The following is a 109996-nucleotide window of genomic DNA, read 5'->3' on the forward strand; positions in this document are numbered from 1 at the left end:
CCTTTGTTCAGGGGCTGATTGTCTAGACAAAGAAAAATATATATATATATATATATATATATATATATTAGATGGCTAAAACACAGTGATAAATTAAACAGTAATAAATATTACATACTGAAAGAGATAAATAAACCGTAAATACCTGTTTGCTGTGTTCTTATTCCTTATTAGAGTGGCCTTTGGTTTAATGTTCTGCCGTGTTGGGGTCTGTAGGAATGGGCTACACGGAGCTTTTTAAAAAAAAAAAAAAAAATGAATGAAAACACAGTACTAAATCAATTAATGCTGTAGTGTATAATATATTTATAAGTTTTTACCTTGTGGTTTAATAGTTTCGTCAACTAACACAGCCACGTTATCCCAGCTCTTTGCACGATCACCTAATGATGCAAACTACATTATAACAACAAAAAAAAAAAAAAACGTTTTTAAGTCACAAATGTCTGAATGAATTAAATACCTTACAATAAGCTTTTTTTTTTTTTAATATACTCACCAAATGCAGCCATTGCTGTAGAACCGAATCCTCTTTCTTCAGAGGACTTTGTTGAGAAAACGAGGGAAAGTTTTAGCTAGCCACGTAGCTACAAAATGCAGGTAAAAAAGTGAGCAGACCCCGTCTTGAAACAAGGGGTTTTAAACACCACAAACCAAACCCCTTTATGACGATTTAACACTCACAACAAAAGACCCCACATTTACAAGCTAGCTACTGGTCTAACACAACTTTTTTTTTTTTTTTTTTTTTTAACACTAGCGTCATGTGGTACAACCCACCAGCATTACGAACACACGATCAAAGTTTTAGCTAATTCATGAATGACTGAATGAATTAAATAGCTTTGAACATTCTTAAACACAAGCTTTACTTACCACTTGTAGGTAGCGATGAAAAAAAGAATTAAAAAAGAATTAAAAAGAAACTCCAGAGGGCTTTTTGATGTGGAAAAAAACGTGGAAACAAGCTAGTTACCAGACTAGCTAAAAAAACATCTAAAAAAAGAGCTAAATAGCAGTAAACAAAAGGCTAAAGAGGGCACTGCTGAGAAACGATCCCTAGTTGTTTTTCACCAAAACATAAGACAAACGCCAGATGGCCTTTTGTTGCGGAAAAACGCAACGTGGTAAAAAGGGTACTACAGGTACTATGAAATCTGTGAGAATACGCCTCCGCTCAAGTGCACCAGACCCCTGTAGTGGTGAAGCGGCCGCCCACACTACATACGTCACCACGTTCGCGAAATGCACTCCCATATTCGACCACTAGATGGCTATCGCGGGTGTTCCGACATTCGACCGCTGCGTCATCACATCCGCTAGAGGCGCACGCAGCATCGACGGCGGGATGCGCTCCCATATTCGGCCGCTAGATGGCACTCGCGGTGTGACGACGTTCGACCGCGACGTCATCACGTTCGCGGTATGCGAACCGACGATTAGATGCAATACCACATTCGGCCACTAGATGGCGACCGCGAGTACCAACGGGCACCCGCGACGTTACATGCACGCTCATATGACCAGATTACATGGCGGGTTTGCGCGTGCGTGTGATGACGTCACACATGCACGCGCAAAGACGCCATCCTATTACTACTATTCATTATTCCTTACCTTGATTAGCAGTAAGCATACGACACGTTTGCATACATTTCTATGATGTCCAGTTTGTTTGGTTATGATATTCCTCCAAGATAAAAAAGCCCCCCAGACAGTGACTGCTAATGCTAGAAAAATATATTAATCCCATACCACATTCCATGAGTATTGACAACCTATGCTGGACCCTCCATTGGGAGTGAACAGCTAACCTACCTTTTAGATGTAGTCAAAGGCCTGGCAGTATAGTTCCAACACATATAGGCTATTGTTCATATGCCAAGTAAAATAAATACTTACCAGAATTCAATTTAAGGTTTGCTTCTTGATACCTTTGATAAAAGGTTACTTACCTGCAGTAACCATGACGGGATTAGACTACTTACAAATGGTCCAGCAACTGTGTCCAAAGACAAAATATGTTAATATCATCAATTACAATCAACAAACAATGTACATTGATGGACAGAAAAGCATAGGATGGGCGTAACAGCTACCATAAAATGCACAATAAAGTACTGCGATAACTCCTGACTAAAGTGCGAGAAACTTGGTCTGACCAACATGTCATAGCATTATATAATATGTAATACAAACAATTGTTATCCTTGCGTGTTAAGGGAAAAGAAATACGGGAGAATCGAATTGATTTTAACCCAGCAGCAGCAGCAGCAGCAGCAGCAGCAGCAGCAGCAGCAGCGCAGCGCAAATCTTTGCATAATGCTAATGCTAGCTACCTTGCAGATTCAGGTGTCCTAACATTAGCCTAGTTACAATTCTTGCAAGTTTACAGCTTCACATCTTCTTAAGTCGTCAAAATGCAACTAATAATGTAATTAAACATTTGTCTGAGACATTAAATCATGCTCACTGACAGATGCTTACCTTCCACAAAATTGCTGCGGCGTGGCTACAGGACCTCCCCATGCCGGCTATACAGGTGCACCGGGTTGTCTCCACGGCTCCATCGGTCCTGGTTAACACCCATGCACTGTGGCTTGGTGTGCCTGCCTGACTGGGGTTAACTGCAGCTTTCAAAAAAACATATTCCTCAACCCCGCAACGCAAAACACAACTGATCTTTCCACTATGTAGATATTGATACGCCTTCGTGCTCTTGTAATTCTTCATGGCCGCCCCATCGACAGCAATAAATAATAAAAAATATCCCCATATGACACCTGAGGCCACAGATGTCATCTACCCACTCGGTGGAGTTCATTAGGCTGGTTACACACTGGATGTGTCGTGCGAGCGTGTCAGCTGTGTGGCGTGTCCGTTTATATTTCAGCTCCCATGTTAACAGGTTAGAGCTTACACACTGCCTGCTCGAGCCGCGCCAAAAACGCGTGCCTGCTAGAAATAGAACCGATGCCTATTTTTCACGCAACACGCAAGCGTGGTGGGAGCGTTTCCAGGCAAAATAGAATAGGAAAAGATGTTTATATGTCGTTTAGACACAAATACATATTAATAAATGTTGATGTTTGAAAGTCTCTAGGTTTTGATATAAATGCAGGTATAAATGTAATAAAAAAAAAAATCGATTTTCTAATATTGCACCTATCAATACAACGAAATATTATGTAGCCTATTTTGCCGTCAATACTGCCGACGTTGTCTTTGCTGTAATCAAATCAATATATATTTGTTTAACCCTTTAGGCACCGGGTTTTATTTGTAAAAATACTAGATCTTGACACCTAAATTTCAGAAGGCTCTGGCTTGCAAGTGGTTTGAGGTAGAGACAAAGTGTAAATGAGAAATACTGAGAATGACCTAAAGTTTATCTAGGGAGTAAATTTGTCCATCTAATTTGCATATTATGACGTCATAGGGTGGCGGCCATATTGGATTATGTAATTTCGATGAAATACCTGATATTTTGAAAGAGAGTTGAATTTATTTCATCAGATTTACCCCGTCCATCCATTTGTTATGTTGTTTACATATCAAATGAACAGGGAGTAAATTGTAGGCCAACAGTCGTAAACTAGAACCATTACTACACCACAAAAGTCATGTAAACAGTAAGCGCTTTTTGTGATTTTATTTTTGTTTAATTTTTTTTACCCACCATTGGAGGACACTTTCTTTTCTTTTTTTTCTTCTTTTCTTCATTATTATTATTATTATTATTATTATTATTATTATTATTATTATACAGTACAGACACAATATGAATAATATTGAGACCCCGCCCCCACCACAAATCGACAGGAAAACTGTATATGGTAAAACCAACACTTCTAAATTGTAACTACTGTGCTATATAGTAGCACACTACTGAGGACTTATGTGTGCCTATTAGGGCTTTGACTCCAAACTTCGATATTCGAATATAATTTGAATATAAAAAAAAAAAGATATTCGAACGAATATTAGGCAGCCCTTAATATTCGAACCTGTTGGGCATTCTTTTTTTGTAAATGTGTTTGCTTGTAAACGTTGTTTTCAATTCAGATTCCGGCGCTATCTCCTTCACGAGGCCTCCCCTATGCCCGTCAAAATAGAGCGACAGATTTGCTGACACAGTTCGTTTGCGAAGATATGAGGCCCATTAACGTGATCTATGGGAGCGGGTTTCAAGCTTTCGTCCACGAGCTAGAGCCAAGATTCAAAATCCCATGCTACAGGACCATGAATGGTAAAATAACGAAGCTGTACAACACAACCAAAGGTGGCATAAGGGAAATGGTGCGTGGAGAGAAACTCGCACTGACCACTGATGGATGGAGTTCTTTGGCTACTGAGTCCTATGTTACGGTCACAGCCCATTTCATCGACGAGGACTGGGAGATGAGAAATGTTATTAATTGTGTTTGTCCCTCAGGTGAAAGACGTGCTGAAGCCGTTCAAAGTAGCCACCCAGGCGCTGTCAACAGAAAACTACCCAACAGCATCAGCAGTCCTCCCCCTGCAGTATGTGCTTCTGACACAACTGAAGCCCTCCACCGATGACCCGGCAGGACTGAAAGTAATGAAAACAATGATGTCAACTGATCTCAAGGTGCGATATGGCCCCGACAAAGATGCATTCTTGCTACTGAACACAGCCAGCTACCTCGACCCGCGTTTTCACCAGCTGGTTCATTTGGACCAAGAGTCGCGGCAGGCCGTGAGAGATAAGGTTCAGAGGGAGCTTGCAGAGCTCAGCGAGGAGACCAGCGAAGAAGAAGGCCAAGATAAGAACGCCACGACTACGGAGCTACAGCAGCGCAAGGAAAAGAATGCTCTTAGCGCGATGGGGGACCTCTTTGGGGATGTGTACTGACAAAACTTGACAGGAGGTAATAATGATGATATTATCAATAATAAATAATACAAAAACGTTTAAATTATCGAGTGCATTTCATAACAAATCAAACTTGCTATATAGCCCTACACTGGAAATATAAAAAGTGCATTATAAAACTTAGCCTTTCGAGTGCATTCGTTTGTTCTGAATGTTGTATGTTAAAATATACAAAAAATAAAAAATTGATCATAAAAAAAACATAGCCTAAACAACACATTAACAAAAACTAATTTATTTTAACAGTCAGACCGAATGAAGATGTGTTCCAAAGAGAGATGATGGCCAACGACAGTGAGCCCCCACCCGCGTCTCACAGCAACCCGCTGTCCTGGTGGAAGGAGAGAAGCCCCAAGTACCCCCATCTCGCCCAGCTGGAACGCGGCTACCTGGCAATATGCGGGACATCCGTGAGGGCGGAACGAGTGTTTTCCACTGCAGGGAACATAGTCGCAAAGCAACGCTCTTCTCTAGAGCCAGAAAATGTGAATCACCTTGTCTTTTTGGCGAACAACCTAAAAAAGTCTGCAGCCAGATAAACTGCAGCCAGCCAGATAGCCCATAATGGCGAGTTCTAATTTAGCCTAGGCTACATGTTTTGATTGTTGGGGATATAGCCCTGCATCTGGAAGTGTTCTAATCTACATGATTGATGGGGATTGGGGAGGGGAATGCATCCAGATGTTAGGTTGCTGTGGCTGCTGCTAGACAGCTCTCTGTCTCTGCTCTCCCCCTCCCCTCTCTGTCCTTAATTGCAGGAGTGAAGTCTGGTGTGCGGGAGTCAGGGTTCCAGCTGCAGCCCATCTACACCAATCGCCTCTGCTACAAATACCTGGTCAATCTTCCACTCCTCGTCAGATCATAGTCTAGACCACATGTTAGTCTTGCTGTTGATAACGCCTGCTAGTTGCTCTTTGTGTTTTTGGCCTGTTCTTATTGTTCTTTTTGTGCTACAGTATATCGGAACCTGACTCCTGCCTCCACTTCACTCCTGCCCCCCACCACTCCTGCTTGCCATACTGGACCTCTCAATGGACTTGACACCACCACTTGGACCACACGGTATTATTCCTGCTCAGAACCCTGGACCTGTACACCTCTGTGGACCTGGACTTGTTATCCCCTTTTTGTAAAATCTGGAACCTTGAACTTGGAATAAATCTGTTAACCCTTCTCCGGCTCTGAGTTGTGTCTGCAATTGGGTTCTATTCTGTCAAAAACATAACACCAGAGTGTTCGATTTACATGTCAAAGTGCCTTGTTCTTGGTAATTGCTGTCAGATCGCGAAACAATGTGTCATTAATGGCTGGCTGTTAGAATATGTGAGCGAAACAATCTGTTAATGGGCCATAATGGCTGGTAGGATGTGCTTGTTTTGAATAGGTCTACCAAATAAGGCCTACCTTATTTATTTTGTCTTTTTAGTACTTAACCTGACGGTCTTATTTTTATTTTTGATAACAGTGGATAAAACCTGTCGAAAGCATACTGTTGTTGTGTTTAAACCACGGTCTGACTTATAATAAAAAAAAAATTGTCGTGACAGTGTGTTTTTCTTCTGAAAACATAATTGAATGCCCATTGACATACATACACTGCCCTCTGGTGGACAGAACATATACAATGTAAGTTTGATCCCAATATAGGTCTTACTGAAGGCATTTAATGGTCAAAATATTTTTTATAAATATTTGAATATTAATAAACAAACAAACTTCGAATATGATTTTTGGGCCAAAGACCTAGTGCCTATCTATCCATGAAGTAAAATCACATTAAAATTACATGAAGTAAAATCCCAACCATGAAGTAAATTGTAAGCCAACAGTGGTAAATTAGAACTATTACTACACCACAAAACTCATGTAAACAGTAGGCGTTTTTTGTGATTTCTTTTTTACCCACCACCACCATATTGGCCTAATGCGTGCCTATCTATCCATATCCAGATAACTATTTGTCAGAGTGTGGAACCTCTCATTACATGGCACAGCACACAGGCCTACCCCACACTAATTGCACCTATATTGTGTCTGATGACGACCTTTAGGACGGGTACGATCGGAGCAAACTATACAGTCTGGATGATCGGCAGTATCACGGAGCCAGTGGCGTTCTGTAAGCCTCTGTGGCATTTCTCCCCCCATCTGCCGAACGCCTTCCCCGTATTTTGTTTTCTCTCTTGGAGAAGCCCTCAAGCAAAGAAGTGATAATGTCCTGCACAAAGGCCTTCAGTGGCTTGTGTGGACCGGCAGTCATGCTGCAGTAAATGATATGGGCATTGACCATACTTATGCTTAGAATGGCATTCACTATTCGATTATACCATTTCTTTGACCGATGTGGAAAGAGGTAGGTTTTCATCCTCTGATCAGCAGTGTCTACTCCCCCCATGAATGAGTTGTACCTATCCACACACACAGGTCTGTTTATATCCCTAAACCCACTCTCCGTATGTTTGGACCTGATCCGTTTCCGGACACACAAGTTCCCATGAAGAGTGGACAACAAATGGAAACGCTTTACATCATGCCACGCACACGCCAACATTTTGCCGTGCCTCATGAACACTGGGTCATCTCCTCTGGCCAAGGGCAACTCGGTCTTTTTCAGGGTCTTTGGTATACCTCACCTTTGGCTACTGACTGTCCCACACAAACCAGTTTCATAATTTGCCAACTCATTTGCTACAGCTGGTGACGTATAGTAGCTATCCATATACAACTCATGCCCTTTCCCCATGTGCTGGGTCATCAGCTGCTGAACTAGAACATGGGTGGCACCTAAATCAGTGACCTCATCACCATGCTGTCCAGTGTACAAAGACCACTGCAGAACGTATCCTGACTTGGCTTCACTCAAAACAAATGCCTTATAACCATATTTGTACGGTTTGTTCGGATTATACATTTTTAATGTGGACTTTCCCTTGAAAGCTATGGTCATTTTCATCCAGTGACAGTTGTTTGCGTGGGCCATAGACAGCTGAGAAGCGTGGAATGATCAGGTCACTTATTGGGCGCACCTTGAACATCTATCATAACCTGGCTGGCCCCTCTCAACGTACTCATCATTGTTGGCAAAGTGGAAGAATGACAGGATGATTTTGAATCTGTTCCTAGACATCACTTTTCCAAATCCCGGAGTAAAAGTTGGCCAAAATTCTGCCCAATAATCCTCAATCTCTGATTTATGTACCAGGCCCATGCTCAAATGGAGTGACAGGAAGGCTTTCATTTCAGGGACAGTGACATCATACCATTCATGAAACCGTGAACTTGAACTAAATACTGATGAGCATACCGATTTGTCTCCATTGTAATGACTCCAGAAATCATCAGTCAGAAAGAGGGACAAAAAATCTATAGACCTTGAATCACTGCTAAGCTCTCTGTCACCACAATATCCAATTTGCTCATCAAAAGGCTTTATGACTCATCATCACTACTTTCAGCCCTATTCCGACCACCTCTGCTGCCTCTACGACACCCACCAGCCCTTCTACGAACACTTTGCCCACGTCTCTCCCTGCTTTCCCCACTAGTGTTGGGAGAAGAGTTGGACTTGTGTGCGTTTTGTGTTTTGTGAACACTGCTGCGTCGCATGGCTGCACCACTGCCGCGCATGGACGCACCGTGACCGGCGCTGTAGAAAGTGTGAACACTAACACCACAGCTACTAACACCACTGGTCCTAGCACTATTCTCACCACCCCCGCTACTTCTACTAGCACGCTCACTAATTGACAGATCGACATCTCCCAAAGGTGGATTTTCCCCTTCAGAATCAGGATCAGCGAATAGGAGACCCATCACTTCACTAAGTGTAAACATTTTCCTTGCCATTTTCTCACAATAAGTCCTAAATCCAGCAATACCGCTTCAGCATAAAGCTTCGTGGCACACTATCTCCGATTTCTCACCCAACAACTGCTCAGTAAGGAAAGTAGCTATTGGCTGAAAAGTCGCCTAATTTGCATAATTATTTTGTGTGAGAGTGAAGGAACATTTACATTTACACCCCGCTCTATAAACCAGGGCGGGAACGGCGGCGGTGTGTGATACGTGCTTTCACGTGTCTCCAAACACCACAAAAGTCTCCAATAACACCAGAAAAAGTCGCTTTTTACAAAAAAAGTCAAGTTTGGATAATCCCTCCATCCAACCTTTTTATGTTGATTTTCATCTCTTCCTACATTAGCCTCTTCATGCTAATTTGCCGGGTTTTTCAACGTAGCCATCTAGCCGTAGCTAGCCGACCGGAAGTTTAAAAAATGGGGGGGCTGAATAAGGTGAATACACCCACCTGCATTGGCAACCTGACCGCAGCTGCTGCTAACAAAGTTAGCTTAGCTACATAAATCAAGGTAAGCTTAACAGCTAAGTGTAAAAGTAACTGTAGTAGCTCATTGCATACATGTTCACAGTTATATTACATATACAGTAAGAGTAAGTATATCTATGTATCTGATGTTACCATGTAAACTGTCTAACATTAGCCAGAAAAACAAGGATCGCCACTGCCGTTAATTAACGTTATCTAACTATTAGAAACTGTAGCGCTGTAGAATCGTAGAAATATTAACGTTATAGTCTTGCTAACTGCTGGCACATTTTCCCTTGACATGCTGTTCAATAGTCAGCAGATGGAAATTAGCTTATCTAACTAAGTTAATGTTACACTACTGAACACAGTTATTAATGTGTATTATTCTCCCAGTTAAATGAAGTACAATTCAACGTTATGCTATTGTGCGTTAATATTAACTATATGCGGGCCTCAAATATGTAGGAGTCATTTTTCTCTTTCAGAAAGTTATTTTGAGTGCTGGCATCTCCACCTACACGATGCCCCAGAATAGTTACTTTTCTAATGTAATTTAATGTTAAACGTTAACATTTTAGTAAACTTTTTCTGTTAATTTTGCATTTCATAACCTGCACTATGATACATTTCTCACTATTACAATTAGTTTTTCCACCCTGGATCATTAGGGACAGCTGCGTGAAACCAAGAGAGCGACAGAGACCATGGAGAACAACGTTGGCCTGAATAGAGTCTACATCCGTTGGTTAAGCAGGGTAGTCTGAGATAGAGAGCCTTTTTCATTCTTCAACCAGTCCTTATGAGGAAGAGCAGCCAGAGATGTCCTCCTACTCCTTAACATAGATACGCTTCTTAACAGTTTATTCCCCCAAGCTGTGAGCCTGCTACATATAAAATGTCTCATAATGTAGTAAATTTGAAAAACAAAACAAAACTTGTAGTTAATTTAAAATGCACTAGCTGCTGTTTATTAGTGCAGGTTTATTGTAAATGTATTATAAAAGAAAAGTATGATGAATATTTAAAAATGGCATTTTAAACAACTTATTCAACTACCAAAACGATGATTAAATGATTAAATCTAATGTACATGACACTGACATTTTTGAAGTCTCAAAACAAAACACATACAAGGACATGCTCAGACAATTACTAATTCTAACTAATACGTTTAAGTAAAAGTTGTTTAATGCTTTGTGCGCTCAGCGCAACCTGGGCGCTGCGAAACCGCCAGGTTTTGTCACACTGATTGTATCGGCTCAAAGAATGGATGTCTTCTCTCCTGTAGCCAATCATTGCAATGCGGTCCGTGTTGTTGCCAAATTCTGGAGATGCGCGGCTCAGCCAGTTGCCCAGGTCATATCGCAGTCCGCACAGTGCCGACCGTGCTGTATGCAAGACGCATTAAACAGCCATAATACATACTTCTAAAGTGGTAATACCAGTACACACACAATACATGTAACCTCTGAATACTGAAGAATAATAAATGTGCGCACTGTGTATTCTCTAACAGATCCACTTTCGCTTTCCTGAACCTGCTCCATAGCATCTGAACGATAGTGGGATTCAATTTCCACTCATTGTGAGAGGGCCCCCCCCCCCCTTGACATTAGGTCTGCCACCCGGTTCAAAACCCCGGGGATGTAAACTGCTCTGAGGGACAAAAGGTGTCTGTGGGCCCATAACAGGAGGCTTCTGACTATCTCTAACAGCCGAGCCGAGCACACGCCGTGGCTGTCTGTAGGCGGGGCCCAAATAGCCCATCAGGGGCTATGGGGCCGTCCAGGAGCTCATGTCTGACATCCGTGGGTAGCTGCGACATGTGTAGCCAGATGTTGCGCTGGGCCGCAGTCTGCCACGGCATTATCCTAGACAACGCCACCGTGGATGCCGTCGTCTGGGTGAGGACGGCGGTCATAGCCGTAGCTAGCTCCGGGGGAGCATGGTGGCCATGGTGGAAACAGCAGAAGCTAGCAAGGCAATGTTATTTTGTGCTGCGAGGCCCTGGGCTGCACACTGGTGCGAGCGGTCAGTGACCTGAGCACAGACTTGGTCCCGGGGGGACGGAGGTGTGGGCTTTCAGTGGCCGAAAAAGGTGGCCTTCGGGAGCAAGATGGACGCCAGGCTCTGTTCCAGAGGAGGGACCGAAGGGAAGCTTGATTCTGTGTCACCGTGAACCCCGGTAAAAGGTGCGTAGCGGGAAACTGGAGCCTTCAGCTTCTCGGGCTGGGAAAACACCTCCTCCACAAATGGGCGAAGCTCGGAGGAGCTCGTTTGGACGGCGGCTCCTGGACATACACATCCTCACTCAAGAGGCCGCGAGCAGGGGCTGGAAGTTCAGCCGGCATTGCTATGACTCTAAGGTCCGCTGCCTTCTTGATGATGTCTGGCAGATACAAGAAGAGAGCCTTACTCCGGATTTCCACTGAATGCAGAACGTCTGCGGACCGGCTCCGATACGTGCTCCGCCATCCGTCAATACCCACTAGGTCCGGATTTGTTGCAGCACGGCTGTGGCCATGACTGACAGCTGTAGTCACGAGGACCCACAAGTTCTCGCGAATTCACATAGAATAGAACCACAAACCAAGTTTGTTTCCATCCAGAGGAGTAGATGGGAAACGACTCTGTGCTGTGTTTTCAAGGTGTGGTGCAGGGAAATATGATCCGCTGTGAGGAGGTCTTTTTTATTTAGAAAATTAACCGGATGTTTATTTTGTTTCTGTGCTCCCATTTCGGAGCAGATCCGCAGCCGCTAAGCAGCCAGTGGAAATTGGGGGTTAGCGGTGGAGACCGGAGCTGCTTGTGGCAGAGGGGAAGACCGCCGAGGCGATGACCCTGACCGTTCCGGAGACGGGGAGAGCCTTAGTGGCAGGGAGTCAGTCAGTGTACTCGTGCCCGGCGAAGATGTCCAGATCCAGGGTGTCGCCAGGGTCCTGTCGGTCCACCCAGCTGCCATCCCCCTCACCGTCGACCTGGAGAGCCAGAAAAGCGTCCGCCAGAACGGGCAGGAGGCCTGAGGGGTGAGCACCACCCTGGCGTGAACGGCACCGAGGCAGGACTCGCTACTGGGGTGGAGATCCAACAGCAGGATGTAGCCAGTAGTAATCTGGCAGCTGGTACAGAGGCGAACACTGCTTTCGGACATTGATTTCATCCTCAGCCGCAAGGTGGAGCGCATTTGCCTTTGATTCAAAAAGGTAACCAAGGTATGGTTCGGGACTGATGTATCCATCTATTGGCCCTTTGAGTACAACCCTTTTCAGCCTTTTGCCAGTGGATTCAGCACCCTGCTGCTCACAGACTTGATCAGGCAAGTAGCTTAAGAGGATCTACCTGCTCTCCCTCAGAAGCCTTGTTGGCCAACTGTACCTCACCCAGCACTGACTTAAAAAAAGTCAGATACAATACATTTTGAGGACCACTGTACCTCAGCCATGTAGCAATGTTCACTGGACTTGGTGACTGCAAAATGCAGCCTAAGCTCTTCCCACTGGTCTAAAATGCGTGAAACCGCAGGTTCAGTGGAGAGCTAACACGTTTGCTGGCATCAGGGGGAGGGCTGCTGTCTTGACGGCGCTTAAAAAACTGGCGGATATCCATTTTTAAAATCCATTCATTACATGAGACGCGATGTAGTGTAGGCTAGTGACTGACGAATCTTTGATGCAGTCTGCTGCTTCCTGCTGGCTACGCAAGAGATTGGTCAACACTGACAGTCCCATAATGCAGCGCAATATGGATAGACTTCATCTTAGGTTTAACAACCTATGAAACTAATAATGAACAATAAGAAACTAAAACGACATAAGCTTAATTTAGAATGGATTAGGAACGATAGGCTATTTAGAGGTAGATAAATGCCATTTAGAGGTGGTTAAACGCTATTTCCGAATTTCGGGAGATGCGTAAACGGTGTTTACGTGCGTTTAGCCTCAACTACATCCCTGGGTGTGAGAGCCTGAGCTCGTAGTTCATATGAGGAATAGGGGGGAGAGAGAGAGACATGGTTGAAATCACCTGTGATAATGATGAAGGCACCAGGGTGTTTTGTTTGTAGACGTGCCATTACAGAGTGGATGACGTCACATCCTGCTTCTGCGTTCCCCGATGGCGAATTGTAAACATTTATGGCTATAACATTTGTAAATTCCCTTGGCAGATAGTATGGGCGAAGCCCAATGGCAATAAGCTCTACGTTCGGGCTGCATTCACGCTCTTTTACAGTAATATGACCAGGGTTGCACCACCTTGTGTTCACCAATAAATCTCTTTTTCTTCATCCTCCGTTTAACACCCGCCCTACAGCCTCGCTGCCTTCTCCGCCTTAGCTCATCCAGTATTGTTGGCTTTTCTCTGGCCAGAAGAATCGGTCGCCTCAGGGCAATCGGCTGGTCGCGCGTGTACACAATGTCGGCAATGTTATCAGCATGGCTTCCAGTAATCAGTAGTGACACGAAACAAAACATTAAAAGGATTCCAACCACTGAAGAAGCATCTTGTAAAAGATACAGTGTACGTATGGAAAAAACACAATAAAAATTAGTACCTAGAGCTGTTCTGACAGGCAGCCACAGGCACAGCGCCTGAACTTGATTTAAAAAGAGAAGAGAGAGATGGATAAGTGACAGGCTGTGGTGGTTGGAGTCCGGCTGGCTGTGAGTTCCTGTTTTTCTTTTCCTCATGTTTTGCTGTCAGTTTGTGTTGCCTCTGTTTCTCTCTGTGTTCCCCCCTCCCTTCCTGTCTGTGCCAGCCAGCTGATTGCGCACACCTGCTCGCCTCCTCACTACCGCTCTTCCCACCATACACACCTGCGGGCCATCAACTCCAATCAAGCCCAGTATATAAACCCCGGATTGACTCACCACCTTCGCTTGATCGTTGCTCCTGCCTACTTGGTGACACGCGTCTCAAGCTTCTGCAAATTCCCCTGAGTGTTCTTCTGCTTGTCTCTTTGTAATCCGTTTTCTGTCTTTTTTGTTTCAGCCATTGCCTTCCTCGTCACTCTGCCTCCAGTCAGCTGGCTCCTCCATCCAGTTCCCCCTCACGGTTTCCTGCACCAGCCTGCCTCAGCCCTCGCCTCTCCGCGCTCCAGTACTTCCCTGTCGAGTTCTCAGACCCGGTCTCCCCGTGCCTCTGTTCCCGGTTCCAGCCCCCGTGCCTGTGCTCCCCTCTCTGGCATCCACCTCCCCACTTCCCCATTCACTTTCCCACTTTTCCTAATAAAGTGATTTGTGCTGAGTTCTGCATTTGGGTCCGTTCTGTCCTAACCGTAACACAGGCATTAAAAATCCTTCAGCGCTGCATCGGGATTGGCCTTTAGTTGTGACCTGAGTGTAACCACCTCTCACCCAGACCCTGTTTACATGGTTATTTTTACAAACTGAGACATTTCCCTTCGTTTGTGCCCTTCGTTTACACGCAAACGGAGAATTTGCCTGTGAAACCGAGTCTTTCTAAAAACTCCAGCCAGAGTGGAGATTTTGGAAATCTTCGTTTGCAGGTTTGCATGTAAACTGAGACAGACGGAGGTTTAAGCAGCCGAGAGAGAGAAAGAGGAAGTGATTGGTTGCTGTTGTTGCTATTTTTGGGATTCTGATTGGCTAACGTGGGCTTGAGCTTCTCGTTACACTGCCACCTACAGGTTTGATTTGCTCTTGACTGCATTGACGGCATATATACACGGGTACGTGTAAACGAACACTTTTCTGAAAACTGACAGCTGTGCACAATGTTATTTTTGAAAACGGTGAGATTGAAATGTCCGTTTATGGAAATAGCAGGCCACGTGTAAACGTAGCACCAGTGTGTTCTGTTTGGCTCGAACTCCTGCAATCCTGCAAAGGATAAGGGCGTTGTATATCCTAACAGTGATATAGAGACAACACTGGCACTGAAAGGCCCCACATCAATTCTTGCTTTCAATTCTACAGGCTTTGAGCTCAAACATGCTTTCTGCATAAATCTTTAGCAGGATCATTCCCGACTGTGTTGAATATCCAGGTTTTCCATCTGAAGTTATATGTTGTGACTGGTCCCAAAAGACGAGGACACATTGGTCAGAAGTAGTCCTCTGAGTAAAGTCAAACAGCCACCAATTAAACCAGAGACATCTGTCAGGCCTTCATTTGGCTCTATGATATCTCTGCCCCTCAGCTTCAATGAGAGCTGAATAGAGTCAGGAGCCAAGTGGACATAAGGCACATCACACTATTACTGTAGCAAAAAAGAAAAAAATTTAAACATATAAAAGAACCCATACCTACATTAAGAAAAGGTTTTATTTAAAACAAAATGTAGAAGGAAAATAGTAGTAGTAGTAGTAGTAATAGTATGTAGAAGAACAAATGTTAAAGTTGCTCTTCCTAAAAGTCTATACACTTAGCTACATAGAAATATGTCTCAACAAATATTGAGTAAAAAAAAAAAACTATGCATATCCTGTTTGCCAGAGGATTAACCATATTGATTTGGGACACTTGAGTTGTACTCAAGCATCACATTTCTGACACTGCAACATGCTGATTGGAATTCATAAGCCTGTTCATAATGTCCAGCACTTCAATAGCCAATGGAAAATAATGTCAAAATGAAATAGCACAACATGGTGTCAACATAAAACACAGCACTTTCAAGCCGTTCACTTTGCGGTGAAAACAAAATACTTTCACCCGGGACCACAATCTTTTTCCTAAACGTAGAGTAAATAGTCATTAGGTGCATAACCTTAACTGTCAGCACCGCACCTTTTCTGGCTAAACTCCACTACCATGGCCCCTGAAAGCACCGTCATATAGCGGTGCCTGTAGCCGGCTCACAGTCACCTATTGGCGACTATACAACTGCTGCTGGTAGCCGGCATCCTGGAGCTCTGTAGCGGCTAAATACTATAATACTCACAATACAGAGCTTCTTAGTTTAAAATACTTCTATTTTAGGTATATAATCAATATATGGTCTAGATCAGGGATGTCAAACTCAATTTCACTAAGGGCCACACTGGAAACAAGAAGAATCATATCAAGGGCCAAACATGTAGAGTTTATTGACATACTTTATTTAATAGAAAAAGTCCAACATCTTTTACTGTATTATTGCATGCCCCACATAGTCTTTTCACTTACAGCTTGGTCGACATAAATTCCCAAAAAAGTAACTTAGCCATCGAAGAAAAAGCAACGAAAAAGGTTGAAAAAAGCAGAGAAAAAAACCTTCAGAAAACATGCCAAAAACCAACATAAAAAGTAGCAAAAAGCTTGAAAAAAAAGCGCCAAACGCATCGGCAAAAGTGACAAAAACCTTCAGAAAAAGCGACAAAATGTTGAAAAAGCGACAAAAACTAGGCGGGCAAAAATTTATTATGAACCTTAATTGATATGCGGGGCTGGATCAAAACCTGCAAGGGGCCGGATTTGGCCCGCGGGCCTTGAGTTTGACACATGTGGTCTAGATTATTGGTGAAGTATGACCACTTGGAGTGGAGGATACATTTTGTCCCAACTGGGGATAAAAATAATTCAGCAGATGCAGGGACATGTAGACCAGAAAGGGGGAAACCCCCCCTGGCAAATCGCACGCTGAATATACTTTATGCATAAAAGAAATAACCTACAAGTTGTCTGTCCTGTTTGGTGCTGTCCCTTTAAGCAGTCAGTATGGCTGTGATTGGGCTGATGAGTGCGTGTGTTTGAGTGTGTGATTCTCCAGTGGGGCTCTAGAGCAGCAGGTACAGTAGCTCCCAGACTGAGAAGCATGCAGTGTGGGCTCACACATTCAACTGCACACACTCTGAGCAGACAGAGACGGCATGAGTACAGTGTCTGAGTCTTTGGTTGGCAGCAGCAGGTCTCTGTCTGCAGCCAAGAGACACAAAAGTATCAGGAAGAACTCCAGAAGGATTTATTCAGCCTACCAGGAGCAGGGGTGAGTCTGCTCACTCTTTTTTTATTTTCTTTCTCCATGTGATCTATCTTCCTTTTATCAGGAGTTTTTTGGAAGCCTTTCTGCTATTTTCTTTCTCTCTGTCTCTGTCTGCCTCATTCGTTATGGCTGTCATCTCTCTGAGCTTTAAATGACATCCTGTAGGTTATACAATTAGTCCTTTACTTAATCTAATCATCAGCCAATACTACACACAGTTTCCTTTGTGCATACATTGACTGCTATCCAGGGACATTCTCACCTGTTGGTCATCTTTGTGAATTTAGTCTCAGCTCATTAATCCAAAGTGGTTATCAAAGATTTTGACTGTGCGTATAAACAGTGACAAATTCAGTTTTGAATTTTGCTACAAAGATGTACATATAAAGAAATTAACCGTATCTGCCTGAATACAGTTTAAAATGGAGCGTAATCCATGCATCACTCTACCTTTTCACTGTAATGCCAATCAATCATTTTGTTTAATTCCGACAATTGTAAACAAATGTAATTATTTCCCGATTCAATTCCGATTTGATTTGATTCAATATCGATTTGATTAGGGAGATTTCAAAGATTCTAAGAGAACTAATGCTGTAAATTGTACAAGGAACCCTCTAACCTGCTGCATTATTAAAAATATTAAAGTTATGTTACAAATTGACCTCGTATCAGTTACATAGAGACAGAAAAAGTGCTTTCTTTAGTTGGTTGTGTGATACAGAGACGGTATACCTAAAGCCACACATCTGTCAAAATGGCAGATTTTCCCCAGCCAATATTTCGCCGAACTTTGGAGCATTATTTAGCATGACATGGATTCTTTAGGTCATCTAGCTTCATATGATACCAATTTCTTCACTGAAAACGGAGCTTCTTGAAAGATCGATCTTGGGATTTAATCAATCGTTATTGGATTATTGAAATGTAGATAAAAAAAATTTTTAAACCCAGCCTTAATAACTTGGTGATAATGGAGCTCATATGTTATCAAAGTTAATCCAGTGATCATTGAACATTGTTTAGAAATGCTCACAACCAGCTGTGAATTGTTCTTTACCCTAATGGAAAAACCCAGTTTCTTTATTTGTAATGGTGATGTGTTTGATTTATGGCATGCTACAGAGGTTACTAACTGCCAGATGTACTAACGCTTTTGCGCCCACTTCAGGCGTATTTGTTTCGCAACGTGCGTGTAAAAGCATGGTGGTGAGGTATGTACAAACAGGCAGCACTGAGGTCGCGGGAGCTGAAAATGGAAAATTGCGCTTTTCCGTGTCATGTGTATGCATTCACGGGAGGGGCAAGGGGAAAGTGGGGGTTTCCCATAAAAAGATGAGAGGGGAAGCGTAAAATGCGCCTAATTATGTATTCCGGGGTATGTAAAAAAAACGCCTGTGAAAGCACGGCTCTATTTTGCGGTGAAAATTCTCCACCTATTTAAAAGCAGGTGTAAACCAGCCACAAGCGGGTTTCCTCGCGTATGCCTCCTGGTGAAATGGCAGCAGTAATCCAAGCAAGACAAAGACATGGGCCAAGGAGACGAGCTGAAAAGATTTTTGTCACAAGGATCACACTTTTTCAGTTGAGTGAACACAAAATCATTAAGCGTTACAGATTAAGCAGCCATGCAATATTACTGGAAGTTACTGGAAGAAATCAAAGATGACATTGAATCTCCAACTCAGCGTTCACATTCCATTGCAGCAATTTTTAAACTCCTCGCTACATTATAAATATTGGCATCAGGATGATTTCAAACAGTCATAGAATCAGCAGTGGGAATATCGCAGTCTGCACTCATGCCGTATCATAGCACAAATACTTAACGCTTTCCTACAGCGCAATTTACGGTATAGTGGGCGGAGAAAGGCGCTGATTACCCGATGAACTGCAGGTTTGGTAAATACAATGTAAGCTGATGTATCACAGCGTGCGCTTTCTGCGGGTTGGCCATGGCGCTGATAACGCTACATTCGCAAATGTACGTACATCTGGCCCAGAGTATCTCATTTATTTGAAGGATGCATGGAACTCTCTTATCATTTACGCTTCAGGAATATAATTGTCTCCTTTTTATTTATACTTTTAAATACGACATCAGATTAACTCTACTCAAGTCACTAAAACCGCTGTCCTCTTCTGTATTTAAAATCTACCCAGCATTTATTACAAATACATCACAGAATACAGAGACAAAGAGGTTATTTGTATTCTGCGTTATGATATGGTAATGTAGGGGTGCAATTAAAGTATGATTTACTATGTATTGTAATGTCGATGAATCAGTAATATAGTACACAACAAGACAAACAGCAATCATCTTCTCATAATTACAAGTTACATAACAGAGAAAATTAGACACCTGAATTTATAACACCTGTTTACAGTTCAGTAGACTGGGAAAACACTATACAAAAAAAAATAGCATTAACTTATCCTAACAATATACATCTGTGCAGGATATGTGCTTGTTTATTCTGATCCCAAAGTTAATCAGATGCATAAGTACCTCACACTGGTATGGCCACTTCTTTTTTTACATATGCATGCAGAATATTGACACGCATAAGTGAGTGAAAAGCTTGCGCTGTAGAGCACTGTAAATTATTCAGTTAGTTGAGTTTTTTTTTCTCACTAGAATTCATTCATCACCCGCATATACCTGATAAGCTTGTGATTTCCCTCTATGTGCCACAGCGAGTTGGGACCTGCAACACTGTAGGTTCTCCTTTGCAATCGGTGAGACAATGCTCTGTATGAAGCTCCAACGGAATTCACTCGAATCAAACTCTCTTACACTCCTTATCTGCACACAAACACCCGTAGCAGCTAATCTGGCCCAAACAGAATTAACTCCCATCTCTTCATGTTCTCCAACCATCTGCCGAACCACTTCATCAAGTTCTGCATCAGAAAGACTTGCATACCTCATTAAATAGTACAAGTTAAACTGCCTAGGAGAAAGAACTCAATTTCAGTTTGTCTTTTGCGTTCACTGAATGTGATTTTACAAAAACAAAACTTCACACTGATACAAATAAGAGCAAGAATAATAGCAGTTTCAGTAATAAACTAAACCTTGAAACAAGACCACACTAAATATTCATGTTTCATTTTTAATTTTAAATGCAAAAAATATGGCCATTGGTTTTCATGCTCAAAATGACCCAACTGTGTCAGATAAATGTCTTTATGCATAATATTGCATAATTTGACTTTTGCTTATTCCAGTTTATTTTGACCTGCTTATACCCAATGCCATCTTTAAATGAGCGGTGTCTATCAATTCCACTAAATGTATAGTTATATAGAAAAAAATCATGTCAGGGCTTGACAGTGTACTGTAAAATGTACCGCCTGTTCTCATCCACATTACAGGCCAGGCGCAGCTCATCTCAAACCTAGTGTTTCAGGTGGAAGCACTGCAACAATGGGCAGTATGAGAAACATGTTTTTTGAACATCAAAGCATGTAAACCTATTCTAGGAGACCCCAAGAAACCCTATACCAGGTGTGTCAAAGAGAATCACACCGAGGGCCAGACGTAGAGAGTTTATTGACGTGCTTGTTTCATCGAAAATGTCAAATATCTTTGACTGTATTACTTCACCTCACTATTTTGACATCGCTGTAGTGCTGTAGTCATTTTTGTATGTTTTTTTCTATGTCTTATGGCTTTCTCAGACGTTTTTGTCACCTTTTTATTTAAATTGTCGCCTTTTTTCACATTTTTGTCACCTTTTCGGACTTTTTTTTAATACTTTTTTTTGCATTTTTGTCTACATAAAGCCCTACATAAGTCAGCAAAAATGTTCCTTAGCCATCATAGACTGTAGCAAATCAAGCAAATCTTTTTACAATGCATTGAGGAGGGGAACAGTGTTGTGATTGGCTGCAGCCTAACCCTGTGTTGTATTCGTCTTTTAACTTGAACTTTGATGACTTTACCTTGAATGAGCCCAACATTAGAAAAAGTTAAATATTGCCTTTATAGAGCTCAACATTGACCGCCCACTTTTTTAATGGCTCTGGTTCCGGAAGTATTTTTCCACATTTAATTGTTTCATTGACGTTTAAAAAATTGCCTATATAAAGAGTTTTAAGCCTGGAACCAAGCCAACCAGCTATAAGATGATTCGTGAAAATAAAACATTTGATTCGGCGCAAAAAAAAAAACATTTTGTAAATGGCAAAAAAAAGGCAAAAGGTATAAAACTGTGTGTAGAGAAACTATCCCAGACTTGAATGGTAGAAACCAAACTCGATCTAGCGTTCGCGTTTTCGCGCGTACGGTAAACCTTTCCATATGCTTATGATTGTGGGTGGTGTAGTTTTTCTCCATAAGATCCTGAATAAAACATGTTTTTCTTAATACAAGTTTGATTTCATACGGACTTCTAGCTTTTACAGAAACTTTCGTTACACAACATCGTAGCTTGTGGTCAGTCTGCCTCGGATGGTTTAGACATTATGGCTGATAATCAAAATCGTTGTAGAAATGCATGTTAAGTTTCGTCTGTACTAGATAACCCTACTTTGCAAACCGGAAGAACTACCAACCCAAGACCCCATTTCTACAATACTTGATAATTTAACAAAAATAAACCAACATCTTTACTTTTTCTTAATGTAGATCATTTAGATACAGTGGAATTAATACTTTGGCTGTACTACATATTGTGTATAGTCAGTAGATAAATATTTTTAAAACTCTAGATATTTGCAAACCGGAAAAACTATGTGGTGATGATTTGTACCAAGGCCCATAGCGCGTTGTTTAAAAAATATAATAGTGTTTTTCATAGAAAGGGAAGTTGTAAATACTGAATTAATAGTAATTTATGGAGTTTAATATAATGGTAAATACATTTGTGTAATTAGATTTTAAATACCTAATTGTTAAATGGGTGAAAATGAATATTAACCATATATTGCACATATGCGACAGTACCTCGTAAGCTATTTTCACCTATTTAGCGATTAGATTTTCAAAATCTGATAACACCAGTGTGTTCACCATCCCAAAAAACCCCAGTGTGTATCCAGAATTCTACACTGCCAACCTTTACTTACGAAAAAATATACCATGGTATTTTTCAAACTACAACTCCCATTATTAACTCCCAGCCACAGAACATGTTACAATGCTAGTATACTTTATAAGAACTCGTTCAGGGTGGGTGAGTGGACTCGTTTGGCTCCTGGTTTTGATAGGCGTCATTCAATTTCAGATTGCCGCCGGCCGAGCAATCTGAATCATATAGGCCTACGGTAGCCTACATAATACAAATACATGAAACAGTATTTTTATGATTATCTTTATTGTATAAACTTTCAGACCCAATGTATGACCAAAGCAAAAATATTACGTAGCATACATTGTTTTGTTTTCTTTTGGATTTAGGATGATATGCTGTTTCCCATGCCCAGAACATTGCCTGAACTTTCTACCTGACCCCTGCAAAAGGATGGATGAGATTGACCTGTGTGTCTACATAGGGCTGCTAATCTTAGCACACACACACACACACAGGTCCTGAGGCAAGGCTGAATCTAGTCTTTGGGATGCAGAGATCCACAAGTACTATCTCTTGATACAAAAATATTCTTAACCGCATATGCAGCCCCTTAAAAAAATAATATTTATAATAAATCTCCACTTCAGTAAAGAAAAGCATTATGACAGAGCTTGTATAAAAACAACTGGTGTCTTCACTGAATAAATGTAGTCGTATTGCACTGTGAAGAGGAAAAATTCAGCTTTCACACACTTTGTGATCAATGACAGGTTGTTTCTTCATCCTAAATAGATTTGGCATTCATAACTCAATTACAGTAAGCTGCTTTATTTTAGGGGTTTACTGAAGGCGGGGAATTTTTCGACCCGGAGGACAAGGGTTGAATACACAAAAGGGAAGATAACACCAGGGTTAACAAGCAATTAAGCTGCCTGTAACAGACTTCTACCTGTTGCACTTCAGTCAAGCCGGGTTTTTTTTATTGTGTGTGGCTTAATGTGATGAAATACACTCACCTTACAAATTATTAGGAACACCTGTAAGATTTCACGGTAATGCAATTATCTAATCAACCAATCACATGACAGCTGCTTCAATGCATTTAGGGGTGTGGTCCAGGTCTAGACAATCTCCTGAACTCCAAACTGAATAGGCTCGTTCGAGATGAAGTCCGCTCTCAAGTCGGACAGTTTCCAGCCGTTTCCAGCAGCCTTCAGGCTTAACAGGAAGTGACAGAAACACTGGTGGTCCGATTCCGATTTAATAAAATTTTATCAGACCCATATATCAGCTTACGTACACAGTCTCCAGTTGTTTTTATTGTGACAGATTAGCTGTCAAGATTGTCTACATGTGATCTGTTGCTGATTTTAATTAACAACAGACTTACATGATTTGTAATCTCAACCGATTAAGTCTCTCTGACTTCTAAACGTAACTATCAGCCACACAACATGTGTTCTGTACAGAATCAGCTTTTAAATCAGACAAATCGCAGTTAAAATCCCTCCGATTCAAAATCAATAAAAAGTTTATATAAAACGTCATCATGTTGAGTCGATTCTGAACCAATCAGCTGTTCGATCAGATGAGAGGCCGACGTTTCCCAGCATGCACTGGGTCCACCTGCGTCCGCCTGGCTCTTGCAGTTGGTGAAAAGCAACTGCGCTACCTGCGTCTCAGAACTGCGGCCGCCTTGGTCTTGTGAGATTATCGTTGCCCACGTGTGCATGACGTCAGAGCAAGTCGGGATCAAGTCGGACACAAATCTAACCGGCATGCATTGGGCGCCGATTGCCGGTGATCGATTCTACGCAGATCTGGCTCATCTCGAACGAGCCTAATGTCAAAATGGGAAAGAAAGGTGATCTAAGCAACTTTAAGCATGCCATGGTTGTTGGTGCCAGATGGGCTGGTTTGAGTATTTCCCAATATGCTCAGTTACTGTGATTTTCACGCACAACCATTTCTAGGGTTTACAAAGAATGGTCTGAAAAGAAAAACATCCAGTATGCTGCAGTCCTGGGGGGCGAAAATGCCTTGTTGATGCTAGAGGTAAGAGGAGAATGGGCCGAGTGATTCAAGCTGATAGAAGATCAACTTTGACTCAAATAACCACTCGTTACAACCGAGGTACGCAGCAAAGCATTTTTGAAGTCACAACACGCACAACCTTGATGGGCTACACCAGCAGAAGACCCCACCGGGTACCACTCATCTCCACTAAAAATAGGAAAAAGGGGCTACAATTTGCACGAGCACACTACAATTGGACAGTTGAAGAATGGAAAAATGTTGCCTGGTCTGATGAGTCTCGATTTCTTTTGAGACCTTCAGATGGTAGTCAGAATTTGGGGTAAACAGAATGAGAACATGGATCCGTCATGCCTTGTTACCACTGGGCAGGCTGCTGGTGGTGGGGGTGTAATGGTGTGGGGGATCCCTTTCACCTTCAGAACTGCCTTAATTTTTTGTGTCATTGATTCAACAAGGTGCTGGAAGCATTCTTTAGAAATGTTGGCCCATATTGATAGGATAGGGTCAAACACAGTATTAGTATGGTGTTCCTAATAATCCTTTAGGTGAGTGTATAATGGAGGTATCTTGAGGCCCTGGAGTATTATCTAAAAGGCCGCACTAAGGAAGCACTCCTACCCAGTACATTTATTTTTGCTGCATTGGTATTTAAACTGAACTACTTCTTCTTCTTCTTCATTGGAGATTTCTTCCTACAATGTAAAGGAACATCGATGGGTTGTGCTTTTGAGCCGGAATATACTAATTTATATGTTTTTGTTTTAACAGTTATGTTTTTAACACTAATAGAAACACGTTCCTTCTTAAATTCCTCAAACGGCTTACATATAATATATTTAGCATTTTCCAAGTGACTAGCAATCATACTGTACAAGGGGCAAGTAAGGCTTCTATTGGAATTCCTCACAGTACATTCAGTACTTAAAAACCACAGGAAGTGGATGTGTTGTTACTGCCAGTGATTGGAATGTGATTGATTGGTTATTTCTGCCTGCCTATCCAATGTTCAGAGGTATGTTCCGATAAAGGTCTGTCAGATTGAAAGTGATAGATTTAAGTGTGAGAATATCTCTTTTGTCTATCAGAGCCTCTTAGAGACCTAGAATCAGGTTTTGGCATGCCAGTCGTTTTTTTTTTTTTAAATGTGTGTTGTAAACTGGCTTCTGACTTATTGCCAGTGTGCCCAGGTAAAATGACTTGCACACTCTAATCCTCTCACCCTCAACATTCAGGTAGTATTTAAATGAGACTGTGCGTTTTCTTTGTGATTCGCAGCATGTTTGCCTTTCTTTCATCGCACACATTCTGTTGTCATTGCAATGTAATCATGTTTCCTCTTTTGTGTCAATTTGTAGTAGTCCAAGAACCATTGTTCCCTTTCAGTAGTGGTTAAATTCTGTACACATTTAAATTTACAACAGAGGGCACAATTTGTCTGTGATCTTACTTTTTTGGCTGGAACTTTTGTATTGCTTGCATTAGTGTATTCTTTGCCTTTTTGATGTAGCGTCTTGTGGATATTTTCTTTCCATATAGATGGTTTTGATGATCTTTTTCTGGTCTTTTTCTTTGGTTCTGAGCTGGTAAGTGTGCCCCCCAGCTCCTCTCCTGCCATGCCCGACTCCTCTGCAGCCCCTACTCCACCTTACAGTAACTAGCTCAGCATCTGGCTCAACATCACCAGCCTGTGGGAAAATTACTGATATTATACCATTGCTGTAATCATGTAGCACAATAGAAAACAAATGAGAATGAAGTATAACATTAAAATGCTTTTAGGCCCATGTATTCCTCCATTCAGATTTTTTATTTAGTCCAATCAGTTTTAGATTAGATTAGATTCAACTTTATTGTCGTTGCACAAGTAAGGACAACCAGTACAAAAAAATGCAGTTTAAAATTTAACCAGTAGTGCAATCATTAAAAAGTGCTGTATTTTTTCTTCACGCACGCACACATAAATGAGAATCAAGTATAAAATTTAAAACTTTTTTAGGCCCATGTATTCCTCCATTATCAGTTTTCCATCCCGTCCCACCCTCTTTTTCTTTTTTCCTCTCCGCCTGGTATTTTCCTCTCTACAAACACATTACAACACCATTACAAATACAGTCACAACCAAAAAAAGCCTTGCCAAACATCAGTTCAAAATAGATTTTTATGCTAAGACTAGTGCTAGCTAATGATAGCTAGCATTAGCTAACATGACCTAATTCTAAAAGTTGTCCTCACCAAAATCCAAAAGCTAGAATGCAACTACAAATGGAAATTCAGTTATATCCAATAATTTCCTTGCCAAACATCATCCAACTTGATTTGTATCATATTCTAAGACTAGTTACTGCTAGCTAACGTTAGCTATTTTTACAAGTTGTGTTCAGCAGAATCAGGAACTACTGTACAATATGTGCAAGAAAGAAGAAAAAATGCTACACTCAATTGTGCCTCCCTTGCAATGCAACAGAAAAATATTTTGGCATGAGGCAACCATCCCCCTAGTAGACGGTAATCAACTTTTACAACAACAACATAACTATTACGTATAATATACACTCACCTTAAAGATTATTAGGAACACCTGTAAGATTTCTCGTTAATGAAATTATCTAATCAACCAATCACATGACAGCTGCTTCAATGCATTTAGGCGTGTCGTCCAGGTCTAGACAATCTCCTGAACTCCAAACTGAATGTCAGAATGGGAAAGAAAGGTGATCTAAGCAACGTTGAGCGTGGCATGGTTGTTGTTGCCAGACGTGCTGGTTTGAGTATTTCCCAATCTGCTCATTTACTGGGGTTTTCACGCACAACCATTTCTAGGGTTTACAAAGAATGGTCTGAAAAAGGAAAAACATCCAGTATGCGGCAGTCCTGGGGGCGAAAATGCCTTGTTGATGCTAGAGGTCAGAGGAGAATGGGCCGAGTGATTCCAGCTGATAGAAGATCAACTTTTACTCAAATAACCACTCGTTACAACCAAGGTATGCAGCAAGGTATTTGTGAAGCCACAACAAAAACAACCTTGAGGCGGATGGGCTACACCAGCAGAAGACCCCACCGGGTACCACTCATCTCCACTAAAAATAGGAAAATGAGGCTACAATTTGCACAAGCTCACCAAAACTGGACAGTTGAAGATTGTAAAAATGTTGCCTGGACTGATGAGTCTTGATTTCTGTTGAAACATTCAGACGGTATAGTCAGAATTTGGCGTAAACAGAATGATAACATGGATCAGTCATGCCTTGTTACCACTGGGCAGGCTGGTGGTGGTGGTGTAATGGTGTGGGGGATGTTTTCTTGGCACACTTTAGGCCCCTTAGTACCAATTGGGCATCGTTTAAATGCCACAGCCTACCTGAGCATTGTTTCTGACCATGACCATCCCTTTATGACCACCATGTACCCATCCTCTGATGGCTACTTCCAGCAGGATAATGCACCATGTCACAAAGCTTGAATCATTTCAAATTGTTTTCTTGAACATGACAATGAGTTCACTGTACTAAAATGGCCCCCACAGTCAACAGATCTCAACCCAATAGAACATATTTGGGATGTGGTGGAACGGGAGCTTCGTGCCCTGGATGTGCATCCCTCAAATCTCCATCAACTGCAAGATTCTATCCTATCAATATAGGCCAACATTTCTAAAGAATGCTTCCAGCACCTTGTTGAATCAATGCCAGGAAGAATTAAGGCAGTTCTTAAGGCGAAAGGGGGTCAATCACTGTCATAGTAGGGTGTTCCTAATAATCCTTAGGTGAGTGTATGTGTGACAGGTTATTGTTGGTTTGTAAAGTTTGATGGATGGTGTTGAAGTTTAAAGTGGTGTGGTGCCGGTTCGGGCCTGGTGGATCTGACTCCAAAAGATCACCTCTCAGATTGCACCTTTAAGTTTGAGTTTGTTGAATGGTAGACCAGAAATAACATTCAGGTCAATTATCTTTAGTGACAATATTGCAAGTTATTACAGCATATGCATATGGATCAGATTTCCTTCGAGACTAATCTCTCTCACCCTACTGAACAGACGGTCTCCTCCGGGAATCTGATGTCCGCTAACTCAAAACCTCACGTTTTATGCATCTTCTCGTCTTCTTGCCCATCCCCGTTGGTGCCGTTATCTTCTGGGTGTTGTCCAGGCCTCCTAGTTCCTTATGCCATCATCAAAGCAAGGTCGCCCAAAATACCTTTGCTCTCCCGTTCCCAGGCCAGAGAAGACAGAATTGCCATTTTAATGATTATATTCTGTTTATCAAATGTAGATACTGCTAAAGAATGTTTTATGACTGTCCAAGTGCAGTCTTAATTTTCTGCAGACCCAGGAACGGTGAGAGCCAAGGCCACCCTATGACCTGAATCTTACCGCTCAGTTATTGCAAAATATATTTTACAAGGTTCCTTTATTCTCTGCTCCTCGTCGTCCGAGAGTCTTTTAAACAGCCTAATTGCTTAAGGTCAGTTGGTCCTTTTGCAGATACTCAGGAAGAACAACTCCCTTTTAATATTTATCAAACTAGAAAATATTTCTCACGGAAAAGAGGAACAGAGAAGAAAGGTCAGCGATAAATTTGAGGCCTCTATACAAAATATAATCCTTCAGTGTTAAAGCTAGAACGTCCCCAAAAAGGCAGCAGTGGAGCAAAAGGTGGTAATGTTATCTTGATGAAAATAATTTATAAATTAATAATACATTTATTGAATTTAAATGAATAAAAAAAAATGTAAGCTACACAAAAAAGAAGAAATGACAAGAAAAGAAAATGGAGGAAATGAGAGGATCATTTGCATGTTAAATAGTGGTAGGCGACCCCCCCAGGCTTACAGAAATGGTTTAACCCTACTGCTCAGCAGCCAATGGGAACTTAGGACACTCACCCATTCAAACTGGAGAAGTAGCCAAATGGCTCAAAATCACGTGAAATTAATGCGTAAACTATGCGTTGCTTACGCGTTGTCAACGTGTTGTTAACGTGTTGTCTATGTGTGAAAAATCAACATGTTTACGTGTTGTTTACGTGTTGTTTACATGTTGAGAAATCACGTGTATTTGAACTGTTTGGCTTTCCATCAGCGCACACACGGCGTAGGATTGTGTGAATCACAGGCGAGACGACAGGTTTTTCCTTCGAGATTGTTGTTGTTTCTTCAGTTTTTGGAGCTAGCACAGTGTTGTGAAACGTCAATCTACTGTCAGGTGACAGGAAACAAATAAAAACAGAAACAGTCTTTAAGTAATTTCCTGTATATCTGTAGTTTTAATTTAAAAGAAATAAAGACACTTTATGATCCATTTCTGTGTAAAAAGGCTGCACACACCTTGCATAAAATATATAAATGGACAGACTGATCTCAGGAATTGGCGTATGTATGACACGCCAATTTGTATTCCGTTTTTGCGTGTTATCAAGACGCATAATCGCATTTTTGCGTGTATATCAATGCAAACCGGCCGCTATTGACCTACATTGCAAGTCAATTTCCGCCGTAGCGAGTAGTATAAAGAAACGGGGGATTGAGTATAGGAGGTAGGTTGGGGTGGCGGATGGGCAAAACACAGGACTTTCACCCGGGAAGCCTTACCCAACGTTTCTTTCCTAAACCCAACCATTTATTGTTTTCCTAAGCGTGTTTTTGTCGTTATTTTCCATGTTTTTGTCACTGTTTTGTTACTAAAAGCCTTTCCCTGTGTTCTTTTCCTAAACCCAACCATTTTTTTTTTTTTTAACAGGCGTGTGACGTTGTTCTTGCGATAGTACGTTGCGTTCTCGCGATAACACGCAACGTGGCGAGGCCACGTGGTGGGTATGTTTACATCAGCTGTATACAGCATAGGCATACATGTGGATAGCTGAAAATGCGTACAATAACACGCCATTTGGCTTTATGAAAGTGGCGTGTATATTTACGCAAAGTGATGATGCCATGTTGAAATGGAAGACGGTCCTATTTTTACGCTTGTAGAGCGGATCACTGCAGCGCATACGCACCACCACGCACTGCTCTATGCCTGGTGTAGCCAGTTTCATTGATTATACTGTAGTGGAAGCGTATTTTTGGAACATCCATTCCGCATTCAGTACAGGCCAAAAGTTTGGACACATCTTCTCATTCAATGAGTTTCCTTTATTTTCATGACCATTTACATTGTAGATTCTCACTGAATGCATCAAAACTACAAATGAACACTTGGAATTATGTACTTAACAAAAAAGTGTCTTACATGTCTTATATTCTAGTTCCTTCAAAGTAGCCACCCTTTGTTCTGATTACTGCTTTGCACACTCTTGGCATTCTCTTGATGAGCTTCAAGAGGTAGTCACCTGAAATGGTTTTCCAACAGTCTTGAAGGAGTTCCCAGACATGCTTAGCACTTGTTGGCCCCATTTGCCTTTACTCTGCGGTCCAGCTCACCCCAAACCATCTTGATTGGGTTCAGGTCCGGTGACTGTGGAGGCCAGGTCATCTGGCGCAGCACTCCATCACTCTCCTTCTTGGTCAAATAGCCTTTACACAGCCTGGAGGTGTGTTTGGGGTCATTGTGCTGTTGAAAAATAAATGATGGTCCAACTAAACGCAAACCGGGTGGGATGGCATGTCGCTGCAGGATGCTGTGGTAGCCATGCTGGTTCAGTATGCCTTCAATTTTGAATAAATCCTCAACAGTGTCACCAGCAAAGCATCCCCACACCATCACACCTCCTCATACATGCTTCACGGTGGGAACCAGGCATGTAGAATCCATCCGTTCACCTTTTCTGCGTCGCACAAAGACACAGCGGTTGGAACCAAAGATCTCAAATTTGGACTCATCAGACCAAAGCACAGATTTCCACTGGTCTAATGTCCATTCCTTGTGTTTCTTGGCCCAAACAAATCTCTTCCGCTTGTTGCCTCTCCTTAGCAGTAGTTTTCTAGCAGCTATTTGACCATGAAGGCCTGATTAGCGCAGTCTCCTCTTAACAGTTGTTCTAGAGATGTGTCTGCTGCTAGAACTCTGTGTGGCATTCATCTGGTCTCTAATCTGAGCTGCTGTTAACTTGCGATTTCTGAGGCTGGTGACTCGGATGAACTTATCCTCAGCAGCAGAGGTGACTCTTGGCCTTCCTTTCCTGGGGCGGTCCTCATGTGAGCCAGTTTCGTTGTAGCGCTTGATGGTTTTTGCAACAGCACTTGGGGACACATTCAAAGTTTTCGCAATTTTCCGGACTGACTGACCATTTGTTAAAGTAATGATGGCCACTCATTTCTCTTTACTTAGCTGATTGGTTCTTGCCATAATATGAATTCTAACAGTTGTCCAATAGGGCTGTCGGCTGTGTATCAACCTGACATCTGCACAACACAACTGATGGTCCCAACCCCATTAATAAGGGAAAAAAAATCCACTAATTAACCCTGACAAGGCACACCTGTGAAGTGAAAACCATTTCAGGTGACTACCTCATGAAGCTCATTGAGAGAACACCAAGGGTTTGCAGCGCTATCAAAAAAGCAAAGGGTGGCTACTTTGAGGAATCTAAAATATAATACATTTTTTCAGTTATTTCACTCTATTTTGTTAACTACATAATTCCATATGTGTTCATTCATAGTTTTGATGCCTTCAGTGAGAATCTACAATGTAAATAGTCATGAAAATAAAGAAAACGCATTGAATGAGAAGGTGTGTCCAAACTTTTGGCCTGTACTGTACGTTATGTGTGTGTGGCGAAATGAGAGCTGACAAAACCAAACACCGACAATGCCACCCTGGGAATTTTGAACTGAAAGAAACTTAACACAAGATATCAGTTCAAAATAATAAAACACACTCAAAACAATAGCAATAATACTAATTATCATAATTAGGACAAAACAATGGAACAAAACAAAAGAAACTCAAAAGTTACTAATGGAAAAATAAACTCAATAGTAGAAAAGAAAACCAACAAACGTAACTTTTAGCTAAACTGAAAACAAAACAAAAAGAGAAATAAACAACTTAATCCACTCTATTCCTGTAGGGGGCTAACCCTTCCGCTACATTCATACACTTAAAACTGGGGCCCACACACCAGTGGCCGGACAGTAGTTGCTCAGTGGCAATGCAGCAAGCCTCCACAGCTGCGGCAGCAAATGTTTGGATCGTGCACCGCAAAGGCAGACCGCAGTTCAAATAGTAGAGTCTGTGTTCAGTTGTGCGTAGGCAAAACAGACAGCTGGTGATTGAGTTGCTCGGCGGCTAACAAGAGTCTCCGGCAGCTTCAGTCCAATCCCTAGTGTTTACACAAAACAGAAATTAACACCAAATAAACCTAAAAGGTAACTCCTACCTCATTTAGCCCACATACCGTTCAAGCAGAGTTTGAGTCGATCCGGAGGGAAGACGCTCCAAGACTGCAACGTGCACAGACAGCTATCAGTGCTACTTGCTTTGCATTACTGGGTTACCTCGGCGATGGGGGGAGGGGGAAGGGGGGATGAACCTGCCAGCCGAAGATCTACAGTTTGTAAACTGGGAGCGTTTTCTCCTTGGTTCGGTTTCGTCTTGGGCAGGAGCAAGAAAGTAAACACAGGAAGAAGGTCCTGTGTTCTGGATTAGTGCATATTTCTTGCATCTCCGTGGTCGAACCATTTTAATTCATTTCAGACATTGTTTCTACAGCACGTCTGCTCCGCTCACCAAGACTTCGCTCTGCTGTGCCCGTGTCTGTCTCCAACTTTAGCGCCGGCTGGTTTGACCACGGAAATGCGAGTGACAGCGAGCTTGACCGCAGTCTATTTCTGTGAGAGAAACATTGCAATCTGTTACAGTTTGCTGCCCTGCCGCATCGCAGATTGCAAAGCACACCTGACTACAGGAGCTGTTTAGCTCGGACAGGCAGACATCTGACCTCAAACATCACAGGCTATAACATCATCTCAGTAGGACACAACCAAGGTTATAATTGTTAACGAAAACGAACGAAATAACGAAAACTAGGTGGTAAAAAACATTGTCGTTAACTGAAATAAAAATAAAAACGAGGCATTTCAAAAAAACGATAACTAACTAAAACTGTCATGTAAAATAAATTGAGTAAATGTCCTTAGTTTTCATCTTTGTCAATGTCTTTTATAAAGCAAATACATCTTTCACACACATTACATCTTTCAGAGTTGACATTTCAGACCGTAGACCTGTTTATACAGTCTATGCCATAGACATATATAGTTTCCGACTGGGAACCCAGAAATTCCGACATTCCATGTCAAATTGAACTTGAATTCATGGCGGTACCAAAAGTCGGGAGAAAGCAGCAGAGTTGTATTTGATAAAAGTCAGATAAAAGCAAGTGCCTTGCAGTGGAAGGTGATAAAATATGTGGACAATTTATTAAAGGGAAAAATCCCACAAATTTGAAAGTACATTTGAAAAGCGCGCACAAGGAGGCTAACCTAGCTTACCTTAACAAGGTAAAGGAGAACAAAAAGTCCCCTTTCCCCGAAACAGAAGCTAACCCAGGGCCAGTACAGGGCATGGATGTGTGGGTACAGGGCCAGGCAGCATGACGGAGACAACCTTAGGACAGAGAACACTACAGGCGGGCTTTCACCCGCAACCCGATAGCTGCTGGTAAGTCAATACGCAGGAACACCAAAAGCGGGAGGAAGCGTGGTTAATATGTGTATTGATACCGAGATGTCTACACAACTGTGTGAGTCGATTGACTTCAAAAGGTTCGCCACTTTACTCGAACCAAAGTTCAAAACACCTGTTCATGTATGTCTTCTTAAGTCTATTGGATATTTAGGTTTTTTCCTGGCACACGTCACTTACACATTTTGCACTTACTGCGGCATCTTGTGTAGACTGTTTACATATTTGTGCTCATCATATGTACATTTTATGTACTGGTGTTATTTTTGAATACATTGTGAATACCAATTTATAAAATTGTGATGTTTTTGTTGAATTATTATTACACAATACTTTTTCTGACCTTTTTGAATCTTGCCCCTGACAAATAACCCATATTAATAAAAAAGACTAAAACTAACTTTATTCAAAAAACAAAAACTAAACGTCAAAAAAAGTCAAAACGAAATAAAAAAAAAAACTAATGAAAAATGCAAAACCAAAATAACCTTGGGCAAAACTCAGTAATGATGGTAGCTTGATCATGTTTTATTTGGTTTAATTTTGGTGAAATGAAAGTGAAACATAAAGGTCAGCCCTCCACGGCCAAAACATTTTCATACAGACCCTAACATGACGTACTTGATTGTTTTTCCTCTTCTTTACGATGTGGACAGACCAAGCCCTTTTTTTACTGTGCCGCTGTGTCTCCTCCTGCAGCTCCTCAGATGATGAAGATAAACAGGATGAGCGGGTGGACAGCAACGACCCAGAGGAGATGTTCCAGAACATTCAGTACCAGAAGGAGATCATTGCCAACATTCGGACCAGACCCTGGCCAATGAGACGCAAGCTCAAAGTCCTAAAGTACCCCAAAGTGTGATTGTTCCCCCTGTATTTGTGGAGTGATTGTTTACTCTTTCCCTTCTCTTCTGCTCTTAAACACACACACACACACACACACACACACACACACACACACACACACACACACACTCACTCACTCACTCACTCACTCACCACCTCTCTCTCTCTCTCTCTCTCTCTCTCTCTCTCTCTCTCTCTCTCTCTCTAAGGATATTTTTACTAATGAAAGGGCTCTGGAAATAAATGTCATTGAATTTAATGTGAGTGTGCCTCTGCAGCTTACCCACCAAAACTGAAAAAAGGTATACATGATGAATGTATCCTGCTGTGTAACTGTAGACAACAAAGACTATGCTATTTGAACACATGAATTTGAGTCATACAAACTGCTACTGATTTACCTAAATCTCTTTCTTATTATTTTACCTCTTGTGCTAAATGAGCATCGCTTACAGCAACCCTGTCTCCTGAAATCTATGCTTTACTACTAAAAAATTAAAAAATTAAAAAAAGTATTGTCACTAAACGTCACTTTTGACTTTTTAAATAAATATCTTTGCCCAACATTTAATACAGGGTTTCCGCATGGTCTTAAAAAGTCTAGATTTTCCAAAAGTATTGTGTTTTAGGTCTTAAATAATTTCAAACAGGTCTAATTTTTCCTACGTCCATATACTTCTAATGCTCTACCTCTAATGCTCATTGAAATACTTTATTTATATTTTTTCTTCGGTGTTGTAGTTCTTTCTTTCAATATAGTCCAAATATAATTAGCTGTATATGTACAAATTTGTATTACTCCGTGTTGCTTTTATTCAATTTGAATACATTTATTTACTTTGCAAGTACTTTTGTGACTGTATTTCTGTTATGTTTTTGACAGAATAGAACCCAATTGCAGACACAACTCAGAGCCGGAGAAGGGTTAACAGATTTATTCCAAGTTCAAGGTTCCAGGTTTTACAAAAAGGGGATGACAAGTCCAGGTCCACAGAGGTGTACAGGTCCAGGGTTCTGAGCAGGAATAATACCGTGTGGTCCAAGTGGTGGTGTTGAGTCCGTTGAGAGGTCCAGTATGGCAAGCAGGATTGGTGGGGGGCAGGAGTGAAGTGGAGGCAGGAGTCAGGTTCCGATATACTGTAGCACAAAAAGAACAATAAGAACAGGCCAAAAACACAAAGAGCAACTAGCAGGCGTTATCAACAGCAAGTCTAACAGCGGCCGTAGCCGACAACAGTGAGTCATTTTAAGCCAAGAGAGGAGGGGCTGTAAATTGAGACGAGAGGACTGTGAGTTGCAGTGCGTTTAGCGATTGTTGCCGTAATTCTAAGCCAATAAAGTGTGTTCAGTCGGGTGGAGAGGACGGCAAGGTAGTGTTATTTTTAGTGGTTCCTACCGTAATTCTAAGCCGAAAAAGTGTGTCTGTCAGTTGGGTACAGAGCTCTGCGTGAGCACATGCTTCTATGACTGTCACTATAGCCAGCATTTAACGTTAGCTACTCCGCTGTGCTGTGAAGTAATATCTGGCTATGTGAGGGAAGCGTCTTTGTTGTGGATGCTCCTTCAGCGCGCTTTAGAGGAGGGTCTGGCAAAGCGAGACTATGGATGTCTCAGCCTGGCAACCTCCGTGGACTGGGGAGGAGGTGGCGGGAGACGACTCGCCAGTATTTTGAATTTGTATCGCAGTAACTATTTTAAACACTAGCTGTCAGTATTACATATTACCCCTTTAATAAGAGCCTTATAAGGCCTTGTAAGATGTGTATTAACAAAATTATATGATCATATGTCTATCTAGCCTAAGTGTTAAAGGAACACGCCGACTTATTGGGAATTTAGCTTATTCACCGTAACCCCCAGAGTAAGACAATTCGATACATACCCTTCTCATCTCCATGCGTGCTGTAACGCTGTCTGACGGTTCCAGCATTAGCTTAGCCCAGCACAGATCCTGCAGGTAACTGGTTCCAACTAGCCTACTGCTCCGAATTGTGACAAAAGTGACAAAATAACACCAACATGTTCCTATTTACATGTTGTGATTTGTATAGTCACAGCATGTACAAAAAAACAACGTAACATGAGACACAGCCATCTTCTAACAGTAAACAAACTGGGAACTATATTCTCAGACAGGCTTGCTGCGAGCATATCACTATATTCTTCCGCCTGAGAATATAGTTCCCGGTTAGTTTACAGTTAGAAGACGGCTGTGTCTCATGTTACGTTGTTTTTTGTACACGCTGTGACTCTATAAATCACAACATGCAAATAGGAACATGTTGGCGTTATTTTGTCACTTATTCGGAGCAGTAGGATTGCTGGAACCATTACCTGCCTGGTCTGTGCTGGCCTGATGCCGCTGGAGCCGTCAGACAGCATTACAGCACGCACGGAGATGAGAAGGGTATGAATCGACTTGTCTAACTCTGGGGGTTACGGTGAATAAGCTAAATTCCCAATAAGTCGGCGTGTTCCTTTAATAATACCATCATTAACTATGCTTTTTGCAGCTCCCTCTTCTGGACTGAGCACTACATGTGCGACCACAAAGAGAATAATCTATAAAACATCAATTTACAACTAATTGTAAAACGGTATCTTAAAATAATGAGGTAAATTATATATTGTAAAAGATATTCTGAAACCGTTATAAACAGTAAAACATCACATCAACACAAATAGAGCTAAACTTAATTGTAACTTAAAATCTCTGGTGGCTGCAAAAAGCATAGTTTACTATTAAAAGGTGCATAATAAATTACTTACATTGTTCTTGCTTTAGATCAGATTGCTTCAAGAAACATAATTATCTGTAAATAAGCAAAGCATTCTAATGAACGGGTTCGTAGGATATCGTATGAACTTACGATGACAGCTGGCCAGGCACGTGGCGACCAGTAAGTTTAGCAACCTTTACAGTTACATTTAGCCAAGAAAAGGTGACTGTGAGCCGTGTACCGGTCACCATTAGGTTACAGTTTAGACAACAAAAGGTGACTGTCCTGTGAAGACGACAGTGACATTACACCAAAACGACTAGTTAAGATTAGAAAAAAGTTTTTGGTTTGGATTAAAACATAGGTCCCCTTAAATAGTACTCCCAGGACACGAACACCTGTTTCCTGGGTGAAAGTCTTGTTTTTGCCTGGACAAGAACTCCGCTCCCAGACTTGAAAGTGCTGTGTTTTTATATTACCACATAATGTTAATAACCTTCTTATAAGGGCCCTTATTACGTATCAAGTAAAACTTATTGCAAGGACCTTAATATGAAGCATTACCTTGCAAGAAAGCAAATTCAACATGCTGTCAGTGAATGTTTTGCAGATACATTCATTAATTGTTTTTAAATCTAAAAATAAGTAAAATGTTGCAGATTAATAGTACAGGAATGTCATTTTGAGGAGACAGGGTTGGTTATGGAGTCCTGCAGCTGCATACAAACTCTGTTTACAACTCAGAGGTCCATTGGAGAATTGGTTGTGTACATATTCAGTTCTTTCTATTTAGCTACTTACTGTAGATTAGGCAGAAGACGTAAAAATATACATACATGGTTATTATTATGAGACATTTGTATGAGATGGGTTTTGTAAATGTACAGCAGGATTTGAACTGAACTAAATTTTCATAATTATTTTTTAAAATATACTTTGCAGTACATGACCATTTGCTACTGTTAGCCTCTGTGGAAAATGGTTCAAAATAAGTGGAATTAGTGTCCAAATGCTACACGAACCTTGTGAATGTCCACCTTTCTAAAGAAGCTGATCCTTGTTGTGTTCAGACCAAAACTGTGAAGGCTGTGTTCTAACATTTGACATTGTCATTAGAGCTGTAGATGGAGAACAGGCTGAGCCAGTGAAAACTAGAGTAGATAGAGCTTCTAAGATGTGCTGAGTATGTGCCATGGATAACAGGTTTTATATGGGCAGTTTGTTATTACCGCAGAGGTTTTATTACCATCATCAGGGATGGGATGCAAGTCTGCGTTTTTACACCCTCTTTAATCTCAGGCTGAATGTCTGCGATTACTCCCGCTGCAATAACACTCTTTTTTCACATCATAAATTTAGATTATTTTTTTTTTAACCTAGATTTTCCGACAAATTTTACTTTGAGTTACTTTGAATTTTGACTCTACCATCATCCCTCACCCTAACAAAATGGAATATAATAAAAATATTAAATCACAAAATGAAACCATATGTATTCCACAATTGTGAAACTACAGTTGCTTTCCATTGGAGTGTGTAAAGTGCATGTTGCGTTTCCTCATTGATTAAGACATGGCTCATAGCCCTCTGATGAATAGTCCCCATGCAGGGCTGTGACAGGATGAGCAGGTTTCACGATCTTATGGACTGTAAAGCTACAGAATCACTTTAGACAGTTTATTTTAATGGCACCAGTCTGTTGTGAATGGTTTAAGAATGACCTGGGTTTTAGTACGGTTTGCACTGTGATTAAAAAATGTTAAGGCCATATATTTGGCGTAAGGTATTAAAGAGTACTCACTTTAGAAAACACAAATCAGTAACCGATTTGCTTTAAACCACAGAACAAATATTGGAAAATAGCCTCATAGGAATATTACTACTGGAATAAATGTATCCAGTCCTCTACATCCTCACAACCCAGTCTCATGGCAGTTCGTGAAATGGTCACGTTATTTAATCTATTGATTCGTGTTCATGGGGATGTTTTTCTCATTTTTTTTGTGGTGGCCAGCACGAAAATGGGGGGGTCCCGCATGTGGCGTTTTGTTTCCCTGTGTGGCGTTTTGTTTCTCTGTGTGGCGTGCTGTTTCCCCGTTAACCGTCCCGTTATTGTCGCGCGTTCCCTGCGGCTGTCTCCCGGCGTGTGAGGCATCCTTTCCCCGTTGTTTTTTTCCTAAACCCAACCTCCGCCATCCCGTTATTGTCGCGCGTCCCCCGCGGCTGTGTCCCGGCGTGTGAGGCGGCTGTGTCCCAGCGTGTGAGGCGTCCTCCCCCGCGTCCGTATCCCGCCATGTGAGGCGTCCTCCCCCGCGGCCGTGTCCCACCGTGTGACGTTTGCTTTCCCAGTTAATCTCCGTATAGAGCATTTCGTGCCTGCCACCACGAAAAACGAGATTAACGTGTTGTTGTACACGAATCAATAGATTAAAAATAACGTGTTCTAATTTCACGAACTGCCGTGAGACCGTGTTGCTCCTCAACTGCAACAGCTACCGTCTATCTACAAGAGGAGGACAATGTAACATGTAACTGAATGTACATCAGTTACACCTGTACCATTTAAATACATAAACAGAGTGCATTTAAGTTCCGCCCCCACCGGATGGGAAAACAACTTTCTGCTCTCCATTGACTTTTATTGCGTCAAGTTCCCTACTCATCATTTCCGTCTGCTAGCAAACGAGAAAATGCCTAAAAGTTGCTGTGAAGTGTGATGCACTAACAACATTTTTCATAAGCTGTCAAACCAAAAGATACATACATACAGACGTTAGGAATCAGCAAAAGGGATTTGGTAAGACAATGGGATCCTGACACAAAGCTAACAAAGTTAAGCCCAACGTTATGTTTGCAGCAAGCATTTTGTTACCAAGTTAAATATCCAGATGTCAGGTTTAGGCTAGTCTCAGTCTCCACAGCGCTGTGGAGGAAGGAAAGTGTTGCTCTTCAAAATAGTCTAAGGAAGGAACTTGTTTTGGTGGAACATTTGCACCCCGCAAAAGAAAGAATTAAATTAACTATTTCCACAATACAATAACGTGAGCTATTTAGATTAGCTAGATACATGGTCAAACCTCATTAGCTCTTACCAGTGTATCACCGTGTGTACTTCGTCTGCAGCAATCCCACCAATCGGTCCCAAAACGTCTCAGTTAGAGAGTAAATGGTGTAAACATATTCTTTGTAAATCTTTACAATAATTCCCTGAAAGAACCAAGCAGGCCTGCCTTGCTGCATGACCAAATTTTCCTTAAAACTTCTCATTTTTAGCCTGTAACGTTGCTCAGAGGTTCCAATTAATTTTGCTCGATGGGAACAGAGTTTAAAGACAACTCAAAGAAAGCGGAAAGGGACATCCAGTGGAACTTCCTGCGGTTTAACTATCCCGTAAATGAACCGTCTAACCGAGATTAGTTCTGCTACTCGAGATAAAACTCTGTGTCCACTGTGTGGATGGAGATAATTTTTGTCCCAAAACGCCGCTTACAAATGAAAACGTAGTAGTGTGGATGTAACGTAAGTGTATTCATTGAGCCTCCATCTGTGTGTCTTTGTGTCGCAGGCAGGCCAGAGAGATTGTTCTGCGGTATGAGGGCCGACTCACCAGAACCAGAGGTTACCAGACCGCAGGAGCTGATGTATGTACACACCAACCATTCACTGTCATTTACACTTCAACATGTAGTAACACTGATCTGATCCCAGTTTAGAATGCAACTTTGTGAAAATGAAAAACAGTTTGTAGTCATCTATTAGAATTTTCACTTATGTAAAATGTTGCCCATGTTAACCTTTTTAGGTGCTTCATATATGTAGAAACTAAAGAACCAAAGTGATTTTAATCATTAATGATAAATTAAGAATATTAGCAAATCACAGGATGTCTCCAAAATAGCTCTTTCATTCCTTCTGGTTTAGAACATTTCTTGTACCCTCAGGTTTTTTTTGTAGATCCATTGAGCAAGGTAGATGGGACCCATCAAGGGCAAGACACAACATAATATGAACCGATCTTTGTTTCAAGCAGCCACAGAGACAGATCATGGAATGAGACGCTCCCATAGGTCTCATAAGGTGTTCAAGCAGCAATTCCGAACAAATGTTTATGTTTATAGCGGCGGTGCCTTGTAGTAATTTTGACAGGAGCAACGCCGAAAGTAATGTGACAAAGTATAAGAGCGACAAGTTCCTCATAAGGAGGCCAGTTGGGATTTTGGAAGGTTTAAACTACACACCTAACTTTTACACAGGAAGTGAAGTAACCTCTGATATTAACCCAAACCACTTTTTCTTTCTCTACTTTACAGAATATCATGTAGTACGTAGTAGTTTTGGTGCCTAAATGTAACAAAGTAGAAAAAGTGGCAAAAACATCCCCAAAAAATGCGCCAAAAATGCGTACAAATTTACAAAAAAGTTGAAAATAGCATAGACAAAGATGACAAAAACTTCAAAAAAAGCAACAAAAACTAGGTGGGACAAAATGTATTGGGAACCTAAATTGATATGCAGGCCTTATCAAAGTCTGCGAGGGGCCGGATTTGGCCCGCGGGCCATGACTTTGTAGGAACAAACGACCAATATCCTCGTACAGTTTGGAGGACTGGTTGCGTGCAATACAAGGACATATGAATTTATTTACGACGTTGCAAAGGTGGATCAGAAGAGAACCGATTTTGGTCCACAACACGCACAAAATACAAATGGTCGTAACTATGGTGCTGCAAATATGTCATATTAACAACAAAGATGGCTGTGCTGTGGCTGACTCGACATCCTCTTTCCTCCAGTTAGTATCTGCAGCTTCAGTGAAATATGTGCTGGACACTTTACAGCCACAACTCCACTTATTCTGTCTGACTGAATGCTGAGAGGAGCTTCTTTGTGTTATTTCACTGCACTGCAGTAACTTGACCGTGAGAGCCAGAATGATAAAACATGTTGGATTTCTTTTGTGCAGGCTGCTGAGTTCTGATTTTTAAAAAAAAAGCTGTTCTCCTCCTGTGAGCAGAACATGCTGTATATAGCTATATGTACTCCATCTATCATCATCACGCACTCGTATAGAGAGAGGAAGACCGACAAGCAGAGAGAAAGAGCTGTGCAGCTGTAGCACAGCAGCATGAGTGAATTTATGGCCTGTTGTTATAGCTCAGTTTAATTAAAATGTTCAGGCTGCTCAGGCCCCATTAGAATAAATTGACTTTTAGTGGGCAGTCTGATGACGAGTTATTAATTCTGCATTTTGGCTCCCAGTTAATTGAAAATCAGAATTATTGGTCCAGCTGACATGCTCTTGATTAATAATCATCATCTTCTCAGTTCTGATTTTATTTGTTATCACATCATAAGACGTGAAGAGCTTCACAGAGTCACATTGTTTCAGCTCTTATGTGGTCTACATAGACATGTGCTACAACATGACATTCTGCATAATGCAAACTACATGGGACACATTTTCAGCAATGTAATATAACATAAACTTTGTAATCTATTTAAATTTTCTAGGTTTTTAATCATCGTTTGTCCATAAAGTGGAAACTGCATTTAATGAAAAGCACTCTGTAAATGAAATGTAAAATAATAATAATTATAAACCGTTTTCTGCCATCCAAACTAATCAGATATTAACAGCAGTCTGCTTTTCATTTGTGCACCTTACCAGTACGAATGGAACCATACACTGTAATGACAATGATTCCAGCAACACTGGAAGGATATGACATTACAGATTTCTATTGTTATAAAAAAGAGGTGACGTTTATCTGGAACCATTGCTTGATGGTCAAATATATTCCCTGTCAACATTCCCATTGTGTGAGCTGTGTGTCAGTGAGACGTTACAGAAGTTTCTCAGTCCGGTTTCTCCTCCTGCAGCTGCTGAAGAAACTTTCACGCGTGCTTTACAACATTGTGGTTCTGTTCATTCCCTGGGAAGTGAGGATCAAGAAAATTGAAAGTGAGTTGTCTGTTTCAAGTAATTCTATCACTGGATAATGTCCAAAATGCCCAAAAAGAAATGCAAAACATAATTTCTTGTGTTTAACATTAGAGGTGTGACGAGATCTCGTCCCACGAGATTCCGCGAGATTACAACGTGATGATATTTGTCTTCGAGGTTAAAAGTTGGGGCACGATATCAGTAGGCCTACAAAAGTGCAGAATTACGTCGGTACTACCGAGGACAAGTTCATCGGTGCCAAATTGAGAGCGCGTAAGCGCAAGCTTCTCTGTCCTCTCTGCATCTTTCACAGAAAGCGGGGCTCAGCTCCGACACACACACACACACACACACACACACACACACACACACACACACACACACACACACACATAGTGCGTCTCACTATCTTTGTGGGGACCCATCATTGACATAATGCATTCCCTAGCCCCTTACCCTAACCTTAACCATCACAACTAAATGCCTAACCTTAACCCTTACCCTCACCCTAACCATAACCTAATTCTATCCCTAATCCTACAACCAAGTCTTAACCCTCGAACAGCCCTTTAATGTTGTGGGCTCCAGCATTTTGGCCCCACAAAGCTGTCCGGACCCCACAAGTGTACTGGACTCCCGGATTTTGGACCCCACGAATGTAGTTAAACGAGAACACACACACACACACACACACACACACACACACAGACAGACAGACAGAGCGAAAGTTACTTTGCCTCTACAGTTTCTTAAAGTCACAGTGAATCACAGCAATGCCGGTAAAGTGGCAAAACTTCACGCAGACACGATTTGCTGCAATAAAATATAATAGCAAGATTGCGGTGCAGATAATGTTTACTTCCGAGACAGACAAGTGTTCTCTCTTGCCCTGGTGACTGACTGACAGGTTGAGGTTGTACAGGCAAGCCAAGGGAACTTTATTTCTATAGCACCTTTTAGCAACAAGGCAATTTAAAGTGCTTTACCTAAAACAATAAAGAACAGTTAAAAACGGTCAAGAAAATGAAACAATAAAAGTTACAGTGCAGTGTAAGAAATGAATAATATTTTGATTAATAGGTTGTAGGGACGGGTTTGTGAGGAGAGAGGGATGCCGCAGTTATTGGGTCTGAAGAGGTTAGTTATACAGGTGAGAAGCCATTTGAGTTTGTGGAAAAACCTTTTACAGTGCTCATTTTTCATTTTGTGACTTTCGATTGAATAAAAGACTATTTTTCCAGTCATATTTCTTCAATTAAGTTTTCTTTCAAATAGTGTTAAAATCTTGTCCCGTTCTTGTGAACCCAATCTCGTCTTGTTTCGTTTCGTCTCTTCTCGTCTCGTCTCGTCTCGTCTCCTGAGCTGAGTGTCTCATCATACCCCTATTTAATATCTGTAAAGTACTGTCATATCCAGGGATGTAGTGGCAGTTGACTAAATTTAATTTGACTTACCTTGACCCAATCAGACAGTTATCCATCAGTAATGTCATACTATATGGTCTAAGTCATATGAGGCCGGCCTGACTTTTTCAGGGCTTTTTTGAAAATATAATTGATAGTTGGTATTACTGGTTGTGTACCACTACATCACTTCTTGTGTGTGAAGTCTATGCAACATGTGAGCCAGTCTCACCCAGATGTTTCTTCTTTCTTGTCGAGGTCACTTTGGGTCGGGCGTGGCCTCCTACTTCATCTTCCTGCGCTGGTTGTTCGGGATCAACATCGTCCTCACCATCATGACTGGAGCCTTCATTGTCCTACCAGAGGTCAGCAAGTCTCTGGCACTGTATACTACCGAGGTTGATGCACAGACTGTAAGTGAAGCCAAAACATCTGCATCGCCCCCTAGTGGCAGGCTGCAGTATAGGTCATAAACCCCACCCCCTCCATGTTAGTGGATGGGACATTTGCCAAAATAAGTACACAACAAATAAATTTCTCCCAAAGATGGTTTCTGTCATTTTGGGTAGTTCTGATCATGCAGATGTTTCTTCAAGTGTTGATTTTGTTTCTTTTAAAGTTTGGTTTTTATTAGTTATTTGATACTATAAAAACGGGGCGACACATCATAATTGACAGCTGTGAGTGACTCGCGATTGGTTTGATGGGTGTATGGGCGGGACTTTAATATAACGGCTCCACCGCCTGATCCCTACTCAGCGGACTCTGGCTCCAAAATTGCAAGATGGCGGCGCCTTGTATCCGGGAGATTTTTGGCTTCACTTTTGTACAGCGGGAGGAGGTGGAGATGTGTCATCCAGCTTTATAAATGTCTATGATACTATACAAGTAATCATAATACTGCATATCATATGTGAGTCATACTGTAGGCTTAACAGTGATTTATGATTTGGTGCTAACATTTCCCTTTTGAAAAAGCCAGGCCCTCCCAAGAATTGTTAGCTTTTCTTTGGATCCTCTCCTTGACCTTAACACACTCCACCCAACAATCATTTGACATTGTTGAGTTGGTACAACTCTATTCGCAATTAATAATGCAAATCAGAATAAGAAGCAAAGCACAAGTCACAACAAATTTTTAAAATGGTATATCCTCATTTAAACTTTAATGTGTAAATGGAAATGTTTCACTTTAGGCACCAATTCATACATAGACATGGAATTAGCAAAGCCCATATTCAATACTATTATTCTGGCTATACGCAGTTTTATTTATTATTTTTGAATAAAGATTTGCTAATAAATGCTTATTACAGCCACTAAATGAATGAACCGGGCCAAGGTAGCAGCACTGCTGATAGATACTGTGGAAGAAAAAGTTCCCTCTGGTCCAATTCAGTGGCTGGTTCAGATGAGTTTTATTCACTGCACAGTGGAGAAAGAAACTCACAAGCAGCTGTAGGATTCTCTCTGACCAGAATGAGTTTTCTAGTCAGGGTTTTATACAAAGTTACAGAAAGCAACAGAATATCAAAAGCTGAGAAGGCATTCACTCACAAAACTGCCTAGTAGATTTACATAGACCCAATACTGTCTGCTCAAACTATTGAAAAGCGGTCCTTGTGTGTGAACACACTGGAGCCGGTTTGGACGGTCCTTTATTTTAATAAAGTGTGATCTCTGCTGGAGTTTGGTTCAGGCCCTAAAAGAAAAGGTCTCACCAACAGTAGTCTCGCTTTGCCAGACCCTCCTCCAAAGCGCACTGAAGGAAGGTCTGGCTAGTCCACACAGCATTCAGGGATGGGAGGAAAACGTGCTCTGGTTTATTGGCATTTCTTTAAACCAATCAGAATCGTCATGGGCGGTGCTAAACTCTGCACAGAGGCTAAATAGTCGTGTGAGAGAAAACTCAGATTGGACAGATAGTCTAGCTTGTTGTCCGGATTTACCCTGCAGGGATCTGAGGAGCAGTTCACCATAGTCCTCATAAATCCACCGAATTTAAAATTCCAACACAAAGAAAGCGGAAGGAAACGGAAAATACATGCATCCGGCGGAATATCCTGCAGCACCGGAGCAATCCCGGAAGTGGAACGTCAAGGATATAGACTACACTAACAGTGAGCCAAGTACAATGCTTTGTTTTAACGCTAAGCTATACCAAAAGGCAGACAGACTTCATTAACACAGGGAGACACTAAAAGTTTTGTTGTTCAGAGAAAATAATAAGAACTTAATCAGTGAGCAGGATAGAGAATATTAAGATAAAATAAGACTAAAACTGTTAGGTAATTCCTTTTCTTCTACAATACCCCACCCCCCAATTCTAAATATTAACAATAAATATGAATTATATTGGATAATGCTCTCTGACTTTACCTGGTTAGTGAGCTGTGGCATCGCATGGCCACGGGCCCGTTTCAGGAAGGTCTAACCCTGATCTCTGAGTTGATTTACCCTGAGATGGGAAACTCTGAGTTTTCAGTTCCAGAACAGCTGTTTGGAGTTGGTTCAATCAACTCGGAGTAGTTTCACTCAGAGTTAAGCGCGTGCACCACCACAATAAAAAGGCAGCATAAATGGAGCCATGATACTACGATTCACCATGGCAACAACCACAAACAAACTGGTCGGTGGAAATACTCATGCGCACATACCAGCGAGTTTGAATATATATTTTGTTTAAAAAAGCAACACGGCTGCTGCTGCGAAATAGCGAGAATTGGTGTGCCTGCTCCGGACCAGGTTAGGTTCACAGGCTCAGTTACCGTAGTAATTGACTCTGAGGTTAAGTTACGTCTCTTTCAGAAAAAGAAAACTCAGAGTTTCTCTCATCTCAGGGTTAACAAACTCAAAGTTCTCGCTAAACCCACCCCTGAAACGGACCCGTATGTTGATGATTCCTTCAGACAGCCTTAGCAAAGAGTGCAGTGTTAACTATGTAAACACGCGTTAAATTCATGTCTGTTAGTGTGATATGTGGAAGAAAAAGAAATAATGTAGAAATCTGGGGTAAGAGAAAAGATTAAAAGGCCCTCTGCTTCTCTCCCAAAAAAAGTCTTTAAACACTCCATTAAAAAGCTGTCACTTTCTTTATATATATTGCTGTGGACGAAGTACACATGAGCACAAATGTTCCACCAAAACAAGTTCCTTCCCGAGAGTGTTTAGCAGAGCCACCGTCGCTGCGTCCAGAGCTTAGTGCCGCCCAAGATTATTGTGATTGGTTTAAAGAAATGCAAACAACCCAGAGCGTTTTTCTCTCTCCTCATCCCAGAATGTATCAGTCAACTAACCAGACCTTACTCCACAGCGCTGTGGAGAGAGGTCTGGCAATGCGAGACTATTCAAATGCTAACTTAAAGAACAAACACTCCAGTTCGATCACAACAGATTTATTTTAAATGTAGAGTTTTATGGCCTATTTCTTTGAGGGTAATATACAAAACACTTGCACTATTATTCATGTTGTATTGATTCTTTGTTGACTTCTCCATCTCTGTAAATGATGTATTGTTGAATGTAATGTTTTGTTCAGTACAGATCAGAGAATCCTTAATGGTAGAGTTGGTAAACTATGATTCTCCAGCAGCTTCAGCTCAACCAGTTAAAGTACAAACTGTAGACACAAAGCAAAAGACGGAGGGAAACAAAATGCTGCTGGATTTATGTTTATCACTGACATGCAGACACGAGCAATTTCCCCAGACATTACTCATCCTATCATTCCCAATGCCTGAGCTTATTCCCTGGTTTATTTCTCCTTGTTGGGATTTACCTACCACTGTATCCTCTCACACATCCCTCCTTTATCTAACCTCTGCTTAGTGAGTAATATCATTCAACAGCAAACCTAGATGTTCTGTCAGATTCGATGTCTGTGCTTGTTTTGTGCTGTAAATTATGTGACCAAGTATGGAATGGAGGGTCGTCTCAGTTATTACTCACTTTTTATATCCCTAAGTGTGCCTCATTTTTAGTGTTACAATAGAAAAAAAACATGAAGTGCCATTTTAAAATGTTTAATCAGTGTGCCATATTAGCATTAAGCCTGACATCATCTGCCCAGCCCGCTCAGGCAGTGTTATTTCCCAAGTGCCACAATCTGTGAAGAAGACAAGAGTATTAGCCAATCAGAGGCAGAGTAGGGCGGGTCTTCGTGGATTGCGGATGGGGAAAAAGTTGGTCTATATCCACGACGTTCCACTTCCGGGATTGTTGAGGTGCCGCAGGAAATTCCGCCGGATGTCTTTCTTTTAGGCCGGATGTCCGTCATCTTCCTCTTTCTTTGTGTTGGTATTCTAAACTCCAGTGGATTTCTGAGGACTATGGTTAACTGCTCCTCAGATCTCTGCAGGGTAAATTCAGACAGCTAGCTAGACTTCTGTTGCACGACTAAAACAACTTTTGAACATACACATGTTCCACCAAAACAACTTCCTTCCTGAGGCTATTTTGCAGCGGCACCGTGGCTCCGTCCGGCACTTAGCGCCACCCAAGGCGATTGTGATTAGTTAAAAAATAAATGACAATAAACCATGTTTTTTAAGCATGTTTTTCTCCCATGCCGAAATGCTGTGTGGACCAGCCTGGCCTTCCTCCGCAGGGCTGTGGAGGAAGGTCTGGCAATGCGAGCCTAGGAAAAAGTCAATCAAACTACAGTAATAACAGGCTGTGCTCCTGCCAATGGCTGTGAAAGAGATCATTTGGCATGCTGATGAGAGGACACTTCTACATTTCTTACACACTTATTGCTATGTGTGCCATTGGTTAAGCTAACGCATGCCAATGGTGGCACACGTGCCTAAGGTTGCTGAGCCCTGTACTATAGATATGCTCGTATGCTCCTTATTTTGTTGTGGGACCCAGGGCATGCAAGTCAAAGGCAATATTTCTATATCACTTAGTTCTTTCCAGGATTATGATTAGGGTTGGACATCGTTTGTATATTAACGATTCTGATTCCAATTCCGATTCTTCTTTTCAATTCCGGTTCTTATCGATTCTCGATTCCGATTATTTGAGTGGTGGAGTTGAAACGGGTCACATGCTTATTTCACAAATAAGAGGAAAGTTTTATTTTGATTCAAAGGTGGGTTGCAGTTTGACGGGGCTTTTTCAATGTAAAATAAAGCCACACTAGAGCACCGCTTACTGTGCTCCATGGCTGCAACACAACAAGCGCCTAGCCGCTACGGAAACCATAACTTGCGCATGTTAAATTTGGAACCCATGATCAGATTTAAAACCAAATCCTCCAAATTCCAAGTAGGAATCGGTTCTCGATGCCCCACCCTAATTATGATGTATCTTTATGAGGCATAAACTATTAAACATTGTTTTATTTATTTCTTACATTGTGACATTGAGGGCCTGGTCACACCAGCATTTATAGCATTTACACTAAATACAATTCATCTGCATGGAATTACTGTCATTAGTGGATTCTTTCATGGCAACTAAGTAAATCTTACCTTGCACGGCAGCAGGATTATCTCGATATCACAAGATCACGCGATAATCCAACAAATCAGTCAGTCAGGCTTCAAGTAACACGTTTGTGTCTGAACAACCAGTGGTTTGGACCAATCAGCATCCTTTGAGGAGCTACTGGCCTCCAATGGTGTGATTTACGTGTGTGTGTGCTGGGTGACTGTTGATTCAACACAAAATGGCAGCTCCTAAAGAGTTTAGCATCAATGCTGCAATAGTGCAACAGTGACTGCCCGCTTTTTGAACGGCTCTGGTTCTGGAAGTGATTTTCCCCATTCAACATCTCCATTGACGTTTACGAAAATGCTTTTATATAAAGAGTTTTAAGCCTGGAACTAAGCCAACCAGCTACGAGATGAATCGTAGTCTCGCATTGCCAGACCTTCCTCCACAGCGCTACGGAGGAAGGTCTGGCTAGTCCACACAGAATTCCGGGATGGGAGAAAAACGTGCTCTGGTTTATGGGCATTTCTTTAAACCAATCACAATCGTCATGGGCGGTGCTAAGCGCCAGGCACAATGACGGTGCCGCTGCAAAATAGCCTCAGGAAGGAATTTGTTTTGGTGGAACATGTGTGCGTTGAAAAGTTGTTTTAGTTGTGCAACAGAAAACTCAGATTGGACAGATAGTCTAGCTAGCTGTCTGGATTTACCCTGCAGAGATCTGAGGAGCAGTTAACCATAGTCCTCATAAATCCAGAATGCCAACGCAAACAAAGCGGAAGGTGACGGACATCCGGGCAAAAATAAGGGACATCCAGCAGAATTTCCGGCGGCACCTGAACAATCCCGGAAGTGGAACCTCGTCGATATAGACTAGATGAACCATCACCATAAAACATTTGATTTGGCGCAAAAAAAAACATTTTAAAAATGGCAACAAAAGACAAAAGTACAAGACTGTGTGTACTCTCTCTGTGTTTCTTACTTGTATATACAGTATATTAAAGGTCTTTGATGTAATATCATAATGGGTTTGTTTGTGCTATAGCTGCTGGCTGGAGCTCCGTTTGGAACGACGAGGAGTAAAACTATCCCCAAGGAGCATCTGGCTTCAGCCCAGGACCTGGACACCATCTGGTCTCTTGGGGTGAGCCTCTCTTTCCTTTTACTGTTCTGTCAATAACACATTACTAACAGATACAATGGATCGTTATTCAAACATTACTTTACTGCCTCGCTGACCTCTGCTGTCTCGACTCCAAGGCCAGCCCCGCCTTCCACCAAGTATACTGGGCTTGTAAAGGCCTTTTATCATTATTAAATATCTGCATACATGCAGCTTGTATGTTGGGTCCCGCCCGCACGGCGAACATTAGATTGATTGTCAATAGATTGACCATTGATTTTGTGTCTTCTCCCCTCCCACAGGGAAACTAGTTATTTTACTGTGTAGTGTTAATAAATATGCATATCTGTCGGTAATAAGTAGCAAAATTACGTTCTAGTGCATAATTACATTCAAGTGCAATAATTAGTTATTCTAGTGTAATATAAGGGCAAAGTAACATTGTATTAATTTCACTTATTTTAGAACGTGTTGTTGGCTGTAGGTTTGTTTTGCTCAGGTTGTTTTAAATTAAATTATTTCCTTTCGTTTCCCTGTCTTTTAATGCAATCTCTAACCGATTTCATGTTAAAGTCCCTGTGATTGGATCCCTCAGGTCGCCGTAGGAGAAAGGGGCGGGGCACAACTATTACCAACCTCAAAAAATCTTACTCTGGATTCCAGTGGAGTTTTGTCCTGTAATACTGTTTGTCAAGGGGCCCATTTATAGATATTAGGGCTGTCAATCGATTCAAATATTTGATGATTGTCCATGGTTAACTCATGATTAATCGCAAATTATTTGCAAATGTTTTCATCTGTTCTAAATGTACTTTAAAGGGGATATTTTTCAAGTTTTTAATGCTCTTATCAACATGGGAGCGGACAGATATGCTATTTTTGTTATTATTGCAATGATCCAAATAAATGTCCAATGCTGTCTAAAATTTTCTCCAGAATAACCTTAGAGGTACTGTATGTCAATTTGGTCAACTCAAGCCAATCAAGCAACAACAGATGGACACGTATGCGCCCATGATATATTATCCAGATTGACCTGCGCGGGGGAGGAGGGTTCTCTGCATCAGCCATATGCTTGACCAGGAAATTGGTATTTGAAACTGGACATACTCCGGTGGTAACGCAGTTCACATCAACAGTATATGCAGATAACTTTAGTCTTGTGGAGAGAACCATCTGGAAGGGCTTTGAAAATGAGCATGCCATTCAAAAGACCCTTTTCTTTATCCATTTCTGCTCAAGGAGCTTTGTTTCTCTCCTCTTCATAGTTCTTTCTCTGTCCCTCTGTCACTCTATTAACTCTGGTTAATAGAGGAATGTGCAATGTAGTATGCAAAAATATCACAGTGTACACAATGCAAAGAAAGAATGCAAGGCACTTAGTATTGCACAGTGAAGTTGAGATATGAAAAGGCACAATAAGCGGGGAAACAGAGGCAGCACGTCCCGTCCACGAATGTCAAGGGTCACACCCAGGTGCGTATTAAGGGTCAGACATGATCATTTGAACATTCATTCTTGTACTAGTGTGGAGGGTTTATCAAAGAAAGTCAAAAAAGATCTCCACACTTTAATACATTTCTTTTCAGAGCCCCGTAGCGTACATCAGATTTTTTTCAAGCTTCAGATTAGACAACACATCCCTTATCCAGTGGGAGACTGAGGGTGGGGCAGCATCCTTCCACTTCATAAGTATCAGGCGGCGTGCAAGAAGGGTCATAAAGGCAACTACTGAATGGAGCTTTGTTTCAGCTAGCCGTCCACAACATTACTGCTGCATCGCTTACTTAAAAAAAAAATTGTGGCTTTAATTTTAACAGCCCTAATAGATATACTACATATTTGGTTGTAATTCATTTTTACATATTATTACATGATCTAATCAAAAGCCCCTTTCAGATATGCACCTTGTTACTTAAAAGTGCTGTTACTCTAGACCAGGGGTCGGCAACCTTAGGCACGCGTGCCACCATGGGCACGCGGGACCTTAACCAATGGCACGCTGGCAAGATGTGTGCAAGAGAGTTATTGATGTGTTGAAATCATGGTTGAAATGCTGAAGCACTCTCTCATCCGCATGCCAAATTCCAACGTTCACAGTTGCCGACCTCATAGGTGCCGATACCGTGGGTGCTCCGGAGCTTGAGCACCCACGAAAAATACTGAGCACCCACGTGTGCCAGACTGCCAGTTCATTTTTATATTAATTTAATATTAAACATTGCAGGTGGTGCTAAGTGGAGCGTCTGTCATAGTGTGATTGGTCATGTCGGTGGCATTGATTTATAATTTCCCACGAAGCTGATTAAACTTCTCATCACCAATCCTATCTGTGAGAAGTGGCGCTGTCCTGAGTTGAAAGCTAGCTTACTTTACGGCGTGTGTGTTCGTGTCGGCCGCTGTCCATTTCCTAAGGTTCTGAAAGGCAAACATTGTTGACTACTTTTTTTTTTTTAAACTGTGTGCGCGTGTGAGCACCCACGGAGGAAAACATGAATCGGCACCTGTGCGCGACCTGTTATTTACGGTAGTTTGATTGACTCATGTCTCTGACTGGGAACAATACAAAGAGGATTACCAACGGCCGCTGGGGCAGATGAACTAACGCTAGTCTCGTTACTGTAAGGAGGCTACAATTAAACCTTCGTGAGTTAAAAGTCAATACTTATCAATGCACTCACCTGTGTAGACCGGCATCAACATGTAGAAAGCGATATTTCAATCTGCTCTGTCTGCTCAGTCCACTCTTGTCCACCGCACTGTTTTACGCAAACACAGCTACTCTAGTCTGCAAATAGCTAATTTTTACAAAACGAGCTAAAAGAAAAGCTGTCGGTTTGTAGTCTATTTTTCTTAGTTTGCAGGGAATCTTGACATTTGGACAAATTCTTATAAACTTAAGCTGTCTGAAGAAACCATCCTCTCCGCTGGAGCGGTAAATATGCATGCATTATTAGACCAAAACAAATACATGTGGCTACTTAATATGCACGTGAATGACGCAATCGTTATGTTCTTCATTCTCGATAATGATGCTGGTTGTGTTATTATTTTGCCACAGCATCGTTTCATTGAAAATGAGGCATACAGGACCTGCTTATCAGTCCATTCGTCATTAAAGCTGGGCTTTTCCACAACTTTTCGCTTCAGGCTCTTTGACAGTGATATTTTTGTCAGCCCATTTTCCACCAATCAGGACTGCATACTAAAACCATGTTTCCATAATAATAATATACAATAATAATAATAATAATTACAAGGTCCTGATTATTACAGATTCCCTGGATATTACATTTTGATGTGATGTCATGAAAAAAATTAATATTAACATGGCACACTAATAAACAAGAAATTTGGAAAAGGGCACTTCATATCAAAAAGGTTGCCGACCCCTGCTCTAGATGTAGTTGATTTCCTTGTCATCATGTGCTGGACCTTCTTGTGTGTGTTGTGAACATGTGGGTGTGTGTCTGTGTTGTGTGTGTGTGTTTGATCTCCACAGGGCTACCTGCAGTACTCTGTCTTATTCTATGGCTACTATGGCAGGCTGAGGAAGATCGGCAGCGCAGGGTACCGGTTGCCCCTCGCCTACTTCCTGGTTGGGATGGCTGTGTTTGCCTACAGTTTCATCATTCTGTTAAGAAAGTAATCATTTCGCTCTTTACAACTCATATTGATGTGATGAGGATTTTATGATGTAATAATATGATGTAATGCCTGAGGATGACTTTATGATGACTGTTTTAGATAACGATTTGATCCTGTAGTGTGTCAAGTCACAAAATATGTGTTGCTCATTGAAATGGCCTGCCCACAGCATTTAAAACCGCACACTTAAAGAGTGAAATTGATTCATTTCAAAGGATGGCCGTACGGCTGGGCACTATATCAATATTATATTGTTATTGTGATATGAGGGTAGATATCGTAATATGGCATAAGTGTTGTCTTTTCCTGGTTTTAAAGGCTGGATTACCGTAAAGTGATGTCATTTTCGGAATTTACCAGACTGTTCTAGCTGTTCTATTATTTGGTTTTACACACTTTGTCATAATATCCACATTATTGATGATTATTCTCACAAATCACATGTTAATGTTAATATTTTGCGAAAGCACCAAATGTCAACCCTACAATATCGTTGCAACATCGACATTGAGGTTTTTGGTCAATGGTATGCTGATATTTGATTTTCTCCATATCACCCAGCCCTAGGTTGCTGCAATCAGCAAATCTGCTCCCAGCGGTGAAGTAAATCATCACAAATCTTTTGCTCAGAGTTCACCTTTTGGAAACTTTGACATGCAAATTAGTGCTGTTGACCAACAGCAAGCCATTTTTGACAGTGCTGACTTTTTTAGGTGACGGAGAGTTGGAGGGTCAGAAACAGAGGAGGCTGTTTTGGCTTATCACTTTTATATAACCCTGCTCTGCCAGTGTATAAACTGGTCCACGAAAGAGGCAGGAGTTAATGGTACAAATATGTGTCTTAAACAAACTACTTATTGTTTAGGGAGATCGAGTTGCTTGTAGAGCTATTGACTGTCTAGCGCTAGCATGTTGATTGCCAGCTACCATATATATACTGTATATATATATATATATATATATATATATATATATATATATACTGTATATGTAGATTCCGCCCCTGGCTTGTGAGATGGTGTGACCTGACTCAGCAGTTTAAAGCCATTATAATGTCTCCTAGAGGCAGCAATGTTCATTACACCACACAATGCAAATACAGTGAACAGGACTGCACATATCTAGGATTGATAAATTCTTAATTTTTTAAAGTCACTGAGGTATGATCACGTTTGTGTCTGCCAAAGGGCAGGTTAAGATGTGACAAAATCATTCATACTCTACTGAACAGAAATGTCCACAGATTCCATGGATGGATGGTTTGTCGAGAATCTCACTCTGAACCAAAGTGTTGGACTGACCAGCTGACTAGCATCACTCTCTTCAAAATATTGCTTTGATAATATATTGTATGGTATTATAATATGCTCTGAATAATAATGCTCCTGCAGAATGGCAAAGAACTCTCGTCTGAGCCTGGCCAGTGCCTCGGATGAGAACTTCACATTCTGCTGGAGAGTTTTCTGTGCCTGGGATTACCTGATAGGAAACCCGGAGGCTGCAGAGAGCAAAGGAGCCGCCATCGTCAACAACATCAGGGTCAGAGACACCCACACACACACACACACACACACACACACACACTGCACACCCACTGGACTGTCCATATCCAGTTACATTACCATATAGCTTTATTCACCGTCCAAGCAAGGGCATCCATTTTCCCCTCTTGTATTTATGTATCTCTTACACTTTTCATGCACAGAACTCTATAAACCAAACATTAGCTAAGTTTCCATCCACTTGTCAATCGAAATATCTGAAGTTTGGTAAAAAAAAAAACTCTGGTGAAAGTGTGTTTCCATCCAACGGCTTTAAAGCGAATAGAAACGTGTGCGTAATGACTGAATCGCACAACATTCAAGCAAACATTTGCGAAGTTTTGCTAGCAAAAATGGATCGCGCCATCTACCAACAAATGATCAATATTGCACAAGTTGTAATAGTGCTTATGTGCCAGCTGATAGCGACATATCAAGCTATAATAAGAAATTAACGACGCTATCAACACATTGCTATGATGATACAGATGCAGATGCACGTAAATGCCCGAAGACAACGGAGGCGGCCTGTGGTGTGGGAACGACAGCGCTCCCAACTGTTCTGGGAGATCGTGGTTCAGAAACACTTCACAGAAACCCTTTGCAAGTTCCTGATAAATTATGGCATTTCTTAGATTTTTGCTAAATTAAATTGAAAAAGTCTCTCGTCTCCTCGTTCGTCCACTTACATCTGTCTTTGTTGACACCCACCATGTTTTGTTGCTTCTTCTTTGTTTTGTGGCGTGTTGCAACTATAAAATGACCTAAAACTTAACTGCAATTCATTATTTATTCGGCAAATAACGTTCCATCAGCATTTATCGCATAAGCTGTATATCGATCAAGATAAAATCTGATGAGACCGAATGTATTTCCTTTGAGTCGATATTCATGAAATTCAATCGAATTTTACTGTTTCCATAAGGCATTTTTCATTCGATATCACTTAATTCGGATAAAAATGTGCGGATGGAAACATAGCTATTGTCACTGACTGTGTTTTACTCTGAAACTAACAACAGCAGTGCTAATGAATGCTAATAACAGCATTGGTCGTCACAACATAATACCAAATGTATTTCTGCACAGGAAGCCATTGTTGAGGAGCAGGAAAAGAAGAAGGATACCAGTCTGTAGGTGTCAGTTATTTGTTTCTTGTTTTCTCTGCATGTTCTTCTTCTTCTTCCTCCTCTGGGCTTTTCCCCCTTTTAATCGTGTTCAAACCCAGCTGGTTTGTTTGGTTCTGTTCATCTTCTCTGTTTCGGCGTAGCTCTCAATCGCTAGGCACGTAGCTAACGGTTGTCTGACACGTCATGACTTAGTGTTCATGGGAAATGTAGGATTAGTACCACAAGCAGTGTTGTCAGATAAAGATTACGTTTCCAAGGCAAAGACACACAAAATTGCCCAAATTTCTTGGCAGAAAACTGACTTGTTGCATTGTTCCTGCAGCCGGACGATGCAAACAGACGCTTTGCTTCATTCATCACCGGCTAAATTGGCTAGTAACTTAAAAAAGTTACTAGTTGCTACTAATTTTTAAAGCTCTGCATGTTAATGTATGTAAAGATGTTGAGGAATTACTGTGAAATTCCAGATGTTTGAAGATGAAGTGTGTGCTCTTTCACTGATCAATGTATTTCTGTGCCTTTGTGTTTGTTTAGGGCGGTTCTGATCAGTCTGCGTATCTTAGCCAACATCCTGGTGCTGCTGTCCCTGGCCGGCAGCATCTACATCATCTACTTTGTGGTGGACCGCTCTCAGAAACTGGAGCAGGAGAAGCCCGAGCTGACGCTGTGGGAGAAGAACGAGGTAGCAGAGCAGACATCCTCATCCTCCTCATCCTCATCATCATTAGTTTGATTAGATTATTCAACATACGATACAGTTCCAGGGAATCAATGAAAGTGGAGAGGCAGAGGACAGTGTCTATCTGCGTACTGTATAATCTAGTTTTTAGTTAAAATTTGTTTTTTGGAAAAAAAGAGAACCCAAGTTCTGTGTCACTGGCTTTTAATGTCCTCCCTCTGTGCAGGTGAGTGTGGTGGTTTCTCTCATCACCATGATTGCTCCGTCTGCCTTTGAGCTGGTGGCTCAGCTGGAGATGTACCACCCACGGACCTCGCTGCGCTTCCAGCTGGCCAGGTACTCCATCACTAAACAACTTCTGCCTAATGCAGCACTAGTCTTTATCTACGACGTTCTACTTTCGGAACCTCTTCCGCCGGATGTCCCTCTTATTGGCCGGATGTCCGTCACCTTCCGCTTCCTTTGTGTTGGCGTTCTAAACTCCGGTTGATTAATGAGGACTATGGTTAACTGCTCCTCAGATCTCTGCAGGGTAAATCCAGAAAGCTAGCTAGACTATCTGTCCAATCTGAGTTTTCTGTTGCACGACTAAAACAACCTTTGAACATACACGTTCCACCAAAACAAGTTCCTTCCCGAGGCTATTTTGCAGCGGCACCGTGGCTCCGTCTGGTGCTTAGCGCCACCCAAGACGATTGTGATTGGTTTAAAGAAATGCCAACAAACCAGAGCACGTTTTTCTCCCACCCCGGAATGCTGTGTGGTCTAGCCAGACCCTCCTCCACAGCGCTGTGGAGGAAGTTCTGGCAAGGAGAAAGTAATGCAGCACTAACTACCAGGGGTGGGAAAAAAAATCTTTGACGTATGTATCAGGATTTCTTTTGGCGCCAATTTTAAAAATCGATTATTTTCCCCAGAATCAATTTTTTTTTTTACTAAAGTCACCTAAATATGTTCTGTTTCTACAGTACCGCCGATGGCGACTACATCATATCCATTTCCAGCAAAACAGAGCGAAAGCAGAAAATGCATAAGATCCATGTTATGTTCTTCTTTAAGAAATGAAATAAATGTCAGACTGACAGACTGACTGACTGACATGTGATGTGCATTCTTTTTAGAAAACAATTAGTTTTTAGAAATGTCTCATGACATATACTGTACTTTTTTTTTAAATTTAATTTTATACTTTTTATTGATCCACACTGGGGGAATTACACTTATCAATATTGTCTCTAGAAGTGTATTATTCAACTTTTGTTTTTTGTAAAGAAGGGGAATAAAATCGCAACACTTCTTGAAATCGCAATAAATGAAAATCGCAATGCAAATCCAATCAGCACCCATGTATCGTGAAAGAATTAAAGAATCAGCCCTACTATTTAAAGTACAAACTATAGTATGTAATGCATCCAAGCTCTTACTGCACACTGACATTGGGCATGTGTTTATGTGTCTACAGAGTGCTTGTTTTATACCTGGGGAATCTCTACAGCCTCATTATTGCCCTCTTCGATAAGGTCAACAGTATGAGCTCTGCTGTGAGTATAAAACTACAAAAGAAATGCATCTGTTTTTTGTTTACAGCCTGGGTCTTAGTTTTTTCATAGCAGTGGCCATCTTTCCTTTAAGTTCTGATAACATCAGCTTCATTCCTGAGATCTGGAGATGAGGCTACCTCATAAAAACCGAGTCAGGTACAGCAGAGCTGCAACATGAGTGATCACAGGTTGTAACAATCCCAGTCTAAAGAGTTAGTTCACCTAGATAAAAACCAACAAACACTTTCTTACTTACCTGGAGTGAGCATTTTAGTTTCATGTACCAAGGTTTGGAGATTTCCACCTTTGAATTTTGTGTCAGTGCCAGAAAAATGTTTGCTCTCAAAAAAGTACCTTTTAAAAACATCCCATGGCAAAATGTCTTTTCAAATAGAAAAAAAGGCATACCGTAGAGTGAACCGCTTATTATTGCAAATTAGAAACCCAACAGGGTAATACAGGACCTCGACACGAAAGAATCGAGTATTCAACAAGGCCGTGTAATAATCTAAAGATTAAAAACCCCAGCTACTTATTCATCAGTGATAGTTATAACAATCTTTATGAGCAGAAAAACATTGTTACACTGTCTGGTCTTGTGTAAATTATATTTTATTACATTTTATTATTCATTATTAAGAGAAATATGCCCATTTACCTTTTTTACTGAGAGTTAAATGAGAAGATCATTGCAATCAATCTCATGTATGTGTGTTTAGTACAGAGCTTAGCAAAACTTGTTTTTGCTAAGCTTACACAATTTTATGTTTAACATGTACACAACGTTCCACTTCTGGGATTGTTCCAGTGCCGCCGGAAATTCCACCAGATGTCCCGAATTTTCAGCCGGATGTCCGTCACCTTCCTCTTTCTTTGTGTTGGCGTTTACACACTTTGGTTAACTGCTCCTCAGATCTCTGCAGGGTAAATCCAGACAGCTAGTTAGACTATCAGTCCAATCTGAGTTTTCTGTTGCACGACTAAAACAACTTTTGAACGTACACATGTTCCACCAAAACAAGGTCCTTCCCGAGGCTTTTTTGCAGAGACGCTGTTGCTCCGTCAGGCGCTTATCAACGCCCAAGATGATTGTGATTGGTTTGAAGAAATGCCAATAAACCAGAGCACGTTTTTCTCCCATCCCGGAATGCTGTGTGGACTAGCCAGCGCTGTGGAGGAAGGTCTGGCAAAGCGAGGCTATGTTTAACATGAACACATATTTGAAAAATGACATCTTTATATATTAGGGGTAGTTACATGCTGGAGCTATTTATTTATTTAAGATGGGGGTGTAGTTTCTGTCTGCTTTATTCAGATTCAGAGTCCATAGTGGACTTTGATGCTGGAACTATTTCTTTACAAGTAGCAGAGTATCCCTCCGCCCAGTGTCTGTGCCCGGCTGCTGCACACCATGCAATAATTCCAGCACTTTACTCCCCTTAAACCACAAACAGTTGTTTATACTTTTCTGTTTGTGTATGCGTTAAATGAGATTGGAGTGAGCCAGCCTGCTAGCTGTCTCAAGCTCTGCATTTAAAACACAGGCATAAGATTGATATGTGTTTCTTCTCATCTCACTCTTGTAAATGAAGCCATTTCCCATTATGTTGAACTATTCCTTTCGCACCATTAAGTAGCGATTACATAATAAGTTGCCCATAAAAAAATGTGTAGCAGGGGATGGATTCTACTGTATCTGTCCCCCAGGTCCCAGTGAGTCCAGGTAACTGGTCTGACTCCAGCTCCTTTCTGGCCACCATATCTCAGCCGGAGGTAGACAGCTTCTCCACGCTGGTTTCTGACATCTCTGTCTCCGAGCATCGCAACAGCACCATAGCGACCATTGCCACGGTGCTGGACGTTAGGAACAGCAGTGTGAGCAGCTCAGGGAGCGTCTTCAACCAGACAACTCTGTTTGAGAAGAACACCCGCTCTCAGCAGGACCCCTGCTGGGAGACCTACGTTGGACAGGTTCCCCTTTCTGATTGCTATACACTATGCTTATTCACATGGTTTCTTTGTCTTTCTTTAATAGGTCCAGTGAAAACGTTTAAAGGTCCCATATCATGCTCATTTTCAGTTTCATATTTGTATTTTGGGTTTCTACAAGAACATGTTTACATGTTTTAATGTTAAAAAAAGACCAGACTGCAGTTGCTTGATATCGCCTTCCACACTGCCCCGACTGCGCTGACCGCAAAAAGCATGATATGCGTTTAAGACTGGCCCCACTGACCTGTGGCCCTTTGCTGCATGTCTTGCCCCACTCTCTCCCTCCTTTTCTGTCTGCAACCATCCTATCCAAAATGCCCCAAAAAAGAATCTTTAAAAAAAGACTGCCGTTATATATATATATATATATATATATATATATATATATATATATATATATATATATATATATATATGACATCTTTATGCACAATTTAAGCAACTGACAGATTACATTTCACTGAAATTGTATTTTATGATGAAGATAGATTGATAGATCGAAGGCTGTCTCTGCCTTCTGTTGATGTACACTCCATTAAGCATTATCACTTTCTGTGTCATTCTCTTGTAAAATTCGTGACAAATTCGTCCTGTTGCAATGTCCCGGACGTGCTGAAACACCCAGTCAGAGCCGGTTTTGGCCAGGTTTGAGTGGTGACTCATGTAATAAAGTGCATATGTCTGTATATTTACATGCTGTATGTGGATGGTGTGTCTCCAGGAGATGCTGAAGCTGTCCATCATTGACATGATCTTCACGGTGGCCAGCATCCTGCTCATTGACTTCATCAGAGGGTTGGTGGTTCGCTACCTGAGTGACTGCTGCTGCTGGGATTTAGAGAGCAAGTTTGTAAGTTGTATACAAGTTGATTTTTTTTGTGTTGCAGGAAGTTACTGTTTCACAGCAAAGAAATAGTCCAGCACATAACTCCAGTAAAACAGCGAATGGTATTCTAACAGACTGTTTTAATTCTTCAGATTAATGTTAAATGTTAATTTTAAATGTTAAGAGTATCACTGTTCAGATACAGATTAGAGATGTTGAGTTAGACACTGAAATTTCCGCCTGTCAGTGAAGTAAACGTGAGTTTAGATGCTGTGAACCGTATACATGTCATTTTCCTATGAGAGTGAGCTGCGAGAGATCGTACACCTGTAGTTGGCTGAGAGCTAAGGGGGGCGTGGCTGTTGTTATGTCCGGCAGGAAGGGAAGGGGGTGGAAAAGTGAGAGCTAGGAGTTGGTGGCTAGGAAGGTCAGGTAACGTCAGTTGGTTTACCTGTTCTTTGTTTTTGGCATTGGCTACGGCCCACAGTAGCCTGTATTCAGGTCAATAATAAAACCGACAGTAAATTGTCTATAGGTCTCACCGGCTGCTTATTGAGGGACGCTACAGTATGGATTAAGCAAAAAGGATATAACATAGTAAATACTGAGTTTTAAAGGTGGTGGTAGGTAGGTATTTCTCTATTTAAAAGGGACAACGCACATTAATCAACATGAGCACAGAGTCCAACATGTAAGTCTGCCAGATTTAGCCATGCAGGCTATTTTTCATCTGCAGTTCCTAGCAGGTTGATGGCTTGTAACATTAGATAAGCCACAACAATACAACATGTAAGCATAAAACAAGAACACATAAGCATAGGCAAGTAAAATGACACAACCACTATTCCAGATCATGACAGCTGTCAGGTTGATGGCATGAGAAAAACATAGTAGCAAACACAGTAGACACAGGTAAAAGTGCATAGACACACATCAAGACACATCAACAACACAGAAGCACCAAGCACATAAGCACACACAGAGACACTGCTATAGCGACAAAGACATTATTCCGGATTATGGCAGCATATTTGATTAGTCAATAACCAGTGTTTTATGGATTTGGAGGATTTGATGGATGTGATGTTCCTTAGTTCTGTGGGTATGATGATGATGATGTATGGGCTGCTCGAAAGGAAAAAGGTGACTTTCCAAAACTACTTATTCTACATCTTTGGACAGAGCCATGCCAGCTGTTTCTGAGCTAATATTGAATGGACAGATAAGAGAGATGTATTGATCTTCTCGCTCTCTCCACCAGAAAGTGAATAAGCATTTTTTTCCCCAAAATATCGAACTATTCCTCTAAAGGTACCCTGTGTACCTTTCTTGTAAACAAATTAAGTTTCTGTTTATCTACAGTGTTACTCAGTAAAACACATTGTGTGTCTCCTTGAGAGCCAACAAATGTGCTGAATGCATTTTCTTATGCCTAAGTCATTTACAACAACTCGGACCCACTCATAAAATCATTGCTCCAAAGTAGAGCTGCGAAGATTAACTGATTAGTTAATTAATAATTAATCAACTATTAAATAAAAAAATATTGTGATAATCGAATAATCGGTTTGAGTCATTTGTATGGGAAAAAAAGTCAAACTTTTCTGATATCAGCTAGTTTCTTCTCTCTCTCTGTGACAGTAAACTGAATATCTTTGAGTTGTCGACAAAACAGGACATTTGAGGACATCATCTTGGGACTTTGGGAAACACTGGTCCACATTTTTCACCATTTTCTAACATTTTAGAGACCAAACAACTAATCCATTCATCCAGAAAATAATCTACAGATTAATGGACAATGGAAATAATCGTTAGTAACAGGTCTAGGCCACATTAATGCTTTTTCTGTCTTTCCACAGCCTGAATATGGAGAATTCAAAATAGCAGAGAATGTTTTGCATCTGATTTATAACCAAGGGATGATCTGGTAAGTCCAAAAATGTGTCTAAAATAGTTGACAGAAAATGAAATATGGAGAATATCTTTCTATTTTCTCTGTGTCACCTTGGCCTTCCCACTGTGTGTGTAATAGAAGCTCTAACTCGGAGTTAATAGTGTGGCCGGTGCTGACCAGTCTCTATGACCCTGTTTAAAGGAATGTGGCCCTCTGTAAACTCTCCATTACGCCTCTGTGGCTGCTCCACTGTATTTCCTCAAGTCATTTCAGAAATGTCGCCTTGCTGCAATGAACATAATGAAGTGAAACCACGAGCCACTGGATGGAATGGCTTTTCAATGGGGCGTGACCCCAGTGGCTGTGTGTGTGTGTGTGTGTGTGTGTGTGTGTGTGTGTGTGCGTGCCTGCGTGTGGAAATGACTTTTCTCTCTCTTTCCTCCAGGATGGGAGCGTTTTTCTCTCCCTGTCTCCCTGCCTTCAACGTGTTAAAGCTGATTGGTCTGATGTATCTGAGGAGCTGGGCTGTCCTCACCTGCAATGTCCCCCATCAGCAGGTCTTCCGAGCCTCCAGGTCTGACACACACACACATGCACGCACACATGCACAGAGGGCAGTCCAGCATACAGCTGAGAGTAAATGTGAGCCATTTCATGCAGTCGTGCTGGAGGAGAGAGTGACTGATACTGACAGGTTGCTAATAGTAAAGAAGGATGCGTGTGAACATTTCTGTTGGTGATAATATAAATTTTGTTTTAGCATCATTTTAGTAGTCTAGCGTTCCTGGCTTTAAACAAGAAATGGGGCAACTACAATAGGAGATTTGATAATGTATGATCAAATCACACACACTGGAGCACCACCCCTCAACATGACCGTATATTACTGCGTAAAACGAGGAATTTTGTCTGGGTGAAAACAGACAGCAGTGGCTCTTTATTCCTGGGGATTGTTTTGTGATTGTGAGTGACTGAGAACTGCCTTTGAAGAAAATGGAAGCGTAATTCAGAAAATGTTCATCATGCACAGTGAAAAACGTGGACTTCTGTCCAAGGACGTGGTTAGGTTAGCCAACTTAGCATAAAGATTGGAATCAGGGAAAAACAGCTAACCTGGCTCAGTTAAAAGCATTCTTTGAGAATTGTGTGTGGGTTCAGCCCTACCAGTGATCCCTTTCACATTAAACATTTGATTTATTGTGGATCCATTATTAAGTGTATGTATGTAGATGTATATAACACCTCTGGGGCACGGGTCAGTGTTGACAGTTAATGTATCCTAAACAAAAGGATAAGTGAGACAATGAAAACGTGCTGCCATTCAATGTAGCTGCTCTCATCAGAATGAGCGATAATGGGCAGCTTCCCAGAAGTCCACAGTTGATGCAGCATGTAAGGTCTCACACTGTCCTCTACTGACAACAGTTGGGACAGTACATGTACCCAAAAAGGTGAAATGCTGCTGCACATTATAATTACTTTGACATAAACTTAACAAAACAAAAATGTGATCATACATTTGTGTATGTCACATATATATGTATATGGATGGTACATACAGTATGATATAGCAAATTGTATATAGATAGTTAGATGGGAGCATATGATACTAGCAAGGGTCAGGAAGGGAAGTTATATTAACTTACTACTAAGCTGTGGAGTAGGGGTAGGATGAAATAAGTACTTGTTCCTACTCGTTTTCAGGCATGTCTATGCTGGTAATACAGTATGTTTCTTTTCAATTATTTTTATTAATAATAATAATAATAATAATAATAATAATAATAATACATTGTATTTATGGGTGCCTTTCTGGACACTCAAGGTTACAAGACAATAAAATACTAATTACAGTAATAAAAGTAAAACCAAACAGAACATTACTAAGCACAGATGAGTGTTTCCACAAAAATGAGTTTCCAAGCGGGTTTTACTTATTTGTGAACTAATTTGTACATTTTTGGTGTTTTTGTTTTATTTTATTTTGATATAGCTGAAATAAATTTCTTCATTCATTAATTCATTCATTTGTTCATTTATTTATTGTTGAAATCAAAATATGAATCAGTGCAATCTTTGTGTTTTAATAAGACTTTGACCATGGGTTTTGGCACCATTGCAATAATGTCATGCCATGACATAAAATCTCAGATTTTTATATGATCTAAATAAAATCAAAAGGTTTTCTGATCCTAGGTCAGTGATACAATGCCAGTGTACTGTTTAGTCCCCTTCCTTGCTTTAGCTGCTGTACTCATGTCAGGAGATGTTGTGATCACTCTCACTGGCTGTTAAAGGAACTCCTGGTGGAGCCATTTCTATTCTCAGTCAAAGTGTGGATGGTGTGCGGTCAGTGTTGTGTGGTAAAAGGGTCCAACCCTTGGGCAGGGTTGATGGTTCAGATTAGGGCTGGGCCATATGGAGAAAATCAAATATCACGATAGTTTTGACCAAATACATCCAGGGTGATATTTTAGGGTTGACTATTGGTGCTTTCACAAAATAGTTTGAAAAATATATATATATTACCACCATCCTTCGCGTCGAAAGGAGCCAGTTGAGGTGGTTCAGGCATCTGGTAAGGATGCCCCCTGGGCGCCTCCCTAGGGAGGTGTTCCAGGCACGTCCAGCTGGGAGGAGGCCTCGGGGAAGACCCAGGACTAGGTGGAGGGATTATATCTCCAACCTGGCCTTGGAACGCCTCGGGATCCTCCAGTCGGAGCTGGTTAATGTTGCTCGGGAAAGGGAAGTTTAGGGTCCCCTGCTGGAGCTGCTCCCCCCGCGACCCGACACCGGATAAGCGGACGAAGATGGATGGATGGATGGATATATATCACCAATAATGTGGATATAATGAATAAGTGGGTAAAAGCAGAACAGAATGGCAAATTCAGAAAATGACATCACTTTACTGTAATGCAGCTTTTAAAACCAGGAATAGGCAAAACGATATCCAAAATTTAATACGATATCTAGCCTCATATATTGATATATACTGCCCAACCCGAGTTTGGATCCTCCAACAACTTTTCCTTTTTCAAAGACTTTTTGCTGTATCTATTGAAAGTCTCATAAAATCCCCCCCAAAAACCCACTAGATTCAGGCAGTCTTATTCTTGCATTGCCAGACCTTCCTCCACGACACTGTGGAGGAAGAACGTGCTCTGATTAATTGGCATTTCTTTAAACCAATCACAATCGTTATGGGCCCCGGACGGCGCCACGGTGCCTCTGCAAAATAGCCTTGGGAAAGAACTTGTTTTGGTGGAACATGTGTACGTTCAAAAGTTGTTTTAGTTGTGCAACAGAAAACTCAGATTGGACAGATAGTCTAGCTAGCTGTCTGGATTTAACCTGCAGAGATCTGAGGAGCAGTTAACCATAGTCCTCATAAATCCACCGGAGTTTAGATCGCCAACACAAAGAAAGAGGAAGGTAACAGACATCCGGCCGAAAAGAGTGACATCTGGCAGTATTTCCGGCAGCAGAGTCTGATGCAGTTTATCTGTGCACAAGTTTTAAACAGATTCCGAAATTGGACAATGGTATTTCTTGTGACTGCTTCTGAACCAGAATTGAAAGTTGCACAGTTCTATTGAGCACAGCTGCTTTGGGTTTAAAGATGGCTGATTTGCATCTGTTCCAGAGGCAATTGTATTGTATTGCCACAACGACGTTTCGGGCAAGAAGCCCTTCTTCAGTGTGTTTCTCAGGCAATCTCAAACAATACAGCTACACAGGTGTGGTTAACTATAGGTACCCGAAACCAGCACATCAAATATGTCCCATTCATTAATTTAAAACTACATTTAGATTTCACTAGTAATGCAAGCTAATTCTTTATGTTCTGCTCATGCTCAAACAACCTTTTTCTTTCAACGGGATGTTTTTTTAGGAAGTAGTGGCCCTATTGGGTTTCCACCCAATGAACAGAATACAGTAGCCTAGGCTCATCCGACATAGCATTTCTGCTGTATTTTGCGGAATTGTTTAACAGATTGCTCTAAAAGCAACAGTAGAGAAAAGGTCTGTAAACAACAGTAATGTGAACATTGCTAATTTTGAAACATCCATGTTGTCTTTGCCTTGCCTTTTTTAGATCAAACAATTTCTACCTGGCTATGCTGCTTTTCATGCTGTTTCTGTGTATGCTGCCCACCATCGTCGCCATAGTGAGATACAGACCATCACAGCACTGTGGACCATTCAGGTAAACACAGTTTATATATTATCAGAAGATGTGTGTTGTTTAGAGAAACTGCTGTGACTTATATTCCATATCAATAGAAGGATGTCCCAAAACCTGTAAAGGCTTTCTGGCTCATAGACTGTAAAAAAAATGATGGACAAAGCTTTTGGGTCTGAAAAATGAAGTCAATGCTGAGGCTCCTAAAAAGCTACATTCTCTCTAATTTTGACTCCACTGAAAATAACCATACTTCTCACTTGATTTGTTACCTCAGTAAACACTTTTGTAATGAGTTTATGGCCTCAATTGTTAGTTTCAAGTCTTCTTCAATACAGATTGATGTTCATTTTGTAAATTATGGTCCGATTTATTTTGAGATAGACAAAAAAGCAGGGGATGCTTTAGGACCTCTCAATCAGGACAGAGGCTTAGTAATGCTAACCATGCTAACACTGTGGACATTAAAATAGTCCTGACCTTGTTTTTGGCGATTGTCTGTGTTTTCATCTTAAATTTTGACTCTCACACTGTGTATTTTCACTTTATCAAAGTTAATTGGGACATTTTGGTCGCCTAAAAATGTCTTGTTTACTGTTCAGTAGCACCTTGTCAACCTAAGCTGGCTAGCTAGCGCTAGCGTTAGCTGGTGACTTAAGGGAAAGTACGGTATGTCGATTTTCTGTACTGTTGTACATGCAGATGAATGGTGCCAGTACCCGGAGGTCTGCGTTTACCTGCCGGTAAATCTTTGCTTAAAGACTTGCATCAGAAAGGTTGAAAATTAGCAACTTAACTTCTTTAGTGTTTAGCTTGGCGCAGCACCATTGAAACCATAGACACACTGGCTTAGCCGGGTCATCCTCTTCATCTCTGCCCTTTTGCCCAAATATGGTCACTTCTGGCTACAAAATACCAAGATGGCCTGGCAAACTGGCTTCAAAATGGCAGTCCACAAACCAATGGGTGACGTTACTGAAAGTACATCCATTATTTTTACAGTCCATGGTTTGGACCAGTCTCGAATTGGGAACGCCCCTGCGATTGCCGGCAAGAGCAAATTACCAGATTATCCTCTAGGGTTATGTCCATAAATTGGTGTTAAGGTTTCTGCAGATGACAATTATGTAGGGTGACCAGACGTCCCAAAAATTTTAGCAAAGTCTCAAGAGCAGACTCTCGAGTAGTTATAGTCGGATATAACATTAAAAACTGTTCATTGTGATTAGGGTTCGGTACCGAAACGCGATGCCAATAGGGAACTGGTGCCAACGTAATCGGTAGTAACGAGACCGAATAAGAATGAAAGTTACGGTGCCTCATTTTGGTGCCTGACTTTACACTACACCTGACAGCAGGTAACGTTAGCCTACCTTTAGCTAGCAGCTGGATTAAACACGGTTAAAATGCTGACAGCTAACGTTAAACCGTGTAAAGTGTGACTGTATTTCACTGTGGAGGACTTCAACAGCGGGATGTAACAGTCTGCTCTGCAGCGCAGCAGCTGCCATTGTCGGAATTCATAGATATATGTTTATATCCATGGTCGGAATTAAACAACACAGACGGTGCGTTCACTTAAAACAGGTAGCCTCGTGGTGCATTCAGAGTAATTGTAAAATACCCTTTTCCCATCTGGGGTTCAACAGCAATTTACTGGTGAAATAAGTTATTGTTATTGTTATAGTTATTACATTATTATTAAATCTTTAATTTTGACCATGGCCTTAGCAATAAACAAGTCACTGACTGTTGTTTACTTTATTGAAAAGTACCGGTTCAGGCACCGTTTAGGCAAGGCAAGGCAAGGCAGCTTTATTTGTATAGCACATTTCAGCAACAGGGCAATTCAAAGTGCTTTACATAAAACATTAAAGAGCAGTTAGAAAACAATTAAAAAACAATAATAAACAAATTAAAAACATTAAAAGACAAGAATAAAATTGATAGTGCAGTATAAGAATAAAAGTTACAGTGCAGTATAAGAAATTAAAGTTAATAAAATAGATTATTAAAAGAAAAGCAACATCAAAAAGATAGGTCTCTAGAGTTGCAGCGGAACTACAGGTTTCTGGGAGTTTGTTCCAGATATGTGGAGCATAAAAACTGAACGCTGCTTTCCCCTGTTTAGTTCTGACTCTGGGGACAACAAGTAGACCTGTCCCAGACGACCTGAGAGGTCTGAGTGGGTCATAATGTAGTAGCAGATCAGAAATGTATTTTGGCCCTAAACCGTTTAGTGATTTATAAACCCGTAAAAGTATTTTGAAATCAATTCTTTGAGGCACTGGAAGCCAGTGTAGAGACTTCAGTACTAGAGTGATGTGATCCACTTTCTTGGTTTTAGTGAGGACTCGAGCAGCAGCGTTCTGAATCAGCTGCAGCTGTCTGATTGATTAGGGAGACCTGTAAAGACACCGTTACAGTAGTCAAGTCTACTGAAGATAAAAGCATGGACAAGTTTTTCCAGATCCTGCTGAGACATAAGCCCTTTAACCCTTGATATATTTTTAAGGTGATAATAGGCTGATTTTTTAATTATGTTAATGTGGCTTTTAAAATTTAGGTCTGAGTCCATGACTACACCAAGATTTCTTGCTTTGTCTGTTGTTTTTAACATTGTCGTTTGAAGCTGAGCGCTGACTTTCAATCGTTCCTCTTTTGCTCCAAAAACAACCACCTCCGTTTTTTCTTCATTTAATTTAAGAAAGTTCTGGCACATCCAATCATTAATCTGTTCAATGCACATATTTAATTGTTGTATTGGGCTATAGTTCCCTGGCGATAAGGTTATGTAAATTTGTGTGTCATCCGCATAACTATGGTAACTTATTTTGTTGTTTTCCATAATCTGAGCCAGTGGAAGCATGTAGATGTTGAACAGAAGAGGCCCCAGAACTCAGCCTTGGGGAACTCCGCACGTCATATTTGTATGCTCAGATGTATAATTACCTATAGACACAAAGTAGTCCCTATTCTTTAAATAGGATTCCAACCACTTTAGTACTGAGCCAGAAAGACCAACCCAGTTTCCAATCGGTCAAGCAATATGTCATGGTCTACCGTATCAAATGCAGCACTGAGATCAAGTAATACTAAGACTGAAATTTTGCCACTATCTGTGTTTAAGTGGATGTCATTAAAGACTTTAACAAGAGCCGTCTCAGTGCTGTGGTGTGGTCGAAAACCTGACTGGAAGGCATCAAAACTGTTGTTTAGCGATAAGAAAAGGTTGAGTTGTTGAAAAACCACTTTTTCTATGATTTTACTTAAAAATGGAAGGTTTGATATTGGCCTATAGTTGCTCATTAGTGTCGTGTCTAGATTGTTCTTTTTTAGGAGTGGCTTGATGACTGCAGTTTTCAGGGCCTGTGGGAAGATACCTGAGAGCAGAGATCTTTTTACAATCTGTAGAAGATCAGAAGCCAAACAATTCAAAACATTTTTGAAAACACCCGTTGGTAGAATATCAAGGCAACAGGAGGAGGTTTTCAGATGTTGTATAATGTCCTCCAGGTTTTTAAGGTTGATCGTATGAAATTGTGTCATGTTGGAATTTGTTTTGCATGCACATTGTGACAACACATATCCTGTACTTGATATGGAAGCACTGACTGTTTGTCTAATTTTCTGAATTTTGTCTGTGAAGAAGGAGGCAAAGTCATTGCAAGCCTTGGTAGACAACAGTTCAGATGCTATTGGTACTGGAGGGTTTGTTAATCTATCAACAGTAGCAAACAAAGCACGTGAATTATTATTGTTTCTGGCAATAATGTCAGAGAAAAAGGACCGCCTTGCATTCCTTAGTTCCGTATTATAAATGCAAAGTCTCTCTTTATAAGTGTTATAATGGACCTGGAGATTAGATTTTCGTCAACTGCGTTCAGCTTTTCGACACTCTCTTTTTTCTGTTCTCACAACTATAAAATTTCTCCATGGAGATCTTTCCTTACCAGAGACAGCTTTGACCTTAGTGGGAGCAATAGCATCAATAACATTCGTAATTTTACAGTTGAAATTATCTACAAGCTCAGTGACTGAGGCCCCAGTGAGGGTGGGTGTAGAGGAGAAAAGCTGAATGAATGATTCACTGGTGTTTTCAGTGATATACCGTTTTCTGATTAACTTTGTTTGAACACTTTTGGGCAGAGAGATAGTGCCGTTAAAGAAAACACAGGAATGATCAGAGAGAGCAACATCAGTCACCACAACCTTGGAAATGTTCAGACCCTTGGAGATAATCAAGTCCAGAGTGTGCCCCTTATTGTGCGTGGGCTGTGTCACATGCTGAGTCAGTCCATAGCTCTCAAAAACACAACACAGTTCTTTGGTCCCTCGGTCCTGGGGGTTGTCAACATGAATGTTGAAATCACCAGCAATAATTACACGGTCAAAGTTAATACAGATTATAGACAACAGTTCAGTAAAGTCGTCAAAGAAGTTTGCACAGTATTGAGGTGGCCTGTAGATATTTAGAAGTAGAGCTTGAGGGGAGGATCTTAGCTGAAGAGCCACATATTCAAAAGAAGCAAAATTTCCGTAAGATATTTGCGTACATTGGAATGAGTCATTAAACAAAATGGCGACTCCACCTCCTTTCTTATTCACTCTATTCTCACTCATAAAACTGAAGTTAGGTTGGGCTGATTCAATGAGAACAGCAGCACTGTTATTATGGTCCAACCAGGTTTCAGTTAAAAACATAAAATCAAGATTGTGGTTGATAATAAAATCATTGATTAAAAATGATTTTCCCGCCAAAGACCTAACGTTTAGTAGTGCTAGTGTTAGTGCGTTTTCATTTTTTGGAACAGACTGTGGCTGACGAGGAATGGATGCTAAATTTGCAAAGTTTGCAGTTCCGTGCTTATTCACCATTCTTTTTCTATTACCTATCACAACATAAATTGTGGAAGAATCTAATACGTAGGGCCCAGGCTTGTCTTGGAAAAAGTCATGAGTGCTACTAGGCATGCAGCCCATATCAGTTAATGCTTACTGCATTTTGCACACAAGCATCCTTATCAGTTTGGGGAGAAGGAGTTAACTGCCGTCCTTGAGGGGGCAGAGGTGCCTGGCGTTTTACGATGGGAGAAGGAAGGGGGGCATACTTGGTCCCAGCATTTACCAGCTGCTTCATCTGGTCAGTGAACTCCAACATGGGGATGGGGGAAAGAGGGGAGAGCGACGTATCCTTAAAGAGGTCCTCAAAGCTTTCGTGGTTGTCAAAGGGGTTTGAGGAGTGTTGGACGGGTGAGACGGGGAGTTGAGATTTCTCATCTCCGGTCTTTGGTCTCCCATGGTCAAATCTTTGCTCAGGTGGGGGCTGTGGTGGCTCACTGCCGCACTTTGTTGTGTCTTCCTCTTGTTTTGGTTCATCTTGTCTCGTGTCCTTGGCCAAGGGAGCAGATGTGTGGTGCAGAAAGTAAAGTAGGCTAGAGGTGAACAGCTTTACTCCTGGCTTGTTAAGGAATAGTCCATCTGCTTTAAAAAGATGTCTGCAGCCACAGAAAATGTTAAAATTGTCAATGAACTGCATAGAATGGTTGTTGGTACATGCAGTTGAAAGCCATCTGTTCAGTGCCAACAGTCTGCCGAAACTCGCAGCTCCTCCTCTGACTGGCGGTATAGGGCCACTGACAAACACCTTTGCGTTTAGGGAGCTGACTGTGTTCAGCAGATTCATAAAGTCACGATTCAGCACTTCAGACTTTTGCTTTACAACATTTGACCCTATATGCAGTATAATGTTCTTCACAGTTGGGTGTGCTGCTACGATATCTGGGATTCTTTGGGCCAAGTCAGACACCATGTCTTTGGGAAAACAGAGTATTTTGGTGTTTTTATTGCTTTTTATATCTTTCACAACAGAGTCACCCACAATCAGAGTTTGGGGCCCAGTCATTAGCTTTCCCTGTAGCTTTTTACTTTTAGAATTGCTCTCAGTCCTTACCCTGCTGTGTGACGATGGGACGTAATCCAGGTCATGTCCAGGGTCCTGCAGCAGAGGAGCAAATCTGTTCTCTTTGCAAATCTTTGCACCAAAAGAGTTCCAGGGAGGACTGCCACTTGTTGATTTATTATCCGTTCCACAGCCCTCTTGTTTCTTTGTGGTCTTGCTCGTGCTAGTTAGTCGTGTGTTAGCATGCTTTTGTCCATTGTTTTGGGTCACTGGTAAAGTGGTGTCATTTCCACATGATCCGTTCACTTCCATATTTACTTCTAACCGGTAAATTTTGGTTTCCAGAACTGCAATCTTCTGAAGGAGTTTGTAGTAGTCCTCTATGGAGAAGGGTGGCATCTTGCTGCTAATTAGCTTTAGCTACAGTCACTTTAGAAAAATCACGCAGAAAAATGTTCAAATATGACAATAGCCTACTATGTCTACAAAAAATGCATAGTCCAGTGATTTATAATTATCCAAGAGCCGCTGCTCATAGTTTCTCTCAGAGGAAAAGCAAGATTATCAGCAGAAATATGCAAGCAGAAGCAGGAGCAAGCAATAGAGTGTCTGCACTGTAAGAAGCAGGAAGTAAATGTAGGCACCGGCACTGTTTTAAAAGTATTGATTTAGCACCGGTATCAGAAAAAACCCAAACGATACCCAACCCTAATGGTGATTGAGTTGTCCTGCAGCCAGCTCCCGGTCCGGCAGATGGTCTGGGGCGCTCTGCCTGCGACCCACTTCCAAAACGTTCTGAAAGTCCTCCTCGTCTCCAAAATAAAAGCCCCCATCTAGTGATAGACAGATTTTATCGGCCGGCCGACATTTGCGTTTTTACGCGTATCGGCATCAGCCGATATGCGGCTGCTGCGTTCGCCGATAGTTTTTTCCCGGCATTATTTACAGACAGGCGTCCACAGGCAGATCTGTGTAGGCTGGAGACGCTGCAGTTCACGTGCAGACCATGCACTGCCCCTCCACCACTAGCACAGTCTTAAATTACAAATCAAGCACTTTATTTCAATGGCTACTTTTCAGGTTTATTGTTTTCTTAAATTATTGAGATGTGTTGACAAAGGACATTTTGTGACGACCTGATTATATCTGTCTTATAATATGTCAGCAAGCAATGCATCATCAAGGCTGTGTTGTAGATGTTGATGAAAGCCTTTTACCCTTGCACAGTTAACCATATGCAGTGCACCCATCCATATGATGCATATTGCACACATAATTTGGGTGATATGAATGTAAGATGATTGCAGAAGCGACACTGATCTGTGTTTTGTTTATTATTTTTAAAGAAATGGCAGAGCAGATTCCGAAAACAAATCCAGTGTGGCAGGGTTTACATTTTTATGATGTAATTTGAGGGAGCAAAAGCAATATTGGCTCCAAATATTGGCTCAAGAAAATCGGCAGCCCGTATTGGTCATCGACTAAGGCTGATGAAAAAAAATCTGTATCGGCACTAAAAAAAAATCTATATCGGTCGATCCCTACCCCCATCCCCATTGGGAGACAACAGGGTGGTATCACAGCTGACGGACACCACAGTCTGTGGTTGAAATACTTAACCAAAGGTTAATTACAAAAAATACAACCTTTTTGTCCCCTTTTTTGTGTTATAGAGTAGATGAAGAGAGTGCAAGTTGCAGTCTTGAGGCGAGGGAAAGTGCACGTGCAGGCAGAGTAATTAGAATGCATGTTGCTGATGTCAAAGCGCATTGGGTTTGTTTTATTTGTTTCATAATGACACTTGAGTTCATGATTTTAATGATTTTTTTATTTGTATTTTCGGGTTTACATGACAGACAGTTGAATTCCTGAATAAAATAATAAATCATTTTGGTCCCGAATTTTACCCATTCTCATCTGGTCACCATACATTTATGCCAAGGGGAAAAGCCAATATATTCGCTAGATTCTGCTGTTTATTCAATAATAAATTTGAAGTAGGAGCTGTTACCTGCACCCTTAGGTGTTGTCGTGTTTATATTGTTTCTACATGTTAACTTAAACTACTTAAATGTGTGTTTCAGTGGTCAAGAGAAGATATATGACATCATCTCTGAAACTGTGGCCAATGACTTCCCCCTGTGGTTCAGTAAAGTGATGAGTTATGTCACTAGCCCTGTCGTAGTGCTGCCGGCACTGCTGCTTCTGTTGTAAGACCATACACACACACACACTCACACACACACACACACACAGACACACACACGTGCCATCTTGACTGTTGCCCCTGTGTGTTTCAGCATGCTGATATACTATCTCCAGGCCATAGCCAGATCCCTCAAATTCACCAACAACCAGCTGAGAATGCAGCTCCAGACTGTGAGTTTCTGAGTTTCATTCTTTCATGTATACCTTGTATGACTGACTCAAAATATGTCTACATCGCTCTCAATCATAGCATTTGCTTTTAATCCACTTTGGTGGCCTTATATGACAGGAAGAATATGATATGGAAGTAAGCAGGAAAGAATGACCAGTTATAGGTAATAATTGGACAGTAATTGGAGCGGTCTTCAGCCTTGAGCCATGGATGTATAATAAGACCTGGATACAGCGTTCAAGGCAAAGCCCCGTCCGTCCTGTAAAAGTTGCTCAGTGGAGCATGAGGCCAAAAAAGTTCAACTGACGCGTCTAAAATGACCAGGATGATCGGCAGTGCTTCTGCACTGTGCGGCCCATAGAGCAGGAGCACAAGAGACCTCCGCTAGTCAAGCTGCTACTTCCTGTTTAGCGCGCCACTAACTTGAATGGTGATTAAACGATTCAATTCAATTCTGATAGTGAAACGAGTCATTTCGTGGGGGTTGTGATGCTCGAAAAAATTTCCAGAGGAAGTTGTAATTCCACTATATGGCCACTATGTCAAATTGGCTTCAAAGCCCAGAGCACTTCCTGGGGGCCTGCCTTGAGCATGTTGAGATCTTTGTAGGTACATAACACTACAGTCAGAAGTTGAATGTCACTGGATTTTTAAAGGGGTGATAGAATGATTATATAGGGTATTTTACAATGTTCCTTAAGGTCTCCTAATGGGGTATGTAATAAGGCATGGATACCCGGCCCGAGCCCAACGGGTCCCGACGGTACCCGACGGGCCGGGTTCGGACAGATATTTAGAAATGAGGGTCGGCTTCGGGTCGGGCTCAGTCACATCAGCGCGATAGCCTAAGGCATTGGAATTTTTTTTTAATTTAAAACAGCTTATTAAATTATTAAAATAAATTTAAAATATTAACCTAACATCCGTCTTTCTGTGTGTGGATTTGAGGACAGCTTTGACAACGAAACACGTGCATATCAGACAGGCTACATGCTGCAGCGCATTGAGCACTCGGAGCGCAACAATGGAAGACGTTAAAAAGAAGTTTGCCTCAGGAGATTTTAAAACCACTGAAAATGAAGGAAAGTCTACTGTGTGGAAGTATTTCTACATAATTGTCAAGGCCGATAGTGATGAACCTGTTGGTTATGTTCAATTTAGGGGTTGCAGAGTTGTCATGAAATATGACAGCAAGAGGACCGGGAATTCCACCATGCAGCGTCATGTTAACGCTTGTAAGTCACCTGGGCTACAGCAGCCAAGCATCACTGCCTTTGCTGCAAGTTCTTCAATAAAAATCCCTCAGCAGACCAAACAAAAACTGACTGAAAAATGCGTGAAGTACTGCTGTAAAGACATAAGGCCATTTCATTCCATTGAAGGAGGGGGTTTCATTGAGTTGGCCCAGCAGCTTATTAACGTCGGTGCTACATGTGGTTCAGTGGCAGCGCAGGACGTACTGCCTGACCCCACCGCTGTGTCAAAACGGTGCCGTGAGCTGGCAACAGAGAAACGCGCAAAGCTGGTTGAGCAGCTAAATGACATTCTGACTGAGGTGAATTCAATCGGAATGACAACGGATATGTGGATGGAGGACTACCACAAATTAAACTACATGACCATCACTTGCCATTTTGTGACACAAACATTTAAAATGATAAGCGCCGTATTGACAAAAGCTGCATTCCCACTGGAAGAGGCTAAGACAGGGGAGAATATTAGGAGAGAAATCATCAGACTTCTAACGGAGTATGGCCTGGATATTAGTCTGCTGAATAAAGTGGTGTGGGTGACAGACCAAGGCGCAAACATCATCAGTGCCCTCAGACCATATCGACGTCTTGACTGCCAAGATCACCTTCACAATACAGTGATGCAACACGCCCTGGACCCCACAGAACTGGCCCAAGAAGCTCCATCTGTTGCAGAGACACTGCAAGCAACCAAGGCGCTGGTCAAATACCTAAAAAAGACTGGCATGGCAGCTTGACACAAGGTTTAGCACGGTATATCTGACCTTAAATTCTGTCCGCTCGGTTTATGAAGAAATACGCAAAAAACTGGATGACCGTGCAGAGAGCTGGCGGATCGATGCCATATCTCCAGATGTCCTCGACTTTCTAATCAAGTTCCTGCAACCATTTTATGATGCCCAGCGTGAACTTGAAGGGGACCAGTACCCAACCATAAACCTGGTGTTTCTGTGGTTTGAGCGACTGAAACGTCACTGCAACAGAAAGACGACTGACAGCCCCTATCAAGCCATCATCCGCGAAGGGCATCTCATTTGGATTTTGCGTAAAGTGCAGATCCAAGAGCTTCAAAAAATCGCAACTTTCCTTTGGCCTAAATATAGCCAGCTCCGAATGTTGTCCCCCTCAGAGAAAGACAACCTTCACCTGGATGTTCGGAGACAGCTCAGTGAACTCCGCACCGAGGAGGCCGCCACTGAAGGAGAAGGACCTGCACCCAAGAAAGCTGCAGTTGACTTTGAGGAGTGGGAAAATGTACCTGTGGTACTGGCAGATGCCGGGGACGAAGTCGAGATGTACTCGACTCAAAATCATGCAATGCAGGACGACAGAGATGTTTTGGGCTGGTGGAGAGATCAGCAACTCAACTACCCAAAGCTTAGTGTCCTTGCCCGCAGCATCCTTGCCATTCCAGCCAGCAGCAGCAGCAGTGAGCGCAACTTCAGCGCTGCTGGCAGGACGATTGAGCAGAGGAGGACAGCCTTGAAGCCATCCACCGTTGATGCAATCCTTTTTCTGCATAAGAACATGGATTAGCCTAAACTTTGATGGATCGATTATGTAAATAGATCCCATGTTACAGTTTAGTAGCCTATACGGTTTTCGAGGAAAATGGTAAGAGATTTTCATTTAAATAAGCTGCTTTTGTGTTAACGTTAATTTTACATTGCTGGGGACAATCGTGTTGATTTGAATTTCATTAAGAGACATATAGGTCCACAGAACCTCTTGTGTGAATTTTTTGGATTTTGTTCTGTTAGCTTGGGCCATTTTTTGTAGGCCTATGTTGTTCATTTTATTTCAATTGTATGATTGGGCCTCTTGTGCGCGCCTGTGTTAACTTGTGCTTGTTGCCCGTGTGCGCTCACTGCGCTGATGCGCTCATCTGTTGTTGAGTGTTTTACAGTTGCTTAATAAAAGCGGGCTTTCCATACAAACAAACATACATGTCTCTGTGTCATTAGTATGAGAAAAAAATGAGATTTTAACTGTGTCGGGCTCAGGTCGGGCTCGGACTCAAATTTCTTAATGTCTGTCGGGCTTGGGCCGGGTTCGGTCACGCCTCTGTCGGACGTGGGCCGGGATCGGACAGAAAAATTCAGCCCGATCCGGACTCTAGTATGTAACATTGGTTGGGTTGAAAATTGCCCGAATGCTATTTTATCAGGCCCTTAACTACCCTGTGAATATGGCTCTATTTGGAACAAGAGCTTTTCTTCCAAATATGGTATGCTCATGAATATTCAGAATGAGCTACGCGCTTATTGGTTTGAAACACATGGGAGACTCGACAGCAAGTCTCACTGCAAAGTTATACATTGTTTTTCGGGCTATTACGTTATTAAATTCACTTCTGAGACTTTTTTAAGCGAGAAATCAACTATATAAAGCTCAAATATGGGACGTTTTACGAAAATTGATGGCTTATTGCAAATTTGGTAAGACGGAGTCGGAGTTCAGCTGCCGGTGCTGCCTGTGTTGCTGCCTCGCTGCCCGGCCTGCCTTCCTCCACTTACCCCGGCCTGTTGTGAGGTAGCTGGAGCTCCGTCACGCCTGGCAGCGCACAGCACTCCATACCCGCGCAAAGTCACAGTTTTTGGGGTTAATGGACCAAACGCCGCTGCCCTGACAGAGCTCCAGGGCCAGCAGCTCCCCTCGTCCTGCTAGCTAAATGGCCCGTGTGTGAGAGTGATAGCGCGGTCAGCGAGCTTGTTACACCAGCAATCTCTTACAACAGTTCCAGTAAATCTTGGCTGGCTGTCAGCTGCCAGCATAACTAGAGTAGCTATATTTCAGCCAGGTCTTATGGCAGTTCGTTATATAGTTACGTTATGTAATCTATTAAGTCGTGGACAGGACACGTAAGTGGCGTTTTTTTGTGTGGCGATTACAAAATTGAAAGCAATGCATTTTAATGGGAAGCATATTTCGTGATCCCAGAACGCTGACTGTAGAGAGTAGTATTGATAACGCGAAAGGCTGCGCAAGGATGTTTGTTGGGGTGGTGGATGGGTCAGAAAACACAGGACTTTCACCCGGGTGACGGGGGATCGCGTCCCGCGTGTTGCAGTTCCTTTGTCGGCGTGTCCCGCGTGTGACGGTTCCTTTCCCCGTTCTTTTTTCCTAACCATAACCGTCCCGTTATTGTGGCGTTTTATTTCCCCGTTGTGGCGTTTCATTTCTCCGTTGTTGTGTGCCGCTGCGCACGTTGTTGCGTCCCGCAAGTAGGCGGCCCCGTCTCGTTGTTGTGGCCGGCGTGCGGCGCCTCATTTCCCACGTTGTTGCGTCCCGCGAGAAGGCGGCCCCGTCCCGTTGTTGTGGCCGGCGTGCGGCGCCTTATTTCCCCGTTGTTGCGTCCCCCAGAGCAGGTTTGAAAAGCGTGACCTGTACACGTTCAAAAGTCGTTGCATGTACATGAAAAAAACGTCAAAATCGTAACCTGTACACGAATTAATAAATCAAAATAACGTCACTATATAACGACCTGGCGTGAGACCGGGTTGTATATTTACAGTTTGAATTTTGTCACGCCACTTATACAACATATCTCTAAAGGTCTTATAAAGCTAACAACGGTGTCCGATTTCAAGTTAATGAATTTTTGTGAAGATTAGGGGTTTCGTTATCTATGACTGTCCCTTCAATCCTAGCTATGTGTAGCTACAAATCACGGATAGTTAGCTTCATTTTCGGCATAAATAAAGTATATTTACAGTTTGAATTTCGTCACGCCACTTATACAACATCTCCCTAAATGTCTTATAAAGCTAACAACGGTGTCCGCTTTCAAGTTAATTATGTTTTGTGAACAGTAGCTACTAGGTGTTTCATTAGCTATGACTGTCCCTTCAATCCTATCTATGTGTAGCTAGCTGCAAATCACGGATAGTTAGCTTCATTTTCGGTGTAATTTGTGTATATTTACAGTTTGAATTTCGTCACGCCACTTATACAACATCTCCCTAAATGTCTTATAAAGCTAATGACGGTGTCCGATTTCAAGTTAATTAGTTTTTGTGAACAGTAGCTAGGGGTTTCGTTAGCTATGACTTTCCCTTCAATCGTAGCTATGTGTAGCTAACTACAAATCACGGATAGTTAGCTTTATTTTCGGCGTAATTTGTGTATATTTACAGTTTGAATTTCATCACGCCACTTATACAACATCTCCCTAAATGTCTTATAAAGCTAACAATGGTGTCCGATTTCAAGTTAATGAATTTTTGTGAACAGTGGGGGTTTCATTAGCTATGACTGTCCCTTCAATCCTAGCTATGTGTAGCTAGCTACAAATCACGGATAGTTAGCTTCATTTTCCGCATAATTTGTGTATATTTAATGTTTGAATAAATACAGCATCTCCCTAAGGGTCTTATAATGCTAACAACAGTGTCCGATTTGAAGTTAATGAATATTTGTGAATTTAAGAGGAATTCTCTATCAATGAGACTAGCGGACAAGCAGCGTTTATTTCCCAAATCGTTTGTTTAAATAACTCAACACATTATAATTACACACATTAAAAGATTAACTGGAACCTGTGGTAACAGATTGCTGGTGTAACAAGCTCGCTGACCGCGCTCTCACTCACACACACGGGCCATTTAGCTAGCAGGAAGAGGGGAGCTGCAGGCCCTGGAGCTCTGTCAGAGCAGCGGCGTTTAGTAGTCCATTAGCCAAAAAACGGTGACTTTGCGCGGGTATGGAGTGCTGTGGGCTGCCAGCCGTAACGGAGCTCAATCGAGCTCAGAGCAGGCCGGGGTGTGTGAAGGAAGGCAAGCCGGGCGGCGAGGCAGCAACACAGGCAGCACCGGCCGCTGAATTCCGACACAGTTGGACAAAATTTGCAATTAGCCATCCATTTTTGTAAAACGGCCCATATTTGAGCTTTACATAGTTGATTTCTCGCATAAAAAAGTTTCAGAAATGAATTTTGTAATGGAATAGCAGAGATCTGCGTGACCTAGATTCGGAAGACCTGATCTCAGGTCAGTTGTGTAGCCTATGTAAATGTTGGGGCGTGACTGTTCTCTTAACCCTGGGACGCCTGAATTTATTCACAATTATATAAAAAAAAAATGTGTGTTTCTCGCTCCAAGCTGATGCTAAATTAAGTTGAGATTGTTAATTTGTCTATAGCATATAGAATAGATATAAATTTAGGTATGATGCAAATTAGCGACAACAGGCATTCATGGTAAAATTCTTTACAAAATGGTAAAATTAATAAAACACATTTTTCCATCTCAGATTTTATTCATGTCACAAAGTAATTGACAAATAAATGAATCTTGACAACAGCAAGAAAGAAAACACTCTCCTACTCCCCAACATTGACAGTAGTCTTTTTAGGGTTAGGGTTATGGGTTAAGGGGTTAGGGTTAGGGTTAATCTCGCTTCCGTGAACTGGATGTAGTTCCCACTCCGACCGGTCCTACGAGAAACCAGTGCGTGCAAAAGGTTCCTAGGTATGTATCGAATGTAAACAAACCGGCATTTGGGGAATACACACGCTATCTCGCCTGCAGTCGGAATGGAAAGGGTTTGATGCAAATTAGCGACAGTCGGCGTTAAGGGGTTAAGGTTCCGGATTTTGAGATGCTTACTTAAGCAAGTAGCTTTTTTGAGATTCGCCTGTTTTCAGCGGCAGTTTCAAAATATGAGATTTTCATAGTAAAGAGGTGTCAATGGGGCTTCTATGTCCTATTTACCCACCGAACTGTGGTTATTCAACTATGACAGGTTAAAATCGGTTTTGCATTCTACCACCCCTTTAATGCTTATGAATCTAATTGTGTGATGGATCCCTTGAAGTTGGTCATTAAATAATTTGCAGACATTTTACAGTTTAAAGATAAACCAGTGCTCTTGGGTGGAGAAACTAATCTAATAGCCACAAAATTGATCTCAATAATTTGATAAGTCGATTGACAGAACATTAATCAGCAACAATTTTGATAACTGAATTATCATTTAAAGTAATGTTGTAAGCAAAGAATGTGGAAAATAATTAATGGTTTGAAACTGAATCTGTCTAGGAGCGGACCGAGGACAAGAAGAAAGTCTTCCAGATGGCTGCAGGTATTTCTGGTGTTTATTCCGTTTTTTTCTGTGTGTAGGGTTATTATTATTTCTTTTCGTGTGGTGACCCTCACCCTGTAACATTTACCCCAACCGTAGCGAGGCTGCAGGCTCCAGAGGCTGCGGCGGACAAAAAGCCGGATGAGCAGGAGAGCGACATCACGAGCCAGGAGGCCTCCATTCACACTCCATCTCCCCGACGCAACGGCAGCATCACAAACTTCAACTCCCCTGTTCGTCGTGGTAACAGCATCCGCACCATCACCCAATCAGCGTCTAGGGCGGACCTGAACAGAGGAAGGGGGGCTGGATCTGTCAGAAGTCCAACAGTGACCATACTGCCCAAACACAGGCCGGAGCACGTTCCTAACAGGTCGGACACACATTTTATATTGGTTTAGCCAATCGGGTTGACTTAAAGCCCACTTCAGAACCAAAGATTTGCGACGAGACGAAACCGTTTTAGAACGTCACAGAGAAAAGTTGCAGCGGCCTGAACCGATCCGTCTCAGCTCGACTCAAATCAGCTGATTGTGTGGCTGCGATTCAGCCGGTCCAGTCTCCAGAGGCTGGTTTTAGAACGTAAGAGACATCACCTGTTTCAACAGCCAATAGAGAAGTCAGCTGGTAAAGTCAGCTACAATAAAAATAATCTGTTTCTGTCACAAACGGTTAACGGAGGCTCAACGTGCGCCCGCAAGCACGTACAGTGGAGTGAGCTAGAGAGTGACTGAAGAGAGGGAGCGCCTAGGACAAAGCAGAGAATAGGAGAAATAAAACGTGTTTTTGCCGATTCATCACTAGAAATGTAACTGTAGCAAGCACCTCACTAGCACTGACGTTATCCACATTCATATTTAGATGCAACAATCAATATAATTAGCTACAAAAAGCCTGGAAGTCGGGAGTTAGGACGGAAGTACAACGAGTCGTTGCTATGGAGATGACATACCGTGTCGTCTTGCCTCATTGGTGTGAACTGGCAGCTTTTAAAAAGCTGTAGTACTTGCATGTTTCAACTCGTCTCATCGTGAATCTTTGGTCTGAGCTGGGCTTTTTGTGATGGATGCAACTTTATTGGTTAGGAATTTTTTTTGTAGAATTGTTCAGTAGTGAAGATATAGCCGATGGAATCGAATCGATAGGACTGATAATGACTGATCTTAGAAGTTCCGTTTTTTCGTTTTCACTAAAGCAGCACTTAAGAGCGAGTGCACGTGCATTGCGTTAAGAGCTTCTTCTTTTTTTTTTTTTAAAGATTAACAGCTTTTATTTAGTTTTCAACAAAACACAAAACATACAGTTCACAACGTGAACACATCCCGCCTCCCCCAACCCCCCAACCCCCCACTCGTCATCACCACTTCCTTAGACAAAAATGAAGACAAGATGAAATAATAACTATAAAATTCAAGACAAGATGAAATAATAACTATAAAATTCAAGACAATACAAAAAATAACAAAATAGACAACTGTAAACCAAATAAACATATTATGTATATGTGATAAAAGCACATAGTAAACCCGTCTCCACAGTACATCTGGTAAACAGTTTATATGACATCTTTTCAACCGCCGCCACCTTAGCCAACTCACAAGCCCACTCCTGGATTGACGGCACCCCTTCATTCCTCCATCCCCTTAAATTAATCATCATGAAACTAGTCTGGACCAAGCTTCTTATGTGCTTATCTATCCAGTTTTGATTGACTCATCTCCCAGAACAAATCATCTCGGGCTGAATGGAACCTGGGGTCCCTGCAATCCATAATAGGTTATCATGAATCCCAGTCCAAAATTCCTGGACCTTTATCACAGGACCATAGGACATGAAGTAATTGGCCGTCCTCTGTCTTCCATTTCCAACAATTTGGTGTGTCTTTCAGACCAAGTCTGAACAATCTGGAGGGAGTCCAATAGAAGCGATGCATAATCTTGAACTGAATGAGGCGCACCCTCTCATTGCGTATTCTGTCCCACTCCTCATCATCCAGTGTAATACTCAGATCCCTTTTCCGTGTCTTTTCGAGCGCTGACCAAGATCCATCCCCCAGGTTCTGCATAAGCATATAAATAATACCCAGAAGCCTCCATGACCTTTTCCATATTTCATGAACACCTTATCTAAAGATTCTGCTGCCTTCGGGGCCGAAGAACTGGATCCAAAAATCCCCATTAACAGATGGTGAAGTTGCAAATATGTAAAATATTGAAACCTAGGGATTCCGAATTGCTGTACCACATCCTCAAAGGATGTCATGTTAAGAGCTTCTTAATATTGGCTGTGTACGGTGCTTAAGATGAATGATTGCTACTTGGAATTGTTTGATATGAAAACAAAACTTGTTGTGCAGTTAACGGTTTACAGCTTGCTGGCCTTTATAATTCATGTTTCTAGGTGGAAGTCAGTTAAAGAAGGCAACTTTGATTGATTACGCTGCTGCTGGAGACAGATGTTACTATTAAGTTCATCCTAAACCTAGTAATGGTTCCTATCGATTTCATAAATAAACAATAAAAATGTAAGAGTAAAACAGAAGTCTTTGGTTCCTCCTGCAGGTTCCAGAGCTTCTTAAGATGCTTTTTCATTAATCGTTTTTAAGATCTGCAGTTGCAATGCTTTTGGGAAACACCTTTTAACGCCTAAGAACATTCGTAAGAATGGAATTCACGATAATCTTATCCTTGCGATGCTTTTGGGAAATAAGGCCCTGGCCTACAGCTGAATATCAACCAGCTATTGGTCAGTAACACTCAACAATATTGGTCTGTAAAATAACCACGTCTTTTTGAACAGTTTAAAGACGTTCTTTATCTATTCAGACATACAAATGCTAGTGTTTCTTAATTTAGGAAATCGTGTTTGTCCAAGTGTAAATAGTGGGCCATATATGCCAACAGCAAAGTTTGCAGTCGGGCCAACTCTGAATTAAATTAACACACTTGATTAATGTAAATGAGCTTCAGCTGACTTCATTTGATAGTGACAGTTAATTAAATTTAAATTGTGACTCCTGTTATCTGAAAAATTAAACTCATATATATAAAATATAGCCATTTTGATTAAAAAGTGATCCATTGTTCAGCCCTAATTTGTACTTACTTTAGTATTTACCTGGGTTTTCTAAATGCTGTCTCAGTTTTTTTTCCATTATGAAGAATAATATTCTGTGGGAAGCACTGACTACTTGTAAGTTGTGTAATGTTTTTTGGCATGAAAACTGTCAAATTTAAACCTGTTCAATATAGGCTTTAAATGACTGTACCAGCACTATTTTGCATGTTTAAGACCATTTTGTACAAATAGCATTTACTGTGCATTACATCACTGCTGTGCTGACCAATATACTAATCATAAGTTTTTTATTTTTGTTTTTTCAAGCTTCCCCATAGCCATTGGTTGTCATTCATTTCAGTACTTTTAACAATCTTTGCCCATCTCAGTGAACATCATGTCTCCTATATATTTTTCAAAATCATGTGTTGCAATGCAGTGCAAGCATTTCAAATAAGTCCATGCTTTTTAATAACATTATGATAACATACCAACAATATTACATACTGATATGCCATATAGTATAAGCTCATTCTGATGTGTTGTCCTTTCTCATAACAGACCACCTCCCTTCTTCGGTGGCCCTAGTGGGACCTGCAGGTCCAAGTCCTACCACCACATGGCGTACAATCCCCCAACTCGCTATTCTGACAAGATCCACTCTGACCCCCTGTACAGGAAGACCATACGCTCCATACATCCGGTCGAGGCTGCCGGGATCATCACTGCGCAGAGTTATGGAGGACGGCGCGGCCCCACCACCCGCTACGTGATCGTCAACGAGCACGACCCCCGGAAGAAGCTGCTGCGCTCGGCCACACGGGTCCCGCGCCATTACCTCATGGAGGAGCCCGCAGAGATCCTGGAGCTGTACCCACGCAACTTCAAACGCTACCCGCCGCGCACTGCTCACCGCCAACCGCATCCTCACCGGCCCCAGCCATCGCAGCCACATCTGAGCGAAGAGGAAGAGGAGGAGGATAAGGGAAAAGGCAGGAGAAGGCTGTCGCTGGGGAAAACTCATCGGCCCCATTCCCTCTCTGACCTCCACCACCCAGCGCACTTTTACATCGGGGACCGCGGGGAGAGCCACGCGTCACTGGCTAAAGACAGACACACTGCTCGAGGAAGATGTGGAGCGCAGGAAGAGGATGAAGAGGAGGAGGATGTCGAAATGGACTGGGGCGGTTTAGAGTCACACTCCCAGTCCCAGACCAGTTTGAGAGGAGCAGACTCTCTGCTTGTGCGAAGCAGGCGTCACATCCATTCCCCAGGAAAACACTGTCAGTCCCCAGCCCGGACCAGGCACATGGAGGCTTATGTCAAGCCCAAGACGAGACCAAAGCTGGAGACCCCTCTGACCGAGTCCGACTCAGCGTCCCTGGCCTCCAGCAGTGACCAGCAGAACAGCAGCACTGACCAGTACATTCAGGTCATCCACAACAAGGAGCACTATCTCAAGTCCGATGCTAGGCAAGGAAAGATGGCCAAAAAGAAGTCCAAAACCAGCTTTGATCTAAATGTCACTGAGTCCAATGACCTGGTCTGCTCCAATGTGTGACATCTCCTTTGCTAAAATGATGTATTCTGTTCAAATGTTTTTCAAAATATGATAGAAATCTACACTTAGTGTTATTAAAACGTTGCATTGAAAGCACAGAAAATATATTATTGCAGTATAAATGGGATTTCTTTCCCCTATGTGTGTTGTCTTGTGTCATTTTGAAACAGCTGTCAGCATGTGTTGGTATTGCAATGTGTATATTAAAACCATACTACACTGACGCTATTAGTGTAACATCAGCTATGAAAACAAATACAGTTTACATAATTACACTTGCTTCCCACACAGCATATAATAGTAATCTCCCATTGATCAGACACTGAGGGCCCTATTTCAACGATATAAGTGAATAGCGTGAAGCGCATTGCACAGGTGCGTTTAGGGCGTGTCCAAATCCACTTTTTGACGGCGGAAAAAAGGGTCCGTGCGCCAGGCGCATGGTTCAAAAGGGTTGTACTTAGTGTCTTCATTAATTCATAGGTGTGTTTTGGGCGTAACATGCAATAAACTAATCAGAATGTCATCTCTCATTTCATTTAAAAGCCAGGCGCGTTTGTACCTTGGCGCATTAATATTATGATGGCGGATTTGCAACAATCTTTTGCATGTTTGTGTGCTGCTGCGTGTCCCTGTGTGTGTGTAACAAGCATAGTGTGCATGCGCTGTGCATGAGCCTAGGCACATTTTACTAATGCGCTGTTAAAATAATAATGAAATGCTGCCCTATTGACTTTAGACCAGGTTTTTGTTGATCAATGGCGCAATCATTTTCCGCTGCCTCAAGATAGCAATACGCCGAGAATTCACCTGAACACACCTCCCTGTAAGACCAGCACGCCCATGGGCACAAAGATGGGCGCGGGTAAATTTGCTATTTAAACAACGTGGGCTCTGGACGGTCTAAAAATAGCAAATACACTTGCATCGGGCTTTGCACCGCGCTGCGCCGGGTGCAAGATAGGGCCCTGAGTTATCTGAATAGGAACATGGTATGTACTGGTCAGTCATACAGTTTGCTCACAGTAGCTTACACGCAGCACACTACAAAAGAATAGAATGTTATGTTAGCACAGAGGCTAGCTAGAAAGTAGCCTGGTCCTACCAGACTCTCGTACATCTGGCCCCTCTCCATTGACAAGTGTTAACTTCCTTGAAGGCGGGTACTCTGTTGAAATTTAAAACTATTGGATCTGCCCAGAGCCACTCTGGATCTGCCATAACCAATCGCTAACATTTGGTCATGACGTCCGCTTAGCATCGCTAGTGTTCGCTTTAGCCAAATCCTTCACCACTAACTCAAACTTTTCCCAAACCCCGTGGGGAAGAGGGCCACAACATCATGGTCACCAACAAAACTCAGCAAAGATTGTTCTTGCTCGGGCTTTAACTTCTGGATATTCTGCAGCGTTGCCACAACAGACCGAATGGCTTCGCTCGCATCTTTCTCCGCCGCCATTACGGAATTACAACTCAAACTAGCGCACAACCTCAACGTCATAGTTCTCAGTCACTCCCTCTGTTCGCTGATTGGACCGGTAAAGATTTGACCGGATAAAAAACACAAGAATATACTGCAAACCCAGACAGTGTACTGAAGGAAAATGAAAACTGAGCGGAAGTACGTAGGAGGACTGAGCCACGCTAGCTAGAAAGTGCATTTTGCCGCTATTTTAACATTCTGGCACGTACAACAATCCACTTGTAACTCTTATTATTAATATGTTCATAAATCAAAGTGCACATATGTTCATACAATGAATATACGGACATAAATATTTCTACTGCAGAGAGAGGGCGCCCTTGAGTCAATAATTCTACATTGATATTAAATAACAATAATGGCAAGTGGAATGGCATAATATATAAACCCTGTTACATGAAAATTCGGTCCTGGGTTTTCATTTATTAATATCCAAAGGAAAAAAATCACAAAAACACTTAAAGGTCATGAAAATTCATTCAGATTTAGCAATTTGATGATGAATCCACCTTAATTATTAAAAAGTATCAGTATCGGTGATACTGGCCCTGTATTTATTTGGTATCGGATCGATAACAAATTTTGCAGTATAGCACACCACTATTAAGCAGCATTTCTGATGGAAATAAATGACCACTACAAATCCCAGCTTGCAATGCTGCAAACAGCGTGGACACTAGTCCCAGGTGCGTGACGCAAACATGATTGCAATAAAGAGTCCGGCGCCGGTGTGGCGCGTTTGCCTTCAAAATAAGATAGATGGAACATTTTCGCTTGATTACATATTTTGCTGTGTACATACCAATAGTAAAATACTTGATTAAATTACTGAATATTGTTGAAAGTATACTGAAAACTAGTATAGCAAATGGTATATTTTCATATATGCTTACGTTTGTAAAAAGGGGTTTTCTTTTGAAAGCTATAAGCGGAAGTGCATTTTTTTCTAGATGATCTGATACCTTTGCTACCGATTCTCCTTGTATTTCAGGAAATTCATTCAAAGATTTGGGGGTTTCAACATTCTAGAAGGGTGTGGGCTGTCGCGTGTCCAGAAAGGCTTTACAGTGAACAGTAATTGACAGAGTCGTCACATACCTCAGACCCGCGAGCTAGCTGCTTGTTCGTAAACGATGTGGGCATTGCATAGGTTTCATTCATTTTGGCTAAGGCTAGCTCTGTAGCGGCGGTTGTACTTGCTAACGTTAAGTAACTTGTCGCTGCTGCATTTGCGTTACAAAACCCAGCTACATTGTGACTTTTATTAATTGAATTGAGAGATAACAATATCGCGTGTCAAACATTTAGCCACTGTAACGTCAGCTAGTCTGCAAAGTGAATTAACGCCAGGGTAAGCAAGGTAACGTAACGTTATTCTTTTACTATTTATTATGGATTATGAACATAAAGCGAAGGCAGTGGGGGACTGCTTGCTAAGCTACAAGAGGGATGAGTCCGGGTGGAAAGTCTGCAAGAAATCGGTAAATATTTGCCGTCATTATCGTGTGATATGAAATTGTACGATATTTCTCCACATTGGCCCTGAGACATGCTGTACTCTGGTAACGTCAGTATTATAACGTTAGAAAACAAACGTCTAACGTTACCTTCATTGATAAATGTTAGGCTTCTTGATGGGGCCTTGCTCACCGACACGTCAACGTTAGCTTACCTGCCGGGACAAAACGGTGTTCAAGAACTTGAACGCAACTTGAGGCTCAACTATTAATTTTTATTAACCAGAATATTCAGAATTCAATCTGCCTTCGTACATGTCTTTGTCAGAACACTTTCAGCGACATGTAGCACTTAATCAAAACTGAACTAATATTCTTATTTTGGCTGAACAGTTAATATTCTAAAAAGATGCTGAATACACTGCAAAAGCTATGTCAGCCTCTGGTGCTCAATGATGGCTGACTGTCAGCTTCAGTCTATCAACTGATCTGTCACACATGCTGCTCAAGTAAGAGTGCAGAAAAACACAAGTTATGACTGTTGGCTGGAAATAAGTAAAAGGCTTTCCCCAACCATTATAATGCTTAGGTGTAGCACCCAAGCCAAATTAATGTGAAATCAATGTGAGCATCAAAACTAACTAAAATCCCAGTGGACTTCTTTAGCATGTTTTGTCTTTTTAAGCTTTTTGAGTGTTATTTATTTAGCATCTGATCTAGCTTTTCCAACTTTGTAGACACAGATATGGTAATAATGATGGTCCACAAATGTCAAATTGCAATTTCTTTTTTTGACAAAATTCCCATTTTCTTTACGAAAGGACCCCTTAACATTATTCCATTGCATCTGGCAATGTCAGCACTTACAATCCTTTTGGAAAGAAGTAATCTGTGTATTATCTAAAATTATTGTTAAAGAAATCCCCGTTTGCCCCAAGATTTGTATACTTGGTGTACTTTCACCTGCCTTATCTTTGGAAAAACATGAACAGAAGCTTATAAATCTGTGTTTATTGCAAGCGAAACTCCTGATTGCCATACACTGGAAAAGTGCTTGTTGTCCTTCTTTATCACTCTGGATCAAAGAATTGTCTTCTTGTATAGCAATGGAAAGACTGACTTACTCAATCAAACGAAAAAAGTACATATTTTACAGGATCTGGGACTCCTTTATTTTTTTGGAACAGAATGGAATGACTCTTGAGTAATACTAATAATGTGATCTTGGGCTTTTTTTTTAATATATATAATGGGTGTGAGGCTGTTGGGGTAGGGAGGGTGTGTTTTCTCTCTTTTTATGAAAATCCTGTATTGTACATGTATTATTAAAATAAAAAAATATGTTCACAAAAAAGAAAGGACCCCTTAAACACCCTTCGCCAAATACGTGCACCTAGTCTTCCGCAGACCTAGGGAAAACACTGAGTAGTGTGTCGGGAGTGAACAGCATTTCCCAGGGCCACTCATTTTACACAAGCAAATGTCGCTGACTGTTAATGTGTTTTCTTTGGCAGAATGACGTGGTTGTGTCTTGGCGTCCGTCGTCTGAGTTCCCTGGGAATGTGTGAGAAAGCTCAACTTTTCTTCTTTTCTCAATGGATGAAATCTGTAGGTCAAATTTCAGAAGAGCACTTTGCAGTTGTGTAAGGGTAAACACAAGGATAAGGATAACAGTAAGAGCTCTGCTTGCAACTATGAGCACATAACATGCTAACTACAACTGCAAACAATTAAGTCATTTCTCAGTGAGATATTGCTCAGGAATAATATTGTGGCGAAGGTGGTGAGTTTGTTGTGAGTTTATCACAGATGCTACTTTATTTTTATATGGTATTTAAAAAAAAAAAAAAAAATTAGCTGTTATTAGCTGCTACCTGCAGGTACACGTATACCACTTTTCAAGATATTTAGATTAGATATGACTGAAGTGCACTTCCTTGCATTAGCCTTTCATAAAATGGCAACGCTAACAAAATAAAGTCTGAAATTACACCAGACCTTGGAAATTCTCTGCTTTGTTGGTGTGAATAGCGATGACCTCATACTATAGGTTGAACGCAGGTTGTGTATGAAAGTCACTTTGCTTAGCAGTTATAAAAAAATAAAATAAAAATAACAAAGGGAGACAGACTGTACTTAGGGCTACTATTCAAGTTTTGAATTTTGTGCAGCTTTTCAGTCGTGGAAAAGTGCTAGAATTAGGTTTTGTATACAGATTGCAGACAGGTAGTCAAATGAAAGTTACAGCCCCTATGCTTGTGTATTCATGGCCTCAGACTAAATCCGGATTTATAATGTAGTCATTTTTTTTTTGTAAATGTCCGATGACTTGCACAGTACTTCAATTCAAATTTAATTTATAGTGTCAAATCTTAACAGAAGTGATGTCAGGACACTTTATAGAGAGTAGCTCTAGACCAGTGTTTCTCAAATGGGGGTATTAGTACCGCTAGGGGGACTTTGGAGTACTGCAGGGGCACGTGAGATATAGAGAAAATCAGATATCACGATATTCTTGACCAAATACCTCTATCGATATTGCGGCGATATTCTAGGGTTGACAATTGGGGCTTTAACAAAATATCTTCACACTTAGATTTTAGATAAATAATCATCAGTAATGTGGACATAATGTCTAAGTGGGAAAAAGGCAAATAATAGAACAGTCTGGTAAGTTCAGAAAAGTACATCACTTTACTGTAATGCATTCTTTAAAACCAGGAAAAGACAACACTTACGTCATATCGCGATATTACGATATCCAAAATCTAAGACGATGGCTATTCTCATATCACAATATCAATATATTGCCCAGCCCTATTTGTAACTATGTATTTTTACTTGATCATGTTGTATTTGATATTCTGTCAACCAAACCTGGGGGTGGGGGGGATGCACATCAGACATAAGTATCTAAATTCTTGACATACCTGTGGCTGCATTAGAAAATCCCAGGATTTTACCACAAGTCTCTTATAACTATACAAAGTTGGATCAGGACTGATCACATCATGAAAACCTCCCTAGCAGTAGAATTAGACTTTTTTTTTTTTTTTTTTTCTGCCTAATACATTTTTAATTTTTTTTTTTAGAAATAAATTGTATAATGTTTTTTTTAGAAATAAATTGTATTATGTTTAAGGAACATAATTGGTCTAAAATCAGCCATGTTCTAGTTTTTTTTTTTTTCATTGCTTGAAACCGTGTGCAGAGTAGAAGAAATGGACTGTTTATGTGTGTGCAGGGGTTAAATACTTTTCCTGTCTAGTAACTTAAATATGGCTGTAACAATTATTACATAATTGTCTAATTTTTTTCTACATAATTGCGGTTTCTTTGTTTTACCACAATTAATTGCCAACATTAGCTATTATAAATAAAAGGCATATGAGTGGTAATTGTTGGCTTTGTTTAGACATGCCAAGTTGTAATTATGTAAGTGATTATTGGTCGGACTGTTAGTTGGTGGCACTTGACCCTATACATGTTCATAGCAACAAAAATAACGAGAGGGGGATACAGTTTATTATGATAATAAAGAGTTATGGTTTACTTCTTAGGCTGTGTATTTATGTTATGACATTATCTGGGTCACATGACCCAGATAATGTCTGTAAGTGATTTATAACCAAAAGATTTATCCTGGGATTCATTCAGAACTTTAATTTGTTTTAAAAAAGTAATAAACAAATATTTTTAAATGTGACTGAAAGAGACAGTTATGTCATTAATCACAATTATTTCTGAGACAATTAATTGTCCAGCAAAATTTTGAATTGTTACAGCTCTACGTATGAATGTAATTGACAGCAGTCGGGCCTTATCGATTTGCTCACCTGACCCTGTTCTGTCGTCTGACTTCCTCTGCAGTTATAAGGGCGAGGGGATTGTCAGCGGCAGCCCAGAGAAAGTGTGGGAGTGTCTGAAACCAGTACCCAGTGGGCTCAGAGTCAAGTGGGACAACAATGTCAAAAGGTTCGAGCTTTTGGAACAAATCACGGAGGTGTGTTCATTTCTTTCTCTCTTTTGATTAGCGGACGTTTTGTCCTGATCATTCTGTACACGTTGACCCAGTTTTCACTCCATACAGTAGTCAACGTTGCTTTTGATTTCCATCAAAAATTGTCTGAATTATTTTAAAGCTGCACCTGGTCTAACATACATATACATATTTGTGGCTTCAAATGGCAGCCAAACCGTTTGGAAACTGCAACTTTAAAGTGCAGTACCCAGAAATCTAGTGAGGGCATGTCAATAAACTTCCTCATGGTTTCAGGGATGCAAACTTTGCCGAGCAAATTCACAGTTCTGAATCCAAAATGTATCCTCTAAATTATTTGTGCAGATCCAATGAGTTTTATTTAATTTTTTTTGGGTGGGTACTGGGCAAATATGTCACACAAAATAGTAATAATGCCATACAGCTTTGCTCTGCGTGTGTGAGATGGAGCTGCTTGTTTTTATGGGGTGTGACTGACACAGAACTGGATTACTAAGCTAACTGAGAGGAGAACTACAGACGTATGCCAGCGCCTGGTGGGGAAAAAATAAAAAATAAAAAAATCCTTCCATGATCTTTTTTACTTTGTGCCCAGGAAACGGATATGCCCATAAGCACGTGGATCACGTATACTAAACACATGGATAGGTGCACATGGATAAAATACATGTTTTGTTTCCCCTATATCCTCATGCTAAAATCAACAGTAAGTCCCCATTTTAAAACTTAAAAAAAATCTTCGCCGGGGAGCCCAGACCGCATCTTTGTCACTCCAGTGATCAGTTTTCATCCCTGTTGTTTAACCCTCTGAGGACAAAAGACGCATCGGCAAATCCAAGCGATGTTCGACAACGGTCCTACTCAAAAAGCTATAGTACAAAATTTAGTTTTAGACATTTATTTACTATTTTATCTATATATTCCACTACATTTGTGAACCAAAGTCTTTCGTTAACTCATTTCAAGCACCAAAACAATTGAGTGTAGGTATGTTTTCACAAGAGATTTGAGAAATTTCAGAAAGCAAACGTCAACAATGTTTGGCTTTAGAGTCAAATTATCTTGTTATACATTGTTCTGGAACACATTTGGCCATCACTACACAGAAAGCTGAGTTTGTTCTGAACATTTTGATATGAAACACATTGTATCAGGTTAAATGCAAATACCCTTAAAAGGAGAATTCAAGAAGATATCTAAAAATGCCTGTTAACAACCCAACTCATCATTGAGGCTTCATTTAAATAACACTAAAGAAAGACGGGAGGCAAAATATTTGTACAAGGTACAGTGTATATTTTGATCTAACGTCACTTATCTCTTCTGGTGTTTGCTTTGCCAGTTACCATTCCCAACCTAAATTTGATAAATCAGGAAAAGATATACACATAAATTTGTTTTTAAAAGAAAATATGGCCCGGTTCAGCTTTAAATGTATACATGTAATACCAGAGGTGATATTCATGTATGCTTTTGCTTTGTTTGGCTCTTCGAGTCTTTAAGTACATTCCCTTGTCTCCCACTCTTGCACAGGACATCTCTATCTGCCGAACAGTCACGCCCTCAGCCGCTATGGGCATCATAGCTCCACGAGACTTTGTAGATGTTATTTTAGTCAAGCAATACGAGGATGGCACCATTTCATCAAATGGTGGGTAACGTCTCTTTCTTTTCTCCTCTACTAGTGGGGCGGCTAGGTTGACATTTTCATTACAATTGTGCATTTTGTGATGAAACCAACGCATTTGGTACAGCTTTAGATGTATATGTTATAAGGGCCATGACAGCTACTTATCAAAATGGCCAGCAACTAGCTCACTATGGCTGAATGTTGCAGAAAACAGATTTTATGATTCTTGATGATGTAACCAAGACACACACGCTAATCCACCATGACAAAGTGCAAACTCCAATAGGATAAGGGCTATTATATGCAATAGCATTTTTTATATGTATATTAGGGGGGTGTTTAAAAACACGTGTATATATAGTTGTATAATACAGAAAATGGTGGCAGGGTTACGTGCAGGTTGCCGTGGGCAAAGTTTGACCCAAAGTCACCAAATTAAAAGAGCTATAACTAGTAACAAAAGGCATACTCCAGCATTGTTTACACTTTCACACTTCCATTCACACAGTCACAGAGCTGTGCAAGCAAGTGTTGCCACTTTGTCTGCTAAGTTGACCTCCTTATGTTGTTCCAGACGGGCACTGGTGGAATCTGTTCTGTCATAGAGCAAGATAACAGACCTCTCAATGCTGTGTATTGCATTCTGAGGTATCTCGTTTGGTACCATGGGGGTCAATGTCAACTAGGCCTTCTTTGAGTTGTGGCAGAACCCTCCAGGTTGCTGTTTTTTGTGGAAAACTGGACACTGCACACCCAGTGTGAGCACAGAACATTGGGAGTGCAGATGCGTTCAGATCAAAGGCTCTTTGAAATATGTGCTGCAATGTATCTGAAATGTTTGCATGTTCCAAATGCTAGCCAAAGTTCAGTACCTTCTTTGAGAAACAGCGAGCACAACATCTAAATCAACACTAAATCAATATCGTGTGATGGCCGTGAGTGGTGTAACCGATCCTATCGGCCTCCTCGTGGCTGCATGGAGACAGAGGACACATCCTGGAGCGGTGGCTTGCAAATAACAGCATAACCCTCTTTGGTACAAAAAATAGGTCCTTTACCAATAATTGTTAATAAGCAATCAAACATATGCAACAGAAATTGTTAAGTACATGTTGGTAGAATCGGCTTCGTTAATGTTTGTACAAGCGCAAAAAGTGCGATTCAGAGACCTGTTCCGCTAGCAGTGGGAGTGAAGAGAGAGAGGGGAAAAGCCACTGAGGCACATTGTCTAACAACATTATGGAAAGGATCCCTACAGAGACCTTTCTGTTAATGGTACTATGACACGCTGCTTTTTGGATGCTTTTATTGGGCCTTAGTGGTCCCCTAATACTGTATCTGAAGTCTCTTTCGTGAAATTCAGCCTTGGTGCATAATTACAGCCACTAGAGTCAGTCCCACAATGAGCTTTCCTTAAGATGTGCCATTTCTTTGTCTGTAGTAGGGATTGGCATTCGATTACATTTTCTTAGTCGATCGGGAGAATTGACTATCGATTAATTATTAATATTTTTATGTTAAAATTAATTAGTTAACTTTTTATTAATTAAAAATGCAATGAAAATACAGTGTTTTTCCTCAATGAGATCTTAATTACAAAAAGAACAACTTGTGGCAGGTAAACTGGAGGTTATAGATCTAGATTATAGATGCGCGGTGCTCTGAAGCAGCAGAACCTGCAGCTGCAAGCCGGTGTTCTTAAACAGAGACCCTTGTTTGTTCCAAAATAATAAATAAAAAGAATCATATTAAATAATAATTAACCAAAAACATATTACTGAGATCTGACAGGTTTTGTCAAAATGTAACTCAAAACTATCCAAGGCACGGACAAAGCCTAATAAAAAAAAATAACCAGTAGGCTAACTCAAATACAACTTCTGCACCAGTCTACTGATTTTTGCTGAGAACGATAAACATGTTGACATGATGTGGGGTCAGACGTTACCGCTACCTGGTGACAGTCAGTCCAGCCGCCAAAAAAAGCCGCGTTGTCGGGATGCACAGGTACCTCCGTGCTAACATGGCCAGCCCGGGGAGCCTTATTCCGTTCTTCGTAGTGAGTTTCTACCAGTCTGGTGATGGTACGTTGTGATGAAGTGTGATATGCTGGTTCCAATATCCATCTCAATGAGCTTGCAGATCCCTTGGGTAATTTTCTCTGCTCGTTGTGCATTGCAGCTCCTCTGTGCTAACGCCGAGTTTATGCTAGGTTGAGACAGAGCAGGATGCACCGCGGCCGCCACCAACATTAACCAGGGTCGGGTGCACTTTGTTTAGTGTTAGGCTACATCATTTGAGTCGTGGCCGTGTTGTACTCATACACGGCATCTCAGTGTTTGCAGTGAACTAAGTCGTTTAAAAAAAAAAACGCCACACTTCGCCGTGTCCTCTTCATGATTACTTTTGAAATCAAAACGGAAACTCGCAGCCAGGTAACGGAGTATGGAGTCAAATAATGGCTCCGAGTGGTAAAATGTTTAATTGTTGCCACACTGTGAAATTAATTTAATTGCTTCAAGACTCACCCTACGCAACGCAACCAGCATTAGTGTAATCAATGACAAATTAACGTGATCGACGAAATTCTTAATAATCAATTATCGATCGTCAAGTAATTCTGCCCATCCCTAGTCTGTAGCTTTAAATGCTATTGAGGAGGAGAGAGGGGGATGCAAGGTGGAGGGTGTGGGTGTGGCCTTGACCAACTGCCATGCTTCGCTCGTTTGCAAGCCATGATGTTTCTCTGTTTCTCATGGGCAGGCCAAATTCTCTGGGAGGGCAAAGCAGAGAAAGGGGAAGTAACCTTTCCCGTCATGACGTCATAAAGGGAAGATTCCAGATCGGCCCATCTGAGCTTTCATTTTCTCAAAGGCAGAGCAGGATACCCAGGGCTCAGTTTACACCTATCGCCATTTCTAGCCACTGGGGGACCATAGGCAGGCTGGGGGAACTCATATTAATGTTAAAAAACCTAAAAGTGAAATTTTCATGCCATGGGACCTTTTTAAAGAGTGAGATCCTTTTTGTTTAACATGAAACAACCCCATAATTGCCAAACTCATTATACTCCATTTAAATAAACCATACTTTAAGTGTGTATAAAGCCAGCTTATTTTCACATGTAAATGGGTGACTTAAGGGTTTATTTTAACCAAACCGGAGTGGTGTTTCATGGAACAGTGGGAAAACCAAGGCGGCTTTTGATCGGTTTTATTTTCTTGTTTCTGTCGACTGAATCAAGCATGCTTTACGATGATAAAATTACGGTTTGTTTTCATGGTGGGCTTGGTGATGGTGATCTCGGGGCTGTTTCATGTTAAACAGAAAGGATGTTACTCTTTACCAAAAAGGTCTATCTCTGTAGGGATCCTTTCCATAATGTTGTCAGACACTTAATTCATGATTTGAGTGGTAAAAACACTTTTTAGTGGACGTAGATTTGAAGCTTTTATAATGTGGACAAACGTGCATGTGTGTTTGTGTCGTGTCAAACAGCCACCAATGTGAGTCACTCGGGCTGTCCTCCCCAGTCCGGCTACGTGAGAGGATTCAACCATCCATGTGGTTGCGTCTGTGTTCCCATCGCAGGGTGAGTATGGTAACACACGCTAAACACTTACAGTGTGTGTTTGTAGAGGATATTCTGGCAAGAGTTCAAGTTCATCTACATCACTGTAATACTTTTTATTTATTTATTTATTTATTTTTTGGTATTACATTTTCTCTTTTTCTCAATTCTTCCAGAGAGCCCAATAAAACCCAGGTGTTCAGCTTCTTCCAGACGGACCTGGGTGGCTTTCTCCCCCGCTCCGTGGTCGACTCGTTCTTCCCCTCCAGCATGGCGGAGTTCTACAGCAACCTGAGCAAGGCTGTGAAGTCCCTCAAGGGCCTTTGACACCAAGAGTCCAGAGATCTGCCTTCAAATCTGGGGCCTACTGACTGGTCAGGCCTGTTTGGTTTATTCCATTTTAAACCATTCAAACTCAGCAGCAATCGGTACACTGTCACTATTAACCACTTATCTCAAATCTCTCCAGTCCACAATGTGTGGTTAATTAGCATTCCTATATTCCTCTGTTACTGCAGGAGGGATCCAAGTCCCAAAATAACAATGAGGGCTTGCGTTGGTCAAAACCCGCATTTCAAACTCCAGTCTCTTCACATCCCAGTCTAAGGGATGAATTTATTTCCTCCAGTCTGAAGAATGAAAATAGATGTAACATCTATATTTGTATATGTGCTAAAAGCACAGAAGATCTTTACTTTTTGCCACTTTGATGATTCACTAGACATTCCCTCTTCTTATGATTGCATACTTCAGTGTATATAGTGAACATGCATGTTGCATGGACCGTATATATTTACCCTATGCTGGTGTCAGGTTGTTGGTTTAGAATACTGACTCATACCTCATATTTAGTCGTCTGTGTTGTACTTGAACTGCCATTTGCTCATCTCCAGCTCACCTGTAAGCCATGAATATCTGCCTCTTTAATCAGCTACACTGAAGCACAGGTGGGATGGCATTGGTGGCACTTTAAACAGAGGCAGTTTTTTTTTTTTTTTTTTTTTGGAAACCCCTTTAAAATAGGTTATTTTATATATGTGCTGCTTTATTGAGCAGAAAAGTGTCTTCCCACACACACACACGTGCGCACACACGCATACATATATACATACATATAGTACCAATCAAAAGTTTGGACACACTTTCTCATTCTGGGAAAGTGTGTCCAAACCTTTGATATAGAACCGTTCCAATGCATCATCATAATAATAATAAGCAATGCAAGGAGTCAAGACTCAACATTTATAAGTCAAAAGTAACCTGGCAAAGCTAGAGAGCTTTACTGGAGACACTGTTAAAGTGTAAAAGATGCTCAAATGCACCGCAAGGTGCCTTCATGTAATGTGTCTAAACACCTTAAGAGTGCAATAATGCTCTGATAGCTCTGGCACTTAGCAAAGGAAAAAAAAAGAGGGGCGAATTCACAAAGAATGGATTGTGGCTGCTGATAGTGCCATGAATTGTGCATCACTTGGGACCGCTATCTAACACACTAATGATATTACAGCGCAAACTCAGTGCAATATGCAGCTTAGTGCAATTTGCCCTTTTTTGCCTCAGACTACAATTATTCATGTGGCAAAGTATACATTTTGCCTTTACGCCATTAACATAGTAGGCAGAACAATGACATAGAGAAAAATTAAATGGTCATACCACGACCTACAGGTCCGCCGAGTTGCAGCACAGTTAGGGGTGTATTTTTATTTTTTTTATTTTTTTTAAAAGATTTCTTTATTTAAAAGGGACAGTGCACATTAATCAACATGAGTACAATGTCCAACATGTAAATGTGCCAGATTTAGCCATACAGGCTAATTTTCATCTGCAGTCCCTAGCAGGTTTCACCCTTTGTGGGTGCTTTTTCAGAATTACGTGGTGTTTTTTTTGCCCAATCCTTTTGTGAATTTGTCCCAGATTGCTTATTTAAATTGTTTAAAAAAAAAAAAAAAAGGCTCCCCAATTTCAGATCACATTATTGCTGTAACATTGTCGATTGTGAAGTTTTTGGTTTAGAAGCCTTTTGTATTGGCAATAGTTCATGGTAGAAAGGGCAAAGGCCAGTCCCAATATATATACACAAGTCCAGTTTCTCAGAAGGCCACCTCACTGTCTACACATTGTAGTCAATGATGGTTCTCTACAGGCGAGAAATGAATAGGAAAATGTATTCGTGGAACTAAATTACACTATTTCCACTTTTTAATTTCTTATGTAATACCTGGACGCACTGACCAACGGCTTTATTTACAGTATATCATATTGTCTTGTTATTTAACGTGTAAAAAAAAAAATGACTTTGTTCAGTGGCAGCCAACCACCACAAATAGACTCTAATTTCTGTGGTACTGTATTTAATAACATAACAATATAAAAGTTGCTACTGCATTATATTTACGTAGATAATATATACAAAAGTACAAATGTAAGTTATTCTACAACTGCCAGAATCTTCTTTTAGGTATTCAGAAAGAAAATAGACATTACTACAAATGTACTGTACTCATTTTATTCCTCATAGGCTGAGACTCACTTTGGTTGGAGAAATAAGAAAATGCTACATCTGGGTGGTTTGAAAAGACACCACAGTTCAGGGTTAACCCTTCCCTTGATTCTCTCTGTGTTAAGGTTGGCGTGGACAGTTCCCTAATGATAAGTTATGGATCCCTCAGTATGAACTGAATAGTAGCGAACTGTTTGTGAACCCCCTTTCTCCAGAGCCTTCATTTGTATAATATGCTATACTGAATAGGGTGACATGTTTTAACTAGTCTTTGTTTAGGAGTATCAAGATTCCTTTTTTTTTTTAAAGTTTATCTCTTGACCTGCAACATGTTTTTACCTCGGTGTAGTAAGTGATCTTAATTGCATTCCACCATTTTCATGTCATGTATGCTTGAGATGTTATTGTTTGCATGTGGATCTAAAAGCATTTTAATGTGTGTGTTTAAATGGAGCCAGCCGTGTTTTATTTTTTTTGTGAAATGATCTCAATGTACATACAGGTAGCTGCTAAAATAGAAGAAAACACGATTACGTAGTTGAATACAAAATGAATGGAAACCAAACCATCAATCTCTATCAGGTGTTACCATGTGATCTGTATCTGATTACAGGCCTCTGCATTTACACTTATTAATAAGTGTTCTCAATATCTGTTCTTCCAGCATCATGATCGGATCTCATTATTCCAAAAGGTGGAATTGGCGGATTTAATAAAAAACACGGTACAATATGTCTCAGATTTAAAGCTGCTATAATCAATAATGTCTACAATAACAATGCATCAAATGACAATGTGAAAGGGGTTTGCTCGTTGTGATAAAACTACTGAGAATTATAATCAAATCTGCAGGTCTGTTCGGCTTTATGGAGCACTTAAGCTACTTGCTCAGCCCTGTATGGCAGACGGACACAGTTACTACCTGGTGATCAAAGTGAAGCATTCAGCATTTTAAGAGCCAGATATTTCTCCCAGGAGTTGGTTAAAGTAAATACTGGACCTAAATTTGCCAGTAGGGTTAAAGGGTAACTACCGTTTTTTTTCAACCTGGACCCTATTTTCCTATGTTTTTATGTTTAAGTAGTCCATATCCTTGACGTTCCACTTCCGGGATTGCTCTATTGCCGCTGGCAAATCCGCCAAATTTCACTCATTTCGGCCGGATATCCGTTTTATGTTGGCATTAAACTCCGGTCGATTTAAGAAACTATGGTTAACCTTTTCTCAGATCTCTGCAGGGTAAATCCAGACAGCTAGCTAGACTACCTGTCCAATCTGAGTTTTCTGTTGCATGACTAAAACAACTTTTAAACATACACGTTCCACCTTAACCACTTCCTTCCGAGCCTATTTTGCAGCTGCACTGCAGGTTTTCTCCGGTGCTTAGCACCGCCCAAGACGATTGTGACTGCTTTAAAGAAATGCCACTAAACTGAAACACGTTTTCCTCCCATCCCCGAATGCTATGTGGAGTAGCTTTACCTTCACAAAAGTGCTTGTTTTGCCGCTGACAGGCTCAGATTAATATTCTAAGTATCTGACAACATTATGGAAAGGATTTCTAAGGAGGTCGACCTTTCTGTTAAAGAGTAAGATCCTTTTTTTTAAACATAAAAACATCAGCGAAATGGCGTTCGCTAAACACCAGGCTCCATGTAAATCAACAGTAATTTTTGCATCGTAAAATACACTTCATTAAAAGTCGACAGAAACAATAAAACTATGAATAGCGTTTTTTGATCATCTTTCCACTTTATCACCCATCACAACTGGTTGAAATAAACACAGTTTACCAATTTACATGTGAAAATATGTTGGCACTATACACACTAAAAGTATTTTTTATTTTTTTTATATGGAGTCTGGTTGGTTTAGCGCTAGCGACTTCAGAGCTGTTTCTGGTTTAAACAGAAAGGTCTCAAAGAGGTTTTAAAGCTCGACGACCTCAGAAATCCTTTCCATAATGGTGTCAGACACTTAGAATATTAATCTGAGCCTGTCAGTGGCAAAACAAGCACTTTTGTGAAGGTAAATACAAACCGGACAATTGACCCATTAACTTAACATTGTACCTTGTTGCTGACTGCGGCGATCTCGCTTAATACTAGACCAATATCAAAGATTGTTGTTCCCATCAGTTTCTTGGACACAAAAATATAGGAAAATAGGGTCCAGGTTGAAAAAAAACAGTAGTTACCTTTTAAGCAATATTTTGAAAATACTCAAACTGGCCACAGTCAGCCTAGTCTGGCTTAACAGATGGACATTGCTGTTATAAAGCCCGACATCCGTGGGAAATGCCCCAGAAGTCAGGCTTTCTCCCCCTCTCGCTATTTCCGCTATCGGGGCTTTGCGGCGCCCAGGATGGTTGTGATTGGTTTAAAGAAATATTTTTTTTTTTCCCACTATCCCAGAATAGATAGGTGGAGAGTAGCCAGACCATAACTACAGCGCTGTAGAGAGAGGTCTTGCAATGTGAGACGACCGACCCAACAACCGACAATCGCACAGGTGTGTGCGGCGAGTTTTTTGCGACGTTCCACAAGCTCTCTTAGCTTCTTTAGTAAATAAACAAACATTAATCTCACAAAATGTTGAGAAAAAAAATATTCTCACCCCTATTTTTGTGATTAAAGCCCTGTAGCCGACAATGTATACATTTTACATAAATTGGCTTCAAAAGCCCAATGCAACGCAACGGGTCCTGGCTCCAAGGTGCAAGGTGAGGGTCACGTGACAAACTTGAGACAGCTGAAGGCATCTTCAGGCTACTTTTCAGTCACCTAGCTATTGAGGCAAACATTGTTATGGGGGAGGGCTCGTCTGTACCTTTTGCACAGGCATCTAGAGAAAGCTTCTTAAGAATCTTGATATTCTTAAGAATTTGGCCAAATGTACAAATCAGTCATTTAGACCTCCTGAAACAACTCAAGATGTGGTCTGGGTGATCTGACTGCTTTCTGCTTGCATTGCACTCTGCGTGCATTTACACATGCAATAAACCCCCCCTCCACCACCACCCCTCTTATCCAGATACAGATAACATGTTAATGCTAGATGGAAATGGGTTCTTTGGGAACGACTGCTGGGACGTCCCTGTTTGGACTGCCACCAAAAAGTTGTGACGTTATCTGGCGAATCACCAGCAGCTTTTCCAATCAAACGTCTACTCGTTTCTAAACCTGTTTTGATCCATCCTCACTCATGCAGCAACATGTTGTTCAGCATTGATTTATCTGACCTCAGTGAACTTTGACCAACAAGCATCTGGCTGTATCCAGAATGACAAGGGGGTCAAAGAGCATGCAAACTATGTCAGAACCAGTCTCTCTTAAACCCTTTAAGTATTAGATTGTGACTGTGATGGACTTTTGGACCACTAAATGAGACCAAATACGAAGAGTTAAATCTGTGTTCTGTGACTGAGGTTCACATACTAATCCAAAGTTTCTTTCTGTGTATTGTTCCGACTCTTGAGCACCAACAATCAGTTCAGACATTTCGTGTCTCCTGTGGTCCAGTAGTTGCAGGTTGTCCTGAGTACACACTGTCTTGGGTAATTTAATGACTGGCAGAATATATGTAAAATGATAAATGTCGTTGATGTTTATTTATTCCTCTGTTTACATTATTTCCATGAGTTTTAAATGTCCAGTCAGAACACATGAAACTGTTTATCTTGTACTGTTTTGCACCCAGTTAGTTTTCTATTTCACCAGCATTAAAATGATTAATAAGAACATCTTGTCCACCAATGCTATTTTTCTTTAGCAGTATATAGACCCAATCACGTTATTTATTCACAATAACTTCCAGGTAGAAACCTCCTGTTTCCTGTACATATAATTTAACGGCACTGAGCAAACGGGGATGAGGAACAACTGGGGATAATCTCATCTCCATCTAAAATGGGTGTTTGATGCTTTCACATGTCAACACTTTGACTAACGTTAGCTTGGAGAGCTAATTCACCTGTTGGGCCACAGACTGAAGAAAATGACCGTCAGTCCGACAGGCGGTGAGATGTTGCTGTTTGTAACGCTAGATTTGGTTTATCAAAGTAGACGCTAGACGGTAGACGCTGGCAAAGCAACACAGGACAGAAAATAAACACAGCCGAGACCACACATAGGTCGGACCCCTGTGTTTAACTAGATATTGGTGATGTTACGTTCTGTGCCGAGGCTTCGGAGCGCGTGTCGAGGAATCCTGAAAGATTTCCGTAAAGCGCGTATCGAGGCTTGTATCGTATTTAGACAAATGACATCCGAAGCCTCACGTGACCGGTTTAGGAAGTGGTTCGAATCTACACCGGTTTTATTACACATACGTGATCTACACAAGCATATTCACTGCCCTCTGCCAAGTTAAACCACCGCCACTTTCCAATTTTAAAATGCTAATATTGCCCCTCCTGCCATTAATATATCAAAAGGATTGATTTACACATGTTTGATAGCCACATTCCTCTGAAGGCAATCTGTTTTATTATACATTTATGTTATTAAATTATTATACCATCATAAAATATACACCGTGCATATAAATGGATTACGTGGAAATGTATTTTTTTCTTCACTGTAATTTCTTTATGATGCAAAATACAGTGTATCACATTACATAGGTTATCTGTAATATATCTGCCTGTTTAACACCCTTTGACCAACAGGTGAGCAAATGAAGCCTCGAGAAATGGAAAGCTTTTCCAAGTTTACATGTCTCTGCAATTCAGATCAACGGGCAGTTGTCTACCTGAAAAAGATTTTGTTTGCGCGATGTCACGGACGGTAATTTGGTCCAGGGTCATGTTCAGCCCCGAAAAAACGTAGCAACAAATTTTTTTTTAAACTGAATTGGGGATGCATTCAACACCCTGTTGTGTGCGCAAGCGCTCTGCCTTTTTATTGCTACGAGTTTACAAACACGTCTCTGCTGATTGGGTATCACCTGTGACACAGCCACCAAACGAGAGAAAACATAACTCAAAGCCCTTGCACACCGATTCACACCGTTCCGAGGAAACACGTCGTTCATGTCATAGAGAGGTGAAGCCCTTCCCCTGCCGGTGATCCACCATGGCATCTTATTTTGAAAAAAAAATAGGCCTGTTTGAGATGAGCCAGGCCTGCGCAGAATTGCTCACCGGCGATAACTTTACATCTGAAGCGTTTAAAGACTCTATTTGTCCATTGTTTATTTCTAAAGAAACACGACAATGTATAAAAGGCTCCATTACCTTGTACCTCACGTTATGGCTCCGTAGCAGACGTTTTTGTAAAAAATAGGCTAACGATTGTGTCACATAGTAGAGGAATTACCGTATAGTACAGGAGAAGCTCGCTGGCAGTTTCGACTTACATGAGCGGTTTAGGTTTAATTACTAATGTTAACTAGCATTTTAGTTAGCAATAATTAGCCTGTGCCCATGTTATCTCCTTACATATACCTACGCTCTCTGTCTCTGCAAGATTGGGAATGATTGAGATTTCTCTTGGCACAGCTACAAGAAGACTTACAACTTTCAGACATGTTGCTCACGTCACGTTTACGTTGTCTCTCTCAGTTGGAGGCTGCGCAGTAAAGCAAGAGATCACCGGAAAAGTGCTTCTAATAACCTTCACTGGTCTCCGTCCAGAGCAACGGGGTCTATTGGTCATTATATACTGTCTACGCTCTCCACTGACTGCAAGATCCAGGCGGACCCAGGGCATGCTGGGAAATGCCTGGCTCTCAGCTGATCTAACAGCTGATTGGTTCAACATTGACTCATCATGATGACGTTTTATATAAACTTCTTATTGTTTGTGAATCGGATGGATTCTAATTGCTATTTGTCTGATTTAAAGGCTTATTCTGTACAGAACACAATGTGTGATGGTGACGTTTAGTAGGGGAGAGTGGGGCACAAAGTAACACTATATTTTTCTTCATTTTTTAATTCAAGACATTTAAACCTTTATGTAGCCTATAGGCTCCATGTGTAAACTTTTAATTAAAATGGTTACCGGTGTGCATACACTCATTTTGAAGATAAAAAAAGTTAAAGATTTTTCTTTATAATATTAAACTCATTCTTTCATTAATAAGGTTTCTGGTAGGCCAATATGTACCAATTTCTTTAAAACATTTAAAAACGTATTCATTCTTTCATTTCCTGGGCGAGTCAGTGAGGATGGTACTTACTACCCGCTTTCTGGGCTTGGCCACAGGCTTTCTTGGACAGGCCTTTGGGAAAGGCCTGTCCATTGTGGCAGAGGGGCCATAAGTGAGTAGAGAGAAGCCATGAGTGAGTGCATAGGGGCCTGGCATTGTGGCAGAGGGGCCATGAGTGAGTAGAGAGAAGCCATGAGTGAGTGCATAGGGGCCTGGCATT

At 41.3% G+C, this 109996-nt stretch overlaps 2 protein-coding genes and 2 long non-coding RNA genes across 5 annotated transcripts; 3 read left to right on the forward strand and 1 right to left on the reverse strand.

Annotated features, from left to right (window-relative positions):
* Positions 1-152: 152 nt before the first annotated feature.
* Positions 153-538, reverse strand: LOC114566365 (uncharacterized). Its single transcript, XR_003694057.1, has 3 exons — positions 500-538; positions 321-396; positions 153-233 (listed from the first exon to the last, which is right to left on the reverse strand). It is a non-coding gene; the product is annotated as an uncharacterized LOC114566365 (long non-coding RNA).
* A 13505-nt stretch (positions 539-14043) lies between these two features.
* Positions 14044-14468, forward strand: LOC114561311 (uncharacterized). Its single transcript, XR_003693342.1, has 2 exons — positions 14044-14125; positions 14214-14468. It is a non-coding gene; the product is annotated as an uncharacterized LOC114561311 (long non-coding RNA).
* A 2566-nt stretch (positions 14469-17034) lies between these two features.
* tmc3 (transmembrane channel like 3) lies at positions 17035-89065 on the forward strand. Its single transcript, XM_028576936.1, has 22 exons — positions 17035-17150; positions 34530-34676; positions 40962-41037; positions 43277-43358; positions 45002-45108; positions 51228-51326; positions 54808-54950; positions 56345-56492; positions 57584-57627; positions 58159-58306; positions 58530-58639; positions 59766-59844; positions 61552-61815; positions 62558-62686; positions 64525-64592; positions 65005-65133; positions 68659-68769; positions 76732-76857; positions 76948-77026; positions 84319-84361; positions 84461-84734; positions 87980-89065. Exons 1-22 carry the CDS (start codon positions 17035-17037, stop codon positions 88977-88979), a joined length of 3522 nt encoding a protein of 1173 aa, XP_028432737.1. The 3' UTR covers positions 88980-89065.
* A 2363-nt stretch (positions 89066-91428) lies between these two features.
* On the forward strand, positions 91429-102889 carry stard5 (StAR related lipid transfer domain containing 5). Of its 2 annotated transcripts, XR_003692611.1 has the most exons (7): positions 91429-91943; positions 93434-93483; positions 95790-95922; positions 97453-97570; positions 101048-101141; positions 101297-101548; positions 101639-102889. XR_003692611.1 is itself a non-coding variant. In XM_028578721.1 (6 exons), exons 1-6 carry the CDS (start codon positions 91854-91856, stop codon positions 101445-101447), a joined length of 636 nt encoding a protein of 211 aa, XP_028434522.1. In that variant the 5' UTR covers positions 91429-91853; the 3' UTR covers positions 101448-102889. The 2 variants fall into 2 exon arrangements, 1 of the variants encoding a protein (XP_028434522.1); XM_028578721.1 differs by having other exon boundaries at positions 101297-102889.
* Positions 102890-109996: the final 7107 nt, after the last annotated feature.

Source organism: Perca flavescens, chromosome 1 (genome assembly GCF_004354835.1).
Source record: "Perca flavescens isolate YP-PL-M2 chromosome 1, PFLA_1.0, whole genome shotgun sequence".
NCBI classification, from domain to species: Eukaryota; Metazoa; Chordata; class Actinopteri; order Perciformes; family Percidae; genus Perca; species Perca flavescens.

Excerpts from the sequence above, each read along its gene's own strand:
- tmc3 (XM_028576936.1), top strand. The coding sequence starts at position 17,035 with ATGAGTACAGTGTCTGAGTCTTTGGTTGGCAGCAGCAGGTCTCTGTCT. Across the intron at positions 77,027-84,318 it reads TGAGAATGCAGCTCCAGACT|GAGCGGACCGAGGACAAGAA; the intron begins GTGAGTTTCTGA and ends GAATCTGTCTAG. Across the intron at positions 84,362-84,460 it reads AGTCTTCCAGATGGCTGCAG|CGAGGCTGCAGGCTCCAGAG; the intron begins GTATTTCTGGTG and ends CCCCAACCGTAG.
- stard5 (XM_028578721.1), top strand. The coding sequence starts at position 91,854 with ATGGATTATGAACATAAAGCGAAGGCAGTGGGGGACTGCTTGCTAAGC. Across the intron at positions 95,923-97,452 it reads TTTTGGAACAAATCACGGAG|GACATCTCTATCTGCCGAAC; the intron begins GTGTGTTCATTT and ends ACTCTTGCACAG. Across the intron at positions 101,142-101,296 it reads GTCTGTGTTCCCATCGCAGG|AGAGCCCAATAAAACCCAGG; the intron begins GTGAGTATGGTA and ends CAATTCTTCCAG.